This window comes from Lontra canadensis, unplaced genomic scaffold, assembly GCF_010015895.1.
Source record: "Lontra canadensis isolate GAN:19392208 unplaced genomic scaffold, GSC_riverotter_1.0 scaffold15, whole genome shotgun sequence".
Taxonomy (NCBI): domain Eukaryota; kingdom Metazoa; phylum Chordata; class Mammalia; order Carnivora; family Mustelidae; genus Lontra; species Lontra canadensis.
The window spans coordinates 12,844,382-12,986,881 of NW_022631009.1; the positions used below are offsets into that span (position 1 = coordinate 12,844,382).

General features: G+C 35.1%; 1 protein-coding gene across 1 annotated transcript; it reads right to left on the reverse strand.

Annotated features, from left to right (window-relative positions):
* Positions 1 to 24,214: 24,214 nt before the first annotated feature.
* On the reverse strand, positions 24,215 to 65,314 carry EMC2 (ER membrane protein complex subunit 2). The gene is made up of 11 exons (XM_032858469.1): positions 65,275 to 65,314; positions 58,686 to 58,799; positions 58,122 to 58,186; positions 55,440 to 55,525; positions 49,656 to 49,713; positions 41,486 to 41,571; positions 41,276 to 41,335; positions 36,742 to 36,823; positions 35,828 to 35,938; positions 33,572 to 33,676; positions 24,215 to 24,617 (listed from the first exon to the last, which is right to left on the reverse strand). The coding sequence occupies exons 1-11, from the start codon at positions 65,312 to 65,314 to the stop codon at positions 24,531 to 24,533; spliced, it is 894 nt and encodes a 297-aa protein (XP_032714360.1). The 3' UTR covers positions 24,215 to 24,530.
* Between the last annotated feature and the right edge of the window lie 77,186 nt (positions 65,315 to 142,500).

The window sequence follows — 142,500 nt, forward strand, 5'->3', positions numbered from 1 at the left end:
TATATATATATATATATATATATATATATAGTTTGTTTGTTTCTATTTTTCCCCCTCTCTTCTTTCTCTTCTCCATCTGCTTTTGGGTCTTTCCTGATTTGGTTAGTATGTACTTTTCTGGGGTCATTGCTACCCTTTTATATTTTGTTGTCTCATTCATCTATTCTTACCTGGATAAAATGACAAGGCAGAAAAACTCACCACAAAGAAAAAGAACAAGAGGCAGTACCGATGGCTAGGGACCCAATCAATACAGACATTGGTAATATGTCAGAACTAGAGTTCAGAATGACAATTCTCAAGGTGCTAGTTGGGTTCTCAAAAAGCATGGAAGATATTAGAGAAGGCCTTTCTGGAGAAATAAAAGAACTAAAGTTGAAATTTAAAAGAAGCTATTAATGAGGTGCAATAAAAAATGAAGGCTCTTACAGCTAGGACAAATGAGGCAGAAGAGAGAATTAGTGATATAGAAGACCAAATTAGAGAGAATAAAGAAGCTGAGCAAAAAAGAGAGACAAACAACTACTGGACCTTGAGGGGAGAATTCAAGAGATAAGTGATAACATAAGACAAAACCATATTAGAATAATTGGGATTCCAGAAGAAGAAGAAAGAGAGAGAGAGGTAAAAAGTAATTTGGAGCAAATTATAGCAGAGAATTTCCTTAATTTGGTGAAGGGAACAAGCTTCAAAATCTAGGAGGCACAGAGAACTCCCCTCAAAATCAATAAAAATCAGTCCACACCCCATCATCTAATAGTAAAACTTACAAGTCTCAGTGACAAAGACAAAATCCTAAAAGTAGCTCAGGCCAAGAGGTCTATAATATACAATGGTAGAAATATTAGATTGGCAGCAGACCTATCCAAAGAGACCTGGCAGGCCAGAAAGGATTGGCATGATATATTCAGAGCACTAAATGAGAAAAATATGCAGCCAAGGATAGTATATCCTGCTAGGCTGTTACTAAAAAAAGAAAGGAAATATAAAAAGATTCCAGGACAAAAAAAAATTAAAATAATTTGCAAACACCAAACCAGCCCTATAAGAAATATTGAAAGGGGTCCTCTAACCAAAGAGAGAGCCTAAACATAACAGAACAGAAAGGCCAGATTTATCAAAAAGAAAAGAAAAAGGACCCAAATTAATAAAATCATGAATGAAAGAGGAGAAATCACAACCAACACCAAAAAATGTAATTATAGGAACATATTATAAGCTACTATACACCAGCAAATTAGACAATCTGGAAGAAATAGATGCATTCCTAGAGACACGTAAACTACTGAAATTGAACCAGGAAGAAATAGAAAACCTGAACAGACCCATAACCAATAAGGAGATTGAAGCAGTCATCAAAAATCTCCCCAAAAAACAAGAGCCCAGGGACAGATGGCTTCCCAGGGGAATTCTAGAAACCATTTAAAGAAGAATTTATACCTATTCTCTTGAAACTGTTTCAAAAAAATAGAAATGAAAGGAAAAGTTCCAAACTCATTTTATGAGGCCAGCATTACCTTGATCCCGAGACCAGACAAAGACCACATCAAAAAGGAGAGTTGCAGACCAATACCCTTGATGAACACAGATGTGAAAGTTCTCACCAAAATCTAGCCAATAGGATCCAACAGTACATTAAAAGGATTATTCACCACGACCAAGTGAGATTTATTCCTGGGCTGCAAGGCTGATTCAACAACCACAAATCAATCAATGTGATACAATACATAAATAAAAGAAAGAACAAGAAACATATGATACTCTCAATAGATGCTGAAAAAGCATTTGACAAAGTACAGCATCCTTTCTTGATCAAAGCTCTGCAAAGGGTAGGGATAGAGGGTACATACCTCAATATCATCAAAGCCATCTATGAAAAAACCACTGCAAATATCATTCTCAATGGAGAAAACTGATAGCTTTTCCCCTAAGGTCAGGAACACAGCAGGGATGTCCACTATCACCACTGCTATTCAACATAGTACTAGAAGTCCACGCTCATGGATTGGAAGAACAAATATTGTGAAAATATCTATGTCACATAGAGCAATCTACACATTTAATGCAATCCCTATCAAAATACGATCCACTTTTTTCAAAGAAATGAAACAAATAATCCTAAAACTTATATGGAACCAGAAAAGACCCCAAATAGCCAGAGGAATGTTGAAAAAGAAAGCCAAAGGTGGTGGTATCACAATTCCAGACTTCAAGCTCTATTACAAAGCTGTCATCATCAAGACAGTATGGTACTGGCACAAAAACAGACACGTAGATCAATGGAACAGAGAGCCCAGAAATAGACCCTCAACTCTATGGTCAACTAATCTTCGACAAAGCATGAAAGAATGTCCAATGGAAACAAGACAGTCTCTTCAACAAATGGTGTTGGGAAAATTGGACAGCCACATGCAGAAAAATGAAACTGGACTATTTCTCTACACTACACACAAAAATAGACTCAACATGGATGAAAGGCTTCAATGGGAGATAGGAATCCATCAAAACCCTTAAGCAGAATTCAGGCAGCAACCTCTTCCACCTCAGCCACAGCAACTTCTTCCTAGAAACATTGCCAAGGCAAGGGAACGAAGGGCAAAAATGAACTACTGGAATTCATCAGGATCAAATGCTTTTCCACAGTAAGGAAACAGTCAAAAAAACCAAAAGACAACTGATGGAATGAGAGAAGATATTTGCAATGACATATCAGAGAAAGGGCTAGTATCCAAAAACTAGAAAGAATTTATCAATCTCAACACCCAAAGAACAAATAATCCAATCAAGAAATGGGCAAAAGACATGAACAGACATTTCTGCAAAGAAGACATCCAGATGGCCAACAGACATGTGAAAAAATACTCCACGTTACTCAGCATCAGAGAAATACAAATCAAAACCACAGTCAGATACCACTTCACACCAGTCACAGTGGTTAAAATTAAGAAGTCAGGAAACGATGGATGCTGGAGAGGATTCCCACCTACACTGTTGGTGGGAATGTGAGCTGGCATAGCCACTTTGGAAAACAGTATAGAGGTGCCTCAAAAAGTTGAAAATAGAGCTACCCTATGACCCAGCAATTGCACTACTGGTTATTTACCCTGAGGATAGAAGTGTAGTGATCAATGGGCTCGTGTACCCGAATGTTTATAGTAGCAATGTCCACAGTAGCCAAACTATGGAAAGGATCTGGATGTCCATAAACAGATGAATGGATAAAGAAGATGTGGTCTATATAAACAATGGAATACTATGCAGCCATCAAAAAAACACGAAATTTTGCCATTTGCAATGACATGGGTGGAACTTGAGGGTATCATGCTGAGTAAAATAAGTCAGTCAGAGAAAGACAATTATCATATGATCTCTCTGATATGAGGAATTTGAGAGTCAGGGTGATGGTTAGTGGTGGGCAGGGAGGGAAAAAATGAAACAAGATGGGATCAGGAAGGAGACAAACCATAAGAGACTCTTAATCTCACAAAACAAACTGAGGGCTGCTGGGGGTTTGGGGGATAGGGATTGGGTGGCTGGGTATGTGCTATGGTGAGTGCTATGAAAAGTGTAAGCCTGATCATTCACAGACCTGTACCCTGGGGCAGATAATACATTACATGTTAAATAAATAAATAAATAAATAAATAAGGGAGGACTCAAGTAAATAAAACCATAAATGAAAAAGGAGTTATTACAACTGATATCAGATAAATACAAAGAATCATAAGAGACTACAATGGACGATCATACACTAATAAATGGGACAACGTAGAAGAAATGGATAAATTCCTAGAAACACACAATACATTAAAACTAAATCATGACTAAAAAAATCATAAAAGATCACAATTATCACAAGAAGATTGACTCAATAACCAAAAATCTCCTAACAAAGAAAAGTCCAGCAGCAGATGGCTCCACCAGTAAATTCTATCAAACATTTTAGTAATTAATCCTGATATTCCAAACTCTTCCAAAAATTTGAAGAGAGAACATTCCAAAATCCATTTTACAAGGCCAGCACTATTTTGATACCAAAACCAGGATAGAATACAAGAAAAGAAAACTATAGGCCAGTATCCCTGAAGAATACACACACAAAAATTCCAGCAACTGAATACTAGCAAAATACTAGAGACTCAATTCAAAAGCATGTTAAAAGGACCATATACCATAATCAAGTAGAATTTATCCCTAGAATGCAAAGATGGTTAAATGCAAATCAATCAATATGATAAACCACATTAATGTGCTAGAGGACAAAAATCACATGATCATCTTAATAGATACAGACAAAAAGCACTGAACAAAATTCAAAATTCTTTCATGATAAAAACTCCACCAAGTAGGGTATAGAAGGAATAAAGCTCATATAATAAATTCCATACCTGACAAACACACAGATAACATACTCAGCAGTGAACAATTGAAAACTCCCACTAAAATCAGGAACAAGACAATAGTGCCCAGTCTTACTACTGCTATTCAATAAAGTACTTAAATTTCATTAGTGTCAGCATTGGCAATGGTTTTTTTTGGATATGACACCAAAGGGACAAGCAACAAAAGCAAAAAATCAACAAGTGAGACTACATCAAACTAAAAACTTCTGCACAGCAAAAACAATCAACAAAATAAAAAGGCAACCTAAAACATGGGAGAAAATATTTGTAAACCATACATCTGATAAGTGGTTAATATCCATATTATATAAGGAACTCATAAAACTCAGTAGCATAAATAAATAAATAGATAAATAAATAAAAATGGACATGGATCTGAATTTTTCTAAAGAAGACAAATAGTCACCAGAATGTAAAAAGGTGCTCAATATCACTAATCAACAAGGAAATGCAAACCAAAACCACAGTGAGATACCACATCACACCTGTTAGAATGACTATCATCAAAATACCAGAAGTAATAAATGCTGGAGATGATGTGGCAGAAAAGGAACCCTAGGGCACTATCAGTAGGAATATAAATTGGTACAGCCATTATGGAAAACAATCCCTAGGTTCCTTTAAAAATTAAAAATAGAGAGTCAATTATCATATGGTTTCACTTACTTGTGGAGCCTAAGGAATAACACAGAGGACATTGGGAGATGGAGACGAGTGAGTTAGGGAAATCATAGGGGAGACAAACCATGAGAGACTGTGGACTCTGAGAAATAAACTGGTTTTGGAGGGGAGAGGGGTCGGGGGGGGGTTGGGTGAGCCTGGTGGTGGGTATTAAGGAGGATATGTATTGCATGGAGCACTGGGTGTGGTGCATAAACAATGAATTTTGGAACACTGAAAAAAATTTAAAAATAAATAAAAATAGAACTACCATATGGTCCATCAATTCTACTTCTGAGTATACATCCAAAATAAATGAAATTACTATCTTGGATAGGTATCTGTACTCCCATATTCACTGCAGCATTATTCATAATAGCCAAGACAGGGAAAGAACCTAAGTGTCTGCTGATGAATGAATGGATAAAGAAAATGTGGTATATGTATATAATTCAGCTCTAAAAAAGGAGAAGATCCTGTCTTTGTGACAACACAGATGGGCCCCGAAGGCATTATGATAAGTGAAATAAGTCAGAGAAAAAGATGAATATTGTATGATTTCATTTAGATGTAGAATCTAAAAATGTCAAACTCACTGAAACAGAGAGTAGATTGATAATTACCAGGGTTAGAGGTTGGGGGAAATGGGAAGATGGTCAAAGGGCATAGACTTTGAATTATAAGATGAGTAAGTTCTAGGAATCTAACATACAGCACGTACATAGTATGTACTGTACACTTGAAAGTTGCTAGGAGAATAAATCTTAAAATGTTTTCTTCATAACAAAAACAAAATGGTAATTATATGAGATGAAGGATGCATTAATTAATCTTATTATGGTAAGCACTTTGTAACATCTACATGCATCCAATCATTACATTGTGCACCTTAAACTTATACAATGTTATATGTTACTTATATTACAATAAAGCTGGGGAAAAAAGAAAAAAAATGCTTTTTAATATGCCTAGTTGAAGAAACCTATAAGCCTCAGCATCTTACAGTGCTTTGTCAATAAATAAATTTAAAACTTCTTTTATATGCTTCCTTTCCCACCTAAAAAACTGTAAGAAACCAAAGAAAAGATTCTTTCCATTCACATTTTATTAGCATTTGAAAAACTTCAACTACTTGTATGTTCAGACCTCTAGCATCAAAGTTCAGTCAATGGCTGTGTCTTCTAAAATTATACTTTAAAAAAATCATTGAACACACCAAGATTAAGTTTTACTGTTTGTGTGTATGTCATTCTATATAATATCTCTCAAATATTTCCGTAATTATTTTAGTTGACATAACATAACATATTAAAATCAGCCCTAATGTCATTAAATCAGGTTTTAAAAAGCATAATTCCTGAACTTGATTCGTTATTCATCTCAAGAAGGCTTATTAAGTAAACCGCTTCTCTGAAACTATTAACAAAAATATTCTGTCTTACATACATCAATACTAAGTCACATGTAGGGGCACCAGGGTGGCTCAGTTGGTTAAGTGTCCAACTCTTGATTTCAGCTCAGGATCATAAGTACAAGCTCCATATTGGACTCCACACTGGGCTTGGAGTCTACTTAAAAAAAAAAAAAGTCACACGTGAAAACAAAGTATATGAAAAAATCCATAATTATATTATTTAGTTTGATTTTGATTAAGATATGCCTAATTCTGGGCTTAAAATAACATTAAATTAGCCTGTTTTATATTTTAAAAATTATAAAATTTACTCTAGGTGGCGTACTTCCATAAGTTTGTTGGAGGAAAACATATATATATATATATATATATATACACACACACACACACACACACACACACATATATATATATATATATATAAAAAAATGAAAATAAAGTTTTTTTCATTTTTGATCAATGACTGTTAAAAATATGAATTCCAGGGGCGCCTGGGTGGCTCAGTGGATTGAAGTCTCTGCTTTCGGCTCAGGTCATGATCCCAGGGTCCTGGGATCGAGCCCCGCATTGGGCTCTCTGCTCAGCAGGGAGCCTGCTTCCCTTCCTCTCTCTGCCTGCCTCTCTGCCTACTTGTGATCTCTGTCTGTCAAATAAATAAATAAAATCTTTTAAAAAAATATGAATTCCAATATTAGTTCACAGACATTTGAGATCTGTTAATAGAAAATTAAGTGCAAATTTAAAGTTACTAAGCTAAATTAGGATATAATTATTAACACAAAATAGTCCATTTTGATTCTCTTTAGACTAGTAAATACCTCCTTGTGGAAAAATCTTTAGAGAAATCTTATGCAGAAAAATGAAATACTGAGAAGTACCCTCCAGAATGAAAAAAAAAAACAATATTGTATTCAATTACTTTTACATCTTTAACTTATTTTTTAAAACTCCCTCTCATTCTTTATAAAGACTGCATTTATGCAAGCGCCAGAGCTCTGATTCTTGGGTACCACTTATGAGACAACCATATCTTTGGTAGCATGTCTATTTTCTGACTGCTGCTGTTAGTTCCTTTATATCATCATATGTACCATGTTATTTGAAGTTCTTGGTAGCAAGACAATGTTTATAGTTTTTCTTCATTTTTGTCTGGAACCTCCCAACTTTGATCCCCCTTGCAAGAATTATGGTCATTTATCCCAGTACTTTTTTTGGTCAGATCAGGGGTGTGGTTACATTGAGGAATTATCAACCAATGGACTGTGTTTTCTCTGGTCCTCACACATAAAACATATAGTGAAATTGGATCTAAAATCAGTTGTCACTGAGTTCAATTCTTTAACCTAACAGCTATAGGTAACACTCTGGAGAACTTGAAACTCATTTTAAGTTGATATATTAAGGTAGATATTGTTACCTAGATTTTTAAAGAATATGCTTTTTGATAAATCTTAATTTTTGGTCATTCACCTGATACAATTACATATTCAAATAATCCTTATCCATGTTTTCATGTAATATTTAAGTTCCTTATGAAAGATTTGAATTAACAAAGGATCTCTTAGTAGTATCTCTCAAGTAACTTAGGTATAAACTCACATTTCTTAAAGTTAGTGTCCATTCTCTCTAATTGGAAATGTTCAGTTTTACTTGGACATCTGCAAGCAGATATTTCTCTATCAGTGATTTATTTGCCAAACTACTGTCTCCAAGTTGTTTTGGTGGAAGCAGTTTTTTAAGGTAGAGGTAATATTCCAGGACCTAAAGACCTGAAAATGAATTGTATGTTGTATGTTTCTATAATGCTTGTTTTCCTTTATTAAACAGTAGACATGCAATTGACCCCACTGGAATTCATTCATTTGCAGCTAAAATGGTTTGCTGTGATGTGGTTCTAATTTAACTTAAAAAAAAAAAATTGTTTATTTATTTATTTATGAGAGAGAGAGAGAGAGGGAGGGAGAGAGAGAACATGAGCAGGGAGAGGGGCAAAAGGAGAGGGAGCAGGGAGCCTGACACAGGGCTTGATTCCAGGACCCTAGGATCATGACCTAAGCCAAAGGCAGATGCTTCACCAACTGAGCCACCCAGGTGCCCCAAAATTTAACATTTTAAGCATCAAAATGTTTCTATTAATCTGATTTTTATATTAAGAAACAATGAATGTAGAACAGAGGACTTAATATTATTCTTGTTTTCTACTGTGCCTATTATAATACAAAGCTCACACCATCTACACCCCCATTGTGGTTATTACAATTGTGTGCAAAAAGAAATATAAATTACATATATACACAGAAAGAGAGAGAGGAATATATATGAACACCTCTCTGTGTGTAGATACACAAAATTTCTCTTTTTAAAGACCACTGACCCACTCCCACCTCTTTTTCCTTATAAAAAAGTTTTTAAAAAAAGTTATTGAGGGCAACTACTATAAATCAAATGAATTCAGTTTGACTTCTAAGAAAGGTAGTATATATGCATATTTAGTATATTTCTACATATATACTAATTTTGAAATTACAAAGGGAAAAACATTCCACTCAATATACGAAATATACATGTATACCTCAGTTCTTTATTTGGCATCAAGGGAAAATAGAATAGCAAAAAACCAAAATGAAATGGGGGAAAAGGTGGGGAGAAGAGAGGATAACACAAAGAACACTATACACAAATATAATGCAGGAAAGAAAACAATACAGATCTCCACAAAATCATTTGCTTCTTCCAATCAGTCTTCCAATAAGCGAGTCAACTGTAGAAAAATGGTTTTCAAATTTTAGTGGGCTTCAGGAATGCCCGATGGGTTTGTTAAAACACAAATTGCTGGACTGCATCCTGAGTCTCTCATTTAGTAGACTGTGGTGAGGTTCAATAATTTGCATTTCTAACAAGTTAAAAAATACTTTGAGAATTGTTAACTAAAATTTTCAATAATCCATTAATCACTTTTGGTCATTTTCAATATCCTTACTGTTGGGGAATTTCTACAACTTGAGAATGGCTCCAGTTTATATTGTTAATCATTGTATTTTTCTATTATTTATGTTATATATAATCTCTTTGGCAGTCTTATAATATCGTTCATATGATATATACATTAGATTTTTGGGTAACTTTCTGATTATAATTTATTTGACCACAAAACAAAGTGAAGCTAAACTACTTCTGGAAGTAAGATTTGTTAAATAAATTATATCAAGATGTTCACAGTATTTTTTTGTGTTGAAAAAAAAATGTACCAAGTGCAGGTATCATGCTAGAAACTAGGATGAAAAACATGTCCAAATATAGACATAGTCTCTGACCTGTAATTAGAGAATCTACTGAGGGACACAATTATTTGAAAATATAATTAAGGTGATACATGCTCCCAATGAAAGTTACATGATAACATAAAAGTATACAATAAATTTTTTTCAAAGATGTTTATTTATTTGACAGAGATCTCAAGCAGGCAGAGGGCAGGCAGAGTGGGCGGGGGGAATAGGCTTTCCACGGAGCAGAGAGCCCAATGCGGGGCTCGATCCCAGGACCCTGGGATCATGACCTGAGCCGAAGACAAAGGCTTTAACCCACTGAGCCACCCAGGCGCCCTTACAATAAACTTTCAGAGTAGCTAAAAATTTTACATTTCCATGTTGCTCCACATAATCATCAGCACATAAAATTATGGGTATGTTTCCACCAGTCTAATGAGTGTGAGTGGTATGTCATTATAGCTTCAAGTTGCACTTCCTTATTAAGAGCAAATGATTTTGAACATTTTTCATGTGCATATTTGCTATCCCTACAGCCTCTTTAAGTGTCTGTGCAAGTCTTTTGCCCATTTTTTTTTTCTATTGAATTTGGAAGTGCTTTATAGAACAGATGGTTGCAAGTATTTTCTATGGTTTTTCTTTTCATCTCTTTTAACTGGTCATTCTCAGAACAAGTTTTTATTTTTGACAAAGTTCAATTTATTCAACTTTTTTAAAAGATTGAACTTTTGCTGTCACTTGAAGAATTCTGGCCTAACCCTAGGTCAAAGAAATTTCTTCCTGTTTTTTTTCCTAAAAACTTTGTAGTTTTATGTTACATCTAGATCCATTACCTATTTTGAGTTAACTTTTTCATAAGGTGGGAAGACTAGGTTGAGGGCTTTACTATCAATGTCTGATTTTTCAGCGTCATTTGTTGAATATGGAATTGCCCCAGACCAATTCCACCATTGAATTACTTCTGCATCTCTCTCAAACATTTGTTTGCCATACTGGTGTGGGTGTGTTCTGGACTCTATTTTGTTCCTCTGTTCTGGGTGTCTATCATTCTGACGAAACCACACAGTCAGTAATAATACCACACTGTTTTGATTACTAGAGCTACATATGTCAGTGTCTGCTAGTCTGATTCTTCCAATTTTATTTTCTCTTGCAAAGTTGATTAGACTATTCTAGTTCCTTTGTTTTTCACATAAATTTTATAAAGTTCTATCTACAAAGAATCTGTGATTTTGACATATATATTTTTAAAGATTTTATTTGACAGAGAAAGACACAGCAAGAGAGGGAACACAAGCAGGGGGAGTAGAAGGAAAGGCAGGTTTCCTCCTGAGCAGAGAGTCTGATGTGGGGCTCGATCCTAGGACCCTGGGATCATGACCTGAGCCAAAGGCAGACGCTTAACAACTGCACTACCCAGGCACCCCTGTAATTTTGATATTAATTGTACTACACCGAGAGCCCATTTGGAGATAATTAACATCTTTACTATATTGTCTTACACTCCATGAATATGGTATGTCTCTCCATTTATTTGTCTTCTTTCTGTCTTAATATTTTATTCTTTGAGCAATTGTAATTGATGCTGTTTATTCCTAACATATAGAATTATGGTTTCTGTTGACCTTATATTCTATGATCTTGTAAAACTCACTTATTAGTTCAGGTTGTTTAGGGGAGATTTCCTGGGATTTTCTACGTAGACCATCAGGTTATCTGTAAATATAGACAGCTTTACTTCTTCCTTTCCAATCTGTATGCCTTTTATTCCCTTTCTATCTTACATAAGCAAAGATATCAAGTACTATGCTGATTAGAAGTGATAAGAGTATACATCCTTGCCTCATTCCCAATCTTTGGAAGAAAGTATGTATTCTTTCATCAAGATGATGCTAGATGTTTTGTTTTCTTAATATTTTATTTATTTGTCAGAGAGAGAGAGCACAAGCAAGGGGAGCAGCAGGAAGAGGAAGAAGCAAGTCCCCGCTGAGCAAGGAGCCAATGCGGAACTTAATCCCAAGACCTTGTGACCATGACCTGAGCAGATGGCAGATGCATAACCGAGTCACCCAGGTGTCCCTAGATGTAAGTATTACAGGCTTTTTTTTTTTTTTAAATCAGATTAAGGAAGCTTCCTTCTATTGCTACATTAGTTTCTGTCATAAACAGGTATTAATTTTTGTCAAATACTTTCTGTACATCAGTTGATATGATCATGTGGTTTTTCTTATTTTCTTCTTAATGCAATGGATTAAAGCAGCCTTGCCTATCTGGAATAAATGCCACTTGGTTGTGGAAACAATTCAGGTGTTTCTATGCATGGTGAGCTGATTACCAGACTCAGGTACATCCACACAGTGTAATATTATTTAGCAATAAAAAGGAGCAAACTATCGACAGCAACAACACTTATGGATCTAAAGGGCAATATACTGAGTGAAAAGCCAGTCTCAGATGGTTATAAGTTGTATGATTCTATTGATTAAACACTCTTAAAGTTACATTATAGTGATAGAGAAAAGATCAATGGATGCCAGTCATTAGGGTTAGATGAAGGTATAACTATTAAGTAGCAAGAATGAGTTTCTTTATGATATTAAATTCTAGATTCTGTTTATGGTAATAATAACATGAATCCATATATGTAACATTTAATAAACAGAAAAAAAAAAGAGCACGTAAATATTGGGAAACCCAAATAAGGCCAGTAACTTAGTTAATAGTACTGCTACAATGTAAATTTCCTGGTTTGACAATATACTATGGTTAAGATAACAGGAAGGGATCCCTGGGTGGCTCAGTCAGTTAAACATCTATGTTTGGCTCAGGTCATGATCCCAGTGTTCTGGGATCCAGCCCCACATCGGGCTCCCTGCTCAGTGAGGACTCTGCTTCTCCCTTTGCCCCTCCCCCCACCTGTGCTCTTTCTCTCTCAAATGAAATCTTAAAAAAAAAAAAAAGGTCATAGGAAGAAGCCGGTACACGGGAACTTCCACACTGTTTTTACAACTTTTTGTGAGCCAAAGTATTATAAAACATTATTTAAAAAATACAAGTGGGAGGACAGGACTTGAGGCAAGATGGCGGAGGAGTAGCAGACTGAAATGGTATCAGATCCCAGGAGTTCAGCTAGATAGGTATCAAACCATTCTGAACACCTACAAATTCAACAGGAGATAGAAGAAGAGCAGCAATTGTAAGAAGAGAAAATCCACCACTTTCTAAAAGGTAGGACGTTCAGAGAAGTGAATCCGAAGTGATGGGAAGATAGACAATGGTGGGGAAGGCCAGTTCCTGGAAAGCAGCAGAGCAGTGGAGCAAAATTCAGAACTTTTAGAAGTCTGCTCCACTGAGGGACATTGCTCCAGAGGCTAAGCTGGGGGTAGAGCCCTCATGGGGACAGTGTGGCATCAGGACCTACAGGGTCACTGAAAGATTGGGGGTGTCTCAGTGTGCCAGAGCTGCCAGGTATCAGAATGGGGAAGCTGGCTGCAGACAGAGACGAGTGAGAGGCAGAGTGAGCCTTCAGATCGGGGTTACCTTAAACTGTGATTCAAGGCACAGCCGGGCCACTGTTCTTCGAGCAGGGAACCCACAAGTGGCAGATCCAGGAAGACTCACCTTTCTCTGGGAGAAGCAGCGCTGCAGGAATCTGCTGGGTTTGGAGACTCCAAACGGGGCGGTGTGCTAGAGTTAGCAACACTTGGTCACAGCCCGGGTGAGCTCAGAGTGCGGCTGGAGACCAGGGAGACAGAGGGATGGACTGCTTATCTCTAAGGGCACACTGAGGAGTGGGGCCCTGAGCTCTCAGCTCCTCCGGGCCAGAGATTGGGAGGCCGCCATTTTCATTCCTGTCCTCCAAAGAGCTCAGGGAACAAAAGCTCTGACAGCGAACCCATGCAGATTACTTAGCCTGGTCCCTGGCAAGGGTGGTGCAATTCTGTCTCAGGCAAAGACATTTGAGAATCACGACAACAGACCTCATGCAACACCCCACCCCCCTCCCCCACTGGCCGAAGATCAGCAAAAACATCCAGCCAAGACCAAGCTCACTGATCAAGGAGAACAGTGGAACTCCAGAGGTAGGGGAAAGCAATGCATAGAATTCATGGCTTTCCCCCCATGATCCTTTAATCTTGCAAAGTTAACTTTATTTTACTATTTTTTTCTTATTCTATTTTTTTCCTCTTTTAATGCTTTTTAACTAGTTTATCTTAACAATACCTTTCTTAAAAAAAATTCTTAAAACTTCATTCTTGCAGTCATATTTTATCCCTTCATTGTATTTAACCTTATGTTTTGTATACATATAGGAAAATTGTATTTGTATATATATAAAAAAATTTTGGGACACAATTTCTTCTAGTGGATCAAAATATACCCTAAATCTAGTACATGGCTTCAGTCTAGTCTCCAGCCTGAGCACATTTCCTCCACTATTTTTCTTTTTCCAACCAACTTATCAATTCCTTTTTTAGAATTTTTAAAAATTTTTAACTTTTGTCATATTCCATCCCTTCATCATGTTTTACTCTTATTTTCGTATATATATGTTTTTCTTTCTTTCTTCAAAAACTTGGGAGGTAGTTTCTTCTAAGAGACCAAAATACACCCAAAATAAAGTGGGTGGCTCTGCTCTATTATACACACACACACACACACACACACACACACACACACACACACACACATTTCCCCCCACTTTCTTCTCCCCCGGGGTTTTCAATCTCTTCTGATTTGGTTAGAATGCACTTTTTTGGGGTCTTTACCACCCTTTTAGTATTTTGTTCTCTCATTCATATATTCTTATCTGGATAAAATGACAAGGTGGAAAAACTCACCACAAAAAAAAAAAAAAAAAAAGGAACAAAAAGCAGTATCAATGGCTAGGGACCTAATCAATATGGACATTGGTAATATGTCAGAACTAGAGTTCAGAACAATTCTCAAGGTGCTAGTTGGGCTCGAAAAAGGCATGGAAGATAGTAGAGAAACCCTGTCTGGAGAAATAAAAGCACTTTCTGGAGAAATAAATAAAAGAACTAAAATCTAACCAAGTTGAAATTTAAAAAGCTATTAATGAGGGGAAATAAAAATGGAGGCTCTTACTGTTAGGATAAATGAGGCTGAAGAGAGAATTAGTGATATAGAAAACCAAATTATAAAGAATAAAGAAGCTTAGCAAAAGAGAGACAAACAACTACTGGACCACGAGGGAGAATTCGAGAGATAAGTGATACCATAAGATGAAACAATATTAAGATAATGTTGTTAATATAATATATAATATACATATGTATACATAATATAAATATAGTAATATAAAATAACTTCTACCCCTCTGTTTCTTCTGGCAAGAAGAAACAGAGAGAGGGGCAGTAGATATATTGGAGCAAATTATAGTAGAGAATTTCCCTAATATGGCAAAGGGAACAAGCATCAAAATCCAGGAGGTACAGAGAACCTCCCTCAAAAATCAATAAAAATAGGCCCATACTCCATCATCTAACAGTAAAAAACTTACAAGTCTTAGTGACAAAGAGAAAATCCTGACAGCAGCTCAGGACAAGAAGTCTGTAACATACAATGGTAGAAATATTAGACTGGCAGCAGACTTAACCACAAAGACCTGGCAGCCCAGAAAGGACAGGCATGATATAGTCAGAGCACTAAATGAGAAAAGTATGCAGCCAAGAATACTATATCCAGCTAGGCTGTCACTGAAAATAGAAGAAGAGATAAAAAGCTTCCAGGACAAACAAAAATTAAAAGAATTTGCAAACACCAAACCAGCTCTACAGAAAATACTGAAAGGGGTCCCTAAGCAAAAAGAGAGCCTAAAAGTAACAGACCAGAAAGTAAGAGAGACAATATACAGTAACAATCACCTTACAGGCAATACAATGGCACTGAAGTCCTACCTTTCAATAGTTATCCTGAATGTAAATGGGCTCAATACCCCAATCAAAAGGCACAGGGTATCAGAATGGATAAAAAAAACAAACCCATCAATATGCTGTCTACAAGAAACTCATTTTAAACCCAAAGACATCTCCAGATTTAATGTGAGGGGGATGGGAAACAATTTACCATGCTAATGGATATCAAAAGAAAGCTGGGGTGGCAATCCTTATTTCAGATAAATTAGATTTTAAGCCAAAGACTATACAATAAGAGATAAGGAAGGACACTATATCATACTTAGAGGCTCTGTCCAACAAGATCTAACAATTTTAAATAGCTATGCCCCCAATATGGGAGCAGCCAATTATATAAACCAATTAACAAAAATCAAAGAAACACATTGACAATAATACAGTAATAGTAGAGGACTTTCACACTCCCCTCACTAAAATGGGACAGATCATCTAAGCAAAAGAACAACAAAGAAATAAGGCCTTAAATGACACACTGGACCAGATGGACATCATAGATATATTCAGAACATTCCATCCCAAAGCAACAGAATACACATTCTCTAGGGCACATGGAACATTCTCCAGAACAGATCACATCCTGGGTCACAAATCAAGTCTCAACTGGTACCAAAAGACTGGGATCATTCCCTGCATGTTTCCAGACCACAATGCTCTGAAGCTAGAACTCAATCACAAGAGGAAAGTTGGAAAGAACTCAAATACATGGAGGCTAAAGAGCATACTACTAAAGAATGAATGGGTCAACAAGGAAATTAAAGAAGAATTGAAAAAATTCATAGAAACAAATGAAAATGAAAACACAACTGTTCAAAATCTGTGGGACACAGCAAGGGTGGTCCTGAGAAGAAAGTATATAGTGATACAAGCCTTTCTCAAGAAACAAGAAATGTCTCAAGTACACAACCTAACGCTACACCAAAAGGAGCTGGAGAAAGAACAGCAAAGAAAGCCTAAACCCAGCAGGAGAGGAGAAATAATAAAGATCACAGCAGAAAGCAATGAAATAGAAACCAAAAGAACAGTAGAACAAATCAACAAAACTAGAAGTGGCTTCTTTGAAAGAATTTATAAAATTGGTAAATCCCTGGCCAGACTTACCAAAGAGAAAAGAGAAAGGACCCAAATTAATAAAATCATGAATTAAAGGGGAGAGATCACAACCAACACCAAAGAAATACAAACAATTATAAGAACATATTATGAGCAACTATACACCAGCAAATGTGATTATCTGGAAGAAATGGATGCATTCCTAGAGACACATAAACTACCAAAACTGAACCAGGAAGAAATAGAAAACCTGAACAGACCCATAACCAGTAAGGAGATTGAAGCAGTCATCAAAAATCTCCCCAAAAAACAAGAGCCCAGGGCCAGATGGCTTCCCAGGGGAATTCTACCAAACATTTAAAGAATTTATACCTATTCTCTTGACACTGTTCCAAAAAAAAAAAAGAAAAAAGAAAAAAGAAAGAAAGAAAGAAATGGATGGAAAACTTCTAGACTCATTTCATGAGGCCAGAATTACCTTGATCCCAAAACCAAAGACCCCATCAAAAAGGAGAATTATAGACCAATATCCTTGATGAACACAGATGGAAAAATTCTCACCAAAATACTAGCCAGTAGGATCCAACAGTACATTAAAAGGATTATTCACCACAACCAAGTGGGATTTATTCCTGGGTTGCATCGTTGGTTCAACATCTGCAAATCAGTGTGATACAATACATAAATAAAAGAAAGAGCAAGAACCATATGATACTCTCAACAGATGCTGAAAAGGCATTTGACAAAGTACAGCATCCTTTCTTGATCAAAACTCTTCACAGTGGAGGGAGAGAGGGTTCATTCCTCAGTATCATGAAAGCCATCTATGGAAAACCCACAGCGAATATCACTCTCTGTGGGGTAAAACTGAGAGCTTTTCTGCTAAGATCAGGAACACAGCAGGGATGTCCACTGTCACCACTGCTATTCAACCTAGTTCTAGAAGTCCTAGCCTCAGCAATCAGATTACAAAAAGAAATAAAAGGCATCCAAATTGGCAAAGAACAAGTCAAACTCTCAGTCTTTCCAGATGATATGAGACTTCATGTGGAAAACCCAAAAGCCTGCACTCCAAAACTGCTACAACTTGGTACAGGAATTCAGTAAAGTGTCAGGATATAAAATCAATGCACAGAAATCAGTTGCATTTCAATACATCAAGAAGAAGACAGAAGAAAGAGAAATTAAGGAGTTGATCCCATGTACAACTGTACCCAAAACAATAAGATACCTAGGAATAAACCTAACCAAAGAGGCAAAGAATCTATACTCAGAAAACTATGAAGTACTCATGAAAGAAATTGAGGAAGACACAAAGAAATGGAAAAACATTCCATGCTCATGGACTGGAAGAATATTGTGAATATGTCTATGCTACCTAAAGCAATCTGCAATCCCTATAAAAATACCATCAATTTTTTTTTTCAACGAAAAGTAAAAAATAATCCTAAAATTTATGTGGAACCAGAAAAGACCCCAAATAGCCAGAAGAATGTTGAAAAAGAAAGTCAAAATTGGTGGCATCACAATTCCAGACTTCGAGTTCTATTACAAAGCTGTCATCATCAAGACAGTATGGTATTGGCACAAAAACAGACACATAGATCAATGGGACAGAATAGAGAGCCCAGAAATAGACCCTCAACTCTATGGTCAACTAATCTTCAACTAAGCAGGAAAGAATGTCCAATGGAAAAAAGACAGTCTCTTTAACAAATGGTGTTGGGAAAATTGGAAAGCCACATGCAGAAAAATGAAACTGGACCATTTCTCTACACTACACACAAAAAAAGACTCAAGATGGATGAAAGCGCTCAATGGGAGATAAGAATGAATCCATCAAAACCCTTGAGGAGAATTCAGGCAGCAACTTCCTCGACCTCAGCCGCAGCAACTTCTTCCTAGAAACATCGCCAAGGCAAGAGAACCAAGGGCAAAAATGAACTACTGGGACTTCGGCAAGTCCCAATAAAAGGATTTTAGCAAGTCCTTTTGCACAGCAAAGGAAACAGTCAACAAAACTGAAAGACAACTGACAGAATGGGAGAAGATATTCGCAAATGACTTATCACAAAAAGGGCTAGTATCCAAAAACTAGAAAGAATTTATCAATCTCAACACCCAAAGAATAAATAATCCAACCAAGAAATGGACAGAGAACATGAGCAGACATTTTTGCAAAGAAGACATTCAGATCCAGATCCAACAGACATATAAAAACGTGTTCCACAACACTTGGCATCAGGGAAATACAAATCAAAACCACAATGAGATACCATCTCGCACTAGTCAAAATGGCTAAAATTAACAACTTAGGAAATGTCAGATGCTGGCGAGTATGCGGAGAAAGAGGAAGCCTCCTACAGTGTTGGTGGGAATGCAAGCTGGTACAGCCACTCTAGAAAATAGTATGGAGGTGCCTCAAAAAGTTGAAAATAGAGCTACCCTACGGCCCAGCAATTGCACTACTGGGTATTTATCCTAAAGATACAAATGTAGTGATCTGAAGGGGTGCATGCACCCAAATGTTTATAGAAGCTATGTCCCCAATAGCCAAACTATGGAAAGAACCTAGATGTCCATCAACAGATGAACGGATAAAGATGTGGTATATATACACAATGCATCCATTGAAAGAAATGAAATCTTGCCATTTGCAATGACGTGGATAGAACTAGAGGGTATTATGCTGAGTGAAATAAGTCAATCAGAGAAAGACAATTATCAACATGATCTCCCTGATATGAGGAATTTGAGAGGCAACATGGGAGGCTTGGAGGTTAGGGAAGGAAAAAAAATCAAACAAGATGGGATTGGGAGGGAGACAAACCATAAGACTTAATCTCATGAAAAAACTGAGGGTTGCTTGGGGGAGTGGGGAGGGTGGTTCGGTTATGGGCATTGGGGAGGGTATGTGACATGGTGAGTGCTGTGAAGTGTGTAAGCTTGATGATTCACAAACCTGTACCCCTGGGGTAAATAATACATTATATGTTAATAAAAATAATAATAAAAATAAATATATAAAATTTAAAAAATATAGGTGGGGGAAAAAAAGGGGCCTCACCTCTGAAAGATGATGAGTCAAAGGCGGCTTTGTTGTATATGGAGGGAATGAGTGCCAAGTTTGTAGAAAAAGAAGGTATTAACAATCCATGGAATTAAATGTGGCTAAATTCGGAAACAGGGGAGAGTAGAGGAAGACAGTTTACAACAAGGAATCTGAATTGTCCTTTCTGGTTCTGATACTACATAGAACCTTAAAGGCCATTATAGAGCAACAAAGGGAAACAACTGAAGAGTTTTAATGGGGGAGGGTGGTATCAAGATTACTGGTGATGTTTAGTCACATTCTAACTACAATGAGAATAGACTGAGAAGTGCAGATGCAGGAGATATAGCTTTCTGGCTATTGTAATTCAGGAGTCAGGAGATGATAGCTTGTTTTAGGGTGGTGATGGCAATAAAAATGGAGTAGAATTGACAGATCTGTAATGTGTAATGCAGCATAAAATAAACAGAACACTGTTTCTTCAAACAGAAAACATCCATCAGACTGGTGACACAGAACTAAACTATTTCAAAGGAATATGGTGGAAGTTGGAGGGGGGGGTTCCACAGTGGAGGAATTTAAAAAATGGGAGAATAAAAATAGATACAAGTTTAGAAAACTAAAGGAATTAGGATGTAAAGAAAACCAAAAAACAAAAAACAAAAAGAACAAAGACAACCCGCCTCCAAGCCCCCAAATACAGAAATGGGGCAGTAGTTAGAGGTGGATTCTGAAAATGAAAGGAGGTATTTTTAAAAAGGTAATGAAATGAGCACTTTTGAGTGTTAATAAGAAGATTTTAGTTGAAATCAAAGAGATAAGAAAAGAAATAATTTAAGGACAAATGTGAAGAAAAGAGATGACATTTTGCAGATGGAAGGATGTTGTACAGTAGAAATCAGTATGGCAAATTCATGAAACTAAAGTAAGGCTTAAGTATAAAAATGAGGGGGACAATGGTGGGAAATAGTTCAGAAAAGGGCAGGGCTACTTCTACGGTAAGAGAAAAACAGATGAAATCAGGTACAAAAATGTCTGATACTGGGTGTTTTTCTCTGTGAAATAGTAAGAGAGCTCTATTAGCTTGCTAAGGCTGCCTTAACAAAGTACACAGAGAACTGGGTGTCTTAAAAAAACAAATTTATTTCATCACAGTTCTAAAGGCCAGAAGTCCAAGAATCAAGGTGTCAGGAGGGTTGGTTTCTTCTGTGGAATCACTCCTTGGCTTGTAGATGGGCATCTTCTCTTTGTCTTCCCATGGTTTTTCCTCTGTTGTCTGTGTCCTAATCTTTTCTTATAAGGATACTAATCATACTGGATTATGGCCCACTCATATGACCTAATTTTACCTTCATTATCACTTTAAAGCCTCTAACTCCAAACAAAATCACATTCAGCGGTAGTGGGGTTAGGACTTCAACAAATGAATATTGGGGGGGGACACAATTCAGTCTATAATAAGAAGTTACTTGTCAAGAATGAGAAGGGAGATAGGCTACATCAGAGGTTTAAAGTGAAAGAGGTTCAAAGTAGTTCTAAATAGTCTGAAATAGTTCTCAGAATGACTACATGAAGTAATAGCTTAAAAGGGAAAGTTAGTTTAAGTTCAGTTTAATTCAAAATAAAATTATGACTTTAAAAAGAAATGACTTTATTATTCCACTAAAAAATTGTTTCACAAACCAGAAAATCTGAATTCTAACTCTTGCTCTGCTAATAAGCAATGCCCCTTGCATATATCTGTCTCTTCTTTTTCTCATTTTAAAATAGGAAGAACATATCACAGAACAGACATATGCCTCAGAGTATACTACAAAGAACACTGACTTGGGAACCCCTGACATCCTGGTCCTACTCTGTCACAGAAGAGCTTAATTTCTCAAAACCTTGATTCCTCATCCTAAAATGGAATATAGCTAATTCATCTTTGAAGTCTCTTCTAAAATCCTACAGTTCTATAAAATAAAGTAAAATAAAGTTACTTTGAGAATAAATGAATTATGGCATCAGAAAAAAAAGATTATCTGAAATATTAACCAATAAGAATTATATATTCCCAGCACACTGAAGCACAGGTCTTCCATTTCTATCTTTTCTATATCCTCCTCTGTTCCCAAGTCAATATTATCCTATGGTTAAGGTGGACTTAAATAGTGTATGCTGAGTTGCAAAAAGATACTACTTTTTTTGTTGTATGTACTCATCTACTTAACTTTAAATCATTATATTCTGAAACATCATTCCCAGCATGTCCAAAGTACAAGTTTTGCATACAAAAAAAAAAAAAAAGCTGATGGATATATTAGTCAGAAACATACATGGCAAAAGTAACAGAAAATCCAAACAATGTCTTAATCAAGAGTTTATTTTTCTCATGTAGTAAGTGTAGAAGTTGGCAAGTGCTCATGTTGGTTCAGGTGTTCAAGATGCCATCAGGCGCACAGGCTCTCTCTAATCTTTCTACAAAGCCATCTCTGAAAAGTAGCTTTCGTTCTCCTATTTATTGTGTTCATAGTTGTAAGATGGCTGTTGTATCTCTAGGCATGTTGCTGACACTCATGGGCTGAAGGAGGAGAAAGAGGCAAAAAGCCTCACTTTACAAAGCTTTGACTTTTTAATTTGAAAGGAAGACCTTTCCCAATAGGCTTCTGCTCATTTTATTAGCCTTAAATAGGCCACAGCCCACACTTAAGATATTTGCACTTCCCACTATGATGGCCATAAGTCACATGCAGCTTTAAAATTAAATTAAATTAAAAATTCAATTTCTCAGTTCTGCTGGCCACATTTCAAGTGCTCAAAAGCTACAGTTAGTGGCTACCATATCAGACAGCACAAATACAGAATATTTCCTTCACTGAAAAAAGTTCTGCCTTGGCATCTCAAAGACCATAAGAAATGAAACCACCTCTGTTTTAAATCAACCATGATATATAACCTAGGGATGAGGTAAGGTAAGGTCCTTATCTCCATGAACAGCAGGGATTTCTGCTCCTACCTGAACAATGTAAGATAACATTAACAAGGGAAAAGTGGCGGTAAAAGCAGTTGACAAATGTCTGCCACAATAAGATGATCAGTACATTTACACTGAGGTTTATAAATTACACATTAACAATGTACTTCATAAAAAATTCCTGGCAAGCAGGTATTAAAATTAGAAAAATAAAGTGAAACTCAGGTAACCATTATACAAGGCACTACCTTACACAAATATAATTGCTAAAGTAAACACTACCCTAGTGACTGATAGAAGGTTGAGGTAAGAAAGTAGTGTAATAATATATGAGCATTTTATAACAAACAAATCTGAGACAGCTGATTATGTTGAAAATGCAGTTACTAAATTCATTGGCAAAAAAGAGCGCATCTTGTGATAACAAAGATTTGTTAGTAAGAATTACCTTTATATGGGGAAAGTTATTTTACATCTGCTCATTTCTCATGGCAGAATAAAATGAAAAAGACTGCAAAATAAAACAATGAGGCCAGATATGGAGAATAAACTAACAGAATTATTCAATAGATTAAAAAACTGATATTGACAACAGTTTTCTTCCTAGAGACTTCCAGGTTGTCAAGTTCTCCATGAATGCTATTTGTCTAAATCCAGCAATGGTAAATATGCAGGAGTTCCTGTATACTATTGTAAACTAACTAAACATTTATATTTATATAAGTAATTATACATGTATGTGACACATAGAACACATAATTTGTATATGTAAATTACAAATTACTACTAACAATACACACCGTTAATGACCAAATGCCTATTTTAAAAACTTATTTGTGTCTGAATAAAATTCTCAAAGTGTCTCAAAGTTCTTTCTACTCTACTGAAACATGAAAAATACTCTTGAAGGTAGTATAGTGGTTGTTTATCATGAAAAGAAAAAAAGGAAAAAGAAGTTCTTATTACTACTAAGGAGTAATGAATATGAGAATTGTAAAAATTTTGGTCGTAAGGATAGTTTCGGTTTTCTTATTTTCCCTAAGTAAAAATAACTCAGCCACTGAAACCTCTAAAGTCCCTATTGTCTATTTTCTCTTAATATTCTTTTATGTGAAATACCTAAATGTTCAATAAATACTTTCATAAAGGTTATAGCATTATAGCATAACCTTAAAGCTTTTTATAAGTAAAAATCTCAATTATGTCCTATGGCAAAACAAAAATTTTACAGAGATATTACTGAACATTATTAAGAAAGATTTATCAGAGTAACATTACAGGACATAAAACAACAGCCTACTGGAATGCACAGCAAAAATCTTGACACTATAAAGAGATAATCTGCCAACATTTTCCTTGTGAGCAATGCATGCTATGTATTTCTTATCACAAAAAAAAAGAGCTGACTAGAAAATGAATTCTAAAAAATATATTCACTATTTGAGTGTAACAAAAAGAATCTAGAATCTTCAGATGCAAGTTTAATAAATCACATGATTTATTTACGGGATTTCTACATCAGGTTGTGGTTTAAAAGAAGTTATATATGTGTGATATGAAAAGAATGATGTACAATCAATATGAATCTTATTAAATCTCTCTTCTGTGGACTTTCTCCATCTTCCTGCTTAGCAATAAAAGGCATTTTTAGGTTTATATAAACATTCTTTACAATTGCCCTCTTAACAAAAAATTAGTATATAAATAGCACTAGGCATTTAGTAAATAAGTCATAGGCCAATAAGTTCAATTGTGCAGTTGTGAAATGTAATGTGAAAGAGTTTGAAACCTTAAGACTGGGTGATCTGCAGTGTTTCCAACATGTCTTCAACTGCCTTAAGAGAGTATTTGGTTTCCTTCTTACTTCGACCTGCAAACTGTTTAAAAAAAAAAATGCAATTAGGTTCAATTTCATGGCAGGTTCAAAATCACAATCTTACCTTCACTTTGCTAATGAGAGTTAACTTTATCTATTTTATCACTAGTATGAAATCAAGTATCTTTTCTTCAATAAAACAGAACTTGGTTTTTATTCTTAGCTTTTATTTCCCTTACCTCCAGAGACCTATCTAGAAAAATGTTGCTATAGCCAATGTCAGAGAAATTTTTGCCTGTGCTCTCTTCTAGGATTTTTATGGTTTCAGGTCTCACATTCAGGTCTTTAATGCATTCTGAGTCTATTTTTCTGTATGTTATAAGAAAATGGGCCCATTCCATTCTTTTGCATGTGGCTGACCAGTTTTCCCAACACCATTTTATTGAAAGGTTTGTCTTTTCCCATTGCATATTCTTGCCTCTTCTGGTAAAGATTAATTAACCATATAAACATGGATTTGTTTCTGGGCTTTCTATCCTGTTCCACTGATCTATGTGTCTATTTTTGTACTAGTATCATACTGTTTTGATTACTAAAGCTTTGTAATATAACTTGAAATCTGGAATTGTGATACCTCCAGCTTTTTTTTTGTTTTTCAAGATTGCTTTGGCTATTCGGGGCCTCTCATGGTTCCATACAAATTTAGGATTATTTGTTCTAGTTCTGTGAACAATACTGTTGGTATTTTGATAGGGACTGCAGACTGCTTTGGGGCATTATGCACCTTTTAACAATTACTGTTCTCCCAACCCATGAGTATGGAATATTCTTCTATTCTGTTTGTATTGTCTTGAATTTCTTTCACCAATGCTCTATATTTGGGGTTTACATTTTCATTAAGTAGTGTGATAACTTACAAAAACATAAATTTGATTTTAAAACTATCTTCTTTTGACTAGAAAATTTTTATGAAATAAAAATCATAATTTATAAGTGAAATTTTTATTTCTGTAGAAATGTGAACCATTTCTACTTCTTCTAAACAAATGTTTACAATTTCAACAAAAGTAAAATGTAAATGTAATTTCTATTAAATATTTTAAAGTTGCACATCTCTAAAATTATTTAAAGTCAGTCACAATCTTTAAAATTTTTCTGTAATTATGAGTTGACAAGATAGGTTTCTACAGTAAAGAACTGTCAAATAAAACTCTACACTACATATTAATATGATGTAAACATGTTTTAAAATATACATTTCTAATTCATGAAGTTGTAATTTATTTTATAAAACCAAGCTGGGACTGGATTTTATACTGAAAACAAAATACAATGGATTAAAAATGGTATCTTTGCATATTTAAAAGCAAATTCATGGCATACTATAGTGCACATAATCAGTAAGAAAAACACTGTTGAACATCCCATGATGATTTTAAAATGGGTTTTCTAATTAGACTGACTATTCTCATCATTTATCAGTTTGACTGAATATTACAGATTTACTAAATAACTGTTCCTTATGCGGTTAAGAGAAGGTTTATTATGAAGGTATCTATATTCCCTGAGGCCCTGGTTAAAGTATTGATTAACTTTTGCTATTAGCAAAATATAGTATTTTCAAAATAACAACTAAGCACTCAATACATTTTCTAGTGACTGATCTTCCCTGCAAATACCAATGCTGTCTTAAGCACTTAGCAATTGATTTATGATGTGTTCCTTCTCTTTTGTAATTAACTTAATTTGGCAAACTTCTCATGACCTGTTGAGAAAGATTAAGTGATCAAGCACAGGTAAAATCACAGAAGCAAAAGACTTCAGGAATTGGTAACCTGCCTCTGACCTTTCTGGCTACAGGTTAACATTATGATTCTCCTACTTCCTACACCATTAGCTTCTATGGTTGACTCTTGATTTGATAGAGTAAATAAAGGGGATTTCTAGAAGAAATGCCAGGGGAAGAGAAAAGCTTTCATAAGAATCAAGATCACTTTACCTTTCACAAAATATTACTAATTCAAGGAATTCAGATGCTAAATATATAATTCATAATTATAAAATACGGTCAATAACAACACAACATTTAAAACTCTGCCTTTTCATAATTTTCCAAGATGACCAAAGGATGTGGGGTGTGTTATTATTACTATCCAGTTGGTAAATTCACTTTCACAAGGACTTACCAAGAACAGAAAGCCCTTTCTTTTACTACTGCCTATCCAAAGTAAACAGGAATGGTCCTAATCAGATACTTAAAGGTCTAATTCTAAGAAAAAGCTTTGATGGTTCTGAGCAAAATAGGATACCACATAGTGACATTTACTCCAATATTTTAATTAGCAAAACAGAATAATGAAAATTTTCTGTAGAGCTGAAGTCATAAACAGAATTTTAAAATACAGTACTTTTCCTGATTTGTTCTTAAACATAATAGTAGTAAATATAATCTGCAATTTTTTTAATTAGCGAATTTAAAAAAATCACCTAAGATTGTCAACATTACTGACAACCAGTGCAGTTTAGAATAAACCAAACTTATTTGTGTCAGAACAAATAAAAGGAAAGTTGGAAATATAAATCTATCACTTCAAATTTTGTCTGACATGCAATTATTTTGTCTATTCCAGAATTATATGGCAATTTAACTGATTAAGCCGGAATCCTATTTTTCCCTCAAATCATGATTTAATTTTCCATTTCCCAAAAGGATAGTAACAGAATCACCTCTGCAATCATAAATAACATATGGATTGCTAGCACAGACAAATTTAACAGTGTACTAAAGAAGCATTTATCTGGAAAATTATTGTGAGTAGGTTCACATTAAAGTTTTTCATGAGCATTAATCAAACTTGCCTACCTATACTGAACATGCTAAACCAATTACCTAATTGAAGAGCAAGTAGTAGCCATATTCTGTTTCATTATTAAGTAGAAAGAAGGAAAACCAGTTCTTAAAATCTCATTTTCTCTAATTTACAAATGCTTAGAAAAACATTACAATAAGGAGTATTTATAATATACTTTATACTTGTTTATATGCCTAGACATGAGTCATAAAACTATCAATTAGATCCCAGAGATTTACCTAATTACTAAAATGTCAATCTCTGAAAGTTATACTTTCCACATTAATCACAAATCCTGCATTTTTGTTTTCATACAGTTAGATTTTACTTAAATAAATTCTTCTTTCATAATTCCCTATGGATCTGAAAGAAAACTCACCAGAAAGCACACTCAAATAATAAAAACTTATTTATCAAATTCAAAGATCAATAATTTATCCACTGTGATAAGTGGGATAAATTGGGCTACAATTTACCTTTGTATAATTTGTGGAAAATAATATGGGTGGACGAAGTACTAGGATAAATAAATTGGAACAGGGAATGGATGAATTTCAGAAACATTATACTGAGTGAAAGAAGCCAGGCACAAAAGAGTACATAACCTATGATCTCATTTATATAAAATTCTAGTACAGGCAAAACTAATTTATAGTGATAAAAATCGTATCAGTGCTTGTCTGCAATGTCAGGAGGGGCTGACTACAGAGTGGGGAAGGGACTTCCTGGAGTGACAGAAATGCTGCCTATCTTGAATGGGGTGATGGTGAGAAAGGAGTCTATATTTGTCAGAACTCAACTGTGCATTTAAAACCTGTGCACGTTATTGTCTATAAATCATCCCCCAATAAAGCAGATAAAGAGAAAAAGGCAAAAATAAATGAAAACAGAAGGTGGAACTACAGAGCTTTACAATAGTGTAATAAATTGCCAAATGACCACATATTTCTCTTTCCATTAAGAGGTGAAGTATTAGATCCCCTGAATCTGGGCTGACCATGTGACTTGCTTTTGCTCAATGGAAAATTAACCCTATGTGACACAGAGACTCAAAAAGGAGCTTGCCTGTTTGCTACTCTTGGGACTCTGAGACCACCACATGAGTAAGTCCAAGCTAGGCTGCCAAATGAGAAACACAAAGCCCAGCACTCCAAGCTGACAGTCAAAGTCAGATATTTAAGTAAGGCCATCAACCACTAGCATAACCATTGCAGCAACATAAATAAGCCCAGTTGAGACGAACAGAATTACTCAACTGAGCCCAAGCCAAACAGCATACCTATAGAATCAAACATAAATAAGTTATTTTAACTCACTAAGTTAGCAAAAGGTAACGGATAGAAATATTTATGGAATCTGATTCACAGAAAGAACCCAGAACCTCTACAGAAAAAGCACAGAATATACAAGCTTTAAAAGCACAAAGAAACTTTATTTAAAACCTGTTACTGGTGCCTAAGGGCAAGTAAATTTGGCATGATGGGTTTAGTTGAGGAGTATTGGAGTTGCTATGCAGAAACCTAACAAGACCAACTGAGAGATGTGCTGTCTTCCTGCAGTGGTATCTAAAATGATAGAAACTGGCAAAAGTTCTTTCTTCTATCCTTTCCTATAGAGTCAAGAGAAGACAAATCGTATCTTCAGTAAAGATGTGCAAAACTTCGCTGTGGACTAAGGAGTTTCTGATACAAAACTCAAATACTGAAGAGTACCAGTGACAGTCTTAGAGCTCCTTCCAAAGAACACTGAGACTTTATAAAATAAGTGTAAATAGAATGGATCTAGTAAGGCAAGATTAAAAAAAAAAGGAACAGCAGGGAGGTAAATGGCAGGGAGGGTACTAAAGAACAAGGTTTAGATCTATGAACAATGGCTTAAAATACTAAAATGATAGGTTCATGTCCGGTGATAAGGTGCATCTCAAAAGGCAGGGAAGGGCGTACTTGTCTGGCCTTGTATTACTGAAGAGACCGGGAGAAAGGAAAATAAAACTAAACTCTGAATTTAGATACTGAATAGAGCTTTAAATCTGAAATGAAAAGAGAAAACAAGTGAGGGTAGACTATCAATCGTTCATATGAGAAAATAACTGAGTAGAGAGTGAAAAACTGCATTTATAGCTGCAGATACATTTATATCTGACATTTTTTTAGTGAAAATTATCCCTTAATCCTCAGAAACTTCTACTGTGTCCATCTTGCAGATGAAAGGCTAGGCCCAGAGATAGTATATAATTTATCCAAAATCACATAAATAATAAATGTCAGAATATGATCTCTCTGATACGAGGAATTTGAGAGGCAGGGCGGGTGGTCATGGGGGGTAGGGAGGGAAAAATGAAACAAAGATGGGACCACAGAGGGAGACAAACCCTAAGAGCCTCTTAACCTCAGGAAACAAAGTGAGGGTTGCTGGGGGGTGGAGTGGGGAGGGATAGGATGGCTGGGTTATGGACACTGGGGAGGGTATGTGCTATGGTGAGTGCTGTGAATTGTGTAAGCCTGATGATTCACAGACGGGTAGCCTGGGGCAAATAATACATTATATGTTAATAAAAATATATAATTTTTTTTAAAAAGAAACTAAATAACAGTAGTAGTAGTAGTAGTAGTAGTAATAAATGTCAGAGCCAAACTCTGAACATAGACAATATGGATCCAGCATTTGTATTTTTCTCTTAACTCCTACACGGTAATACTAACTTCCACACATGGGACCCATGACAGAATACAGAAATGGACAGAAATTCTCTAGATTGCTACTTGGGGAAAAATTGACCCTTATTTCTCTTCCTACATAGAAATCAATTCCAAATGGGCTGCAGATCTAAATACAAAAGGTAGAAGGAAAAAACCTCTAAAGACACACAAAATTATCTGTATGACTATGAGTAGCAACTGATCTCTTAAACAATACAAAACCACATACCATTAAAGAATATAATGATGTTTCACTTTAGAATTTTCATTCATCAATATCATTTGAGAGAAATAGCAAATAAGAAGGTGAAGAAATTTACTGCACATATAACAAAAAGCTCATAATCAGAAAACTAAAAAACAAAATAAGAAGTCATAAACCCATTAAAAAGAGACTTCATGAAAGATATATCCAAATAGCTAATAAACATATGAAAAAGTATTCAATCTCACTGGTCATCAGGGAGATGCAAAATGAAACTACAAGATACTATACATACTCCAGAATGGCTGTAATTATAAAAACTGATAGGACCAAGTATTGATAAAGATATGGAACTATAAGAACTACCAAACATGGCTGGTGAGACTATAAACAACTAATATGGAAAACAAATTATGACCCAGTATTTCCACTCAAAGGTATACACCCATTAGAAGTACATCTATACCAAAAGACTACAGCAACATTCAATGTAGTATTGTTCAAAATAGTCCCAAACAGAAATAACCCAAATGCCTATCAACAACTGACTAAATTGTAGTATGTTCATACAATAGACTATAGTACAATGAAAATGAATGAACTACAGACATAAAGAGGGATAAATAAACATAAGAGTAAAATAGAGTAGATAAAAATGAATATACTACGATACCATAATCAAAAACAAGCCAAGACTATGGGATTATCAATCACCACTCTTGAGGTTATTAACAGGAATAGAAATTAAGAGGATGAACTATGAGGGCTCTGGAGTACTGTAATGTTTCTATTTCTTGACCTGGATATATTTACCTCGTATAATTCATTAAAATGTGTATTTATGACTTGGGTTCTTTTTTCTATGCATGTTGTAATAAAAACTGATTTTAAAAATATATTCATGCCATGTCAAAAAAAGCACTCTCTGACCAGCTAATTGTTTCTCAAAAATAGCTTAAAAAACAAGGATGTAGCCTGTAAACCATTACATTCGTTTTTATTATTTATTATAATATTTATTTATTATCTAAGTCTTATCTTTAAAACACACACACACACATAAAGACACACTCTAGACCTATTACATGTGGAACCCTACTATAATCTATGCTATCTCAAACTAACTGCATTTGAAGAAGCACAGCCTAGCTGTTTATAAATATTCTGACTTACAATATGCCAACAGAACTAATATCCTCTATTATATATAATAAAAATACATTAAAGTGACTTTAAATAATGTGATCATATGGACATTAAATTTTTTTTAATCTCCCCAACCTTCTCTAATCAGGAGCACAAAAACAAAAGAAACAGTACCAAAAACAAAATAACAGAAAACAAGCTTAAAGAGAACATCTTCAAAAAAACTACACTAGAGGTAATCCGCCCAAACCCTGTAATGTGGTTTTTATCACCAACAGTGTCAAGACCTACAAAAGACCTACAAAAGATCAACGGCTGTATGATAGAAGTATGTATGGTAGGATGCACAACCGAGTCCTCTACAAGCCACAGAAATGAAAAAAGTATAAACTGATGACTCTGCAAATGGCCTGCAAAACCAGGACAGTCAAAGCTCTAAACCAAATACGAGGTTAAACAAGTCTACAACCTCAAAATCTCTAATATGTCCAGCAAACACCCTCTTCCAGGAGGGAAAAAAATCTCACAGTGAAGAATAATCACCAGAAACTGAAACCAAATTGAACAGGGCAGAAACACTAGGGGTAAAAAAGTGAGATGGTTCAGATAAGAGAAAGGAGTAGATGAGAGGAAGGTAGGGATGTCCACAGGCTGCAAATCCCAGAATAAAATAAATAAAACTAACAACAGAATGCAACATTTCAAGCTGAGAGCAACACCTCAAAATTCAGGATGTACAGAGATACAAGAGTAGAACAGAAGGCCGAAGACAAAATCTTTCTGAACCAGACTAATTCTGAGAGACTATGCATACAGAAAGGTCATATTTATATATGATATATAGATATTATAGATATCTATATCTATAATATCTATATATATATAGATATAGATATAGATATAGATATAGATATCTATAACAAAACGGAAGCCATAAAAAGACAAGCTGGGAAAGTTATCCTATCTCTGACGCCCTCACTTCAAAAAAAACCTCTTAATAAAAACTATCTGATTTAAACAAGGAGAACAGCAACAACAGAAAGAGAATACAGATTAACTCCATAAAAAAATTAATACAGAGAAAAAAAAGAAAATAACAAAAAAGATTTGAAAGAAAATGAATGACAGTGTAAAGAGGGGAGAAAGGAAATCCAATAAACTTATAATTAGAGACGTGGGGAAAAAAACTTAGGCTATCAAACAAAAAATATTTAACACAAAAGCAACTCTCTGCAAATTAAAAGAGGATTAAATTTACATATTAGATGGGTTTATTATATATTTGGGAAAACTGACCCAATAACAATCAATAAAACATACTGTAGTAAAACTACTGAATTTTAATGATAAAGAAAAAATTCCTTTGGACATCGAGACAAAAAGTCTAAGTCACTCGGGGAAAGAAAATCAGGACAGAATAAGACTTCTTAACAGCAGTACCTTATCCTAAAACACAACAGTACATTTAAGATACTTAAGTAAATATAAGCTAAAGGTTGTATAAAAAGCCAAAATTATCCCTCAAATATAAAGACTACAGAGAGACAATTCTATAAACATGCAGTCTGTAAGAAGATACTGTTTTGCTATGAGTTCTCTCTGAAGAATCTCCCAGCGACAAGCTTCAAAAAACTGAGAAATGAGTGGAGAAGTTTCAGATAAGATCTGACATGTAAGCAGGGTACAAAAACTTTTTTATATAGTCTGGCTAGTTTACTTTTAGGCTTTTCTTCCTCCCTTTTAATTACCTCAGATACTCTAATTACTATATAAAACACCTAAAATACACTGCACAATTTGTTTCTAAAATACACTGCACAATTTGTTTACCTTTTCTGGATTTTTAGAATCACTTTTTATTTGCCAAATGCTGACTACTGAAATATCCAGATAGTAAGGCTACTTAAGGGATCTAATAGTAATGGACTGCTTTTGAAAAAAGAAAAAAATAAGTGATCCTACAGGTTAGTTCTACACAGTTAAAATACATTAGATTAAGACCCAAAGGAGTAAAAGTTCAATGACAGACATTTGGCTTTGATAATTTGCTGAAACAAAAACAATTAAGAAATATATTAACTAACCTATATAATATAAAACTATCAATACTGACCTGATAAGCTCTGTTTATTTGACTAGCTGCCCAACTAGCATATTTCATGTTGTCCTTTTTTGTTTTTGCACTTGCTTTTGGATTAGAAGCAATATGACTCGCCGACTAAAAACAAAAAAGAAACATCAAAAACAAAATTCCTTTTCTCTAGCCAAGATAATAAAAAAATAAATAAATAAAAAACATGTAAGGGTCATATCTGCAATGGGATAACAAAGAATACCAAAACAACTTTAAAAACAAAGTGGAATGAAATTAGTGTTTAAAAATGAAAACATAGTTTAAAATATAAAGTGACAAAAAGAGAAAGAGCATCTTAAATACCTAAATTAATTTTATTAGTTATCTACAACAACTCTTAAAGGTAAAATTAAATACTGCAGAATATCACTTAAATACTATAGGATATTGAAGGTCATTATTATTTTTTTATTATTATTTCTAGTTCTTTATTACTGTATTGCTTCAGCTTTCCAATGTCAGAATTATAGAATTACTGAATATTAATGTAAGAAGGAATCTCAAAAAAAATTTAGTGCATTTTCCAACATTAACAGGTGAAAAAAAATTTAAGTCCATTAGGATTGATTTGACTTGACCAAATCAAGTTATTTAGAGCTTTAAAAATAGAAAGAGATCCTCACTTCCAATCTAGTTCTCTTTTCACTTTACCAAGAGTTTCCATACTATGTTCCACAGCACCAGTTAGAATCATGGCAATTTGATAGATCCATCCTCTCCTTTTAAAAAATGTACTTAAACGAGGGACTGTTAATCTAGGATCCATGAAAGAATCTGTAAACCACCAAAATTATATACTAATTTTTAAGCATATATTGTATTTCTGGGGAGAGGAAGATCTTTTATCTTGTATTTAAATATATCTTATTCTTAAGAGGATTCAATGTGTCATTAAAAAAAAAAAATCAAGTCTTTCTTTTATACCTAGCCTGTGTTACAGGTTCTTTCCCACTCCTTCATCCTCTGGCAATGAGGATTTAGGAACTTACTGGCCAAAATCTTATTTTTACAAGTCTATGTCTTTAATGTCACCTTTTTGGTATGAATTTTAGCAAATGAAGTAATTAAGAGAATGACTCTGCAATCAACCGACTGAGCTGATATCCCAATATCCCAGCTCAATCACTTAGTAAGTCTGTGCTCATCTTTCGACAAATTAATTAGGCCACTCTGTGTCTTAGGTTCACTTTCTGTGAAATGGTAGTAGTAACAGTATCTTTTCAAATAACTGATAATAAGGATTTAACGATTTAAAATAAAAATAGAGTTGAAAACAATGCCCAGCACATAATGTTATGTATAAAATATCATTACTAATCTATTGTTATTCATTTTTTAATTAGTCTTTCATTTATTTGGTAAAAAGAGACATCACTACTATACCATACCTCCAACCTACTACAATTGGCACTGGTAGATCCAGGAAAATTTTTGAAATTCCTCTGAACTATTTTCTAATCACATTTTGCCATTCCTTTCCTAAAAATTATTTCATTATATTTCTTCCTGCCTCTATTTCTACAATCAATTCTTTTTCACTGAGCCTCAACAAGACATTTATCGCAAAGACCTTGAAAAGACCAGAATAAATTAAAATTTCAAAGAACAGGCCTATTAAAAAAAAGTTTTCTGGCTCTAGGAAGGGGCTCATTCTATGTATATTTTAAAGCTCAGCAAATTCTTCCTCTATTTCCCATAGCTCTTATTAACTGACTTTTCTAAGTTCATCATTTGGCACACATAAACCACAGAAATATTTAATTACACGCTTCCCACAATTTCCAAGCTCTTTTTTGTACCATAGAAAAATTCTAATTTGAAAGTAGAGATTTTTTTTGCTAATGTCTTTTATTGCATACTTTAAAACTATGTCATACAATTATAATTTAAGGTAAGAAATACATATTGGGCATAAAACCAATACCAAAACAATTAAGATACATAATATGGTTTTGTATCTGTCAGTATTTCATAAAAAAGCAGACTTAAATTCTGATAGCATAGAAGATATTTTAAATAATAAATAATAAAATAATTAATAAAATAATAAAATATCAAATAGGATGTATTAACATTTAAAGATAAAACTGCCTTACAACCTCTTGCTCATTTTTAACTACAGGAAAATATGCTTACCAACAAAATACAAACAGAGGGAAGTGATTGGATGGGATATTTAATGGACTTTAAATGACAGAATTCATAAAATAACATTTAACATGCACCTCTACTCACCATGTAAAGCCCAAACAAAGCTCTCATATTTCTGTTGTTCAGTTTCAGTGCCTGTGCGAAATACTTTCTTGAAAGTTCGAGGTTTTCAAGTCCACCTTGGGTATATTTAACCTGTTAAAAATTGCAGAGTGCTGTAACCTGTTTATTTTACTACTTTGAAATATAGCACATTTCATCATACCACAGGCGTTAGTAACTGAAACAGATACTCTGTAAACAAATGCAAGATGTTAAAAGAATTCATCTTAAAGTTGATAAAGCTAAATTTTAAAGCATAACCTCCCTGAAAAACCTATTCTATGAACATTAAGATCACAGAGTATTTTTTAAAACAAAATACTATCAATAAAAAAACCAATATAATTTCTTTTCAACTGCCTTGGTAATGCCTCACAACTTAATATTTTCTATTAGTAGCATTCTAAATCTACACTTACATACACTGAGCTGCCCTTTACTAGCCACTTTGACATTTATTATTAATGAAATGCTTCTAATCTTAGAGCATTCAATTGTATTATAATCCTTAATAGTAAGATAAATACTTCCTATTTCCAAAAATATTGATCTTAGTATGAATGTCCTAGAATATAGATTTAAAAATCGCAATCACTGTAACGTCTCAAAAGTCATTAAATGGTAACAACTGCGGCATCATTAGTTCTGAACTGGGAAAGAAAATACACAATTAAAAATACAAAGAATTTCACTGTTTTATGTAAGTGCTTTTATTTTTAAAGCCATATTCCCATTATAATATTAAAAATGTAAAGCTTTTACACCTACAGTTTTCATCAGATGTCTTACATATTTAAATATGTGCCTCACTTAAAGACGTATTCTTAGTTCCAAAATAATACCTAACACCAACAAAAATAAAATCATGTACACCTGTTGTTTTTGAAAGCACTTACTTCAGCATACTGCTGACAGTATAAGTGGTTGTGTGGATTAGTCATCATTAGCTCCTCTAAACAAAAGGCTGCTTTAGCATAGCTGAAAAATATGAAGAGGAAAAATCAATTTTAAAAGTCATATATATCCTCTTAGCTAAAACAAAAATGATTAAAAATAATTTAAAACAATGCTTGAAAATAATTTTAAAACAACTTTTAGTGATGTTATACATTTTATTCCCAGAATTTAAACAGCTTCATTAATAAAATACTTGCTATGCTGAATTTTTTTTTTTTTAAGATTTTATTTATTTGACAGAGAGATCACAAGTAGGCAGAGGCAGGCAGAGAGAGAGAAAGAGAAGCAGGCTCCCTGCCGAGCAGAGAGCCTGACGTGGGGCTCCATCCCAGGACCCTGAGATCATGACCTGAGCAGAAAGCAGAGGCTTATTTAACCCACTGAGCCACCCAGGCGCCCTGCTATGCTGAATTCTTAAATACAAATAACAAAGGCTTAAATTCTAAAGCAGCCTGTGAACAACCAGTAGATACTACATTCTTAAAACTGGGTCACTATTATGACTCCAAACATTATTCACAACACAGGCTTCACAAGCTTGGATCAGGTTACATATAAAATAACTTCAAGTCCACAGATTGCTGAATAAAATATTCAAATAACTAAAGTGTAAAGAGGAAATAAACATTTTAAGTACCATCTATTCACAAAAATCCTTTATTGACACCTATCTACCAATATATTCTATTAAAAAGACCTTTCATTACTTGTCAATATAAATTTCTAATGGTTATAAATTTTTAAACTCATGAAAAATGGATCAAGTTAGTGGTTTTGATATGCACTCTACTAATATTTCATCATGTTAAAGAAACAAACATCCTGCTAAAAATGTGAGGAGAGGACTGCTACAAAGGGCTCTGGAAAAATGGTTTTATACCACATGACTGTAATTTCCCTCAATGTATAAGTTTAAAGCAATGTGAATATTGTCACTGTTTTTAGGATATCCTAAAGAACACAGGTGTAAAATTTATTCCCAGTGAAAGGTGATGACAGTACCCAACAGAAAAAGGCTACCTACAGTTATTTTTGGCATTTGTCACCAACATACAAAGCTACCTATCTTTACACTAAGTCTGATATACTTTTCAAAATATACATGCTACAGTTTCACATATGTATACAAAATAATAGCTAACTTGTATTATGTGCTCATTATGTATCATAAACTTCTCTAGGTGTATTATATGTATTAATTCATTTAATTCTACCAAAACCCTGAGAAGTAGGAAATTATCACCATTTTAGGTCGGTAAGGCAAAGAGATGCAAACTGAAACCTAGGTTGTGCCACTTCAAACAGCCTACTCTTAATGCATACACAGTGAGAACCGTGGTGATGATGTAGTGATGAAGAGGTTAATGGTAACATAAAACCAGGTACAACAATCAAACCCCAAGGGCCAGAGAAACCAAAAACACCCTCTAGATTACCAAAAGTCATAGCATTTTAGATATATATATGTATGTGTGTGTGTGTGTATATATATATATACACATATATATATATACTGTTATCAAGGATCATACAGCTATTTAGCCTTTTTCGTTTTTATACCCCAAACCTAGCAGTGGTTCCTGACATGTGATAGGTAATATAATAAATGACTAAACAAATGACTGAATAAATGTCTAGAACAAAAGTATTATAACTACCTATCTAATATATGTTTATCATTCCATAAGAAGCGGTCTCTACCTTAAACACTCAATTTTAAAAAGACAGTTCCTTCTAAATAATTTTGTTTTACTAAGATGACACAAAAATTCGTATTAATGCAAAGAATAAATGTTCTCACAGATTTAAAAGGGCTGAGCACAACTGTAACTGGTTTATCTATTTTATCTACAACATAAAGTAGGATAAAATAGGCAGGTATGAGTTTCTACTGAAAAATAAATGTCAAGAAAAATAAATGGTGATTTTGTAAATAACTAGCTTCAAAACCAAAAAGAGTTCTGCAATACAAGATACAAAGGGAGGATGAACACAATTATCATTTCCCCTAAAAGGAAGTCACTTTTCAGGTGCTTTTCTGTCTTTGTATTTCTTGGTTTCTTGGGATTTTTCAGTTCATTCCTCTTAAGTATACATTCAACTCTATCTCAGTGAACTGTTTAGCAACTCAAAATAAAGCAAAACCGAGTGTGGCCATTACAAGGTGAAGCAAATAATAAATTTAAGTATAGCCTAAAAATAAAGTACAGCCTATTTTAGAATAAAATACAGAACTATTAGAAACATATGCAAAAAAATAAAACTGAGAAAGAAAAAAGAAAACAGAGGTGATATATTTATGTAGCTCTTAGTGGACATAAAGCAATAAAAACGGATATATCTGACTATATAAACATATGAAGTTTCTGTAAGTTAAAAACTCAATATTAAAAAGATATATAACAAGGATATATTCTTGACAAAGTTTCATATCACTTATATAAAAAGCTATTAAAAATTTTTACAGAGTTGTAACCAATTATCACCTATCAAAACTTACAAAGACTAAAAAAAAGAACGATAGCACCCAGTGTTAAGGGTATGCTAATAATTGCAGATGTGAGAGGAAACTGATACTACCTTTCTAGTGAAGAACTAGGAATGATTTATCAAAATCACTAAAAATGTGCATATCGTTTAATCAAATAATTCTCCTTCTAAGAATCTAGTCCAAGGAAATAAAATAATTAATACAGAATTATAGTAAAAATGAAAAAAGAAAAAAAAAAACAAACTTTCTATTCTCCTAGGAAACTGATTAAGAATTACTAGGGTATATTTATAAGATGGAATAATATAAGGCCAATAAAATCACACCATGAAATATTTATTGTGATAGGGAATGTGTGTCAAAACATAACTTAGTGAAAACCAGAAGCTATAAAAAATAAGTCTATCTTAGGTTTCTGTTTCAAGAAGTACTGAAGAAAAAAAATATAAATTATAGATAAGATGATGCAACTATACTAGATTTGGTCTTTACTCTTTACTGTGTTTTCCAAATTATCATTAGGTACTTCTTTAATTAAAAAAATTCCTTGATTAATCTGAATTGCTTTTAAAGCTTTTAATCACAACATCTTCAAAAGGTACAAAAACACTTTAAGTAACTGTCATCTGTTTTAGGGACAAAATAAAACTAATGTTAATTGTTTTATGCACTCCCAAAATTCAGTTTCATGTTATTTAAATTATATACTATATACTTTACAAATGTTGACTTTAAAACTATGAAAAATAGAATACCTGAAATTAACATAGCACTGTATGTTAACTACACCAGAATAAAAATGAAAATAAATTTTGCAAAAAATCTATGAAAAATGGAAACATCACCATTTAAGCCAAATGTACTACCCTCTCACATACATAAGAGAATCCTGAGTACGTTTACATATGTGATCATATAACCATACATACATCTATATGAACATGATTCAGGAAATAATTTCGTAATGGAAAAAAAAAAAAAAGATTTTGACAGCCAGAGCACAGAAGAGAACTGAAGAATGGTTCTCAGAATACAGTACACATTCATTAAATCACAGCTATTACTTTTATTACTTCAGGTTTTACTAGAAATATGCAGATAACTACCTTAATTCTCCATTTCACATTACACATAAAGCCCTAGGCAAAGGTAAGACATAGTGTCTTTATTCTATTTTATTTCCTGTGTCAGCTATCTGTAGTATGAGAAAGATATTAACTATTCATACACAATAAGAATATGCACATAAGAATCTGATTCTATTCCCTCAGAAAGAAGAAACGAAACAATGTGATATACTTCAGATTCAGAAGAACTAAGGGAAAAAAGAAAAAAATCCTGCCTGTAGATGGAGGTTAGCATTAATGCTGCACTATTAGAAAACTTGCACTAAGACAAGGCTAATCCTCTCACACTGGGATTTCCTCCTGTCACTGCATCAATAAAAAAGCTAACAAAAACATTAAATATCCAATAAGCAAGTTCCTACAGCATTCAACATTCTTGATTATTCTTGGTCTTTTGCCCAGGCAACAGAATGCTTCTACTTTGGAAGAGTTGATTCTCTTAATACTAAGGCTAATAAATGCATACAATTGACAGAATTTTTAAAACAGCAGGGAGTATAATACTCTTTGTATATTAGAACAATTTAGACTCTAAAAATTCACAATTTTGAATCACTAAAAATAGCCGTATCTATTTTTCTAATGCAGGCCTTTCTAATCCCAAAGAATCCATCTGTATTTGGAAAGAAAAATTTATTTCTCAAACAAAAATAATTTAGCAAAACAGAAATGACCTAATTAAAGCCATTCACATATTATAACCAACCAATAAACTGATGATTTATTTTCATTCATTTATTTTGTTCATTTACAATGACACGATTCATAGCCTCTCTCCAATCTTTCAGAAACTATGTCTTCTGAACTTATATAATAGTGATAAAAACTACACTTCTAATAAAATTTACGACTTACTCATGTTCATTGATATAAAGTTCTGCAAGTTCATGCCAGGCTTCTTGGTCCCCAACAAATCTGGTGAGAGGAAAGGGGAAAAAAAAAAGTGTGTAGATATTCTGTAAATGAACAGCATGGAGGCAAAAAGGAAAATCAAATGCAAATTCCATTTTAATTAAAAAAGATTTATCAGAATAACAAAACACAATCCTCTTGTAAGACACTCACTGTTCCAGATACTCATTCAGTTCCCGAATGGCCTCCACATTTTTCCCCTGGGCTTTTCGAATGGCAATCTTACGCTTTCTTGCAGCCTATAGGTTGACATTAATAAAGGATTAGGCCCTCACGATTCCCTGGGTTTTTGTAAAGAAGGTAATTTGACTGTGCAAATTATTATCTCAATGCCAGTGAAATTCCATTGTAGAACTACTGCTTAGTGGGAGTTTATAAACATACCCCATGACATCCCACTGGGGAATTCAAACATTCCTTTAACAATCACATATGCTTTACTTTTGATGTACACAATGTATGCATCATTTCATTCAAATAAATAACCATCCAGATTCTGATAATTACAAGCCAGCAGGGAATCCTAATCTTTACCCAGCCTAAAGTCCTTTACTCTGTCTCATTCATAAGATTTGTATGTTAAGAGATAGAGGGATAGCGGAGATTAGTGGGGGGAAAAATCTCACCATGGCCACTTGAATGTCATTATAAAATCTAGCTCCTGATAACTTTTTTCAGTTTTAAGAGAAAAATCTACCTGTAAACTTTTCAAGAATAACCCTGGACCTGAAAAAAAAATATTTTATAAATAGACAAAACGCTTAAACTTATATTTTAAAGTTTTTAAAATGATAAATACAAATATCAGTGTCATTTATTTATGCATTCATCAAATATGTACTGAACATCCGTTTGACAGGTACTGAGCAAAACAATAGAAATAGGAGGATAAAAGAATAGATAATTTCTTGTGAGAGGCTCATGAGAAGAAGACACATCAAATGAATAGACAATGATAGAGATATCTAGGGTGTCAAAGCAACACGGAGGAGAGCCTAATACAGGCTGTGGCAGAATGGAGGAGGTGTAAGGGCTAGAAGCAAAGACGGCCCCAGATGTGATATCTGTACTGAAACAGAAAGACATTAAACAACAAGGAGACATTAAAAAAACAAAAGAGGGAATTGTGTAAAGGAAAGGGCATAAAATGGAGGAACACAGAACAAAGGCAAAGAAGACAGCAACAGTGTGTAATCAAGACTATTCACTTTAGGCTGGAGTTAACGGACTGGAGGGGCACCATATCAATATTAAATTTCTATCTCTTTCATCTCTGTTTAATTCAGTGCAGATAGCTAAGCAATAAAACAAACAAAAGCTATAGCCAAGTTAAGTTTATTAATTATGAACATGGTTGTTATTGTTTTATATAATACACACTTCACAAAATGCAGACAAGGGAAGTAAAATGAATGGGGCCTTTTTAGACAAATGGAACTACCTGTCATGGGTGAAAAGGGTGGGGGTTTTGCTCTGAAGAAGTGAAAGTCAAAAAATTAGAGAGAATCAAGAGACTCCCAATAAACAAGACCAAGAGTGGTATTTATAACAAGGATAACAACATTTTGGCAATAAAAAATGAAATGTGTTAAAAATGTATAACCTTGATTATTCAGCTCATGCCAAAGGCCTAACACAATGCCTGCCAAATGGTAGGTACTCAAACATTTTTGGATTAATTTCACTATGTATAACAATGAAAAGTGCCATAATAAATGTACTACTAAAAAGCCTCAAGAATTCAGAAAGTAGAAGAAAAGCTCTAAAAGTAACTCAATCCTAAAGACTATAAAAGAATATTGGATTTCAAATGAGAGCCTTCTCCCAAGTCCTTCTGAACTTGGGAGAACTTGGATAAATTAACATATAATTTCAATTAAATATAATAAATATAATATAAATTAAATATATGATATAACATAAATTAAGAAACTAATTTCTTTTGGATATATCATATCTAATTTCACCAATCCAATATCATCTGAAATGTATTTGACTCTTTATTCCTTTCATTTATGATACTACTACTACGTCTTCTATAGACAATATGGTAGAACAGAGTCCGCATTTTAAAATAAAAAAGACAAGAAATAAATCCCAACTCTTGGCACTTACCAGCTTTCTAACCAAAGGCAAAAATACTACCGCATCTGACATAAGAACCAATTTTTATTTATCATGATAATTTTAAATGAGCATTAAGCAGGGATTTCATTTCTGGCCAAGGTGGGATCAAATCTACCCCGCTGCCTAAACCAACGAAAGAATTAGATTAAATATCTGAAATAATATTTAAGGCACAGGACAACAGGCAACACAGAACAGTGATCCCTGAGAGGCTGGAAGCAAATGAGATGAGCCCTATTTTTATTGCCCTGTCTCACTGCTTTGAGAGAGTTTCAGGGTCCTTTGCAAGAAGAGAAAAGCAGGTTGAGTAGAGTGAACTCTGTGAGTTGAGGAAGAGGAGCTGAGAGCCAGGAAGATCAAAGGCTAGAGTTTGTAGACAGAGCATGAGAGAAGAAAGAATACAGAAAAAAAACCTCTAGATTTCCCCGGAATCTCAAGGGCTTCCCTTGATTACTCAGCTTTGTATTGATCAGTGCCTGTGTGTGAAAAAACTACCCAAAGCCAAGGAAAGAACCACCAGAAAGGTTTAAGCGGAAGTGTGTGGAGCTCACACAGGGCTCAGAATAGTGCCTCTTCCTACCAACCAGATTGGAAAATGCCATGATTCCTGTGGCACTGGCTAGAGTATCCAGAAGGATGTAATGGGGAACAACTAGCTAGCCCTATAAGCACTTTCTGGACCTCTTTAACAGAGACCTAAAAGGATCAAATTGTCTTGTGGGGTTTTTTTTTTTAAAGATTTTATTTATTTGACAGATACCACAAGTAGGCAGAGAGGCAGGCAGAGAGAGGGGAAAGGAAGCAGGCTCCGTGCTGAGCAGAGAGCCAGATGCGGGCTCGATCCCAGGACCCTGGGATCATGACCTGAGCCGAAGACAGAGGCCTTAACCCACTAAGCCACCCAGGCGCCCCTCAAGTAACTTAACACCCCACAAGAAAGCTCAAGAACATCTTTTGGGAATATAAAAATGGAAAGGAGCAAAGTAAATTTTTGAAGATGATAGTTTTGTTCACTATCTTGACTCTAATGATGGTATCACAGGTGCATCCAAACATAAAACTTAGCAAATTGCACACCCTACTGAAATATATGCAGCCTATTCTATATCAATTATTTATCATAATAGTTTTAAAATAGTATTAATTGGACTAAATGTTAAAGAGAGTCTTGAATATTTATCAATTTCTATTTATTTCTTTCTTATAGTTTTTTTCCTATAAAATATGCCAATGTTCTGAATTTTTCTAAATGTCTTATTTGGATCAAACTTTGCAAATGTCAGTTTAAGTCTTAAAAATGAAAACTGTTTCACATTTTATAAGTGATTTTAGTAACAGATAAGAATTCCTATTATAAAATATAAAATACTAATGCCACAAACAAATCATCAAACTTGCTACATGCCTTCTGTAACCTTATGTACAACGGGGCTAGCCACCAATTCTTTCTGAAACTCTGGTCATATCTTAAAAAACAAACTACATGGTTGGTGGGGGGAAGGGATACTACTTAGGAAAGGATTAAAGGATTAAGGTCTACCAGCAAAATACAAACTACGTCTCTCCCTACTGCAGATGCTGGGACCCAGAAAGAAACAGACCCTTGGCCAACAGAAGGAAAGCAGTGTTCTGAGTTCTTTCAGGCATTCTAAAAGCAATTTTTCCCTTGCCACAGAGGCAATTACATCTAATTCTAAAACAAAATTTCAAATATTTGATAAATCACAATAGGCAGCTAACAATTCAAGGTAAAATCTGACCTTTCTGAAATATGAAATTCACCTAAAAAGACAATAATTATCATACCTGCTTCTGAAAAGTAATCATTCAACAAGTATTCACTGAAGGCGACCATATGCTAGACATTAGTTCATGCAACAGACATAATATTTTCCCTCAAGGAGCTTTCAAAGGGAGAAAAGCCTACTTTTATTTTAAAAGCAAGCAAACAAAAACTGACTGGTGCTTAGGCAAGCTAAGGGATGAAAGCTCAGGGAGCCTAATTCAATATTTGACTTTCACAGGTTAATGACTAAAATTTTCACATTTGAGAGTTAACCTTCTAAAATCACTCATGGTTAAGTAATTTTAATTGCTTGTGTACTTTCACTGCAAAATATTCTTTCATCCGTTCCCTATCCCTTCTAATTCCACTTGTCCTAGGTTTAGACTCCCATAATCTCTGGCCTAGGACAGGACAGCCTCCAAATCACAAATTACAAATTATTTCAACTCTGCACCTCCTTCAAACTATCTCCCATATTATTAACAAAGTTATTTCTAAAAATATCTGGTGGTATTTCCCCAATCAAAATTTGACTATTATCCATTTTTTTTTCTTTTTAGAGAGCACAAGCAAGTATGTGAGAAAGGGGGGTGGGGCAGAGAGAGAAAGAATCTTAAGCAGGCTCCATGCTCAGAGCCTGATACAGGGCTTGACCGCACAACCCTCAGATCATGACATGAGCCAAAATCAAGTCGGATGCCCAATGGACTGAGAGCCACCCAGACACCCCATTCATTGTCCATTTTCTAAGAATAAAAATTAAATTCTGAAGTGTCAACATACCAGGCTGTTCACAAACACAGGCCATCTTGTTGCATCTCCAGTCACTTTGTACAATGAACCAATTCAGAGGTAGAAAATATTGTTCCTCAGAAACCCAATTTTTCTCAGATGTCAATGAGTAGGGAAGAAGGGAGAGGTTAACTATGTAGAGTACCAGAACCATGCCCTTTCTTCAATAAGAACAGAAATAAAATTTCATTTGAAAAACATATTAAAGGAGGCAGTTCAGAAAGAGAAATACAAATGGCCTTTTAAGCATATTAAAAGATATTCAACATCACTCATAATGCAAATTGTAACAAGATGATGTTTTTACCAATTACACTGGCAAAGGTTAAAAACAAAAAAGTTGATAATCTACCTTGCGGGAAGATACAGGAGAAGCAGCACTCTCGTACATCACAGAAATGAATATGGATGGCTAGAAAGCCTTTGTGGAAGGAAATTTGGTGACATCAAAATTTAAAATTCAAGGACCTCCAGAATTAGATTCCAGAGTAGGAATCCATTGTACAAATGACATTCACTGCAACACTGTTTCTGGGAGGAAGATACCAAAATCAACCTAAGATTTCATCAAGGGGGACTTACTTCAAGAAATTGTTTTTCAAACTAGTTTTCATACATCACACAACACAACACTATATAGCTATTCAGAGGATGATCTAAGGATGTGCTAACATATACCATGATCTTTACAACAACTGCAAGGTAGAATATGCCACCAATTGCATTTCCAACAATGTTCTCTGTCAAAAGGGACACACATGCATATTTGTGTGCACACAAGGGAAAAATCTCTGGAATACATAAGAAATTGCTAACGATGTTTGCCTAAGTGAAGCAGGATCTGAGATCAGGAGTGAGAAGAAAGACTTATTTTTTCATTATATATTCTTTTGTATTGTTTGTAATTTTTTAACACAGGTATGTATTACGTTTCCAAAAAATGTTTCACAATCTTTCAAAAACAGATGTTTTCCCCATATATATTATTTTATATATAAATTTTGATATAAAGTCCATTTCGGCACCCTCCTTAAAAAAAATTCAAAAACTTCCTTTCTAATCACTTCGTTCTTTCTTCCCTAGGTAGACTTTGTACTTAACTAGAGCCAAGGGTTCCTTCATGAGATATGAAGACTTTCCCCGGTCCATCATCTTTGCTTCCTTTCAACCACACTCATCTTTCAAAGTCTGCAAGGCTCAAAAATTACACAGTAAGTGACTAAGAATTTAACAGTCTATTTTCAAAGTCCATAACCTATTTACTACATCACTCTGCATCCCTAACACAGTCAAGCTGGTGTCTGATTTGTTCTACTATTTCTAGCACCAAGCACACTGTAAGCACTCAACAAATGTTTTTTTTGGAGGATTAATAAATGCATGGGAGAGGGAATGAGAGCTTCTTAAAGCCTGAATGAACAACCTCACTTCTATACAGATATCTAGAAACACAGAGGCACAAGACCAACAACAGAGTCACGTGATCACTTTTATACAACGCGAAGAAGAACTACAGTGTAAAAGTTTGAATTATAACTCTCAATGAGGGTGAAACTAGACTTTCCCACCTTTGAGGTAATACTTTACAGTTGCTTTGTAAAAAGAAACTGCGATGTCTACCTTTATTCTTAGCAACACCAATATTCCAGTGGCTCATGACAGATACTCGATAAACATTTACAGAAGGACAGAAGACACTAAAAGGACATCAGATAAAGATAATATCTAATGAAAGAATAATACATTTCGTAAAGCTGAATTTAGTCACCTTGTTTTAAAATGTTTACCTAGCAACTAAGGAACTTAGTTACTGGCACTTCATACATGGTTGATAAATGAAACCATTTGGGTTTTTCTTTTAGTCAATCTTAGAGCCACAGAATATGGAAAATATCATAAATAGAAAAATAATTACATATTATCTTAGATCCTGAAAAAGTGAAATAACTTATTAAAAATATCTTCAACTTAAACTGACACAGAAGTAAAATGTTTGACTCCTAATTCCAAGACAATAAATCAAAAGCTATTGATTTTTAACCTGGTACTTAAAAAAAAAAAAAAAGAAAGAAAGAAACAGAAACCTTTTTCAGAAACTTGATTTCATATTTTCAATATTTGGCTACGTGAAAAATGAATACCTTTGAAACTGTAGTGAAATCCTAAGAAAGTACATGAAAAAAGCTTCAGGAAAAGAAAAATGATTACAACAGTTAAGATTAAAAAATTACTCAAAACTTTCTGATTTTAACTCTTTTATTGGAAATATGTAGCTAAACTAACAGAAGCTCTATTTTTGATTTTTTGTTTTTTTTTTTTATAATGAGTAGGCCTGCAGCTCTGTCAAAACTTTTCCCTTGCTATTCAAATATCTACCTCTACCTCACCCATCCAACACCCTTCTCCCCCTACCAAAGACCTAGGAAGTTCCCAGAGGACATTTCCCTGGGATGGGATAACACTAAAAGCAAAAATCTAAACCATTTCACCATATATATATATATATATATATATATATATATATATATAATCACCACACTATGTAATCTACACAATATTACTTATCAGTTGTATCTTAATAAAGTTGAAAAAAACTACCATTTAAGCAACAGATGTTAAGTATTACCAGAGTATCAGAAGGGATAAGTAGAGATCAGCATCTTATAATCCACAATTATACATTAAATGACTTTTTACAAATATGTATTTTTAATGAAATACCTGCCAAGTAAGAAAAAACTTTCATGTGTTTGTGTTATGTTAATATAACAATATCTCCTTCTATAAAAGAACAAACTCAAACTGGTTTTTGTTTACAAATTTTAAAAATACGATTTTCTTTTAGCAGGCATATGTGTGCATGGACATAATAAAAAAAAAACACATTAAAATGCCTGATATGTTATCTAAAATCTAACTTTTCACTGAGTAAAAGGTAAATCTGAAGAAGGCCATTATGCAAAAATAGTAAACTAAAATGTTCTCAAAACTAAAAAAAATCTTCAGAGTATTTTTAAGACAAATATTGCTACATAAGTAAATTTGGAACAAATAATCTGCCCAAATACCAATGTATTTGTTTAAATCAGGATAAAGTAAAGATGTATCTTATGGGAAACACAATATATGTATTTCTTCTTTACACATTTATACATATATGTATATACATATACATGTATATTACAGATACATTTACATGTTCCTATCCAAGTAGAAGGCAGAAAAAAGCAAAATCAAATCAAAACACCTTTATTAATTCCATATACTAGCTACTATCATGATTTCTTTCATTTTTCATTGAGAACTAAAATATAACTACCCAAAAAAGTTATTTTATCATAAACCTCAAAATATTAAAAAACTACTGAGCTCTGCTGGGGTTTATTACAAACACATAGAATTATTTCTTTCTAAATTCCCACTAGTTTCTAATAAGATATCCTATGAGTCAAATTTCACTGAAGAGTTTTAGATCTATTTTAAAATATGACTCAACATAAAGAATTTAAAAAGATAAAACTGGTATCATATGTATTTTTCCATTATTTTAAAAACTGAATTAATTTCACTTTTTAAACCAAAATTTAAATAATCTTCAGGACAATTCCGTTTACTTACAGTGTTAGTTGGATCTTCTTGTAAAATTCTATCATATAGTTGTATAGCATCATCATATCTATTTAAAAAGAAAAAAATTCAAGAATCATTATTTCAAATTTTAATGACAAATAGTAAATACAGAAAAAGATCAAACTGGCAGAAAAATGCATTTACAATTACAATCCAAGTCGCTTCTGATGTTCACGTAACAGTAGATATTTGCTACAGTATCATTTTTGAAAGAAAAATCCATGTATAAGGTATTTATAGAAAAACTTACTTCAAAAATATACTGGTTCACGAATAACAACAAAAAAAGAGATAAACAAAAATGCATTGATTCTATTTGGCCTAAATACAAAGGTTAAAACTAGCAACACAGATACCTTTGTGGTCCTAAGTATACCTAGAATTACAGTCAATAAAAAGCATAAGAACAAGTTTAATTTTAACAAACAAATTCACAAGGAAATGACCTGTGATTTAATTCTCCTTTATTGAATACTTATGATAGCTTTTCTTAGTTGAGCTGGTTCAGTTCAATTCATTAAGAACCTGTTAAATATATACCTGCAATACACTCTGCTGGGTTACAATCTTATAAAGGAAATAGTTAACAATTTATCAATGAGAAAAACAAACAAGTATTTCGGCATATGTCTAACAAGGCAAAATAAACATTATGAGATAGGGAATGAAGGGGAAGGATATATCAGAAATCACATAAAGAACATCATATACTCTTTTATATTTGGGAATCTTGTTTAGGGTATAAGGAAATAACTGATTCTGAAATTCCTTCCTTATAGATCCATAACCCCAACTCTATTCCAATCAATTTCTCCATTTCTAGATACAGATCTTTAAAGAAAACAAAAAACAATGTTCAAAAATTTTCACAGCAATGTTTCTAGAGCTAGAAGCAACAGCTATATTCTTGAGATAGTCATAAGTTTCCTAAGAGAATTTTTAATTTTATATTTTTCTCTTAATGATATTCAATATATGAATATTCTACATCATAATGACCTTTTAACTGAATACTGCCCCACAATTATAGTGCCCAAGCCTCTTTGTGATTATGATCATGCTAGTAGGTAAGAATATTTTAACTGTAGCAGACAACTGAGAAAAATAAAAGCAGACTTAATTTGTAAATGTGTTCATACCATATGAAGGCCAAACAGCATCACTACACACTAAGTCAATCAGAGTTGGGTAGTTCAAAAAATTAGTTTGGACCTCAAATACATGGTAATATAGAAAGTATGTTAGCCTCGAAGAAACCTGCAACTAAATGGGGAAACCTAAAATAAAATCACTCAATATTAATAAAACAAAACAATGAAGTATATAAATAAGGTCAAAATAAATGTTATATAGCAAGGGTTCTCGCACGACACAGTACGTGAGAATCCCTTGGGAATGTTTTCCAACTACATAACCTCTGGCAAACACGCTGGGAATAAGAAGATATCTTATTTCCTATCAGAAGATGATAGGAAACCATTCATTTCATTAATATAATGATAACCTGAGTTTTAATAGTTTTCTAGGCTTTGGGACATTTTATTAGAAAACCTACATTCTTTTTATAGTCATTCAGAGAATATACATATAGGGGTGCCTGGGTGGCTCAGTCACTTAAGCATCTGTCTTCACCTCAGGTCATGATCTCTGGGTCCTGGGATCAAGCCTTGTGTCAGAATCCCTGCTCAGCAGAATTTGCTTCTCCTTCTCCCTCTGCCCTTCTCTCCAGCTTATGCGCTCTCTCTCCCTCAAATAAATAGATAAAATCTTTAAAAAAAACTATACACATAAAGCATTAATACCTCATCTTATATTTAAATATATTTGTTTTACTGTTACTAAAAAATACTAAGTTCTATTAAAACTCACTATATGGTTAATTTTTCTGTGTGTGATATTATCAACTTGACTAGCCATATGGTATCAAGATTAAATATTCCTGGGTATATCTAAGGATGTTTCCAGGTAAGATTAGCATTTGGATCTGAGGACACAGTAAAACAGCCTTCCCCAATGTGGGTGGACATTACCCAACTCCCTGAGAGCTTGAATAAAACAACTGCAGGGCAAAGAGTTGTTCACCCCTTTCTACTGCCTCACTTCTTGAGCTGGGACATCTCATCTCATCTTCTCCTGACCTCCATCTGGAATTTATACCATCGACTCCCTTGGTTCTCAGGCCTTTGGACTTGGACTCAGACTGAACTACAGCACTAACTTTCCTGGGTCTCCAAGTTGCAGACAGCAAATTACAGGACTGCTCAGCCCCCATAACTGCTTCATAATAAATCTTTCCCTATATATCCTCCCTCCCTCCTCTCACCCCTATATGTGTACAGCAATATCTTCTTAGTTAGTTCTGTTTCTTCAGAGAATCCTAATACACTGAAGGTCCTCAGAATTTACCTCTAGTCAGCAATGTTCTTAAACCTACTTGTCTATTCTCCTACAGGGTTTCTTTTAAAAGAAGGATCTGGATTATACCCCTGACAAAGTGATCTCAGTGAAGTGGCAAGTAGGCAACTACATATTTTTTAAAATGCCATAGATCACTCTAATTCACACAACTATGTATGAGAATCAATCATTAATGGTCCTGTGTCATGAAGACACATAGTAGTCACTCTGTTGGGAAAAAAAAACAGCAAAACCTTATTGAGTAAAATGACTCCATCAGTTTCAATGAAAGAGTAAGGCTTAAAGAATTAGAGTTCGGTAGGTGTCTTAGGACACTTGATTTAAGAATAAATTATTGTTACCATATCAATTTTTTTGTATGGTTGGAAGGTGGGTAGAGGGATAGTAACTATTAAAATGTGTGCTTTGAGAACCAGTACCTCTCAAACCTTTACAAGTTAATTTTAAAAATCATTCATCTTAGCACTGGGTGTTACATGCAACTAATAAATCATTGAACACTATATCAAAAACTAATGATGTACTTTATGTTGGCTAACTGAATTTAAATAAGTAAAAAACAGAACAATAAGAAAAAGCCATTCATTTTGGACTCTGGAATGTGTTTGGCTATTCACACATTTTAAGAATGGTCTAGAGGGGCATCTGGGTGGCTCAGTGGGTTAAGGCCTCTGCCTTCGGCTCAGGTCATGATCTCAGGGTCCTGGGATCGAGCCCCGCATCGGGCTCTCTGCTCAGCCTCTCTGCCTACTTGTGATCTGTCAAATAAATAAATAAAAATCTTTAAAAAAAAAAAAAAGAATGGTCTAGAAATTTATTTTTTTTCCTTCTTTCCTTTCCTTTTCCTTTCCTTCTGTTCTTTGATTCAAATTACTTCCGGCTAACCTAAAATAATATTTTATTTTATTTTATTTATTTATTTTATTTATTTATAATATTTATTTTATTTCTTTTCCTTTATGCTTTTCACTTGCTTACAGAGATGATCCATTGAGATTAAACTGTACATATACACAAACACAATAAACCAAAAGATAAGGAATAAAGGGATTAAGAAAAATTATATCAATACATTCCACTTACTAAAAGCTACTATTAACTGAGGTACAAGTTAACTCTGTCTTACCTAAAACATCAAACTAAAACACTGATGAAAGAAACTGAGAAAAATCAAAAGATATTCATGCTCATGGATTGGAAGAATACTGGTAACCTTTTATACTACCTAAAGTAATGTAAAGATTCTGTACAATCCCTATCAAAATTCCAATGACATTTCCCACAGAACTAGAACAATCCCAAAATTTGCATGGAACCACAAAAAAACCCTAAATATCCAAAGCCATCTGAGCAATAAGAACAAGGCTGGAAACATTACACTTCTTGTTTTCAAACTATTTATCACAATGGTATAGTATCAAAACATTACAGTATTGGCATAACAACATAAATTAATGTAACATATAAATTAATGTAACAACTGAAATCCAGAAACAAACCCAAACATACATGGCCAATTAATTTACAAAACAGAAGCTAAAAATATACAATGGGAGAAGGATAGTTTCTTCAGTAAATGGTGTTGGGAAAACTGGACATGCAAAAAAATAAAACTGGGCCACCATCTTTATACCACATACAAAAATCAACTCAAAATGGATTAAAGACATCAACATTAAGACCTGAAATAGTAAAACTCCTAGAAGAAAACATAGGTGGTAAGCTCTCTGATGCTAATCTCAGTGATGATTTTTTTAGATTTGACACCAAGAGCAAAAGCTAACAAGAGCAAAAATAAAGAAGTGTGACTATATCAAACTAAAAAGCTTCTGTACAACAGAGAAAACATTCAACAAAGTGAAAAGACAACCTATGGAATTGGAAAAAATATTTGCAAATCATCTGATAACTGCAAATATTTGCTAAAGGGTAAATATCCAATACACATAAAAGATATCATACAATCAATGGCAATAAATAAATAAAAATCTAAGTAAAAAGAGGCAGAGGAACTGAACAGACACTTCCATGGAAGACATACAGATGGCAAACAGGTACATGAAAAAGGTGTGAACATCAGTAATCAACAGAGAAATGAAAATAAAAACCACAAAGAGCTATTACCTCACACATAATAGAATGGCTATTATCAAAAAGACAAGACGTAATAAGTGTTGGGAAGGATGCAGAGAAAAGAAAACCCTTGTGCACTGCTGATGGGAGTGTAAATTGGCATAGACACTATGGAGGTCCCTTAAAAAATTCAAAATAGAACGACCATTTGATCCAACATTTCCACTTCTGGGTATTTAATCAAAGGAAACAAAATCACTATCTTGAAAAGGTATTTCCAAGCTCATGTTCATTGCAGCATTATTTGCAGTAACCAATACATGGAAACAACCTAAATGCCCATTGACAGACAAGTGGATAAAGGAGTCTGATATAATAGAATATTATTCAGCCATAAAAGAGAAAGAAATTCTGTCATTTATGACAACAACCCTTGAGGGCATATGCTAAATATAACAGAGAAAGACAAATACTACAAGATCTCATTCATATATGGAAAAGAACATAAACTCATAGATACAGAGAACAGATTAGTGGCTGCCAGAGGTGGGCAATGGAGGTGGGCAAAACAGGTAACAGTGCTCAAAAGGTACAAATTTCCAGTTATAAATTAAGTCCTGGGTACAGCATAGTTACCATAGTTAAAAATACTGTGCTGTGTACCTGAAAGTTGCTAAAAGAATAAATCTTAAAAGTTCTCATAAGAAAAAAAATTTTAACAATGTATGGTGACGGATGTCAACTAAACTTACTGTGGTAATAATCATTTCACAATATACAGAGATATCAAATCATGTCATATACCTGAAACTAATACAATGTCAATTATATCTCATTTAAAAAAGTAACTTCTATACCTTGAATACCTCAAAGGGTAGCACACATATGTCATTACTAATTGCCAAAACAACCCTGATAAGTTGGTAATATTCTCATTTTGCAGAGGAATAAGGCTAAAAGGCTTAAATAAGTTAAATAATGTGCCAGATAAACAACTAATAAATCCTAGAAAGAGGATATAAAACCAACCCTTACTGCAAAACATGATCCCATTTCACTAGGCCAGAGATAGTAAATGAATTGCACTCCCAATGTCAAATCCTATTTATTGGGAGTAATTGGCAAGATTTATGCTGAGAAGCACTCTGGCACTATTCTGAAGCTCAGTAGCAAAAGGTCTTGCACAATTAATGATGCTGTCATGGGGGTAGGAAGACCTATATCTAGACCCCATGTTTGCCATTTTAAAATGGGATTATACTGTTCCTAAGATTCAGTTACCTTTCCATGGCTTCAAATCTCATGCCAGTTAGTCTCTTGACTCTGTGACTGCCAGGGAACTGTCTTCTCAACTCCTGAAGACAAAACTGTAAAAATAATTGGTAAAAAAGACTTAAGGAGTAGTGATCACATTACATACACTAAGTGGGTTACAAGGAATGGTCTATATAGTCTTCAATATATCTTCTTAAATCATTTCATTAGCGTACTCTAACATGAAGTAAAATTAATTGGTGATGAATAATGGGGTAAAAGAAGAACTCTGAAATTACAGTGGGAGCAACAATTAGTTCTCATGACTGATCATGATACTAACTGGGAAAATAAGAAGATCATGGGATACACTAATAACTCTTCAGATACTGCCATATTACTCTTCCTTCACAATTGCTTCTATAATGTATTAGGCCCAACTTAAGCGTTTATAACTTCCTGGCTTTTAGTTTCTATTATCTAAGCATTCTCTTGATAAAAATTAAGCTCTTTGACAGTACTCTCAAGTCCCGCAAATACTCTAACACTGTATGCCCTGTTGAAATCATGTATTAATCAGTCATTTTGTCAGTACACATACCATGATTTGGGGTCATAAAACACAGACACCAAATCTATAGAGTGCCAATCTCCTTTGGGAGATATCCATAATTCACCCATCAACTTCAATAAATAAATATTTTGAGCACCAGCCATGTTCTTAGCAACATATGAGGATTTTAAGAGTCTTGGAAGCACTAGAAATGTTAAGGATTATAAAAATGGTCCATTCTAGTGCCCAAAACATAAGTGACCAAAAAAAATACCTTTCACTAGTGAAGATACTATTAATTAGTAATAAAGTTATAACATGATCTTGGAAGTACAGCTTCCAAGTATGTTGCTAAAAATCTGCCACAGTAAGAAAAATATTCAAGTTAGTCAAAACTGAAGATGATGTTTGCTTATTTCTTTGACATCACACACGAAACTCATACCATTTGGTCAATCAAGCCATGTAGAAATTCTGAACATTTAAAAAAAAAAAAAATCTGTGTTACAAAAAAAGTTACCATTTAATTTGATCTCCTGCTTGGGTTATCAGTATTATATAATCTGATTCTCCTACTTTATCAAATGGCATTTGCTTACTTAAAAAATAACTCAATATTTCCCTTAAGATGTTAGCTGCCACTCTGTGAATATGGAAAAGACTATTTCAGGGCAAAGTTGGTTAAGCGTCCGACTTTTGATTTCAGCTCAGGTCATGATCTCAGGGTCATGGGATCGAGCTCCAGGTTGGGCTCTACACTGAATATAGAGCATGCTTGAGATTTTCTCTCTCCCTCTCCTTCTAACCTTCCCAGCTTATATAAATAAATAAAAGATAAACAAACAAACAATCTCATAGGTTCTGAAAGTAATCTAAAAGGTTTTACAGAATTTTTTTTTTTTTTTTATTACTAGCAATTCCACCGAAATTAGATGTATAGCCAACATAACATAATTACCTTGGGAAAAAACAATGCTAATTCGGATATGCGTATGTTCTCCTGCTATTTCTACTTTCTGTCTGCATGTACTTTCTTTTTGGTTTAAATGAGGAAGTAGCATGAAGTAGTACTTAAGAATTCAGGATTATAAAACAATAGAACAAAAAAACCAACACCTCCAGTTCTTGGTTTATGAAATGAGTATGACGGCATCAAGCATAAATCAAGGAATAACTGTGAAGATTAAATAAAGTATGATATAAAGCATTTAGTACAGTGTCTTTCACAACTGTTCAAAAATATAGCTATTATCATTCTTTTATTTTAAAAGTAGTATTAGTATTTTAAGTCATATTCTGCACATGTTAGGATTTTCTAATAATTTAAGAGATATATTTACAACATTGCAAAAGAGTATTTAACATTATATATAGATCCTCCATTTATGACAGGGTTACATCCCAATAAACCCATGGTAAGTTCAAAATATTGAAAGTCAAAAATGCATTTAATACACCTAATCTACCAAACAGAATAGCTTAGCCTAGCTTGCCTTACACATGATCAGAACACTTACTATAGCCTATAGTTGGGCAAAATCATCTAACACAAAGCCTATTTTATAATAAATTTACTAAATACTGTACTGAAAGTGAAAAACAGAATGGCTGTATAGGTATAGAATGGTAGTAAGTTTATCAGTTGTTTACCCTTGTGAATGCATGGCTGACTGGGAAGTATAGCCCACTGCCACTGCTCAGCATCATGAGAAAGTATCATACCACCTATATCATTAGCCTGGGAAAAGACCAAAATTCAAAGTATAGTTTCTACTTGAATGTGTATTACTTTCACGCCATCATAAAGTTGAAAAATAAGTCAAATCATCATAAGTCAGTGACTCTCTTTGTTATGTCAACAACCCAAAAGATAAACTTGTTTTAAACTATCTGGTTCTTATTTTAAACACTATAATAGCATAATTCACCTCTTAACTATATAACCTTCACCAACTAATTCAAATTCTTCACTTCCCAAGATTATTAAAAAGATTTAAGAACATTCCCTCTCCCAAAGTACCTGGTTAGTCTCCCCTACTCTTAAGAGTAGCAATGAAAATGACCTATAAGAACATTCAAATACAAGCCATGTACTAAGACTTAGCTACTTATAATTCATGTACCAAATTTAAAATAAAATTAGTTTAAATACCTACCAATGCTAAGTCATCTCGACCATAGTCTAGAGCTGCAATCATCACTTGCTCATATATGATCCAAACTAGACAAAGAGGAAAAAAACTGAATTTAATGTAAAACCTCCCAACAGAAATTAGATATTCTTCTTGTTTCTGATATCTTAGAGAACATCACTTGCAACTGAAAATTGATTTATTGCATATCTAGGATTAAGAAAGCATCTTTATATGCTTTCAGTAATATAAAATATTTTAATATCTTATAAGGTTAAAAAAATTACTATTACTTAATACCATTGCTCTTCTAAAAAATTCTTTATGAAATACATTTTGACCAGACCAGAACTATTGCTGTGAACGTTAAAAGAAAAATGCTTATTTGACTGCTTCATTACAACCAGCAATTAAAAGTCCTTCTCAAAATACTGCACCATTAGATATCCTGAGAAGTTTTTTTAAAAGAAGGGACAAATCATAGATTGATATAAACAGCAGGAAAAACATAATAAAAAGATATCTGAAAAAAAAAAGACAATAAAGACCAAAACAGAACATGAACAGAGCATGAATAAAAGAACTTACTATCATCTCCAAGCTTAGAAGCATATTCATTAATTAATTCCTCTCCAACTTCCACAATTTGCTCACTGTTTCGTGAGTTTTCTTCTCTCCATTTTCTCATTTTATCTCGCATTTCTGAAAAAATAAAGTCTGTTATTATATATATTTGATAACTCAAAAAACTGATAATGAAGTTGAAATCAACTTATCAGGTAGAGGAAACAAAGTCACACTAATATAGGTCTATGGTATGTCAAAATTCATAGAGCAGAAAATCAATTTAACGGGAGCAATAGATCCTTTAGAAGATTAAAAAGACATTAAAACTAATGTTACAAACATAAAAGTGATGAATGGCCTCCTACAAAGATCCTCTAACCCTTTTAGCAGCTATGGATCTTAACATTTTTGAAGTTACGGACATCTCTCAGAACTTGATAAAAGCTAGGGATAATTTTTCCAGGGGAAACACACACACACAGAAATCTCAAAATCCAAAGTACTCCTGAAATTCCTACTCACTCCAGAATGTAAAATTTCATAATCAGGGGATCATATTAGGCTATCGGCACTGAAAGGAAAGTCATTCCAAAACTTCCTTAATAACATTACAGAAGTAGATGTAATGTATAAAGATACACAACCATGCAAGAAAATAAACAGCAAAAGATTCAGAACAAAGGAAATCTTTCAATTCTATATATAATAATAAATGAAAAGAAAAATGTAAAGGTAAAAAGCACTAGCAAACAGAAAAGTCACAAGAACAATTCTGTATATTATAAAGCAAGAGGAAACTGAGGAGTTTTAATGCACAGCATATTGACAATAGCAGGAATAATAACGAGGAAAAAGAAAGAGTACCTAATCCAGTAAACAAAAGATCTTTTTCATATAGTTACAATACAATGAACTGTCCAATTCGCCAATCATATATATGCTTTCTTACTCCTACCTCTGAAAATCTAACATATTTACTTGTCTGAAGTACCAATTTCTTCCTTCTAAAGACATAGATATAGAACAGATTTAAACAGTTAAATTGTTGTTGAACAGGAGTTAAGTAAATAATATGCTAAGCCTCTAGAGACTAAGTATAAAAGCACCACAAAGGATTTTCGTTACTTTCATAGACATTATCTGAGCCCCTATAACTCAAAGTCTAAAAAACAAACAAAAAAATAAAAAACCACCAAAAATAGATCCTAAATGGTCTTACAAAATCAAATTAACAGTTAATTCCTTCTACTGACAACTAGGAATCAGCTTGACTTTCACTCCACACAGGAAATAACCTTGAACTGATTCTTACCAGGCTGAAGAGAAAATGAACAGATAAAAATAAATAAACAAATAAAAGTAGGTCATTCATACCCCACAAGTTAAGGGCTCAGTCCCACAAAACTGCCCCTACTTTTTTTTTTTTTTTAAGATTTTATTTATTTATTTGACAGAGATCACAAGTAGGCAGAGAGGCAGGCAGAGAGAGAGAGGGAAGCAGGCTCCCTGTTGAGCAGGGAACCCGATGTGGGGCTTGATCCCAGAACCCTGGAATCATGACCTGAGCCAAAAGCACAGGCTTTAACCCACTGAGACACCCAGGTGCCCCAAACTGCCCCTATTTTAGATAGCAATCAAAAGTCAGGGCCACCAACATTTCTGACCAATTGGCTATAAAGTCTGGGGTTCAGGGCCCCTGGGCGGCTGAGTTGGTTAAGCATCTGCCTTTAGCTCAGGTCATGATCTCAGCGTCCTGATCAAGCCCTGCATCAGGCTCTCTGCTCAGCTGCAAGTCAGCTTCCCCCTCTCCCTCTGTGATCTTTCTCTCCCTCAAATACATAAAATCTTAAAAAAAAAAAAAAAAGTCTGGGTTTCTCACAACCCCTCCTCCTTAGGTTTCCAAGAATGCCTCAAAGAACTCAGATAAGTGCTTCACTTATTATCATAGGTTTATTTTAAAAAATACAACTCAGGAACAGCCAAACGGAGAAGGTACATAGGGCAAAGTGAGGGGGGCAGGAGGGAAGGAAGCAGAGGAACTTTCATGCTCTCTAAGAAAGTCCTCCATCCCAGTACCTTGATGTGCTTACCAACCTGGAAGCTCTCCAAACAGCATAGCTTAAGGGGCTTTATGTGGGTTTCATTCCACTGGCATGACTGATTTCCAGATGATCTCCCCTCCCAGGAAGTCAAGGGATAAGAATAAAGTTTCAATCCTGCCTTGGTCTTTTGGATGATGCCCCCAACCCGAAGCAACCAGCTACCAATAGCCTCATTAGCAGACAAAAATATACGCTTGTTCTAGAAACTCCAAAGGTCTTAGAGGCTCTTGTGTCAGAAACCGAGAAAAAAAGACTACATGTAAAAAAAGCTGTTCCTGGGGCGCCTGGGTGGCTCAGTGGGCTAAAGCCTCTGCCTTCCGCTCAGGTCATGATCTCAGGGTCCTGGGATCAAGCCCCGCATCAGGCTCTCTGCTCAGCAGGGAACCTGCTTCCTTCTCTCTCTGCCTGTTTTTCTGCCTACTTGTGATCTGCTTGTCAAATAAATAAATACAAATCTTAAAAAAAAAAAGCTGTTCCTATCAACTCTATCATTCAGGAAATTTCAAGTGTTTTGGAGCTCTGTGACAGGAACTGGGGACAAAAAAACAAATACACACCCCTTATCATATCACAACATATATTATCTTTAGATCCACAGCATGGGTTCTCAAAACTCAAACTCTAGCCCCTATACCATGGTTCACTTGCAGTCTTAAATCCACATTCACTTTCAACCTGGCCGATTATTTTCTTTTAAAGATTTATTTATTTATTTGACAGAGAGAGAGAGTGCATCTTAGAGGGGAGGGGAAGAGGGAGATGGAGAGAGAAACCCAAACGGACTCTGCACTGAGCACAGAGGGTGACCCAAGGCTTACCGCAGGGCCCTGAGATCACAACCTGAGCCAAAACCAGAAGTGAGACGCTTAATCAACTGGGCCACGCAGGTGCCCTAACCTCACAGATTATTTTAAAAGAGGAATTAGTGCCTTGGGAATATAAATTATTTAGTGTTTTACAGATCTTATCCATTACATTGCATCCTTTGCCCATATGCTGAACCCAAATTAGGCTAGCATTCAAGGTGCCAACTTATCTCTTACCTTAAAAAAATTACCTTCACAAAACATATACATATCCATTAAGTATGAATCTTTAGCTTAGAAGTGAAATCTCAGGGTATGTTCCATGAGATTTGAGATCCTGCAATGTTTTGCTTAGCACTGTATCCTCAAGAACTGGAACAGTGCCTGCTGCAAAGTACTCCAGATATGTATTTAATTAACATGTTATTTAGTATATAGCCCAATAGGTAAAGCTAAGTGTGAATGAGATCACCCACAGAAGGCATTTAACCTTTGAATTTTAGGCTCTTTGAATTTGATGAAACCTTTGAACCCTCTTTTCCCAGAAATATGTACATGTTTATGTACACTCAATTTACATACATTTTCAGGGAATTCAAAGACCACACAAAACTTGTCCCTTCATCAGTCAGAATTCTATTGATCTCAGGTTTAATAACCACCAATAACACATTAAGTAGAGTGCTAAGAAAAGAACCATTAGAGACACTAAAAATCAAGGAGCAAATGGATACAGAAAAGTCTGAAAAATAAGAGAAGACCCATAATGTTATTATGAAACCAAGGAAAGAAGGTTTCATGGAGTGATCTGCAAAAACAAATATACTGTAGGTGTATAAAAAAAAAACAAAAAACAAAAAACAAAAAAACCCACATCCATTATACCTGACATTAGGTCTCCCTAGAAACCTTACTGGAATGAGAGGGCATGGAAAACAAATTATGTTTGAAGGACTGAATGAAGATAAAGTAGACAGTAAGTATTTTTATAATTATTTTTCCAACAAATATTCATTTAGTACCTATTACAGGCCAGGCATTGTGCTAGACATCGTATTCATAACCTGGCCAAATATCCTATTTCTGAGAAACTTGGCTATATACCTTTCTTACAACCCGTCTTCCCACCTCCAACTCCTAAGTAGTAATTTCTTTAACAAACATCATTAATTTTCAACTGGTTGAATAAGTAAACCATATATTCTACTTCTTTGATAGAGCCCAAAAGATTAAAAGAGTGTTAGATTTTCCATATGGGTCTTTTATAAACGTGATAAACTTTCCTATCACAAGAATTATAGTACTTATTGAACAAGTCATTTCCACAACCTTAATTCATGAAGCTATTCAATGGAATTCTGAAGGACACAGGTCCAGCTGACATGCCCTCCCAAAAAAGTCTAAACAAAACTGAAAGAAAAATCTAGAACACTTTTTAAAAGTCCCCTAAAATAGAACTCTGATCCTGAAAAGGTCTGAAACCTTCATTTTACAAATAATCAAACTATATCCAATGAATTAAGTGAGCTGCTTAAATCTACCTAAGATGCTACAGAAATTTTTGCAATATGAGAAAAATGGCTTATAATCTTTTTGTGACAATTTGTTAATGTTTATTATTAATGCCATTAACAATTCACTTAGGCAACAAAAAATGAATGAGCAATTCCAAAATGTCTAGCACAAGAACAAGATACAACTGGTCCCTCCCTTCATTCTAGGAGAGAAAATTTTAAAACTTAACAAACTGGATAAGTACTTCAATAGTATGAGGACACAGAGTTAAAGGGTCGGGGGTACATTTTGTTGCTTTTTTTTTTCTTTTTTACAAAATTTTAGCTGAGGGATAGGGTAGGGTCTTCAAGGAAGGCTCTCTCAAGTATGGGACCTTGGAAGGAAATTCTGATAAATATAGAATAGTAACAAGAGTAGGGCAAGAAAGGAAAAACACTCCTAGTGGAAGAAATAGCATCTGTCTAGCCCTAAAACAAAGAAGGGTAGAACACATTTAGGAAATTCAACAAAAGCCAGCATAGCCAGTTCAAAGTAAGGGAGGAAATAGTTAAGATAAAACTGAGGCCTGGGCAGGAGCTGGATCATCTTTTTTATAAAGCACTTAATTGTTTAAAAGCCCTTTAACATGCTTTCTCTTTTGTTCAGTCATACCTGTGAAGTAGTTAGTATTTCTTATTCTAAATCCATTTTTCTTTAGAATAATCACAGGGTAAGGTCCAAGTTACCTAGTTAAATCACCTTGTCTTCTGGTAGATATGATACACACCTATTTGTTCCTATCACCCAAGAAACCTATACTGAACATACCTGCAAAGTAACACTTTTAAAAAATAAGAAATATTTGAATCATGTTTTAAAAAGCATTACAAGTAACAGCCACATGTCTACCATCTAGCTTAACCATATATCCTGACACAAGCCTTTAAAACTATGTATTTTTACAGGTCTGTCCTCTCCATTAGACTGTGAACTCCTAAAAGTAAGGACTGTGTGTTACTTAATTTAATATGCCCGACATCTAGCTCGAAGCACTTAATACTTTTAATATAATGAATTCGCCAAATACAGGTAGAAATATTGTTCACAGTGAGCTAGAGGCCACAAAACCAATAATAAATATTGAATTCAATTCAAGTATAAAGGAATTTTACCTTTTCCCATATGTTTGCAATTCTGTAATATTGGATAGATACATTCACCATTAAATTGGTCAATATAACTTTCAGTCCACATGTTATTATGTCATTGTTTATCTGAAGAAGGCATTCACTAAACAAATAAGCTGTTAAAGTCTAATGTTAAATGATGGGAATAGAAATTTCAATTATACAACTTTCATGCCTTAGAGAAACTCAAGGCTCTTCTCTTTTTTTTTTTTTTTTTTTTTTAGTGTTCATCAAGGCTCTTCTCTTAACCATGCTTCCCACTGAAGTTTTTAAGAGAAAAGTCTCATAGAATTGGATCAAAGTTTGGCTGCTTCCAGATTTAAAGAACACACTCCACCTTAGTAGGATGGAAAAAGAAGTCCATCACACTTGAGCATATGCCCGAGATAAACCAGTTGTTTTCCCTTTCGGAAAAGGAATTACTGTCAGAAAATAAGAAAGTTGTGTTAGGAGTCCAAGTGTGTTTTGACGGGGAGTGGGGCAGCGAATGAAGACGAGAATTCAGAGACCCAGTTTTGCAGAGAGAAGGAAATATAAAGTGGCACGTAAAAAATCAGATTTTTTCATGGATCTTTCACAGACCTTTACTGCACAGAGTTGTAACCTTTACAGAACACTTAATAAAAGGCCTTGCAGGCCCTGTATTTCCTGGCTGCAGGGAAGCTTCAGAAAGCAACTATCCCGCCTCCTCCTCGCGGCCCAGCAGCCACACGAAATGTGCGACAGCCCTCCCGCCTCACAATGGAAGCTGCCCTGGGCCACCGTACGGGCGCAGAGGTACATAAGTCAGTCTATCGATGAGCACAGGCGGTGGGGAACACCGCAGACTCCAGTCGGAGGCTGGGCCAAGGAAGGGGTCAGCCTCAACCTCCACCTTGGCCACCACCTCGGCGCGGCCCGTCCAGAGAGAGCTCCAGCGCCTAAGACAGACGGGAGAATCCACGTCTCCACGGGCAGCAGATACTGCCGAACCGCTTCCCAAGGCTTTTGGTCTTTCCACGCCCGCCCGGCCCGCAGTTACCTTCCCAAGTGACATCGTAAAGCTCTGAGACCTTCGCCATCTTCTCAGAACCTGAAGGCAGGGAATGAGAGGGCGGGGAGACACCGTCACGTGACCTACGACCAGGGGGTGGCGAATTACGACGCCATCTCTCATTGGTCGAGAAAGCGGAGGGGGTGGGAATAGCTGCGCACGTGCACAGGGCTCTGCGGTGGGGGCTGTTGGGGAAAGGGGCGGGGCGAGCTGGGTGGAGAGCGGCGTTCTCGGACTCTAAGGACGCAGTGGCTAAGCGTTGGGAGGTGGAGCCGGCGTGGTTTGAGGTGACTTTTACCAGGGGTTTTTTTTTTAGCAAATGTTTCCTTTTTTTTTTTTTTTTTAAATATGCGCCACTCTCGGTTTTTCTTCTTTTTTTATACAGGCGTATTCGTTCTCTTCCCACTCCCTTATTAGCACCTTGTTTTCTTCGGGCACTGCCGCAACGTAACGTTCTGCTCCAATCTTTTATTTGCCCCCAACTTTCCTCCTTCCTTAACGGGATTTGCTCTCCATTTTCTTTTGATGTTCGACTAAACTGAAACACTCCAAAAACTTTTATAAAATCTCTTTGAGGGACTAAGCGGGATTCTGCCTTTGCACATTATGTTTGTGTGGCCGAGGTCGCCTTAGTGTTCACATGACTGTCTTCTTGCCACCTGGATCACTAGATCTAGAGTCTGCCACTGTGGATTTGAAAACTCCTAAGACCAGCCAATATGTAACTCCTTATAAATAAATGAATGAATGAAATACTGAATAAATGTACAAATGAGACGGCCCCTGCCCCTGCACTTCTCTCCTCTGGTACCTCACGAGGGAGCCTCCTTTCCCACCAAGCTAATTGCTTTCAGGAACCATTAGACTTAATCTACTAGACCTAGGGAGAAATGTCTGGAGTAGAAGAAAAGAAATTTAAGTTCATACTTATATATTTGGTATTTAAAACCAGGGAAACATAAAATTGTAAAGGGAGAATATGGTAAGTAGGCTAAAAATCCTTACATCACACTCTGTATAGTTAAAGGACAGTGAAGAAGAGGCCATCAGAATAGGAGAAGGGTAAAAAGAGAGACGTATCCCACAAACCAAGGGAGTAGAACTAAAAGAAAAAAAAAAAAGGAAATATCAATAGCATCTGCCAGGAGAAGTTACATAAGGATAGGAAAGACTTGAACTTACAAACTTGGAGTAGATTCTGAATGAGCTCCATTTCTCTCCAAACTTAACAGACCTTGTTGAGTCTCTTCGTTCAAAAAATTAAAAACTCTTCACTCAGAAATTCACATATCCCAATGCTTCAGTAAGATAGTAGAATAAACAAGAACTCTATCAGACGGATTTGAATCCAGGCGCCAGTATTTAGTAGCTGGTTGACTTTTCAGAATGTCTGTCTCTGATCGTCAGAGTTGCTCATATATAAAAAGAAACTATATTCTTTTTTTTTTTTTTTAGATTTTATTTATGTACTTGACAGAGATTGTAGGCAGAGAAGCAGGCAGAGAGAGTGGGGAAGCAGGCTCACTGCTGAGCAGAAAGCGCGATGCGGGTCTTGATCAGGACCGTGAGATCATGACCTGGGTCGAAGGCAGAGGCTTAACCCACTGAGCCATCCAGGCGCCCCTAGTTATATTCTTATGAAAAGAAAAATTCCTCCAAGTTGTTATCAAGATTAAGAGAGATAGTGCATGATGCTCCCATGGAGGTACCAGTCCTTTGGCTGTAAAGACTAATTATATGCCAATAACTCCCAAATTCTCCCCTGAGGCCCAGTTCTGGTTTCTTGACGTATTCACTTAGATAGTTAATATGCATCTCTAAGTTAACATATCCCAAACAGAACTCTGGATTCTCCCCCCAAACTTGACCTTCCCCACTGCAATTGATGAAACTATCCACCTTGTTGCACAAACTAAAATTCTAGGAAGTATTGTTGATTGCGCACCTCCTGTATGTGGTCTGTCAGCATATTCTGTATTGCACTTCCTAAACTTTCCCCAAATCTATTTGTATCTCCACTGCTACTACTTCAGTCTAAGCCACAACCATCTCGCACCTGACTGTAATAGCCTCTTAACCGTGTTAGTTTCATTCTTGCTGTGTAAAATCTATTTTCTATACAGCAGCCCTACTGTCTTAAAAAAAAAAAAATCAGACTACAAAAGTCCTTTGCTTGTGGCTTTCACATGACTCCCCCAGGCAATAAATATATATTTTAAACACTTTACCACAGTTAACAGGGCTCTACTCAGTGTGACTCTCTCCTACATCTCTTACCTCATTGACCATTCTTTCTTCACTAGACCCCAGCCATTCTGCCCTACTTCCTATTCCTCAAACATTCCAAACTCTTATCTGCCTTGGGTGGCACTTGCCCATTACTCCCTTTCCTGAAATGTTCCTTTCCTTTATCTTTAAGTGGCTGTCTTCTTTTTGTCTTTTATATCTCAATTTTATTTAAAACTACTATCTACCTATAGGGAGGCCTTTCCAATAACAAGTGGATCCTAATTAATGCCTTTTACATCACTATTACACTTATCAGTTTGATTTTTTTGTTTACTTATTTTCGGTATTTTTCATTGTTATATAAACTCCTTGAGAGTATGGACTTTGTCATTTTAACCTTGGAACATCCAATCTAGAAAAACACTTGGCATACAGTAGATGTTGAATGTGTGAATTAGAATTAGATATTCAAAAAATTAGTGAATTAGAATTAGATATTCAAAAAACAACTTGTGTTAGTGATTATTAGGATAATATTTCATAGTAGTGTACATTTGAACTCTACTCCTTGGTTGTGGGTAGGATATTCTCTTTTCATAGCTAATATTTTCCTAAAAATTGTAAACATAGTGAGTTTGGGACCATACCAATTCATTTTACCTTTCCCAACCCCTTAACACAATATTGGCATATGATCTGTGACATACATGTAGAAATTAATAATTGTACTAAATTGTTTATGCCTAACATTTTGTTGAATTTTTTGAGGGGGTGAGGCCCAACAAGGTGCCTTTTTAATACTTAAAATGGATATTATCAGTTATAACTAATTAAGGGAGTAAATATTCTCTAGTCATTTCAACTAAATATCCTTGTAACTAGCTGCTAGTGTCTTTCAGGCAGTAAACCATATGACAGTATGTTAAAGGAAGTCATTTTCAGAATTTCTGAGCTGGAAACTAGATGATTTCATTTTTGACTTAGAAGGTATTTATGAATCATTAAAACTATATTTTTCAAACTTTTTATTTTGCCTGCAACCCCTATGAAGGAATATATTTTACATCACACAGTATGCACACATATGTAAAAAACTGGAAGAAAAAAACCTAGGCTTAACATGTGTTTATCCTCTATATTCTCTATTCAAATTGATTCAATTTCATTTTTTTATAAAAACACTAATTGCAATCCATTAACGGGGTAATGCCCGTACTGTGAAAAACTAATGGACTTTGTATATGTTTCCCAATCTGAGGACCTTAAGTAAATGGTTTGTTCAAGTTCTTGCCACTAGTAGGTAACAAAGATGGAAAATACATACACAGGAGATAAATGTTTAAGTCATAGATAAAAGATGAAATATTTACAGAAAAATATATTTAAGGGAAATTTTTTTTGCCAATAATAATCTCTGAAGTGGGGAAAGTGACTGTGTGTTTACATATTGTAACACTGCAGTTGTCTAATAAAACTTGCCCTCCTCAGGCCAGGAAAAAATTGTTATGTCACTGACAAAACTTCTTTATTCTTCTTTAACATTTTATAATATAATTATAAATGTAAATAAAGAAAGAAATGTCTTCTATAGATAAAACCATAACCTGAGAACATAAACATCAATCATACTTTCTATAAATCTTCCTTTATAGAATATTTTCAAAATTTTATCTCTCACCCTCTTACTACTTTGTAAAAGAAGTTTTCATTAATGTGTGTTAAAAATATTTAATCCACATTGGGGAGGGTATGGGACATGGGGAGTGCCGTGAGATGTGTAAGCCTGATGATTCACAGACCTGTACCCCTGGGGCAAATAATACATTATATGTTAATAAAAAACATTAATCCAGTTTCTCTGATTGAATGCTGCCCAGTATTGTTGACAAAAATCAAGAAAATATCTAAGTAGCCAAATATTAGATTATGCCATGTTAGATGTCATGGGAAATAACTATCTCATTTAATGAGCTCAGTAAAACAATGAAAAAAAGCGTAGGAATGTGGTCTATGACATACTTTTTTTTAATGTGACACTATCATGATTTTCTTTTTTTTTTTTGCTTGTGTTTGAATAGTTTGAATGATAATACATCAGAATGAACAGGAATCAGAAAGGAATAACTTTGAATGAGCCTACATTATCTTTGAGGTGGGATGAGCTTTATTTATCAAGCCATATTGGCCTTTGAAGCCCTGTGGAGTGCTTCTCTTTTATGGTCAAAGTTTACTTACTTCAGTTAATATCTTCAGATATTATGAAAGACTAAAGCAACTTTTTAGGTATAATAAACCTTATGACATTTATAAAATAGACATCATTTAACAAGACAGCATAATACCATTTGAATTGATTTTGCAATATCCAGCATCGTCATCATTATTTAGAACCTGCTGTTTGCTTTGTTCTGTCTTAATCATACTGAATTAAAATATTCCGCATTATGTAGCACAGTTTATAACCTCTATTTACTGTGACAATTATCCATGAGAGTAAATTTGTCTCACTATAAGTCTCATATAAAATTTACTATAGCTTTTAAGTCATGTTATTGTTTCTAATTAGTGAATCATAGCCTTTGTATTTAAGGGAAAATATTACTTATTTCATCTTCATTCCATGTCAACAGATTTTCACTGTGACACATTCACATTTGGAAGCAAGTTTTCCTTAGAGTTTTATTTACCAAAAGCCAGATTAACATGGAGTTGTTTTAGGAACCTTCTTGAACACTTTTTATTACATTTCTAAAAGATTATGTAATTTAATATGTCCCACCCTCCAAACACAAGAGCCTGTACCCCATTTGCTGGCACAACTGTAGCATTTAGGCACTTCTAGTATTTCCAACTTTACCATCATTTTCAATATATGTTGTAAAACATGCCAGCAGTTCATTTCACATCCAATTATATCATTTTAGAAAGCAAAGGAGAGTCTCTGGGAAACATATCCAGTGAGATCACTTTGGTCCTTTCACAGTAGAATTCACAAACTGATAATTACCCCTCTGTGCCATAGTTGTAACAGTGAAAAGGAAAGTACATCCAGAAGGAGTACACCCAGAATTTCTCCCACATGAGCAATAAATTAGAGCTGTTTCTTTTTAAGATTTATAACCATACTTAAAAGTCCACTTTTTCAAATGATATTTAATTTCCCCAAAGTGCATATTCTGTTCTCATACACATATACATCTTTGCATATGTAGCAGTCCTTGTGCAAAAATGTATTTTTGTAAATAATCCTTTTTGTGTGCCAAACACCCAGGAGTCTTTGTGAGCTATCATAGTGACCTGATGGTTTCTGGAGCCTATCTAGATAGACTCCATTTTCTGCAATGGAACTATAACTGAATTCTTTACTTGAAAAATATTCAAAAAAGTATTCACAATAAATAACTTGCATTATGGGTAAGCTCACACAAAAATATACTGAATATTGGGGCACTTGGGTGGCTCAGTCACTTAAGCATCTGCCTTCACCTCAGACAGTGATCTCTGGACCTGGGATAGAGCCCCACAGCCAGCCCTGAGTAGGACTTCCTGCTCCATAAAATTTCCTGGCAGGGAGTCTGTTTCTCCCTCTCCCTCTGTCCAACCCCCAACCCTGCTCATGTGCTCTCTTTCTCACTCACTCAAAAAATGAATAGAATCTTTAAAAATATATATACTGAATATTAACTTATACATCTTTTCTAAGTACATGCTATTCTGTTACAAATATAATTTTCATTTTTCTACAATCTCTCCTCTATGGTTTGTTAGCATCACTCTAGCCATAGGTGGCTTAAGTTGTTCTTTCAGACCTGCAGTTCTGATGTATCTTACCCTTTCCATCAGGCCACAAGTTCATTTCCTTTACTGGTCATCTTTTTCTTTCTACGGTCATGCTGACCACTGTTGGCTAGAATTCACTTAAATGCCAATAGCAACACTGGACACAAAGTCTTTTCAGGTCATATCTTTCAGGTCATAAATCGTGCTTTTTTGAACATAGGAAGGCTTACTTAGTCAACCCTATGGATTTTTTTGGGAAAAAGACTGGTTTCCCAGCAGAATTCCTACTGCCTACACCCTAAATCCAGTTTACCAACCTCATCCATCTCTATCTCTCACACCTGCAGAAACACCACAATCTCAATTTTTTTTTTAGCGTATGTAACAATTTTTTTAAATTGTAGTTAAAATTCTTTTACTTCTAGATGTTATTTATTTGAGAGAGGGGGCATAAGCAGGATAAGGGGCAGAGGGAGAAGCAGACTCCCCACTGAGCAGGGATCCCAATGCAGGGCTCAATCCCTGGACCCTGAGATCATGATCTGAACCAAAGGTAGACACTTAACCAACTGAGTCACCCAGGCAGCTCTAACATTATTTTTTTAAATAAAGTATAATTAATATATTGTTGTATTAGTTTCAGGTGTACCATACAATGATTCACCAATTCTGTACATTATTCAGTGCTCCTCATAAGCAGTGTATTCTTAATCCCCTTTCTCTATTTCACCCATCCCCCTACCCACCTCCTCTTTGGTAGTCACCCATTTGTTTATTCTCTGTATTTAAGAGTCTTTTTGTTTGTTTCCTTTTTACTTTGTTTCTTAGATTCCACATATAAGTGAGTCACATGGCATTTGTTTTTCTCTGTCTTATTTCACTTAGCATTATATCCTATAGGTCCATCTATGTTGTTGTGAATGGCAAGATCTCATTTTTTATGGCTTAGTAATATTCCATTGTACATATACACCACATCTTCTTTATCCATTTGTCTATGGGGGGACACTTGGGTTTCTTCCATACTTTGGCTATTGTAAAATAATGCTGCAGCAAACATAGGGCTTCATCTATATTTTTGAATTGGTGTCTTCTCTGTCTTGGGGGTAAATACCCAGTAGTGGAATTACTGCATTATATGGTAATTATATAATATTTTTGAGGAATCTCCATACCGTTTTCTACAGTGGCAACACCAATTACGTTCCCACCAGCAGTGTACAAGAGTTCCTTTTTCTTCACATCCTTGCCAACTTTTGTTATTTCTTGTCTTTTTGGGTTTAACCATTCTAACAGGTGTAAGGTCTCATCATGGTTCTTTATCTTAAAACTGTGAGTTGAGGAACAATAGAAGTGTGCTACCAAAGCTGCCACTCAGTTCAGATTACTGCCACCTCACTAGAAGTTTTCTGAGCGATATAGTATTTTAACTTTCTTCTGCCATTGCAGATTCTTTTGCATCTTTTAATAATGAGCTTGAGCAGTTCTGTGGGTGGGATGGGAACCAAAACAGTCCGGGGGGAATGATTTCAATTGATGCAGTTTTTCTAGCAATAGCAAAATTATGGAATATTAAAAAAAAACCTCAATCCAATCTTGAGAAAAGTCAGACAAACCCAGACTGAGAGCCATTTTATGAGAATAACTGACTGGTACTTATCAGAGAGTGACAGTGATATTATATATTGCTCTTCTAAGCTTTTAGACAAATGCTTAGTCTTAGATGCCCATGGACAGATTGTAGTGTCATATATGTAATGGAATTAAGTGTACGGACATAACAATTATGAAATAGTCCCTAAAGTCATTTGTATTAATTACAAACTGTACATACCATGTATGTAGGTATGGAGTTTCATTACATTCCAAGGTAACAGCAATGGAGTATTTGCCAACATACATGTACATTGCTCCCTTCTGAGGAACTTGCTTTTTAAAACTTGCTTTTTAAAACTTGTGTTTTAACCCGAGGTTGCTCAATCTAGCTATGTAATTAACCAATTTGAGCAAGTTATTTTAACTTCATTGAATCCTAGTTTCCTTATATGTCAAATGAGCATATTAATACTTGCTGATTATAACAAGGATTACAAGTAATAAACACAGAATTTCTCACATAGAGTCTGGCATGTGGTATAATAATACTCAGTATTAAATACAGTCATTGAGTACTTACTGTGTACCTGGCACTTTACAAATTGCATTTTGTAGATTATTTCAAACAACAAAACCACTTTACAGATGAAGGAACAGTTCAGAAAGGTTGAATAACTTCCCCAAACACACTATGATATACTCCTTCACAGAGTAGGATCTTAGTAAAAAAAAAAAAAAAAAAAAAAAATAGCTTTGTCAAGGGAAAGCTTGAATGGGGAAAGCTTTCAGACCATGATGCATATTTGATGCCTTTGAAAGAAAAGAGAGTATGAAGCTGGATTGGACAGAAAGCACCTCATGCTATGATTTAGATCTGGGAAAGTATTAGCCAATTCAATGAGAAAAGCTCCTGAGAAAAGATTACCTTTTAGAGGAGTCCTACACTGGGTAGAAATGGCCAGGCGCTAGGATCCCCACATGTTCAGTCATTATGTGGGGGCTTCCTGGAAGAGCATGGCCTCAGCTCAGAAGTTGAGATGAATTTTGAAGCCTTTAAGAGCTGGAAACTGTCAGCCACCTTTTACTCCCTGCAGTTGAATAGCAAGTTCGTTCTTAAAGGGAGATTCTAAAGATGCACCTCCCTATCTGCCACAGTAGCGTTGTTATTATTATTCCATTCTGGGTGTAATCTTCCATTTTTGTTGAGAAGTAGGTCTCCTGAAATACTAGCTAGACTGCAAAGCTATTTAACATAGATATTAGGCATATGGAAATTTTATTTCAGCTTCCCAAAATGTTTTCCTCTAGTATATGATTAATAACTCAGCAGTGGTTGCTTTACAATGAAGAAAAGACGTGGTAGATTATAGATAACCCATAGAGACTTGAAAATTTGCTTATTTTTTTATGAGACACTAATCAGGAATTATTCTTTTCTTGGGAAGGGAATTAATGCTACTACCATTGATAAATTACCTAGGATTTCATATTTTTTTCTTTTTACAGTCAGATTCCAAGTATATAGAAGTAATTTAGAATTTTTAAACATCTTTCCAAGAATAACAGTTAACTCTGAAAAACGGCAGCATTTCTAAAATTCTGTAACTCAAGATTTCCATGAAGTACTAGAAAATTCCAAAGATACTGTGCTCGCAATGCCCCATGACAATTCACTGGATAGCTGCCATACTATCATTGATGACTGCTTGTTAATAAACTTATTCAAGGCCAAATTTTGTTAACACTTTCCTCAAAAAACAGAAAAATGATTACAAGTCTGAAATACGAATGGTGCATAAATCCAAAGGCCTTCATTGTCAACCTGTACTTCTCCCTACTGAATGCCAAGGCAATCCTAATTAGCATTTGCTGTGCTACATAGATGCCCTTCTAGAAAGGATATTACAGGTGCTCCATATCCTGGACTGCCAGAATGAATGATGTAATGAAAGCAGTACCTAATGGGAGATGACAGAGTGCTTCCCAGACTCCAATGAATAGCAAAGTTATTGAAGGATTGTACCTTTTAAAGAAAGAATTAAAGCAACAGAAGAGTATTGGTGAACAAAACTTTGGCAGTAATTTTCAGGGAACAACTAGTTACATAGGACACAGAAGCTATGAATCTCAATGCATAAATTCAGGAGTCCAAGAACAAAATTTGCATTTTTAGAAAACTCAATTTCTAATTGAGTTATCTTGGAGGAAGACATCTTAATCTCAGGTTGGAATTTGCCCTTGCCTTGCTGCCTTCTTTTTCAAGGCTACTCTGACTTGTGTGAAAGTGATATTTAGAACCTTCTAGATAGCATGCCCTCTATTATCTCTCCCACATTGAATAGGGGTGAACTGTGTTATCAACAAGATATTTCAGAAATGATGAAGTGCAACTTTTGAGGCTGTCATGAGAGATAATGTGTCTTCTGCCTTGTTCTTTCTTAGATCACTCATTCTGAGGAAGAAAGCTCCCAGGTCAGGAAGACAATCATGCAGTTTTGCAGAGATTCACGTAGTGAGAAACTGAGGTCTCCTGCAACTTGCAAGCCACATGAGTGGCACATCTTAGATTGGTCCTCCATCCCCAGTCAAGACTTGAGACCCAGCTGACATTGTGACTTCAGACCCGTGATATATGTTTAGCCAGAACAGCTCAGCTAAGCTGTTGCTGAATTCCTGCCCCACAGAAACCGTGTGAGATAACAAATGTTTATTATTGCTTTAAGCTGCCAGTTTTTGGAATGAAGTGTTATACAATAATAGATAACTAATACACCAATCAGAAAGGGTGCAGACACTGGCTTACTGCTTATGCAGCATCCTGGAGCCTTCTCTGCTATCCCAGGCATTGTTCTTTAGTTTGGGGAGGGTAGGTGATTCTGGGTAAAGGGCTATTTATCAGTGAATGCAAAGTACTTTGATAACTTATCACCCAGTACAGCCATACCAGTTTTGTATCACTCATGCTTATGTAGTCTCAAGGCGTTGGGAGGCCCACCTGAGTCCCCCAGTTAGCACTACAGCTCTTCTTTCTCTCCACAAATGCCTCCAGGTCCTGTGGCTCTCCTAACTACTTTTGGATCACATGGGAATTTGAGGTTCCCTCCTTCGGCATACCTTCCAATCTTTTATTTGTTCTGAGTGCTCTCACCTCTGTGACACCCTGACTAGACAATAAGGCTTCTCTCCCTGGGAGCCTCTAAACTTGAATTTTATAGTTCCTCTTGAGGCTCATCTTCCTTACCACTCCCGCCTCCATTCCCCAACCCCATGAAAGCAATATTTCAGTCTCAAGAGAAGTACCCATGCACTTCAGCACTTAATTCCCCAAGCACTGTCTTGGGATTTTTCCAGAGGCAGCTACGTATATCCTCTCTGATGAGTTTTGAAAACTAAAGCCAGAGGGATGAGGTTCCCAACCTCCCAGTTTTCTCCCCTCACACTCTCTCCCTGAGACAGTAATTCAGGGTCTGGAGGAGGGGGAGGCAAGTTTCACTCTCAGAGAGACAGGCAGAGAAAGAGAATATCACTTCTTAACCTAAAAATGTATCCCACTGCCCCATCTCTAGAGAAATAAGTGTCTGCCCGCTAAGAGCTATTATATTGGCTGGGATGTGATTATTTCATCAAAGATCAACAGGCTGTAATTAATAGCTCTTTGCTCTGATTCTATGATCATAAAGTAACTCTTTGGTTTGCTTTTCCAAGTACCTAGATACCTTGAAAAAGGTACTTTCCTCGCAAAGACATCATATACTTCATATTTTATATTTCTTTGCTAGAGAGATCTTTGCCTGACTTCCCACAATCGGTGTTAGGTGCCCTGCTCATATGCTCCAGTATTCATTCTCTCTAAAAGCACTTTTCCCACTGTGTTACGATCATTAGATATCATCATTTGTGTCTATCACTAGACTCCAAGCTCCATTCAACATCTGTGTGTCATGTTCATGATCTGTCCCCAGAGACTCAATAATTATTTGTGGAAAGGCAGAAGCTCCATTAGATCAATGCTCACTGAATTGGGGCTTTATGACCCAGTAAAACTTCCAGGAAAAAGGAAAAAGGTAAAGGAGCCAATATAAGTTGCCAACTTTTTATTTTGCTAAGTGAGGACATTAAAAGTAATAACTACAATTTAGCTTCATATAATTTCATCTTAAATTGCTATGTTAACACCAAAGGAGTTATGGGATTCAATAAGAACAGTCCCTAAAAAGGAGTAAATTTAACTTCTTTACCAGAGACCAGTGACAGCTTCTACCTGAATTGGCACCACATGGCAGACACATTTGAGAACTGCTAAAAACTTCTTAAATCCCTTCCTTCTCTCAGATAATTTGAAACGGTAATGCACCTATTTTCAAAATGGGAAATCCTAGATTTTTTTTTTTAAAGAAATACTCCCAAGTAGCTAACACTTGGTTTCTTATTATCTGTGTCTTTAAAGGAAAAAAAAAAAAAAGTCACTGAATGTCTTGGCATGTGATTCACAGCTGGGACTTACTATCCTCTTCAAAATTTCTTACTCTTTCACAGTAAAGCCCTGAATGAGTGAACATATTAGAATGTAAGAACTACTGTAATTTTGTCTGTCTTTAAAATGTGTTTGGGGAAATGTTGCTCCAGTCTGATCTAAGAAGAAAAATAAAATTATAGTTGAAGTATTGCATTTCTGGCAAATGTAATTTCTGGCAAATTTATGTTGCCTATAGCTCTTGTCTCATAAATTCAACAAAATTCATTTCGATTAAGTTTTACACTAAAGCAACACAAATGTATTATTATTGTTTTGTTTTACAAGTCACAAAAATTCTTGACAAAACCATGGATATGTAAAGAGCATTTTCATTAGGACTGGAACAGAAAGTACTTATCTCTGCATATAGGTGTGGTATCAACAAATGGCAAAGACAATAATGAAAACACAGAAGCCTTGTTTCTATTTTAAATGCCACTTATTTTGAGAACCCATGGGATAAATTACAGCAGCCTTTGGGAAAACAGAGACATTAAAATTAGGAGATGGAAAAGATGAAATCAGTGATGATGTAATTTAGACCCTTGATGACACAGGAGACTCCCTTAAAGATTCCGCCTTCATGCTGTGTCTGTTCTAATGCTTCAGGCAAGGAGAGATTTCTGAATCTGACTTATGCTTTCACAAATCTGCTTTCTTCTTATTTTTATTTTGCTTTGTATCGTAATTTCCTTGCTGACCCTGAGGGAAAAAAAGAAAAGAGGACTTAAAATTCTGGTTTTAGTACATTTTTTCTTACAAAAGTACTGAATAGAATACTGAAAGTAAAAGCATGTTATTTTCTATTATAAAACAATTTCACAAGTAAATTTCATACCTGAAGTCCAGCTTCTCAATAAAATAGATCAACAATATCCATATGCAGGAATAAAAATTAGAAATCTCATTGAATTATAGATCTCTGTACCTTGTAAACTCTCAAGATGAATTATGCTTTTTTTACATTGTCTTTTTTGCCTCATCAGAATTCTTTGAAAATAAAAGAGTAATACCTTTAACTCTGATTTGAGGTATACAACATCTACAATCTGACTTGTGGAAAGTAATCAATTTTAAATGTATTGGTTGTCCCAATTATGATACCACCTGCTATATTAATTTAAGGAACAACTGGGTAGCCAGAAATGGTATTTATGATTATTATCATTAATCTAGCCTGACTCAGTATGAGTGTAGGGTATAAGAGGTCACACTTTATATATTTTTTAAAATGTAAACTGATCTTGCAGGTTTTTATTTAATTCGTGAATAGCTAATAACACCTTTAACTATAAACTTGAACAAATGTTTTCCCATTCTAAAAATGCTAGGAAATGAAAAACAAAAAGATGTTAATATCATTTTTTGAGAAGTGTTCGTGATAAGAGTTAAATATTTTTAAACTCTCAGGAGCTAAGTTTGGTTTATTACTTAACAAAAATAGTTATAATTGGCAGCACAGTATCACTAAGTAGATACTTTAGTGTCAACACAAACAAGATTATCAGCCTGAGCTGCATGCTAAGCAAAATTAACTGAAAAACCAAAGTTCAACCAGAGTACACTCATCTAATTCTGAGAGTTCTCCACAGTTCAGATTACAGTCAGTTTAGAGCAGTTACATGTTAACTTAAATAGACATTTATTTTTAGTTAGAAAAGATAAATAATTTTTTTAATTTGAGGGAATAAAAGGTATGTATTAGTCAAAGTATAAGAACTCTTTCTATTGAAAGACTCAGATAGCTGAGCTGAAATATGTCTTTGAATTAGCAGTGGACAAACCTTTGAGGAGACCATTGTTTCTGAAGAAATGGTCACTAAGGGATAGACAGTCAAATGAAATTGTAGGCACACAAATAGTGATCTCAATAAATACATGACACAGATATACAGACATGCCATTTCTCACAGTTACTGCCAAAAGAGAAACTCAATTTTTTTTTCAATTGCAGTTAATTTATTAAAACACTGATAGTCCTTGGAATCCTAAAATTTTGACTTGATTTCTAACTTTACCAGTTATTCATAACATGACCTGGCATAAGTTCTTGACTCTCTCATTTGATAAAAGATAATAATACCTTCCTCAGAGGGTTATTAAGAAGATTAAATGTGAAAATGGCTGTGAAAGCATAGCACGATACCTAACATATGAATAAAAATAAACTTAAAGTGGTTAAAAATAATCACTGTAATGAAGTCATCATTTCATGGACTAGTTCTGTTTTCTTTTCCATTCATCATTCAGCTCTAGTACAGGATGATCTAGCGAACTATGTAATATTTCCTTGGTGATAGTTAAATAGAACCCTGATGTAGATTTGAAAATAATATCTTGGAAGAAGCAAAGATAATTTCTACTTGTTGCATTTTTATCCACATTACGAATCCATCTACTTTAAATTTGAAAATCGGCAGGCAGTTGCCTTGAATTTTCAGCCAAATATCCAGGAAGCCCAGATTATTAAAGAATAAGCAACTACCTACTCTAAACTAACCTGTCTATGAAGATGTGGAATGCAATGAGATTATAATCACACCTATTTTCACATCTCTTCCCACACATATCCTAAACCAAACCTCTTTAACCCATAAAAAACACTACTGATAAACCCTGCTAACAAGAAATATTTTCTTCTGTCTCTTCTCAGAAATTTCTCCTTAATGTCCTTAGGAAAAAAGCCAAGCTATTAGTGTCATTTAACATAATTTTATTTTTCTCAGCTTTAAAATGAAATGAAAGCAGTTATCAAGAAAGGAACATATGTGATATTTTAATGGTGGCTAACATAATGCCAGTTCACACACCTTGCGTGTTAGACTCTCATGTAGTTCTTCTAGCCCATCACTCGTCCCAACCCCATTCCTTAATACTTCTCTACATAGAATATAAAATAGATGGGGATGCAAAAAGTAGCTTCACATGATTGAAAATATAAGTGTAATTTTTAATGCTGTAATAAAAAGGAAAGCAACAGTAGCATAAACAATAACTTCTGGAAAACTTTACCTGTGACACAGGGTCTACTCTCATACCATTAACAGCCACAGTGAAAATCTTCAAGTGACAACTCACATCACCAGGGAACCATATTGGCCTGAAAATGTTGGTCGGTTGTGGCAATGTCTCTGGGATGAAAAATAAGACTAAGTTTCCTATAACTCCCCTGATTTAGAATTTTAATGCGTGCATGTGAAAAAAAGTCCAAGAACAGAAAGAAAGACATAATTCTCCTTTATACTTTTCACATTGCACCACTTCATTTGGGATACCTGTCAGTCACTCTAAGTGTCTATTTTGTTTGGAGGAATTGGGGTAAGAATGAGAAGAGATCTTGTGGGCCCTTATCAAGTTAGCTGAAAAGGTAAAGCAAGTGTGTTAGTCTATTTGCTTGTCAGTCTCTTCTCTCCTCCCACAATCCTTGCCAGTGAGTGTCAGGTCACATGACAGCTCCCCCAAACACAGCCCACAGCTGATTGGATCAGTTGTGGGTACTTGACTCAAACTGAGCCAATGAGATTCATCTTCCTAGGGAGAGGACATAAAGCTGACCCTGGAGTGACCATGTTTGGGCCTGCATAAGTGAACCCCAGAAATCTCCATAGAGAAAGAAAATATTGATTCAGGCACATAAAAAGATGAAGAAAGGAGAGTCGCTGTGGCCCTGGAGGAAGAGAATAGTGAGAATGAAATCAACTGCCTTGGATCGTGATGGCATCTTGTTTTCTTGTCCCAATCTCTCAAAAAACCTTTCCCTGATTTTTTTAAATAGTATTTTATCCTTTAAATGAATTTCCCATCATTTCTTAGCTAGTTTGAGTGAGTCCTTATTTCTGACAACAAATAACTATGATAGGAAATAAGCCTAGTTTTACTTGAAAACGAAGTTTTGCAGAGATACACTCTTAAAGAGTTACTATAGTTAACTTAGAATGTGTATGGCAGTTTGGATCTGTTGTTTTTGTTTTTAGAAGGTTAATACATATATAAGTATAAAGATGCCAAACAAAGGCATACATTTCATAAATCAAGGCATAACGTGAAAATAAGAAAAATATTATTTGATCATACTAATAAAACTGTTATAAATAGAGTCTACCTTTACATTTAAAAGTTCTTTTATAATATTTAAAGTTTACATATAAGTGAATTATATGTCTTGACTGTTTTCCAGTCTCATTTACCCTTTGTTATAATCTTAGATTTTCCTGTTTATATTAATTAGATTTTTATTTTCATCAAATACCTGTACACAGTTTTTTTTTTTTTACGATTTTATTTATTTATTTGAGAGAGAGACAGTGAGAGAGAGCATGAGCGAGGAGAAAGTCAGAGGGAGAAGCAGACTCCCCACGGAGCTGGGATCCCGATGTGGGACTCGATCCCGGGACTCCGGGATCATGACCTGAGCCGAAGGCAGTCGTCCAACCAACTGAGCCACCCAGGCGTCCCTGTACACAGTTTTTAAGGCAAATTTCACTAAGAGGATTATAATGCCAATCTTCCTCTCCCAAACCAAACACTGAATTCTTCTAAATATACATTTCCCCTATTATTTCTGTATTTCTAAATAATATAGTTTACTGCTCTCAGTATAGCAGTGTTATTTCTGCCAATGCTTTTTTCCTGCTTTTCCCATCCTTTTTATATAGGTTTTACTTTATTAAACACCCAAATACATTTGCCATCTTAGGTCAAGTAGGATAGAACAATTCTTCCTTCCTTCTCTACAACCTTTCATTTTTTTCCCTGAAATTAGTAACTACTTAAAGTTTTCTTTTGCCAGTTTTTATTATTCATTTGTCTAAATTTACTGTAATTTTTTCAGTAGTGTTTTATGAGGGCTCAATTATAAAATTCTTATTCCTCTGCTTTTATTTCTCTTCTATGCCCCGTTCCAATCTGGACACATTTCAGTTCTGGGGAATTTTCTTGTGTAATTCTTCAGATGATTTCATTTCCTTCATTTTCTTGTTTGAAAGTTGGATCTTTTGTTGGATTCTCTAACTTCATTGCTTTTCATCTCTTGTTTCCCATCTCCTTGATCTTTCTGTTCTACTATTTGGGAAATGTCTTCAATATTATCTTCCAAATCTTCTATTAAGCTGGTGTTTTTGGTTATCTTATTTTTCATTTTCAGTCTTCGTTGTTCTCTGTTCTTTTTTTAATAACATGTCGTTCTTATTTTAGCTCTCACTAATCATCTGTTATCTCTCTGAGAATATTCCATAAAGCATGTTCTGCTCCTTTCAGTGTCTCTATTTCCTCTATTTCCAGAATATTTCCTCTATTTCTCTTTACCTTCTCTAACATCTAACTTTCATGTAGAAGGCTTTACACAAATGTCTTGTGATAGTTAGCTGTCTGTTTTATATTTAAGTATAATACACTAGAATACTCTATGGAAGCACTGTGTGTTTGTGATGAATAGGGTGCCTTTTTTTTTTTTTTTTTTTTTTTTTTTTTGTATCTGTCAGTGTCAGTTTAATTAGGTCTTTTCTTCGGGGTCATTTAGTTCTCCAGAGAAGTATTCTCTTATTCTCCCACCTGCGTGGGCATATGTCTCAACATCTGTATTCCAGGAGCAGGGTAGAGAAGGGGGCCAGAGTCCTACCAATCAGTACAAAAATTTGGACTTAATTCTTTTGACTTCAGGTCCATTTCCTCTCCCATCCCTCCCACTGATTAGTGTCCCTGGTCCAGAGATTCTTGGTTATAGTAATTTATCAAGAAGCTCAAACATTTGTATCCTCCAGGGTAGCAGTAGTGAGAAAATATGGAAGGAGTTACTTAGCTTAGGAGTGTGGGGGAGTAGACGAAATCTGAGGATCTAGCTATTTTCAACCATCTTCCTTGTTTTTAGCATTGAGCTCATTACTACCTTCCTCGGTATGTTGTGCCTCAATGTCCTAAACCTCTCTAGGTTTCTGTAGGGAAAATTAGATGAAAAAGAAATAAGGAAGAAAAAGACAAAAAGCATGCTTTTACAGGTAACTTCCTATGTAGGCACCCATGTTAATAGCTTCCTTTACTGAATTCCACACCCCAGCTGCTTTCCATCTCCCAGAGAATTCCGTTGAAATCTCTCATCTTTATCTCCCTGCATTTTTTATGTTACTCTTTTTTGTTCTTTTTTTTTTCTTTACTTTATTGGGTCTTCAGGAGAATGAGGAAATAGAGGCATATTTAATCAGAAATTTTCTCCCCACTTCATATAGCATAATTTAGATTGACTTCTTAAAGATATTTCTGCTTATTGTTCTTGCCACATTCTGAGTTTATCCCCAAGGTAAAATACTTTAGGGAATTTCAACATGAAGCAAACAAACAAACAAACTAGCATGAAGAATTTTCTGGAATTTACATAGGGAAATTTCAATGATAATGTTCTATAATTTTACTTAAAAAAAAAAAGCACAATATTAGTCAACAGAAAAAAAACACACCATAGTAGTGGTAGCCACAGTTGGCAGAGTTGTGAATTTTTAGGCAGTGAACGCACTGGCTCAATGAGTGGAACAGTGATTCAGTTAATATGATCAAGCTGAGTGATGGAGCTCTAGGTACATCCCCAGAGGAAGAATACCATGTGTTTGCCACTGATCCTATCAGTATGCTTTCCTCTTTAAACTGCAACCTTAAAAATACAGTACAGAATTTTAGTTCACCAAAGCCACTCTTCAACACCAAAAGTCATCTGAACTCTTAAATATTGGTCAAAACTTCCAATTACTTTATCAGAGTCTGAGGAAAGTCTGGTTATAAACTATATGCTAAGTAATATCAGATTAGTTAGGAAAATAGCTTAGTCCAGTGTACCAAATAAGCATGTCTCTTCTTAATTTCACCCTGCTTCTGCTGCCATATCATGGATGTAATCATATTGTGGTCCTGAAAAAGCTTTGTGCACCTGTGGACTTAGGCCCAAGTCGTTCCTCTAGACAAACCCTTACAACTTAAAGTGATCTTTTGAGTCTTCCAGATCCTCATGCACATAAAATTTCACCTGCTATTTTCTTTTTTAGGTGTCACATAATATAGTTAAATAACCACTGAATGAAGAATAAGAGAAGTTTTAGACCTAGCCATATTTTCTGAATTTCCCAGAGTTGTATGACTCAGTAACGGATATATGAAAATGCCTTGTAAATTATAAAGAAATCTGTATAATCCATTCTACCACTTTTAGTTTTTCAGGGAACAGTGATATTTCTGTTTAAGGAATGAAATTTTAATCTTTGTAATGAAAAGACTTTCAGTGGATTCATTTGATGGACCTAACTTTTAATTAAGATGTTATGATTTCAGAAAAGAAAAATACCATAAGGCCTTTCCCAAGTTATACGTTTTTCTTGTAACTAACTATAATGTCCGTTATAGGCTGAATTGTGCCCCCGCACCCTAAATTTATATTTTGAAGCTCAACCTCCAGTACCTCAGAATGTGACCTTATTTGGAGACAGGACATTTAAAGAGGTAATTAAATTAAAATAGGTTTGTCAGGGTGGACTCTAAGCCCATATGACTGGTGTCCTTACAAGAATGGGAGGTTAGGACACAGAAGACCATGTGCAAACAAGATCACAGCATGCAAGCTAAGGAGAGAGGGCTGAGTAGAAAAAACCCTGCAGACACCTTGCTCTTGGACTTACAGCCTCTAGAATTGTGAGAAAATCAGTTTCTGTTGTTTAAGCCACATTGTCTGTGGCATGTTGTTATGTGGGCCCTAGAAACGAATCCACTGCTTTAGTGTAAAAAAAAAAAAAAATGTCAGTTAGTGGCACATGTTGTCCCAGGATAACATGCATTCTTTCCTAGAAATTTCACTAATACCCCAAATATTATTTCTTAGAAACAGAAAAAGGTTGGTAATTTTATTATTTTAACAGTGTAGTTCACATTATTCTTGATTATGTTTATTTTAGTTTAAATTTTACTAACAGATAAGGTGATAATGTGTTATACCACTTGAATAAAACTGCCGTATAGTTAGTCATGCATTCTGTAGCATTATCAGAGTACATGTGTGATTAGCTTTGTTTTTCTGTTTTACCAAATGAAATTTATCAGGCTAAAAGCTCAAATACAGCTAAGATGTGAGTCATTCTCCTGGCAAATGTATATATATAGATGTTCATATATAGTTATATAAAAATTTATATATATATATACCTATATATACACAATTTACATATGTGTATGTTACATGTGTGTATATGTACATAAATTTATGTATGTATACATATACATATATAGTCACTAAATTGGAAAGGTCTAGGTGGGAGATACAAACTTAGAAGTCACTATCTTTAAAAAAAAAAGTTTCTCATTTATATTTAAGACAACTTGAATTTTTGAAGCTTGTAGTTCTGGCATATTAGGTTATTATAATCAATAAAAAATGTTTTAAAAGTCTGATTAACTTACTGATATAACCTTACTTGTTCCAATTTATGAATAATAGGCAAGAGGAGAACTGCATTTTATTTAATCTAAATATAACAAATGTTAAATATTATCTCCCTGAATATTGAAATATACTCTTCCTGTATATTTTTTGTCCCAGAGTATTTACTATACAGGGAGATTATATTTGACATAAATCATGTAGAGTAAAAAGAATATTATGTTGGCGTATACCTGTTAATGGCATGCCTTTAAGAGATTTCTGGCTACTTTTTTCTTGGTTGAGAAAAATAGCAAAGAGACTTGGAATGTCCCATATGAATATGAGTTATTTCTGCCATTTGGAGTACTTTTTCAGTATGCTGGAATTGCTTGGTCTCCAAGCAAGTTCTTTGGACTGAAAGGAGATATTCTAGAATCTAGAAAGCCGTTATGTTGTTATGTATAAAAGTAAAATAGGAAAATTAAAAGGTATTAATTTATTTTTTTAAATAATGAAGTCATAAGTCAAAGATAAAATATAGGGCGCCTGGGTCGCTCAGTGGGTTAAGCCTCTGCCTTCGGCTCAGGTCATGATCTTAGGGTCCTGGGATCGAGTCCTTGGGCTTTCTGCTTGGCAGGGAGCCTGCTTCCTCCTCTCTCTCTCTGCCTGCCTCTCTGCCTACTTGTGATCTCGCTCTGTCAAATACATAAATAAAATCTTTTAAAAAAAAGATAAAATATGAATCTAAGAAAAGTAATAGTAATAAATGAACGTAAGCTGTTTTCTGTTAACAGTATATATTCTGACTTTCTCTCTTGTTCTTTGTGTTTGTGCTTTTTTCTAAGACCAACCCTTGTACTTGCTCACTAGATTTCATGCCCTTTTTTCCTTTTTTTTTTTTTTTTTAAGATTTTACTTATTTTTTTTTGATGGAGAGAGAGCACACATAGGTTGAAAGGCAGGCAGAGAGACAGGGGGAGGCAGGCCCCCTACTGAGCAGAGAGCCTGATGCTGGGCTTGATCCCAGGACCCTGAGATCATGACCTGAGCCAAAGGCAGAGGCTTAAACCACTGAGCCACCCAGGCACCAACATGCACTTTTTTCAGTTCAGGCTGTCATTCCAGTAATTCTTCCATTTCTTGCCCTATCATTATTTCTCTTTCTCATGGATCATAAGCAATAAAACATGTTGTGGCTTTTCATATCAGACTTTTGTAAACTCCTTTCCCCAGCTATCTCTACCAAGAACACAAATGACATTCACCATTCTAAATACACTGGTTCATTTTATTTTCTCATCTTACTTGCCTTAGAAGAGCAGCATTTTAAACAGTGATTTCCAGGACACTCATTGTCTTGGCTTTCCTCCTAACCATCTGGCCACCTCTCAAACTCCTTTATTGGATCCTCCATATCTTTTGACCTGGCAACGTTAAAATACCCCAAAGCTAAGTCTCTAAACACCTCTGTAATCCATCCAGATACATAGCTTTAAATGCCATCTATCTGCTTTTGACCTCTAAGTTTGTATCTCCCCCCCATATCTCTCCTCTGACTTCCGATTCATATATCTAACTGCCTACCTGATATCCTTAATTGGATGTCTAAAAAGCATGTCCATACTTAATGTGGTTAAAATTGAACTCCTAGTATTCCATTCTTCAATCTCCATCCAAACCAGTGTCTCCAGTAGTCTCCCCTTCCTCAATAATGGTGACTCTGTCCTTTCCGGTGTTCAAACCAAAAAATCTTACAGCTTTCTCTCATACCCCACATATAATCTGTCAGCAAATACTTTTGGCTTTGCCTTTGAAATATATTCAGAATTTAACCTCTTCTCACCATGTCCATCTCACCTGGATTATTGCAACTGCCTTCTTATGTCCCTGCGTAACCCTTGTTCTCTTATAGTCAATATAAAAGCCGAAGTGGGCCTTTAAAATGTAAGTTAGATCCTACCGTTTCTTTTTTTAATTAAGCTTTTAATTCTGGCATAGTTAACATACAGTGTTATATTAGTTAGGGTGTACATTATAGTGATTCGTCAATTCTGTACATTACTCAGTGCTTATCATGAGAAGTGTACTCTTTAATCCCCTTCTCACCTCCCTCCCCTCTGGTAACCATCAGTTTGTTCTCTATACTTATGATTTTGTTTCTTGGTTTCTTCTGTTTCTTTCTCTCTTTCTCTGGATTTTTCCTTTGTTCGTTTCCTTTGTTCATTGTTTCTTAAATTCCACATATGAGTGAAATCATATGGTGTTTGTCTTTCCCTGACTTATTTCACTTAGCATTATACTCTCTATCTCCATCCATGTTGTTGCAAATGGCAAGATTTCATTTGTTTCTATGGCTGAATAATATTCCATTGAATGCACACACCATATCTTCTTTATCTGTTCATCTATCGAAGGACACTTGGGTTGCTTCCATAATTTGGCTATTGTAAATAATGCTGCAATAAACATAGAGGTGCATGTATTTTTTGAATTAGTGTTTTCATGTTTATGGGGTAAACATCCAGCTGTGCAATTACTGGAGAATGCAGTAGTTCTGTTTTTACCTTTTTGAGGACCCCCCCCCATACTGTTTTCCAGAGTGGCTATACCAGTTTGCTTTCCCACCAACACTACATGAAGATTCCTTTTTTCCACATCCTCACCAACACTTGTCATTTCTTGTGTAGATCCTATCATTTAGTTTACTCAAAAAACTTCCAACAGCTTCTATCTTATTCTTAACATAAGGCCTTATAGCAGCCAGCTACTTTAGTAGCTTCCTATTCTTCTAACCTATTAAATTCTCCTTGCCTCTATGCAGTCCCATTGGCTTCTTATTCTAGCCTCTTGTTCATGAAACATGCTCTAAATAGTACACCTCAAAGCTTTCCCGTTGATTTTCTTTTTGCCCAAAAGACCACTTTCCTGTATCCCCCCGCCTTTTTACCAGGTCCCTGTCTACCCCTCCCAAACTCCTCCCCTGCGAAAGTCTCTTTCTCTTTCTGGTCACCTTAATGAAAGCTTCCTCAATGACTGTATTTAGAATACTGTAACTCTTCCTCTACCCAACTCTTGATAATTAGTATACTCCTTTCTGCTCTGATAATCCATAACACTTCTCAGCGTCTCGTATGGTGGAGAGTTTGCTTATTTAGTTTTGTTTTCTCTGCCACCCTTCACTGAATATGAGCCCCACAAAGAGGGATTGTTGTTTTGTTTACTCTTCTATCTCCACAGCCTAGAACATTTCCTGGCATATAATTTTAATGAACATTTAAAAAATATATTAATATATACTGATATACTCTTCTTTATTTTTAATTTATTCACAGCTCAATTTTAAATAATCAAAGTCTGCTTTTATTTTGATAAATCATAGCCAATTTACTTTGTATTTTTCTATTGCCCATAACCTAGTCATAGATTTTCTTTCTAATCATAAGATTATAGATTTTTAGGGTTAGGATGGACCTTTTAAGGAGAAAAATCACTTGGCCATCATGCGCTATTTATTGAACCTCTTTGGACCTTAGTTTCTTTATCTGTAATTGAATAAGTCTAAGTCAGGTTGTAAATCCAGCTCATCCTTTAAATCCATATCCAATTTGTATGTCACAATAGTAGGAAGGTTCATACTTAGTTTTTTGTCTAATATACCAAAAGTCATTCACTTTCACTAGAACAATTGAAATCATTTTTCATGAAGGAAACTTTCCTTCCAGTAATTTAAGAGGTATAAAGAAGGAGAACAAGGAAATTCAGGCTGGGTGCTTATTTTGTTAGTACAGTGGGTGGTGGGGCTTCATCTGAAAACAAGAGGGATAAAAATAGGAATGGGCACTTGGAAAAAAATGGAAAAGATTTAGAATAATAACTATGAACAGTAAGGTAGAAAATTTACTGAATCACTTTTGTTAAATATATACAAATCATGCAAATGCTTTTTTTAGGGGGGAAAATCTGTTAAAATAGCAAATTACAGCTATACAATAGGAAATTAATAGCTGTTCTTTTTAAGAGAAATACAAATAAAAACTTTTTGAGATTCAAATAAATGATACATTTAAGTAACTTTAATAGTACTAAAAGGGCTTCACTTTTTTTTATTAACTATCTTCAAATTTATAACATGTTTTGGGTATTAAAAAATAAAGATAGTGAAACTTTAATCTTATGAAATCTTTCATATGTTTTGATTCTTACAGTTGGGGGAAGAATTGTTCTTTCTGGGCATTGGAAACAACTGTAGTTTCTTGAAATTCTGTTTAAAAATTCATCTGCCTATTCCCAGAATATGAAATTATGAACATTTAGTTCTTTACTATTCTAACTCTTTCATTTGTTCATTCATCCAACAGGAAGTTTTTGAGAATCTCCTGCCTGTTGCATGCTATAGGAAATTGTAGGGAATAAACATGTAAAAATATTGTTTTATATCTTGTGCTAAATATTTGAGGATTCTTATCTGGAACTTCACTTCCATGTGTTTTTAACAAGAGCCAGGAATGATCCCTTCTTTTATCTTACTCTCAATGTCCACTCACTCAGTCTTCAAAGAATACCAAATCTACCTTCTAAATATTTCTGTCAAATGTCTTCTCTTTTCCATGTCCATTGCCACTATAAAGTTCATACCCTAGCAATTTCCTGTCACAAGAGCCTCCTAATTAGTTTCTCAGTTTTAGTCTTACCTCTCCAGTCACCTCCACAGAGCAATTAGAACTGCCTTCTAAAATACAGATCTGATATTTCCCCAATTAAAATCTCCACAAATTCTTTATATTCCCACAATACTAAACCCCTTGAATTTTCTCTCAAAGATAATATCATCTCATACATCAATTTTTGCTGTTATTTTATCTGCAAGTTTACTACATTCACTTATTAGTTCTAGTGATTTTCTTGTAGACTAGGATTTCCTATATTGGACACCATGTCTTCTCTGAATAAAAAAAGTTTTACTACTTACTTTCTGACCTGGATTCATTGTATCTCTTTTTCTTGTTTCATTTCACTGGCTGGAATCTCCAGGACAGTTTCAGAGTAGTCAAGGGAATATCCTAGCCTTCCTCCTGATCTTCGAGAAAACATTCAATCTTTTACCATTAAATATGATAGGTATCTCTAGATTTTTGTAAATTTCCTTTATCAGGTCAAAGGAGTCCCATTCTGTTCTAAATGTGTTGAGCTTTTATCATGAGTGGATGCTGGACTTTGTCAAATTATTTTTCTATCGCTATTGAAAAAAATCATACTGGTTTTCTGTTTCAGGCAGTTGATACTGTTAATTCTCATATCTTTTATAATGTATATTTTAAATCTCTAAGAGGAACAATGACACGGGTTTTGACTGCAGGGACCTTTTTTCATCAGACACTTTTTAGAACTAATGATCTATGGAACATACTGGGAAATGCTAATATATAAAATGTATAACATGGACATAATCCTTTTTAAATGCCTATGAATATTAATGAGGAGTAACCAAGATAATGTAAATAAAGCATTTAGCTTAGTGCCAAGAACATAATAAATGCTCAAGATATATTCAAACATTAAAAGCTAATTCATGTATTAATTTGAAGCATGAATTCTACATTTATTGTATGCTTACTTACTCTTTCAATGTCACTGTTAATGGTATTATAAATATCATAAACATGAAAATTAAAATGCCTTGCTTAAAACATGATTAAATTACTATTGGTTTTTCTTGGGGCGCCTGGGTGGCTCAGTGGGTTAAAGCCTCTGCCTTCGGCTCAGGTCATGATCTCAGAGTCCTGGGATTGAGCCCCTCATCGGGCTCTCTGCTCAGCGGGGAGTCTGCTTCCCTCTCTCTCTCTGCCTGCCTCTCTGCCTACTTGTGATCTCTGTCTGTCAAATAAATAAATAAAATCTAAAAAAAATTTACTATTGGTTTTTCTTACCCCATAAGCGGAATCTGTGTTTTGTCAAAATTCTAAAGAAGAGTTGTTATCACAGCTTAGATTCACTAGATTTTAACGTCACCCTCTAGAGAGAGGCAAAGGTGTTCCTCAGCACTAACATAATTATTATTTTACATTATTTTACAAGTTGGAAATAGCTTTTGTGAAATGACTTCCACAAGAAAAGAGGCAGGCATGCCTGTTTTATGAACTAGCTTGTTCGTGAGGTTTAAGGAGATAGTTGATCCTTTCATGTTCTCATTTGCCTCATCATACATTTGGAAAAGCTTCAACTGTGTGGATAATCTTAGCGATCAATATGTGGGCTTTAACCAGCACTTCTACCAAAAGAAATGAAAACATCTCTAAAAACTCATGGAAATCAAGGCTATAATTGTTGAACACATGCGTGGACACATACACATACAAAAGTAAATACAGCTTTACCTTATATTTTATTTTTTGACTTGGAGAGTCCCAAACTTATTATTTGCACTAGTGTTATACAACCACAGATAACTTTGTTGGTCAACCACAGGCTAAGTTTTCATTTGGCTTGTGTAAAGGGTTTGTTCTTTTCCATATAAGAATTCTTAGGAAAGGAGAAGAACCAGACAATTTCAAGTAACATGCCAAATATCTCTTTCCTGTTACAAGTTTTGCTTAAAAACTAAGTAACTATATGGCTCTAGTGATTTGCTATCCCTGGGACAATGGTTTCCTGACATTTCAGAACAGCAGCTTATAATAACGCTTACATGTGGGTTTGATATTGCATGTTGTTAAAAGAATCAGTGGGTCTAGACTGGAGTTTATTTTTTAAGTGTATGGTAATAATGTGCTGTATTCTAAACAGAAAGGCATGTGTGCCTAACTCAAAACAAGAATAATTGAGTACCAGGAAGGAGCCATACTGCCTATGCTATTGGGAATGGGGGAGTAAGTAGTGAAGAGGAGAAAAGACGCTTTGGGAATGCATAAATCAAAGATGTCTGGATTGATAAACAGCTATGAACCTGGTATGACTGTGCGTAAAAGTAGTCATAAAGGCCAGGAGACCAGCCTTAAAATCAAGAAACCAATATTCAAGCCCCACCAATGCCACTTACCTTAGCTAAATTTACTAATTTCTCTGAGTTTTCTCACCTGTAAAATTCTCATCTCATCTTAATCTTAACTCATAATTTTGTGGTAAAAATAAAAGTAACATGCAAAATATTTTATAAACTACACATAATGCTGAATTACAATCTCTTGCTCAAATGCAAAAACTTAGAAATAATTGCTATGGTCATTTTTAAATAACATCAAAGGAAGAAAAAGGGGATGGACTTCCTGGATGGCTCCATTGGTTAAGTGTCTGCTCAGATCATGATCCCAGGGTCCTGGGGTTGAGCTGGCCCATCCAGCTCAGTTGAGCAGGGAGTCTGCTGCTCCCTCTCCCTTTCCCTCTGCACCTCCCTGCTACTCATGCCCATCAGCTGGGGTGTGCACGCTCACTCTCTCTCTCCCTCTCCCCCACTTCCCCCCCAAATAAATAAATAAAAGTTTAAAAAAAGAAAGGAAAGAACGAGAAAGAAAGAAGAAAAGAAAAGAAAAGAAGAAAAAGAAAGAAAAGAGGCTAAATTGGTTTTATTTTGGTTTGGTTTTTAAATCCATGGTCTAAATGACGGCAAATCTATTTCTTTGAAATATATATCAACATTTTCTGAGTTATGTAGTTGATGTAATCTATAGCTTCTAACATTGTTGTTTTTCCTTCCTGTGGTTATAAGCACTTATAACCTAGCCCATTGGCATCTGGCCAGTCTCCCCTGGGCTTGAAAATAGTTGTTAGTGGCTTCTGATGACTTCAGCTAATGCCTTAAAGAACATAAGGGGAAAGAATTGGAAGTTACAAATTGGAAACTTCTCAGTTGAAAAAATTACCTATTTTCTCATATATTTTAGTGCTGTCTTTGGTCTTTCATCCATTTGTAGCAACCTAGATGAATCAGGTCACAAACAAGTTTTTCGTAGAGATTAAAAGTAAATAATAACACTTCAATTTAATCATTAGATTAGTTGAGAAATTGTTTTAATTTTCTCATACCAAATATATTTAATAAGCATCATTGTCTTTTATTTTTCTTCATAATTATAGTTTATTTCTTTTATTTCTTTTGGCTTCTTATTTGAATCTAATTTGAATCCTACAAGAATCCTACAAGAAACATTTAGTACTCTTTAAAAACATTATTCTATATGGACATCTTTGCAACAAGATTTTTGAGTTGCTTTAAATGTGCCATTAAAGTGGCATTATATTGTACCCCTGATTTCATTTATGAATATAAAATCCATAATTTGGTGTTCATCTGACTGCTAAGTATGCTTTTAAAGTATTGCTATATTTTTTAAAGTACTGCCATCAGAGCATTTCTGTTGACCTCATGTAGCAATAACCCTTTCACTGAATTAAGAGCTCTTTACATAGGGGTCTTCTGAATTTACAAAATATTATCTTAAGAGGGTCCTTCTCCAGTCTCTTAAAAAAGAACACTACTTTTTTAACTACCATATGTTTATATGCTGGAAAAACAAAAAGCCATATTTTCATTGCAGTCATACAGATTTAAAAATTTATCTAGTGAAATTTAAATGAGAGTACATGGCTTCTATGAATAATTTGGATAACTCATCTAATCAGTAAGATATTCTTAGATGAATATTTTTGTTTTTATTACACCTTATTAAAATGGTTAATGGTTAAATATAAGAAAAGATATTTGCAAATGACAGTACAGACGAAAGGTTGATATCCAGGATCTATAAAGAACTCCTGAAACTCAACACACACAAAACAGACAATCATATCAAAAAATGGGCAGAAGATATGAACAGACACTTCTCCAATGAAGACATACAAATGGCTATCAGACACATGAAAAAATCTTCATCATCACTAGCCATCAGGGAGATTCAAATTAAAACCACATTGAGATACCACCTTACATCACTTAGAATGGCCAAAATTAGCAAGACAGGAAACAACATGTGTTGGAGAGGATGTGGAGAAAGGGGAACCCTCTTACACTGTTGTTGGGAATGCAAGTTGGTGCAGCCACTTTGGAGAACAGCGTGGAGATTCCTCAAGAAATTAAAAATAGAGCTTCCCTATGACCCTGCAATTGCACTACTGGGTATTTACCCCAAAGATACAGATGTAGTGAAAAGAAGGGCCATCTGTACCCCAATGTTTATAGCAGCAATGGCCACGGTCACCAAACTGTGGAAAGAACCAAGATGCCCTTCAACGGACGAATGGATAAGGAAGATGTGGTCCATATACACTATGGAGTATTATGCCTCCATCAGAAAGGATGAATACCCAACTTTTGTAGCAACATGGACGGGACTGGAAGAGATTATGCTGAGTGAAATAAGTCAAGCAGAGAGAGTCAATTATCATATGGTTTCACTTATTTGTGGAGCAAACAAATAGCCTGGAGGACAAGGGGAGTTAGAGAGGAGAAGGGAGTTGAGGGAAATTGGAAGGGGAGGTGAACCATGAGAGACTATGGACTCTGAAAAGCAATCTGAGGGTTTTGAAGGGGCGGGGGGTGGGAGGTTGGGGGAACCAGGTGGTGGGTATTAGAGAGGGCATGGATTGCATGGAGCACTGGGTGTGGTGCAAAAACAATGAATACTGTTACGCTGAAAATAAATTAAAAAAATTAAAAAAAAGAAACATATAGGATATAGTTTATAATGTAGGGTCATGGGGAAAAAGCACATAATAAAATGGTACATAAATGTAATTACTAAAATTAACTTGCATACAATAAAATTTTGGCTATAATTACAAAAAAAAAAAACTCATGCCAAAGGTTTCATTCACATTAATGAAGTCTCAAGTAATTTCATTTCTTTGGTAAATGTGGCCACTCTTCTCTTACTCTATGCAGGCTTTTAGCTTTTATTTCCTATTTCATAAACATCAGAATCATAGTTGATTTCACTATTCTTACATTTTTTCTTTCTTACCCATTCTTTCATTCTCTATGTAGAAATTACAGCATAGAGAAAGGATACTTTACTCCTTTATTTAAATGAAGTCATTGGTCACAAACATTAACTAATTTAATAAAAACACTATGAAATGATATATAAGGGGGGCTGCAGGTATTACACAGATTTAAATATTTTAAGTAAAATTTAATGCAGCCAATAAATGGCAGAAATTGTACTCAAATCCAGGTCTTCAGATTCTTAGACCTACACTTGAATTCCCTCCTTGATCTCTCAAAAAAGAACCTTTATTCTTATCACCTATGTAATACATGTTCATTTGTAGACCTTAGAAATTAGAAAGGCAAAAAGAAGAAAATAAACAACAGCAAATTATAACCATTGTTAACATCGTGGTGTACCCCCTTTTTGCTCTATGCTGCCAAATATGGTAGTCACCAGCCACATGTGGTATTTAAATTAAAATAAATAAGATAAAAACTCAGGAGGCGCCTGGGTGGCTCAGTCGGTTAAGCATCTGACTTCTTCCTCTCAGGTCGTGATCCTGGGTTCCTGGGGTCCTGGGATCGAGCCCCGCATCAACTCCCTGCTAAGCCAGGACCCTGCTTCTCCCTCTCCCCAAGTCCCTCCCCACCCCTGTTGCTCTCTCTTGTGTGCATGGATCCTCTGTCTCTTTCACTCAAGGAAATGCATAAAATCTTCAAAAAAAAAAAAGAAAAAGATAAAAATTCAGTTTCTCACTTGACCTAGCCATGCTTCAAATGCTCAACAGCCAGAAGTGGCTAGGGACTACTGGTTAGCAAAGATATGGAAGATTTCCTTCGTTTTGGAAAATTCATCCAACAGTGCTATAAATGTAGAAATGCATGAAGAAATGCATACACACACATGCACCAAGGGGTAGATAAATATATAAATTCATATTTTAAGTATAAATTGATCATACTATGTATAATATTTGTAATAGTTTCATTGAACGCAGATAAATATTTTCCGTGTTAACATACATAATCTGCATAATCACTTTAAAGCATGAATTGTTCATTGTAACTGTATATCATATTTAATCAAGCTTTTCTTTTTTTGTACTTTTAGATGATTAACATCATTTTAATGTGATATGCAGTGCTACAGTGAACATCCCTATATATGCAACTTTTTACTTTTACTGATTTCCTCAGGATGAATCACTAGAAGGTGATTTTTTAGAAGGAAAAGTTATGCACAACTTTTAGGAATTTACTATAAAGACTAACTTGACCTCCAGGAAAAAAAAGTGTAACAATATACTTCTTCACTAGTAATGTGAGAACTTGCCTGTTAACTTCCTACTCTAACAGAGGTGTTAGTTTATTTGCTTTTTAAATTCATGAAGACTCCACTTATTTTTGGTTCATCAGTCTCCTCTGAAGTTTTATATTAAAGAAGGAGGATGCCAGCTAAATAAATTGCATGGCAGAAGAATATGAACTAAGTCTGGAAAAAGTTAAAATGACTTTAAATTATATAATACATATAAAGCCATATGAATTATGTATGTCTTTATATAAATTTTTATAAATTATGTAAGGATAAAATATAAATATAAAAGTATGTTATATATTTTTATATACATAAATCTTCACACATGTCAACATTTATGATTAGGAATAACTTTCACTTAATACTTTAATAAGCTATCATTATTTTCTGCAAAACATCTTAATTATGACAAATTTGCCGCTACACAGACCATTTTGAAACCACAATAATACATTCCAGGGTGTGTTATGCTGGGAAATTGCCATTCTGGGAAGAATGAAGTCACTTGGCCTTTAGATTGGTGCGTCAGAATATGCTCAAGGAAAGTAATATCTAATGAGAAGGCCTGTATGACGTGTATTACAATAGCTACTTAATTATAATTCATTAAGTTTTAGTTCCAGTAACACCTATTTATTCCATGAGATTTTTAAAGATTGTGTTCTCTAAGTTAAGGATTTTACTAGTCATTAAATTTATTTTACTTAAAGGCACCAAAACTAAAAATATATAGCATAAGCTGTGAAACAGACCAGAAACAAAGCTTTTTCCTAATTCTGGAAGAATTAGGAAATTTGACTTAACTGGTTCCAGTTCCCCCATCTGGTGACTGATGATCTCTGCTCTCTGAGCTCATACATTATCAGATTTTGTCTTTTATACCCATCCTATCACGTGACCATAGGCAGTACTAACTTCAATACACTACATTAGTTCAAATTAGTTTATCGACTGATCTAATCATCGCTTGAAAGCCCTGAAGGAATGGAATGCAAGACAGGTATAGGTTATAGAAATAAAGGCTAAGGACCATAAAGGACAGAACTCTATAGTAGGAGTGCGGTTCTATGGAGTGGGGAAAGTGAGGACTTGATTTAAAAAGACAAATTAATGTGTGTTTTTTTTTAAGATTTTATTTATGTGAGAGAGAGAGAGAATGAGCACAAACAAGGGGAGGGGTAGAGGGAGAAAGCACGCTTCCTGCTGAGCATGGAGCCTGATGCAGGGCTTGATCCCAGGATCCCAGGATCATGACCTGATCCAAAGGCAGATGCTTAACCGACACCCCCAGATTAATGTTTTTATATTAAACTGGCCCATTTTGTGATATTTCAGCTTAAAGCACAATAGATTTATTGACATTTAGTTTGCAACGTTTTGGGGAGAGGGTAAAATTGGGGGAGCTTTGATGTAGAAAGAAAAGTATATAGGGTCAGAAGTAAGCTATGAAGAAGGAGAACATTCCAAGAAGAAAGATTAAAAGATATGCTTTATAGGTGGCACCTGGCTTGTATATATCTATGGACAGCACTGACTGGCTCAGTTGGTAGAGCATGTGATTCTTGATCTCACGTTGTACAGTACACATTACAAGTATGCAAGCACAGATTACTTAAACATAAAATCTTTTTTTTAAAAAAGTGTGCTTTATACATTTGGGTTTGCAACATGGTCATTTGAAAAGGAAATAAATGTTTATGTAAACAATCTGCTTCCAACTGTAACACCAAGGTGATTAAGGGAAAGAAGTTTTTCATGAAGAAAAACAAAAGATCCAAATTATATCAACGAAATTATTTAGATCATTGATATGTTAACTCCTAAGACCAAAGATTGAAATGCAGTGCTTTACCAAAATAGAATTGTGTTTTGGAGACTTACATTACGGCTAAATCACTCTCATTGAGGATTAGAAACTTAAACTCCAGAGTTGGTTTCTGACGTATATCAATAACAATTTGTTAGATGAATTTTAAAGGGTTCCAGAAACTGTAGTTATCGTTTCAAAGTGTATTTTTAAAAGCCTCTATACAACAAATGATTAACAGCTGTCTTATAAGGTAGAAGGTATACATTACCTTTCAGGGCACAGGTTTAAAATCTATCATTCCTTTGACTTCTGGTTTATTTTATTGTTCTCGTTCCACTTGTGCTAATCTATTATCTGAGGATAGCCTATAAAGCAACCCTGGAATGCTAAGTAATTTTTCCATGTGCACTTAATTAGTGTGATATCTAGAAGTTCTCACAAGTGCATATGATGTACTTTTAAGTAAGCAGTCTCTCAGAGGGAAAAGTCATAGCAACATGCAATTGAGAATAATTGGAATACGATTTTGTGTTCTGATAATAATGATGCCATAAATATAAGATGAGGACATTAACATTTGATTCAGAACATAGGAAGGGTATACTGTCCCTCCCAATAATAAATCACTTACAGAAATTTTTAGTTTATAAAAATTTATTGCTTGAGAACAACATATTAACGCCCCCCCTTTTTTAAATTAAGTTACCAGTGTGCTTCTTAAAGTTTCTTTGGGTAGATAAATTTCACTTGTAATTGAAAATTCTACAGTTCCATAATTTTATTTAAATATATTTCTAAAAAACTACCATTAGTTTTGTTCCTTTAAAAGGAATTAGAAGTAATTGAGAAAAATTTAACACTTCTTTATCTAGTTTACTAGTTTGGGACTGGCAGTAAATTTCTTCATAATACTGAGTAATTCAAACAGATATCAAGAACAAAGGTGCAAATACTTTTTGTGTTTTGAAGGTACAGGGATTAGAAAAGGGATAACCTTAAAGTCTTCAGAGAGGAGATATGAGGCCTAAATAATTTTAAGCAATGAATGAGAGGTTGTTATGCACATAGACATAAAAACTAATAAATACTGATCTCTTCCCTATGTTATTAGACCTGTTCCAAATGCTATATATGTGTTAACTACTTTAATCCTCAGGATTTGAGGAGGTGGGAAATACTATCTTCATTTTACAGATAAGACAACTAAGGCATCTAGCTCAAAGACTCTGAGCTAGGAGACTGAGAAACCAAACGTCAATCTGAGAAAGTCTGACGCTGAGTCTATTAGAGACAGGGGAAATGGCCTTCAGTTTCTCCCTCCCTTAAGCCCATCTCTGTTGAGAATGGTTAAATTAATTAAAGCACCTCACCTTTACCTCACTTCACTCCTCTTTTATGCTTTCCACAATTCTTCAATTTTCTATATTAGTTGATGCTTTTCAATCTGTTTTCTTTTAAAACCGTCATGTATGGATAAGCAAAAATTCTGCCAGAAGTTTAGGGAAAAAACATTTCCCTTTTCAAAAACCTTTAAAAAGCTCTTAGGAATCAAAAGCCTTCATGTTTTATAACTGCTGTCACTGAAAGAGGTGGAACGCTGATTCCATCTTTTCCTCTCATTCGTGCTATAGCAACCATAATCCTCCCCTAAGACAATAGAGGCCTCTAGCTGAACAGGGAGTAGGGCACAAATAGGAAGGTGGAAAAATAAGCATATTTATAGAATTCAAAATATTTAAAAATCAAGGTAGTTTCAGATTATCATTAGTACTAAAGTGAAAAAAAATATCTGGGTGAGGAGGAGGAGAGAGCAAATGAAAAAAGAAATTTCTGGAAGGTAGCCAGGGAAAGTCTCTGAGAGGGTGATCCTTGCTCCTTGACCCAAGGCTGAGGATAAGCAAGCCCAGGGGAACAGCTGCAGGAAAAGCAGAGCAATCCAGAAACAAGTGTAAAGGTCTGAAAAGAGCAAACTCTCCAAGGAAGGGAAAAAAGATCACAATAGCTAAGAGCAATGGAAGAAATGATATGAGGGATTACAAAGAAATCATCAGACAGGACATTTTAGACCACGGTAAGGAATTTGAACTTTATTCTGAAAGAAATGGGAGCCAGTGGAGAAATTTAACAGGAGAGGGGCACAATCTCATTCACATTTTAAAAGTGCAACTCTGGGGCAACTGGTTGGCTCAGTTGGTAGAGCATGTGACTCAGTCTCAGAGTTGTGAGGTCAAGCCCCACATTGGGCATGGAGCCTACTTAATAAACAAACAAACATACAAATAAATAAATAAAACTCTGTAGAGAACAGATTCTAAAATGGACATGTGCCAGCTAAAGTGGAGATATAAAAGATGGAGTTTAGGTGAGAGGTCTGTGCTGGAAATGTTATGTAGAGCCCTAGGAGTGGGTAAAATTGCCTGAGGATAGAACCTAGACAAAGAAAAGAAGACGATCCAGGACCGATTCCTGAAGCTATCTAAACTCAGGAGATTGAGTAAAGGAGAGACTCAAGAGATCCAAGGAAAATTTAGACTCTCTCTGGCTAGCCAAGACTCAGTTGTTAGAAAGAACGAAGTGTTGATAAAACTTTTGAGCTTTCATGCTCATCCAGTCTATTATCATGAAATGAGACTATGAGTATATGATTTTAATTTTAGTTTATGTTTTTGTCTTGTAAAAAGCTGAGCAAATCTGGATTGGATTGAATTAATGGTATTAGCAATCAAATTTTGGCCAGTACAAATCAGTATATATTAAGCAGTGTAATTATTAAAGAGCCAGGGCTATAGCGTATATTTAATGCCTTTTTAAATCTCCAAATCTGGGGGGACCTGGGTGGCTCAGTGGGTTAAGCTTCTGCGTTTGGCTCAGGTCATGGTCTCAGGGTCCTGGGATCGAGCCCCACATCAGGCTCTCTGCTCAGCGGGGAGCCTGCTTCCCCCTCTTTCTCTGCCTGCCTCCCTGCCTACTTGTGATCTCTCTCTGTCAAATAAATAAATAAAATATTTTTAAAAAATCTCCAAATCTTAAAAATGATGATTCTGACATTAAAGGCATCCATTATCTCATGATGAAGTTAATAGGAGTTCAGTTATCCTTGGTATTATATAATAATATTTTATATCTTGGGAGAAGATACAATCCATCCACAATTCAACCACATCCTTTCTAGAAGGATGCTGTATACTATCTGGTGGTCCAATTAGCCCAGTCCACATGAACTTTAATTGACATTTTTCCTCTCAAGCTAAATTTTATTACTTTCAAAACATTTATTGTTTTAAAGTTAGACCTACCTTGCAGTAAATTGTACCATAGAAAACACAAGGACACAAACAGCAAGAGTAGTTTCATTTGATACATTAATATCATCATAGAAAAAGCAACATATTTTTCCTGTCTCATTTTTTGAACTTCAGTATCAAATTAAGCTGGATAAAAAGTTCCAAACTTTCTTCAGGCAAAATTTTTTGTTTTCTTAAGCAGCAGTTTTCACTTAAATCAATATATCTCTGTGGCAAATGCCCAGATTTTATATTAACACAATGTAATTTTCCAGAAGAAATGTCAAATCCTATTGCTGGCCCTTTAATATGGATTGATTAGATGCAGTGTCAGAGTTCTATTAACATCTGAAATGAAGAATGCCTAGAAAAATGGGTGCATCAGTGGTAACATTAGTATTTTGTTTCGAGAGAGGGAACTGATTTTTGCTAAAATTGCACATTTCTCTGGGCCTGAATGGATTGGGTAGGATTTCAGAGTGATGAAGTACAAACGCTTGCATTCAAAATCTTTGTTATTTTACACATGTATACATGGCTGTCAAGGGAGTTTCTGGTTCCTTGTGATATTCACTCGCATTGGGGTCTCTTAAATCACCCACCTGTAACACAGAGCCATAGATGTGTGCATCCAGTTCCAACACCTCCAGACCATCCTACATCTCTCATGGGTCACACTTGTCAAAGTTCACTGAGGCTTTTGTACCTGGAGTTGTATCTTCCTCAGTGCTGACGTGACAACTGTATTGTTTTTACTGCTCCTGTTTACATTTTAGTTTTATACAGGGAGATTCTTTCTCTTTTTTGTGTAAAATATTCCAAGACAGGATCGTATATGTAAAATAACCATTGGTATTTCTAAATCATAAGCGAAATAAAATGACAACTATTTTCACCATTAGTTGACCTTGAATCTGACTTCTATCCACTAAGGTCACCCTTTAAAGTTTAATATACACTCACCTACAACTTAGAGTTAATTTTTCTTTATCTCTTCCTTTATTCATCAGGATCACAGATGGAAAAATTGGTTTTGTACTTTTAGACATGAAGCAGCAGGACACTTTAAAAAACATATCTGTTTTTTCTTTTCTTTTCTTTTCTGCCTCTTTTCTTTCTTTTTTCTCTCCTGCAAAATTCCTTATATTCACTTTATCTTCTCTGCAGGTTGCCATGGTATTTTCTATGATGATATCTTGATACTTTAATATCAAGTCTTTATTAAGCATCTACTATGAGCGAAGCCCTGCTCTAGACCCTGGGGATTATACCAAGAATCATAAACAAGTTAGACTGACTTTCCTCTTGCTGTGGAGCTTGTGAATTTGGGGGGAAAAGAGACAGATGGTTAACTTTATTCTAGGATGTAAGTGCTCCAATGGTAGAAGCACGGATTCTAGGAGAACACATGGAGAGGCTTGCCCTTAAACAATCACCTCTCTTTCCTGTGGGATTATATTCCCCCTGTGTAATTCTGCTTTATTTTTCAGGAACTTTCAGTAGCTCCAATACTTGCTAAATACCCATTTCTTTTCTAGGGTAACTTTGCTTTTGTACAAGTTTTACTCTTGTTATACCCAAAAGCAGCATGTCAGTTTTTTAAAGACCCTTCACCTGTAAGCACACGGGGCTTTTCTGTACGCAGATCCATTAATGTGGAATACTTTTACTCTTCCTCTGCACCATTTGGCAAGTGATTTGGTGCTGTATCATTTTTCAAATGTCATCGTAAGGAGCTGGTGCTTATAACAGTTTTTCCTTGGATTCTGAGCAGCCTTTACTAAAATGTTATGAGATATCAGAGTTCCAGAGGTGAACATATAGATCATGCTCCCCAAGAAATCACTCTACATTCTAAACCATGATGTTCCTTATTATTTGTCATCAGTATATTCCCATTTATGTCCCAGCAAGCAGAGACACAATACTCAGTTTATCCTTATGACTTCATCATCTCAGGGAGAAATGAATAGGTATTTCAGGTTACATAACTATCCTTCAAGGTAACATTTATATAGGTTCCAGTCTATTTTGCTAATGATATCATTAAAAAAAATAAAGCTTCCATTGAGCAAATCATTCTTTGTATCAAGTACTCTTACAAACATTGTCATTACAACCAAGCCATTTAGGTATTTGTATTCTCATATTTTGGAAAAAGAAGTGAGGTTCCGAGAGATTTATAACTCGTGACCCAGCTAGCAAGTGGCAGAGAGAAGCCAGGCTATGAGTCCAGGTCCCTGAGTTCTTTTCCTTTATACCACGCTACCTCCCTACATTAAGCAATCTCAGATTTCTTCTGAGTGGTCCTGAGACCACTGGAACCAAGGCTTGCAAGTGTTAGGTGTCCCCTTTCCCTAATAGTTGAGATATTTAATTAGTATTGGACCTACTAGAAGTGAGAATACCCCAAATGCAAACTTGGATACTTGTATTATGACTGACTTGTGGTAAATTCTTAACTTCCATCATGGATTTTAACAAATGACCTAGATTGCCCGTCCCCCTTCTTCCTTGTGCCTCCCTTTCCCTTCCCACTTCCTTGGGATGACTTACCTGACTGTAACAACACTAATAACGATTATAACAACACATACATGAACACCAGCCACCATCCCCCACATTCCATGTAGGACTCATTGAATATCTCTGAATCATACCCAAGCCCAAGTTGCCATGCTCAGTCTGATTTTTTATTCTTGCCACCCTCCCTTGGGACCTGTCCTGTAGCTAACCCTTGCTCTATCTGCATTATCCTGGTCTTGCTCTCTTTTTCTCCCTGGCCTGCTGATTAAAGAACAACAACAACAAAAAAAATGTAGGCAAGCTTATCTAGGTTTTAACTAGAAGTAAAAAAGGAAATGTATATATTATTTCAGACTATTCTTTTTGCTTAGGTTTTTCTTATTTAGTTGTTTGAACTTAACTTTTTTACTATTGAATGGATCCTCCCTTCACATTTCCACCAAAGCTTAACTTCCATTATATCACGCATATGGCATTTTTAGTCTCCCTATGACCTAAATATTCCCAGTGTGATCAGCATAGTCCATTACAATTTGATTAGAACTTAATATACCTCAGTCAGATGGGGACATTCCCTACTTTCTCCCACCCTAGCCAACCTCAAACCCTTTTCTCATTTCATTGAATTTACTATTAATGGCCTTTCTTGTTCTCCTCCCTGATGATCTATTTTCACCCATCATTTAAAGTTCCAATTTTATCTATACTCAGAAGTCTGCTTCTCTATCATGAGCACACACTAATCTCCCAATATAGAATTCATTATCTGTGCTACTTCTTAAAACATAGAGCTTCCTGAAACATGAACTGGACAAAATGATTTTCCAAGATAAGACTTTTCAGTGGCTTTCCACTGACTTTATTTTATTTATTTATTTGGGTGGGTGTGAGGAGGGGCAGAGGAAGAGAGAGACAATCTTAAGTATGCCCAGTGCAGAATCTGATGCAGGGCTTGACCTCAAGACTCTGAAATCATAACCTGAGCCAAAATCAAGAGTCAGACACTTAACCAACTGAGCCACCTAGGTGCCCCAGCTTTTCAGTGACTTTAAGTCAAAATCCAGTCCCCCTGCCATTAGCTTCAGGACCAGGTCTGAGCAGGCCCCTGTCCACCTCTTCCTTGTCAAGCCCTAACTGATTAGTTCTTTCATCAAGAGGTGAAATGGGGATTCAGAACGCCAAGAGAAAGAAATCAGCCAACAGATTTTTACCAAAATTCCTTTTGTTATTTTTATCTAACAATATTGAGTAATAAAAATTTACCCACATAATTCCTCAGACCTTAGCTGGTAAGATTTCTTTATTTCAGAAGTCAGGACAGTTGCAATTGCTGTTTCTAATGTCACTCCTCCACCTCAGATACAATCAAATTCATCCAAAGTTAAAGTCTGCAAACATGTCGGTAATTTCTTCCAAGGGTGGCGAGGAGTACAGTGTTATCCATTCGTTTATAACCCAGATGAATGATAGTGTTAGTATCCAATTACCATGTTTCTTATGTGTAACACTGGAAGGTAGGCTTTCACCATTTTCTAACTTAATAAAAACATAAATCAGCAAGGATATATACTTTTTTTAAAATAGAGATTGGAATTTAAGAAATTTATAAGGGTGCCTGGGTGGCTCAGTGGGTTAAGCCGCTGCCTTCAGCTCAGGTCATGATCTCAGGGTCCTGGGATCGAGTCCCACGTCGGGCTCTCTGCTCAGCAGGGAGCCTGCTTCCCTCTCTCTGCCTGCCTCTCCATCTACTTGTGATCTCTGTCAAATAAATAAATAAAATCTTTAAAAAAAAAAAAAAAAAAAGAAATTTATAAAACAGCACATACTAAATTTTTCTTCCTCTATTGTGACTTTATAAACTTTATAACTTTATAAGCTTTATAAAGTTTATAAACTCTTAGAACACAATGGTTGGATTTTGTGCTACTTATACTACTATGTTCTAAGGAGCAAAGTCAGTTTTCCAATCTCATTACTTCCCAAGTTAAGAAGGAAATATAATATGGAAAATATTCAGAAGTCTCCATCTACAAGAACCATGGGTCTTTTGCCTCATCTCATGTCTCTGACTGCTTACTGTACCCAACCACACTGACTTCCTTTCTGTTGCTCAAGAGGACCCAAGACACTTCCTTCCTCAGATCTTTACATGCCTGCCCAGAACATATTTCCTTTCATCTCTTTTCATATTAATTGTTCTCTTATGTTTGATTTGTCACCTTCTTAAATACACCTTCACTGACTGCCCAATCTGAAAGAGGTTTTTTTCTTTAATCTCTGTTTTGGCAAGCTGATAATTTCTTTTATAGAACTTTTCACAAGTTTTAATGATTCTATTTATTCACTTATTTACCTTTTAAAAACTTCTTTCTGGGGCGCCTGGGTGCCTTAGTGGTTTAAGCCGCTGCCTTCGGTTCAGGTCATGATCTCAGGGTCCTGGGATCGAGTACCGCATTGGGCTCTCTGCTCGGCAGGGAGCCTGCTTCCCTCTCACTCTCTCTGCCTGCCTCTCTGCCTACTTGTGATCTCTGTCAAATAAATAAATAAAATCTTAAAAAAAAATTTTAAAAACTTCTTTCCTACTGTAGACTTCATGAAAGCCGATCATGGCTGTTTTATTAACTATTGGATACCCAGTATCTGGTAGAGTGCCTGGCCCAGAGTTCACAACTAATAAATTCTTGTTAGATGAATACATCCCATTTTTTCACTTTTAATTACAATAATTACTTTTATGTGCCTAAGCCTTGATTCCTCAATTACAGCGTAATATCTTTAAAGAAACAGACCTTAAACCTCTTGATCAGGGGTTATAAATACTTGTTGTATGCTATGGCTTATTTATTTATTTGATTATCAGAATTGCAGTCCTTCATACTGTTTCAAACAGTATTTCACTACAATGTTGGCTGATATCTTTTGAGAACTTCTTAAAAATTAAATGTAACTGGTAGGGGAATTTTAGGTCTTTCAGAGCTGAGAGCTCACACAATTTGGGGGAACTTGTTGAAAGAAAAACACTAGATACACCTTGGGCACTGGTCCTTCGTAGGGACCTGTATGAATGAATGAACTCTAATACCCAAGCTTCATTACTAGTTCCACAATAAATCTGCCTCTGTTAATAGACTGAAATCTTGATTGCACCATGTTTCTTTTTGCACTTAGGTCCAGCATTTGCAAGATGTAGTATTTGAGCCACGTTCATCTCACAGATTATTCTGTCTGACCCTTGATGCAGCCTCACCCTTTCGACCCACTCCCATTGCTCCTGTTTACTGTGTTCAACTAAATGCCAATAGGCTATCAGTATAAGAAGCCAATCTCACCACAACAGCTGTTAATACAGTGATACTAAGCTAATGAGGTCAGTAGTTATGTTAGCATTGCTCTAGCTTCACATTGCCCGGAAAATCTTATTCTTCCCCAAGTCTCAAGTTTTCTGTTTTTTCTTCTTTAATTGTCATTCTGCATCATGATCTGGCATCTGTCTTATTAATAACAGTAACTATTTTTTGTTTATTTTTTTGAATTTTTAAAGAGCAAGGATAAGACGGATGCTCAGCAATCACTACATCGTTCATGTGACTTTTATTTCCCAGCTTCTCAGTTTCTGTACTTGAAGGCAGTTTGTTTTACTGATGTGGCAATAAAGTTAAGGTAAAAAATGGAATATACTAAATATGTCACTAGAATTAGAGTTTCTCAAATAAAATTTATTTGCAGCAGCAGCAGAGCAGCCCTCTGCCCTGTTGTCCATATTTTAGGCCAGTGGATTATTGGCTTTCATAGTGAGCTAGAGTGTAGTGGGTCTGGACATGATCTGCCAGCTGTGAGGCAATGTTTATGTTAAAAGATCTGTCTCAGAGATTGGGAATGCTGAAACATAGGTTAAAAAATGTCTTGAGGGATATTCACTTACAGAAAGCATATTTATCCCATATGAATACCTTCCTAGTCTGGAAAAATCCAGAGTTTTAACCTCTAAGGCAGGAGTTGAAGCAGAGAGTAATGGAAGTAATGCAAACAAAAGGAAGAAGGGAGGGCTGTGAGCGGGATACTCAAAGGATTGTGACATTTTGTTTTTTGATAGGAGTCCCCAGAAAGAAACCACATAGTTGGCTCTGAAAATATTTTCTTTCAGTCAGTACCTACTACATGCCAAGTACTGTATTTGACAATAGGTGTGTAGCAAAGACTAGAAAAGGAACACAGAGTGTAATAGGAAATAAACACAAACAATGTGTGCTGTATTAGAGGGTTATACAAGGTAGCAGCCACACAAAAGAATAATAACTGTATTGGGGACCAGCGAGGACATCACAGAAGAGAAGAGACTGTGCTGTAACAGGCAGACACTTAATTGAGTTTGCACAAAAGCAGAATATAAGACAATGATTTGGGTGTGATCCCAGGAAGCACTGTGAGGAAGTGAGAAACTGAAGGGAGAAAAGTCAATAAATGGTGCAGGAATGTGTGGACTGCCACTGAGGGTAAGTGGGGCTCCATCTTACTGGTGACTCTCTGGGAAACTGTGTGGAATATGCTTTGAAAATGTTCCATCAACATTTCCCCAGGGGAAGCTGGCATATTTGCCCATCACCTTCTGTCTTCATTAGTTGAAGATTTCTCCTGATAGAGCAAGCTCCCATAGTCAGAGAATACTCTTAAGCAGAATGAAATAGGAAGCCATGGGTGTGCGAGGGAACTGCAGGAGTCCTTCAGAGGAGGCCCATGGAGAATGGTTGAGGCACCAACTGTGTCTACTAGAACCGCCTACTCAACAGCTCTTCTGACTTTTATTCCTTGTTAATAGAATTCAAATTTTGTTAAGGTATTTGAGAGTATAAAATAACCAATGGATCCCTCTTTGGCTCCAGAGAGTGAATGTTGATCATTATAAACTAGTCATAATTATACCATTTCTCTTGTCAGTGATCTTTTTTAAGCATAAAACACTGACCAATTAGATATAATGAGATGTTTGCTAGTAGTCTTCTGGGAAATTTTTTCTCAACTTTAGAAGGGTCAGAAGCAGGAATTCATCTTTTCTGCTGCTTGATGTGGATTTTTAAGGATATAATGCTTAAAGCTGTAGCAGCCATCCTGCAGCCATGATCAAAAAAAAAAAAAAAATGCCCAACAACAAGATCCAGCCAACATATTAAGGATGTCAAAAGGGAAAGAAGGAAAATAATTTCAGGTCCTTGTCATGTTCTTTGAGCTGTTGAGTTCACAACTTTGGGCCAACCTGCTTCTGGACTTCTTAAAAACTAAAATAATAAGTTTATAATAATAATAATGACAATACTTAATAATAATAATAAGCTGAGTTTACTGACTGAATGAGGGGCATAGAGAGAGGAAGAGGATGAGGCTGACTTGCTGAACTAGTTGAATATGGATGGTAGATGATGGCACATCAGCTGTTTACCTCTTCTAGCAGTAAACTTAATACCTTCTCCATGAATAGGTATAATAAAAAACATTTGCCTGACTTTAAGTATTTATTGTTTTCTGGAATCACCAGTTCCCCATTTATTGACTTATAATAAGACAGATTCCTGGATCACAGTGAGTTTATTGAACAGTGCTTTCAGACCTCGCTGTTGAGTTACTTTCTCTAGTTCCAGCCTCACTACAATCCGAGTGTCTTTTCTTTCCATGCTAACTAGCACAGCAGAGGGCTCAGCATTATCTGCTCCAATCCTTGCCCTGTAGAAACAAGTGTACATTTGGAGCAGGATAAGAAGTCTCCAGGGAGGGAATAAACGTCATCATGTTTTTAAAGACTAGACTTTCTGAAGATAAGTTGTACAAGCTTCAGGTTGCAAGGAATGGGATTCTAAACTCATGATCTTTCTGAGGACAAGTCTTCTCTAGTGGAGAAATAAACTAAAATATTTGAGAAGAGGGCCTATAGAGGGTAGAGGAATTTCTTGGAGGAGGACTGTAGGAGGAGAGGACAAGACATAGAAGAGGAATCTTGGGGTTTAGATACCAAGGGCTCATACCCTACAATCATCCATAGCAAAAAAAAAAAAAAAAAAAAGGAAAAGCCTGGACCTATGGAACAGCAATAGAACTACTGCAAGGGGTATTGTTCTACTGCTAAGAAGCCATGTTAACCCCCAGAAAACCTAGGTTAGTCTAGAACCTCACCTGAAAAGGCTGCCCATCCAATAGGAACACACTTGCTTATCTTCCTAACATTTGGGAAGAAAAATACATATTTTTAAATATATATTAAATATGTATCAAATTAAAGTCTAGAAAACTTTGATCTTTACTCTTATCCTTGATAAATTTTCCAACATCTGATAAATTTTTTCCTTAGAATCAAGGCAGTCAGAAAATAGAGAGTGTACATGTGAGGTAATTATGGACAAGAGGAGAAAGAACTGTTTGTTTTTTTTAAGTTTACTCATTCAACAAACATTTGTTAATACCAGCTATGTGCCCTGCATTAGTCTAAGTGCTGGGAATACTAGCATGAACAAGACTACCTTTATGGAGCTTACACTCTAGTGAAGGAGATGACAATAAGCAAGAAAGCAATTAACAATTTCAGAATGTGATATATGCTAGGATGAAAAACAGGGTGATATTTTAAAGAGAAACTGGGGAAGGCAGGCAGCACAGTATGAAGAAAGTATTTTACATAGAGTGGTCAAGGAGGGTTCTTAATAGAGATAAAATCTCCAGCCTTGGTACGACTTAGGGCCAAGTGGTAAGCACTGAGACTGGAGATTATGCATTAGAAGGAGTCTGGACTTTATTGTAAAACAACAGCAAAATGTCACTGGGGAATTTTAGATAGGGGAGTGATGTGATATTATTTACACTTTTTAAAAGTTTATATAGGGACAAAAGTAGAAGCAAAAGAATATTTTTTACTGGATGGCTCAGTAAGTTAAGCATCCAACTCTTGATTTTGGTTCAGGTCATGATCTCAGGGTTGTGAGATCAAGTGCTGTGCTCAGTGCAGATTCTCTCTCTCCCTCTGCCCCTCCCCACACTTGCTCTCTCTTAAATAAATAAATAAATAAATAAATAAAATCTTTAAGAAGATACTGTTAGGATGCTATCACAGTAGCCTGAGTATCCAATGAGTCTTAATTAATTAGTTAAATGGAAATAATTGAGAGCTGTTACAAAATCTTAGAAAAGGTTTTTCCTCCATCTTAATGAGGTAGGCTTTAGCTCAAGTAAAACTTCAAAATGTGTGGTAAAAAGGTAGTAATATTTCCTAATGTTAGTGCTATTAAACAAAAAAGATCCAAAAGTATAAGGATAGAAAAAGAAGAAATAAAACTCTCATTATACAAAGATGATATGATATGATTGATTGCTTAATAGAAAGTCCAAGAATCCTGTAAACAAACTTATGACTGATGAAAAGAAAAGAAAACAAAACATCACAGTAGCTGGATTCAAGATCAATTAATAAAAATTGGTTGGGAATTCTATTGCCTACAAAAAAAGAATAGAAATAAGTTATAGTAATTTTTTAAAATACATATTTAGTATATATTAAATTTTGTAAAGAATCCAGGAATTCATTTTTTTTCAGGAATTCAATTTTTTAAATGTGCAAAATTTTATGGAGGAAATTGTAGAACTTCACTGACAATTTTCTATACAAATGGAGACTATACCATGTTCATGAATAAAAAGACTGTCTTTTTAAACATCTCCATTCTCCCCAAACAGACTCTGAACATCCGTTATAATTCTTTTTTTTTAAAGACTTTATTTATTTATTTGTCAAACAGAGATCACAAGTAGACAGAGAAGCAGGCAGAGAGAGAGAGGGGGGAAGCAGGCTCCTGGCTGAGCAGAGAGCCTGATGTGGGGCTCGATCCCAGGACCCTGGGATCATGACCTCAGCTGAAGGCAGAGGCTTAACCCACTGAGCCACCCAGGAACCCCATCCATTATAATTCTGATCAAAAAGCCCAACAGGACTGTTTATTTGCTTGCTTGTTTATTTCAAAAAGTTGAAAAGGTAATTCATGTAGAAGAGCAAAATTAAAGAATAAGATAATTTATGTGTGGGTGTAGGTGTGTTATGTTAGTCACCATACAGTACATCATTAGTTTTTGATGTAGTGTTTCATGATTCATTGCTTGCATATAATACCCAGTGCTCCATGCCATCTGTGCCCTTCTTAAAACCCATCACCAAGCTCTTTCATCCCCCTACCCGCTCCCTTCTAAAACCTTCAGTTTGTTTCACAGAGTCCATAGATAATTTTAAAGGATGAGTGGTAGGAAGAAAAAAAAGAAAACACTTTACCTACAAAGAATCAAAATTTATTTTAAAGTTACAGTAATTAAGACTGTGATACTGACATAGAAACAAATAGGCCAGTAGAACAAAACTGATAGCCTCCAAACTCTGTATATTCATCAATGGGCATTATAAACTTAGGGGAAAAATGGACTATTCAATAAATTGTGCTGGGAAAAATGGATATTCATATTGAAAAATAAAATAAGATTAGATTCTTATCCACAAAGATAAATTTCAATTTGGCTATAAACCTAACTATGAAAAGTAAAACTTTTAGAAGAAAGTACATAAGAATATTTTATGACTTAGGTTCAGATAAGGATTTCTTATGCAAGACTCAAAAAGCAAAAATCTGGGGAATGTACTGACAAATTTTATATTAAAATGGAATTTTACTGTAAATTAAAGGCACTAAAAGTGAAAGATGAGCCAAAGCCTGGGATATTTTCAATGCATATAATCAACAAGAGATTTGGTATCTGGAATATGTAAAGAATCCCTCCAAATGACTGAGAAAAATAAAAAGCAACAATAAAAATTGAGCAAAGATGACCACCAACTAAATCTCAGGTAACTTGAAAAGCCAATAAATTTATGAAAAGGGTTTGATCTCACTAGTGAGTAAGAAAATGCAAATTAAAACAATAATGACATTTCTCCAAAGAAGACATACAAGGGCCAACAGACACAAGAAAAAATGCTCAACATCACTTAACACCAGGAAAATACAAATCAAAACCCCAAGAGATACCATCTCAGACCAGTCACAAGGGCTAAAATTAACAAGCCAGGCAACAACCAATGTTGGCGAGGTTGCAGAGAAAGGGGAACCTTCTTACACTGTTGATGGTGCAAGCTGGTGCAGCCACTCTGGAAAACAGTATGGAGCCTCCTCAAGAAGTTAAAAATAGAGCTACCCTACCACCCAGCAATTGCAATTCCAGGTAGTTACCCAAATGATACAAATGTTGTGACCTGAGAGAGCACGTGCACTCCAATGTTTATATCAGCAGTGTCCACAATAACCAAACTATGGAAAGAGCCTCCATGTCCATCAACAGATGAATGGATTAAGAAGTTGTGATATATATATATATATATATATATATATATATATATATTTCTCAGCCTTCAGAAAGGGTGAATTCTTACCCTTTACAATGATGTGGCTAGAACTAGAAGGTATTATGCTAAGAGAAACAAATCAATCTGAGGAAGGCAATTATCATATGGTTTCATTCATATGTGGAACTGAAGGTACCAAACAGGATCATAAGGGAGGGAGGGAGAATAAAATAAGATGAAATCAGAAAGGGAGAAAAACCATAAGACTCTACTGTAAGAAACAAACTGAGGGTTGCTGGAGGGGAGATGGGTGGAGGGATAGGATCACTGGGTGATGGGAATTAAGGAGGGCATGTGACGTAAAGAGCACTGGGTCTTATATCCAGTGGATGCATACCTGAACTCTACATCTGAAACTAATGATATACTATATGCTCACTAATTGAATTTAAAGAAAATAAGTCAAGAAACAATAATGAAATACATTTACTGCCATTACATTGGCAAAAAACTTAAAAAGTGACAAGTATTTATGAGGAAGAAGAGCATTTGGAACTCTCATATGCTGTTGATGGGGAGTAAACCATTTCAAATAATGGAGAGAAATTGGGCAATATCTGAGGAAATTGAGGATAATTAAGGCCCAGCAATTCCTTGCTGGGTTTATCTTAAAGAAACTCTGGTACATTTGCACAAGGCTTTGTGCACTAGAATGTTCCAAGCAACATTGTCTCAGTAGTAAAAAAATTGCAAATGTCACAGTAGAAAAATGGATAAATTAACTGAAGTATAGTTGCAAAGTAGATCACGAAGTAAATTTAAACAGAGTATGTGTCTGTGTAAATGAATTAAGTAGGCCTACATATTTTAGCTTGCATAAATCTCAACAATGTAAATTTGAATGAATGAGCAAGGCACAAAAGCAAACTTATATAGAAACTTAAAAATTTACAAAAGAACACAATTTTTAAAAGATACATAAATAGTTATATCGCTGGTATTTGGAGAAAGAGGATTGAGATTTTGGAAGGATAAATAGAGAGCTTAAATTTATATAAATTGTTTTATTCCTTAAAAAATAACTTAAGCAAAATAGAAAAGTGTTACTTGAGCAAGTAAGAGGTGATTATGTTGTGTTTAATATTATTCCTTACTATTCTTTATTTTTCTGAAATCTATATTTTAAAGGCATGTTCTAAATATAGTGGTTGCTAATTCAAGTGCCTAGTGCCCATCAGGGGTTGTAAATGCAAGAGGTCTTTCAGAGGGGCTCTGGCACTTGAGACCCACATCCCCTCAAAGAGGGCAACTCCTGCCCATCCCTAGTTATCTGTTCCAGCAGGATTTCAGATTTTGTGTGGCCACATCTGATTTTTCTGGAGAATTCCATAATCTGGACTTCTATTAAGTTGTGAAATGTTCTGACTTTTCAAAGTTGGCAACAGATTTGAATTAACTAAACAAAGCATAATGAAACACTATGAGGATCCAAACCAAAATAAATAAATTAAATAAATAAATAAATAAATAATAACTGTGCATTGGATTCAGCATATTAGTTCCTAGTCTGCACCCCACATCCGCTGTGAGATCTTTTGTCATAATATCTTTGTGTGGCAAATGTAGGTAAAATATTGTAAAGAGTTTTATTGTGGAGGGTGATGTTATTCAAGTGAAGAAGGAAAAATGTTTCAGGGCTCTGCAGAAAAATTGTACTCACCGGATTCCCTGGAGACCTGCAGAGAAGCACTTTGGCTGTGCTAAGGATGATTCTTAGCGTCTTGTGTACTTTACAGTCTGCAAATCCTTCAGTGTGAGGACCTCAAAAGAGAAGCCAGACTTTTCCATTGACTCCAGGCTGTGTCAGCAAATGCCAGACCCAGCAGGCCCTTTTATTATATGTTAAGGCTCCAAACAGCTGTAAATTGTTTGTGCCAAGATCTCTAGAAGTGTGACAAACACACAGCATTCTACATACCCCAGGAGGCCAATTAAAAAACTAAGAGACCACAGAGCACAGTCTCTGAACACAGTCACCACACCTCTCAGGGCTGATGGCCATGATGTTTTTTTCTGTTCTCTCCTCATCAGAAATGAAGCTTTGGATTGGAGATTATTTATCCATAGATTTTGGGTTAAATTTTAGCAGAGTGTTTTGAACTGAATCTCCAAAAAAGAAGCCATTGCCTACATGCCTAATCCGTACATCTTCTTATCAGTATGTTCTCATCTGAGGGAATTATATAGCTGCTTCTTACATGTCACCCAGTCCATTGGAGAGTTGGGTCAGTTTATACTTTGGACAGAAACTACAGTTTATTAAAACCTCCTCAAAAGTGCTGAAAAGATCCTTACATAATAGAAATCATTTGTGAAACCTTCTGTAGGAAAAAATGTACATTTTAATTTACAAGATTTGAGAGCAGAAAATAAATCCCTTTTTAAGGAGCTTGGTTCCATTTCTGTATTGACACATCTTAAATATTTTTCAATTCTTTATCACAGCATTCTTGTGTCTTTAGACCCGATTCATAGAGTAACATATTGTAATACAGTATTAGCCACATGGCGTTGGAACAGCCACAAAAAGGTAAATGAACTAATGATCATGTGGTAATCTCAGGAATATTTGTGTCACTGCCAGCTGCCATGATACCTTAGAAACAATTGTAAGGGGACATTACAACAAATTGGAAGTCTTCTGGTATGCCTTATACCAAAACCAACAGTAGGTAAAACACAATGAAAGATACTGATGTAGAACTCCTGCCTTAATGGAAAACAAAATACAAATAAAATAAATATGAGACCTAAGGATGAATCTAACATGATGTTTAAGTCTGTGAATAGAAATTTCTCATATTTAGCTATTCTTCACAATGAAAACTCATCAAATTCCTTGAATCTTTTAAAGTAAAGAACTACTCCTCACATAGACTAAAAACACATAAAAAAATCTGTACTTAACGTTGACAGACTGTATGGATAAATCACATGTAAAATGTATGTTAGGAATGAAAATGTTTACCTAAATAATTCAGGGAAAATGAACAAACCACCACTGAGGAGAAGAGCCAATTGTACACACTAAATTTCCCTATACAGTTGTATAGACCTTTATTTTGTTGTTTAGAAGCAAAAAAAACCAGTAAGATCTAGCCTCCTTTTGCACCAGTAATGATTCAGTTCTATGTGCTCCTTTTGCACCAGTAATGATTCAGTTCTATGTGGTTAGTCAAGCTTTATCACTGGGGAGCCTTGGAACAAAACACTTAGACACCCTGTTGTTTGTCTTACCAATGCCTTCCCACTCATCTGCCTTGCAAATGAAACCACAGTTTTGTTTGAGTAGCAACCCCCCAGCAGCAGGCTTAGGGGATAATTTCTTACTGGTCTCTATCAGTCATAGGAATCTCATTCTTTATTGGCTTACAGGTGAGCAGGACACCTAGTTCAGGAAAATGAGACACAGGGAGAAGGTCCTTGAGAAAAGACAGTCTCTTTTCTTCCTGTCTCCTTTCCTGCTCTGAATACCCTCTTGTAAATTTGTAGTCATTTTGTGATCATGGATAGGGGTTAGGGTACAGAAACCAAAAGAATTCCAGAAACATTGACTAACACCCTGGCATTGTTAAGCCTCTGAGGGAGCTGCCTATATCCAGATTTCTTGTCAAGTGAGAAAATAAATTTATGTGTTTTGATGACTCTAAAGTGGCCTAAAACTTTCAGCTAAAAGCATTTTAACCAGCATGTTGGACATGAAAAGTTATGCTAAAAAGAAAACCAGAAAGAATAAATAATAAATGTGGACAGAGTCACTATGTGCCAAGCCCTATTTTTACCATTCAGGTTCTCACTTGTGCCTTAGTAACAATCCTATGAGGTAAACACTATCATTATCTTTATCAGTAAAGATGGTGAGGTATAGAAAGTTCAGCAGTACAAATGGTAAGTGATAGAGTTAGGTGCTTAACTGCTATACCCCAACCCAGGCAAACAAAATGATTTTAGATGAAACTGTCAAAGAAGAATGTTCTCAGGTAATGAAATCTAATGAAAGAAGTATAATGGGTTCTCCTGTCATTGTTCACTGAAATCTGTGTTTGTTCTGCATTATTGCAAATATGATGCTGTGATTATACAGGGTTCCATTGTGTCATAAATTTTTGACTTTTTTTTTTGGTAGAACAGTGCCTTGTATTCAATAGCACTAAATCTTAGTAAAGCACAGATACAGGGAATTTTTCACAACTCCAAAATGTAAGCAGAATGTTGTTAATTAAGCAACATGATAACGATTATCTCAAATACAATTTAATGGGAAGGCTGACAAAACAAGCAAAACACTAAGTAAGATTACCATCACCAGTATTCAGTCAGTGGATTTTCATTTTGCTTGTAACAGAAACCAGGAAGCAAGGAAAAATTTGCTTTTTCAGCACTAAGCATATAAATAGCAACCATCGCCAATGGGGGAAAAATGCATACCTGGGAAATAGGAATTTCGTACCCAAACTGGTTTCCTATGTGCTTCTAATGAATCATTGTTAAAAAAATTTTTTTTAAAGATATGATACAAAGCCACATACTGGGCACTTATGTGTAGACTTTTGAATGCATTAGTCAATATATTTCTCTCTTGAACATATTTCTTATAAATGGTAGTATCTCCTCTCCTTAATGATTCATTTCCTACGTTCAATTTCTTTGGACTTCCCTAGAGTATTTGCTTTCAAATTGCATTACATTCTTGTTTCATTTGTGTTTAGACCCCATACTTCCATCAGTACTTTGATAATAAGATGATATATCTGCAAGCTAGTTTCTATATCACTCTGGCTTAAAGATTTTTCTCTTTATAAAACTGGGCTTATTAAAATATTTCACTTTCTTTCATTAAAGTACATGGAAAACAAGGGAGAACCAAGATTAAAGGGAATGGGTCTGGTAAAAATATTGCTAAGACAATCATGTTGGAGAGTAACCTCTCTTAGAATGCACATTAATTTTTGGCAAATTTTTTTTTAAATCCCAGATTACCAAAAATAAACCACACTCATTAATATCTTCTGAAATGTCAGCTGCAATAATACTAGGTATGTACTCAATTTTCAAGTTGATTTCTCTATCAGAAGGGATATAACCAAAATTTGAAGTAGGCTAAATTTGTCTTCTCTCCCCTCAACTATAAGGTTTGGATTTTTTTGTACCGTAGTGGAAGCCTGAACTCACTGTGATCCTTTGGGCAAGTTCACGAGCATATCTGAGTCCACTGTCCTCATTAAAAATAAAAAGACATCCTATGGCCTCACAGTCTTTGTGATAATTGCTGGAGCTAATGCTTGTGAAGCGATTTTGTATAACATTAAACATTCTAATGTTTTTATCCATTCTCCTATGTCATCATAATTTGCTTATTATTTAGAGAACTGATGTGGCTTGCTATCATCTGTCATAGTTATTTGTGTTTTGGGGTATTCTAGCTAAAGGAAAGAAAAGCTGATGTTAATCCTGAGAAGCCCAAATTTGCCAGTCTTCTAGGGTCATTGAACAAATTTGCTCGGCTACATATTCTGTAGACACTAGGAAATCCAGGACCATCCGCGGTTTTCCAGGTGTTTCATAGGATTGTGGGGCAATGGGAGTGGGTCAAGGGATACGGCTATCTCCCACTCAGTCCCTGTATCCATTCACTGCCTTGCCTCTGGGACTTTTCCTTATCTGTATGCTTAACCCACATTCATTTTTCAAAGCTCTATCAACAAATGACTTTTGGGTGAGTAGACAATATTTTATTAAACAAAACAGTTGAGGAGAAGGAATATGCCCAACATAGAAAAGGTAAAGTGAAATTACTCATTAGGAAATTGTTTTAAACTGTGCTATCTCCCCATCTTTGGATATTTCCCTGTCTTTCCTCTTCTAGTACAATCCTCTCATCCCTGGCCAGAACTCCCAAACCTCTAGTTCATTCCCCCACACCCAACCAACTGAAAGTTCCTGTCTACATTATGCAGACAGTTTTTCTTTTTTCTTCCTCCTTTCAACTTTCTCCTTCCAGGCTATGCCTGAGGACCCTGTCATCGCTTATATATTATGTCCATTAAGATATTTTTCTAAGTATAAGAACAGTTTAGATTGTTTACTTTGCTGTGCAGAAGTTTTTTATACAAATGGCTACCTGACACATGAAAGAATGTTCATCATCATGAGCCATCAGGGAAATTCAAATCAAAACCCCATCAAGATACCACCTTACACCAGTTAGAATGGCAAAAAATGACAAGGCAGGAAACAACAAATGTTGGAGAGGTTGTGGAGAAAGGAGAACCCTCTTACACTGTTGATGGGAATGCAAGCTGGTACAGCCACTTTGAAAAACAGTGTGAAGTTCCCTTAAAAGTTAAAAATAGAGCTATCCTCTGACCTAACAATTGCACTACTGGGTATTTACCCCCAAAGATACAGATGTAGTGAAAAGAAGGGCCATCTGTACCCCAATGTTCATAGAAGCAATATCCATGATAGCCAAACTGTGGAAAGAGTTGAGATGCCCTTCAACAGACAAATGGATAAAGATGTGGTCCATATATACAATGGAATATTACTCAGCCATCAGAAAAGATGAATACCCAGCTTTTGCATTAACATGGGCAGAACTGGAGGAGATTATGCTAAGTTAAATAAGTCAAGTAGAAAAAGTCAGTTGTCGCATGGTTTCACTTATTTGTGGAACATAAGAAATACATGGAGGATGTCAGGAGAAGAAAGAAGGGGGGAAATTGAAGGGGGAGACAAACCATGAGAGACTGTGGACACTGGGAAACAAACTGAGGGTTTTAGAGGGGAAGGAGTTGTAGGGATGGGTTAGCTCAGTGATGAGTATTAAGGAGGGCACATGTTGCAATGAACACTGGGTATTATACGCAAACAATGAATCATGGAACACTACATCAGAAACTAATGATGTACTGTATGGTGACTAACATAACATAACAGAGAGAAAGAGAGAGAGAACAGTATAGAGAGATAAGCAAAAGCATTGAAATTAGAGTTTACCTTTTAAATGGCTTGAAGCACTATGCCAAGTGCTCTCATGCATTATTTTAGTTAACTTTCACAACAATTTTATGAAATAAGTACAATTATTATCCTAATTTTACATATACAATTATTACCCTAATTTTAGAGATGGGGAACCTGAGGCCAAGTCTATACCACTTCCTTGTCTCTGTTCTTAATATTTTCTTAAAGGGCAAGGATTTTATATAAACTAGATTTAAATAATATTCTGATCTAAAAGGGTGAGATGACGTCCAATCTAGTCAAAAACAGAAATAATCAGTCTCATTGATAGAAAATAATTGGAATAAAGTGATTGTGTATGTGTGTGTACGTGTGTGTGTTTACTTTTCTCTACCATTATTTGATTTCATAGATACACTGTAATTAGCCTTGGACCATATTTATCCACTGATTATATACTAAATCTTATCACTTATTATTCTATTTATCCTTATTCATGATAGTTTTTATTCAGCTATGGATTGCCACAGTTTCGGAGAAAATAGACCCTTTCTTTACTTTTGTATCTTACAGAAATTCATAAGTCCTTGTCAAATTAGTTTACAATTGTGCCAACATTGTCACTCCTTTTTCTCTTTTTGGCATTTTTAAATTGTCTTTTTTGTTTGTTTATTATTTTTAAAATATTTGGGAAAATTCAACCTGAATTTGTGGCTTGATGACAGAATTGGGAGTGATAAGTTCTGATCTTACTACTCTCCCAAATTCCTAAGAGATCTCTGGCAAATTAAAAAATTAATCTCATTCTCTGAAACTTCATTTGAAATTGGGGAAAGTGTCTAGCTCCATAAGGATACAGAATACATTAAGAGAGGGATTATTTTAAAGGGATTTTATAGATGATTTAATAGGATTTTACAATATGCAAAATTAAAAGACATGTAATAATAGTATGTGTTCTACTTGTTCTGCATGTAAATGCTCTTAATTAAACTCAGTATAAAAGGACTTTAATTTGCACTCCAAGTAATCTTAGTCACAAGAAAATTCTAGTAATCAAAAATGAAAGATTTTTTCTTTTTATAATTTATACACATAATGAGCTAAGTTGTTCCACAAAGATCATAGAAACTTTGTTATGAAAAACAGTACTTATAGAGAATATATTTGTTATTTACTCCCATATCTTTAGAAATACATGGTTATGATGCTACTGTTTTTTGTTTTGTTTTGTTTTGTTTTGTTTTTTGTTTTTCACTATTAGGCATCATCTACTGCATTCTACTGGGACTGAAGATGTGGCTCTTTCCTCTCCGCATCCCATCATATAACACTTCCTTCCCATCCCTTATCCTTCTACCATAGCTAAAGCACAATTTTAGTTACATCATTATTCAGTATTCCTATTAGTATAACTTTGTGTTATTCAAAACTATACCTTTGAAAAGACTATGATTACTTGGCTTTTTACTATCCTTCTCTTTATCCTAAAATTAATAATTTCCTCTTTTTCCTTCATTTTCATTTTCAACATATTTATCATAAATTCAAATTCAAACCTCAAACTGCCAATTGTATGAATCTCCACTTTAGAGTTTGGATACCTTAGATATTCTATTTGTTTTGTCATCTTGGAAAAAAATCACTCTTAGAGCCTTCTGGGCTATCATCCAGACTGCGTACACTCCTGGGATTGAACCTGGAGCCTCCTGGCCTGCTGCCATCTAGGTTCCTATAACCCTGGAATTGATTTCCGTTACTTCTCCTCATTCCAAGTTTCCTCTTTCCTTCACTTCCATTGCACTTGCCTCCAATAGGTTCCTAACAAAGGTAAATGAGAAAACATTTTTTGAGACTTTGCATGTCTAAAAATATGTTACTTCCATTCTCACGCTGTATTAATAGTTTATATGATATGTGTCTCCATTTGAAGTCACTGTGCCCCCAGAATTTTGTAGGCATTGCCTCATTCTCTATCTCGCAGTGTTTATATCTAGAATTTGAAAACCTTTCTGATTCCAGCTTTTTTGTGACCTATTCTTTTGTCTCTGGAGCTTGTCGACTGTTTCCTTTATCTCTAGTTTACTGAATTTCACTAAGATTAGCCTTGGTGTGGATCTCTTTTCATTTGTTGTGCTGGGTATTTTATTTATTTTGTTTTTAAGATTTATTTATTTATTTTAGAGGAGAAAGGAGCATGTGAGAATGGGGAGGAAGAGTGGGGGAGAGAGTCCCAGGCAGACTCCTTGCTGACCAGGAAGCCTAACCTGGGTCTCCATCTCAGTACCCTGACATCATGGCCTGAGCCTTTTTTTCGGAGAAGGATAAAAAACATCCCTCTCTGTTTTCTTACTCTCCCTTTCTTGAACTCTGGGCAGACTAGTGGTGAAATCCCCAGGCTCTGAAGTCAGACTATCTGGAATCGAATCCTAGGCCTTCTACTTACTCACAGTGTGCCTTAATTTTTTTGTGCCTTAGTTTTTCCACTAGGATAATGGAAATAATAGAAGTATCTACATCATTAGGCTCCTATGATTAGTCAGTATTATAGTATATGAATGCTTACGTGCACATCTTAAGTGCCATATAACAGTTTTTAATCTCCTGGACAGTTAATCTAATGTTCATTCTTTTTTTCCCTACCCACCAATTCTTTGTCTTTTTGTCACACTCTCTGAGAAATTTCCTCAACTGTATCTTCCATCTATTATTTTTTCCTGCTTTCATTTATTTAATTTCCAAGAGCTCTTTCTTGTCCCTTGTTTGTACTATCTTCTCACCCTCTGATAATTTAATGATTGTTTGTCAGTTTTCTTATTGAATAGACACCTTTTCCTTCAAAGTATTTTTTTTTCTTTCTTTTTCATTCTTCTTATGTTTCGTGTTAAAGCCCTTCCTCAGATGTTCAGTAATCCTGATTATCAGTTCATATTTAAGAATAGGGGACTGAAACACTGATTGGAAGATCTGAACATGAGGGGTAATTATTGAACATGGGCAAAATAGTAGGATAATTTGGCCTTTTGTTGATCAGTACCCAATTTTAGAGTCCTCAGATATTTAGATGTCTTCAGGTACAACTGTTTTCCCCTGAAGAGACTCTTCCAATTCCTTCCCAGAGGATAAAGGCCTGGCTTCCAGTGTTCTGGAAGTCAAATGAGCAGAACTAGACATCTCAGTGTTCTGCTTTCAATAAGGTACTCCTCACTCAACAAGGGTTCCCCTGTCATCCCTTCCAGAGCACTTGTATTATCCTGTCCAAGTAATAAACCTCCGGTATTCTATTGGACAGTGGTGGTCTGGGAGCTTCATAGAATAAACCGTGTAACACCAGTTCCTGACATTTTAGAGGACCCTATAGAATAAACGAAGTTCATTCTCTACTGTTTCCACTGCAGGCTTGGGATTAAACTTTCTCAAGTATGCTACATCAGTTCTACTTTTCCATCTGCTTTCCAGCTCCCCAGATTCTGTGCTGTTTTTCCTCTTTTATTTTCCTCCATCCATTTGGGTTTATTTCTTTAAGAAAAAAACAATTTTCTGATTTTTCTTGATGAGGTTGGGTGAGGAGGTGAAGTTTGATGCATGTATATTCAATCATCCATTTATTGCCTGGAAATCGTAGAGCAAAACTTTCACTGGGTCTTTGAGATTGCCAGTCTGCCCAGATCCACCCAAGATAGAGATTTTTCCTCAACTCTTAAATTGGGATATTTGATAGAGATTTTATCCCCCCTGCCACCCTGCCATGATATTGCAATCTACACAAGTCATCATATTGACTAATTTCTGTGACTTTGCAGATTTAGAAGATTAATCCTTAATACCTAACCTTTTTATACTTCAAGGCTTTTATACTTACTGAATGGAAGGAAAGAAAGGTCAACTTAATCACTGGCCCACCTTCTCTACTTCTTATGGACCATTTTCTGTGGTACAGAACAGATGAGACAATGGAGGCTCTTGTTATGGGAGGTTTAAAAAACAATTGAATTAAGCATAAACAAGAGATGAAGAGTCGGGGTGTCCATGAGTTCCAACTCCAGTTCAGTTCTCCTTGATTTCATGACTTACATTTGGATCCTTTCTAATTACATGTATCAATAAATAATTATTTGTTTCCCTAAAATAATTTAGTTTAGGATTCTATTTCTTACTGTTGAAAGAGTACTGATTAATTTGCTCAAGCATGAACAGTGTTTCCCAACACTAAGAACATGAGGGTAAATTTCATCAGTATAGTAAGCATAGAATTTTTAAATTGTCTGCATAAGTATAGAGACATTTTATTTCTACTTCAATATTCTGCTCCTGGGGAAAAAAAAAGTAGTTACTGAGCACATCTAGAAACACATACGAAGAAAAACTCCTTCTGTCTTAACTTTCCTTCCCTTATTCAAATCCCAGTGAATTTAATTTAGTGAATGGGTTTCTCCAGGTTAAATTTTTCTAGAATTCTTCCTTAAAATTTTGGCGCATACTTCTCCTTATCTTCCAGCAGATGTCCAAATAATATGACATGAAATTATTAAATTCAGAATGATTACTCAGCTGATAAATCTCATCATTCATATTAAATTAGGTAACTCAGGTAGATAATATCTGCCTCCAAAATATATAATTTTAATATAAATTCTATATACCATTATTTTTGAGATTCAGAAACCATTATGTCTATAATACAGTTCTAGTTTATGATAATGAAATTATTCCTAGTTTTATAATGGCATAAATGTGTAACTATTTGGAGATAGAAGGACAGAGTACCAAGATTATGGCTGTTTGGTTAAGTGAACAAATTAAAATTTGCTGTTTTGGAGGCTTTGTTTCCAATTTTTTAGAAGTTAGCCCTCGGGGCGCCTGGGTGGCTCAGTGGGTTAAAGCCTCTGCCTTCAGCTCAGGTCATGATCCCAGAGTCCTGGGATTGAGCCCCAGGACGGGCTCTCTGCTCAGCAGGGAGCTTGCTTCCCCCACTCTGTCTCTGCCTGCCTCTCTGCCTACTTGTGATTTCTGTCTCTCAAATAAACAAATAGAAGATGGCCCTCAAATGTAGCCCAGTAGGTGCAGCACATGTAACCGCCTATGCAGCCCATCACAGACTACACCACTGCATATCTTACCTTATCTTTACCATCTCAACACTCAGGGTATAGGCTATATAGCTATGTCCTTTCTCACCTCTGTCTCCTTTCTCTTCTTATGCTGTAAGTTCTTAAGAAAAGCTCTCTATTTATATAAATTGGTTACAAAATCCCCTAAACCTTGATCTTGATCATTTACAATTTCACCTAATATAATCATTTAAAAATTTGTGTCACATTTTTAGAATAGCCACCTTAAAGAGAAGACTAAAATCTTTAATAGAAATAAAAGTAAAATACAAAATATAACCAAATCATCAACTTAATTCTATCCTCAGGTGAGTAAATATAGTTTCACAATGAGTGTAAATAAAAACCACATGTGCTCACCTGAAAAGACAGTAGAATTACCAGCTGGAGAACTCCCTAAGCTTTGAGAACCATAACTCGTCTTCAGTTAACCTCTGACACACATTTCTTTCTTCTCATCTCTATATGCTCATGCTTCAGGCTCAAGTGTTCAATATATAGGAAAAGGGCCATGATACACATAAGCATACTAAAGGGGCTATGTTTTATCTCGGGCAGAAAAACTCTTCTCCGTTCAAATCTGGGTGTCCTTAGGTTCCTTTACTTCCACTCCTCTCACTATTGGGGAAGGGGAAGGGGTTTTAATGATTTAAGTAATCAGCTTCTATATAGAACTCATGTCTTGTTTCTATAGTTAGTATACTATATACTATATAGTTTTTATATAGAACTCATGTCTTGTTTCTATAGTTACCCTGTAGCGTCTTAGCTGAGAAGCCCGAGTGGGCTTTTTTAAGTGCTATCAAGCTCAGCTTTCAGTTTCTCAAGTTCATCTTCAAGTAAGTCAGGACATCTGGAAGGCCATCACTGTCTTCAATAAAGCTCCTAAAAATTATCAACTCATAACCAAATGCTATTTAATAGACATCACTATGTCACTGACCCTTCAGCTTCTGGAACAGGAGCAAAGGGAAAGGAATGGATTTATGGCAACTCGTCCAGCAGAGCTGCTATTGTATAAACATGGTGTAACACAGGCAGGAAAGAAAAATAAAAAATCTTTTGGATTGGTAAGGTACATGTTTTTTCACTTTACACAGATTGTACCAACTGGCTTTTCTGATCTCTGAAAAGAAATAAACTGGTAAAAACTTGTCAAATGCTATCACTTATTGTGCATGCTACTTGTAGAATGTGTTTGTGCAGGAGGATTTGCCCTTTCCATATGGTTTAAGTTATTGGCAAAGTAAAGCTAAACAAGTGCATTTTGAAAGCACGGTGTGAATAACTTCCATTTTGGTTATTTATAGCTGTCCACAGCTATCAGTGTTTTTATTTTAAAATTATTAGAGTAATTATAGGGCAGGAGGTGTATGCTGACCTTGAGGTTTATGTGACCAAGAATGATTCATATAGGAACAACTATATATAAAAGTAGCTTCACTGAACAAGAAGAGTTATTCTTAGCATCTTATTTTACATAAGAACCTTTTATTAGTTTTGCCCCTGGAAGAATTCTTCATCTCTTTCTTATTACTTTGATGTTTTTTCCTATTTTTAAAGATGAAATTAGACAATAAAATTAAATTAAAATACAATTATTGTAAGAGAGGAGACAGTATTTGCAAACGGTATGGGCATTTTTCTAGAAGACCCAATAAAAGCAAGTTAAAATAATGGGAAACAATTATGATTCAGTAAATATACCAGTTAAAAAAACCAGCAAAGAAATCATTAACTTTCTCATACACACAAAAAATTGGTTTGAAATTATACAGAAAGAAAATATTCAATTGAAGATAGTAATCAACAATCAAAAAATCTAGAGGTAAATTTTTTAAGAACAAAGAAAAAATTAAAAATTCTACTGAAGATGTCAATATATAGGAAGATATATTTTCTTTTATAGAAAAACTGTATTGTAATGATATAAATATCTAATTTAGTCTATGATTTCACTCTGATCCCAATCAGACAACTGGTTTTTTGAAATATGAAAAAATAATTCAAAATTTTTGTGACACATGATTGGATACATCAGATTATTGAAAAAAATCTGAAAGAGTGACAAAGCAAGACAGCCCTGCTAAGTATTAAAATATATTACAAAGTTAAATTAATTAAAATAGTGTGATACTAAGATAAGATAGGAATAAAAAGATCAATGGAGCAGATCTGAAAATCTAAAAATGGATATAAGTTCATTTGAGAATTTAAGATAATCTGTGGAGGAAAGACTGATTAGTCAATAAATTGTGTTGGTACGACTGGCTAGCCATTGGAAAATAATTAAGCTAGATGCCTACCTCACTTATTATATTAAATAAATTCCAGATGGATCAAAAAAATCTTAAACTAAAACCACGAAAGTAGTTTTACCCAGATGACTGTTTCTAATAAAATTGGAATAGGAAAGGCTTTTAAAATGTGATACAAGACCCAGAATGCAAAAGGAAAAGACTGACAATTTTGACTACATAGAAATGGAAGTTTTCTCATTATTTAAAAACATCAGTAAAGCCCAAAGATAAAAAATGGAAAAAATGAACATGACAAATAGGGCAGACAAGGGGTTAATTGCTTTAGTACACATTTTATTTTCTTAATTTTAATTTTTTATTTTTTAATACATATTTTAAAAACTCTTAATTTAAACATCTATAATAAAAAAAATGAAAAGTCAATTGCAGAATGGACAAAGGACTCAAAGTGACTGGCTTCAGAGAAAGTAATTCTAATATAAACCCATGAGAAGACACTCAACCTCACTCATAATTTTAAAAAATGCAAAATAAAAGAGAACAATTAAAATTTCTATAAACATATATTTAAAAGATTAAAATTTGATATTAAATATTACAATTTCTGTGTCCATGTAGAAAAAGATGAAAAAATGATATTGTTAATGAAGTTTTGTTAGAATAAGTATACTTCTTTAAAAGGCAATTTGATATTATTTATCTAAATATAAATATAAATTTCCATTGATCTAGCAATTGCATTTCAGCCATTAAGCAACAGATGCCCTCACATAAATGTTGAAAGATATGTGTACAGAGTTTATATTCAACCAATAGGCAAAATTATAGCTGTGTTGGTTATGAAAACATGGAAATCCTTCTGTGAATGATGCTCAACTGAGGTCCTTGATTTCCCCACCCAATATCTCAGTCCCCCTACACTCTGCAGTGGGCTTCTTTGTGACCAAGGAACAAAGGGTACTGCCTAGTCCAGGGAGCCACTAAAATCTCCCTATCTCACTAAAGTTGGGATCCATTTTTGTTAGTCAGTCCCTATGACATAAGGATTCTTAAATACTTTCAGTATAGCCTTTGTGAATAAGATGTTCACTGCAATTTGTTTGAAAATATCTAAATATCCATTAGAGATCAATTATATAATTTGTGGTATAGCAACATCATGAAATAGTATGACACAAAACAATGAGGTAAATTTACATATAATGATATGGAGAAATATCCACAATATATGTTAAATTTAAAAGCCCTGTTGTAAAGCATCATGTATGTTGTGATTCTATTTATACATTGTAAATCTTCTATAAATAAGAGATATTTTTAGTGTGAATAAGAAGTATCAGCAAGGATACTTGATACACCAGGAGAGGGAACTGGGTAGTGGGAGTCTATGGAGGTAACAGGGGACTACTACTTTTATTTTTTTCAATTCCATGAGTTAACATACAGTGTTATATTAGTCTCAGGTAGACAATTCTGTGATTCAACAATTCAACATATTACTCTATGTTCATCATAAATGTACTCTTCTTTTTTTTTTAAGATTTTATTTATTTATTTGACAGAGAGAGAGAGAGAGTGCATGCACAAGCAGGGAGAGTAGCAGGCAGAGAGAGAGGGAGAAGCAGGCTCTCCGCAGAGCAGGGGGAGCCCGATGTGGGACTCTGTCACAGAACCCAGGGATCATGACCTGAGCAGAAGGCAGTCCCTTAACCAACTGAGCCACCCAGGCCCTCTCATAAATGTACTCTTAATCTGGAAGACTTCTACTTTTTACTTATATACTTTTATAATATTTGTTACTTTTCTCTTTTTAGAAATCATTGGTATTGCTTATAAAATAAAAATATTTTTAACTGACATGAAAGGATTTACCATATCACTGGTATTTTGAGTCTCCTTATTTGGGAGTCTTGAAATTTCTTCCATGCACTCTCTTGCAGTCTAGGTAAGTCTGTGAAGTGTTTCTCACAATACTGTTTCTAGATGTCTAAAGTAAAATACATAGTAGTGCAAGGGAAACTATATTGGAATATAATCATCAAAATATTAAAAAGAAAACAAATTTATAATATAGTAATAGAAGTGTTTTGTTTATTGATGTATTTGATAGCAATATCCAGGAGTAGGTCTAATAACTAATGGAATTTCAAAGAAGTAAGTGTAAATGATAGTTTGGGATATTTACAATATTTACAATGTGATATGGAAATATAGATGACATCTACTCATGACAGAGTCAGAGATGCCACTAATACTACTGTGGTGTTTTTATTGCATAATTGAAGGAAATGCTAAATTTTAGTTAGCTCTTAATAAAAATAAAGATATAATTTTTCCCATCCAAATTTACAGATCTCCTGAATTCTATCCATGGACCACTTGAGAAACCATGAACTCCAGATACATAAGTTTGAAAATATTAGTCCATCATTTGAAGCAAGTTTTTTAAATTTTATTATAAACATAAAAAAATAACGATGTACATATGGTACATCATTAGTTTTTGATGTATTGTTTTATGTCATTCAGCGTAGTTCTGTGCTCTCCCTGTCTAAAGAGAGCCATCTACAATTGTGAGGTAAAGAGAAGAGAATACTCAAAAAATGGTTCCCAGATCACTATGTTTTTAAATAGGGCCTAATGTAACAGTTTATAGTATGAAGTTAGCTCAACTTTTCAAAGTACAGTGCATGTATAATATTTTCTGTCTGTCTACTTTCCTACCCTTTTTGTTCCCTGTCAGCTCACTGGCTTGCCTTTTTACTTCTTTACACTAGCATTTCCCATCTAGGTGCTCTGCTCTCTAGTCATTCCACATGTTTAGATCGTCTTTAGCTTGTTTTAGTTCTAGCTCTTGATCTTGCTTTCAATGGTGGTTGCAATTAACTCCTTATAAATCAAGATGTTAACCCTTACCCACTACAGGGCATGCGGTTTGAAATAGTATTTCAGTAATAGAGGTGGATTTGAATTGATCCATTCACACTACAACAGGGTCTCCTCTGACTAATGATACAAAGGGTCAAGGTGACTGGGATTAGTGGTTATGGCATCAGTGGTTATAGAATAGATCAAATTTAACAATCCTGCACAGGAACCTTGGATTGACCCTGTTTTGACAAAATGCTTTCTAATCTGAGACTTTGAGAAATTTTGCTGCCCAAAATTACTCTATTTCTGAAGTTATACCAAATAATGTTAGTTCTACTTTTCCAGTTTTAAAACTGAGTTTGTATTTAGTTTGTGTTTAGTAGTACGTATGCATGAGTGTATGCATGTGTGTTTGGGTGTATGTGCATGTGTGCAATGTAATTATAAAGATGGTTGTGACTGATCAGGGTGGAGTGTATATAAATACAGTTTGGTTTCATAAAATACATCTTCCAAAATCAAAGAGATTGGGAAATTAATAATCATATGTAGTATAGCTGGGTCATATTAATAGTGAAAGATGAGAAATGTAATACAGCTGGGTTCCAAAAATAGTGTAGCCCTATAGTAATGATCCCAAATCTCTTGCTGTTGAGGTTCTTGATGATCTCATGCATTCAAAGATCTCTTTTAGCTTCCAGTGTTGCTACTGAGAAGTCTGATATCATTCTACTTCCTGATCCTTAGACAAGACCTGTTTTGTCTGATATTTTTCTCAGTGGAAACTTTTGGATCTTTTCTAGGCATTGCATATTTATTCAGTAAGTTTTCAAGAGAAGCATTTTATTAAGACCCATCTTATGAATTAGGAAACCGAGATTCAGGTAAATAAATGAGTTGCTCAGTCATAGAAGATGGAGGAAGTACCAGAAGCAAGATTCAAACACAATCTAATTCAAGAGTTTTTGTGCTTTACATTACACTGTAACTGTTAGTACTTTAAGGTTTCAGGGGATCTGAGAGTTCAGTTAGTACAACCATTTGATCTATACCAGTAATTCACCATTAATTAATTAATTAATTTTCTGATGTAATTCTTTCTCTGAAGTATTACACTGATTCCCAGTATAAGCATCAAAATACCACTTTTTATTCTTATGAAAACAATTCCAAGTTATTATAAATAAAATAATTGTATTAGTTACATGAGGAGTCTCTGTTATATCCAAATGATCAAGTGCTATGGGCATCAAGGTAAATATCTCATTTCAAATTTTTACGTATTTCAAAACATCAGTCAATTTATTTATTTATTTTTTTAATTTTATTTTTTATACACATATAATATATTTTTATCCCCAGGGGTACAGGTCTGTGAATCGCCAGGTTTACACACTTCACAGCACTCACCATAGCACATACCCTCCCCAATGTCCATAACCCCACCCCCCTCTCCAAACCCCCCTCCCCCTAGTCAATTTATTTTTAATGCATCACTCACTCTATTCTATCCCAGGTTACAACTCTTTATTTTTTTTCCTTCAGGTTTTTATCTAAATTCCAGTTTGTTAACATAGAGTGTAATATTAGTTTAGATGTAGAATTTAGCAGTTCGTCACTTACATACAACACCCAGTCCTCATCACAACCAGTGCCCTCCTTAATCACCATTAACTATGTAACGCATCCTTTGGTTTGTTCTCTGTAGTTAAAGAGTTTGTTTTCTGGTTTGCCTCTCTTTTTTTCCTCCCATGTTCATCTGTTTTGTTTCTTAAATTTCACATATGAGTGAATCGTATGGTATTTGTCTTTCTCTGACTTTTTTCACTCAGCATAATAGTCTCTAGCTCCTTCCACATCATTGGAAACAGCAAGATTTCGTTCTTTTTATGGCTGAGTAATATCCCATTGTATATAAACACCACATCTTCTTTATCCATGCATCAATCGGTGGACATCTGGGCTCTCTCCATAATTTGGCTATTGTTGGTAATGCTGTTATAAACACTGAGGGGACATGTATCCCTTTGAGCCAGTATTTTTCCAGCTTGCTTCTTTTTTAAAACACAGTGCTTTAGTTCCTTCTCATTCAAGACAGCTTTAGGATTTTAACATGCTCCGTGCTAATTAGTATCTTAAAATCAGTTTTCTATTTCCTAAAGCACTGCAAAAAGTGGCTTGTCTTTTATGAGGTATGTTAAGTGTGTCTTCCATTTCTTTGGGCTGTTAATGTTAAATCAGTGAGTACTTCTCTGAAGGGATCATTCCAAAGAATAACCAGTTCAGAGTGACTGTTACATTAACATTAAAAAGTCACTCTGAACTGTTACATTACACATTTTTTTTTAATTTTAGCAAAATGTAATCCTTTTAAGGATTACATTAAATCAGGGAAGGGTTCTATAGCCAAACTGGTAAAAATTGGCAGATATTTTATTCACTGAAGAATTTTTTAAGACTTTGACGTGCTGCAATACATTCATTATAATCTCTATGACAGGAATGAACTATTGCATGAAAAGTTCCATGACTAATTTGACTAGAGAACTTTTTTAAAAGAAATCATCTTTCACCTAAGATCAAGTGGTACACCTTGGAAAACACTGCTTTGATTCTTACAGCACATCAGTTATAACCTTTTCAAAAATGCAGTAACAGATTATGTAGGGAAATAGCCCCTCTTCCTATTGTTAATACATATTTGTCTTATAAGCAAACTGTTAAAACAGGTTTCAAACTTACATAAGTAGATTTAAATAAATGATCCCTCATAAACACTAGATTCATGAAGAATGATTTTGTAAGGAAAAAATTATGAAATCAAACTCAGTTTCATACAAAGGGTGAAGGAAAAGATTTCTTAAATGACCTGCTTTATAATGATAAATTGAATTACTCCAAACACTGAAGTTTTCTCTGTGAACCAGTTTTTTGTTTGTTTGTTTGTTTTTGTGATTCATCAGACTTATATAGTACCCAGTGCCAGGGCACCTGGGTGGCTCAGTTGGTTAAGCAACTGCCTTTGGCTCAGGTCATGATCGTGGAGTCCCAGGATCAAGTCCCAAATAGGGCTCCCTGCTCAGCATGGAGTTTGCTTCTCCCTCTGACCCTCTCCCCTCTCATGCTCTCTCACTCTCTCTCTCAAGTGAATAAATAAAATCTTTTTTTAAAAAGATTTCATTCATTTATTTATTTGACAGAGAGAGAGATCACAAGTAGGCAGAGAGGCAGGCAGTGAGAGGGGGAAGCAGGCTCCCCGCTGAGCAGAGAGCCCGATGTAGGGCTCCATCTCAGGACCCTGAGATCATGACCTGACCTGAAGGCAGAGGCTTTAATCCACTAAGCCACCCAGGCGCCATGTAAATAAATAAAATCTTAAAAAGAAAAAATACCCAGTGCTAATTACAACACGTATCCTCCCCCATGTCCATCATTAGTTATCTCATCCCTCCACCTCCCTCCCCTCCAGCAACCCTCAATTTGTTTCCTATGATTAAGAGTCTCTTGTGTTTTGTCTACCTCTCTGGTTTCATCCTGTTTCATTTTTTCCTTTCTTCCCCTAGGATCCTCTGCCTTGTTTCTTAAATTTGACATATCAGTGAGATCATATGATAATTATCTTTCTCTGATTGACTTATTTCACATAGCATAATACCCTCTAGTTCCATCCACGTCATTGCAAATGGCAAGATTTCATTTTTGATGGCTATATAATATTCCATTCGATATATATACACACCACATCTTCTCTATCCATTCATCTGTCAATGGACATCTGAGCTCTTTCCATAGTTTAACTATTGTGGACATTGCGCTATAAACGTTGGGGTGCAGGTGATCATCCAGATCACTACATTTGTATCTTCAGGGTAAATGCACAGTAGTGCAATTTCTAGATCATAAGGTGGCTCTGTTTTCAACTTTTTGAAGAACTCCATACTGTTTTCCAGAGTAGCTGTCCCAGCTTTCATTCCTATGTAAAACAGTTCTTAAATACACATCTTCTTTTTCCTCAAATGAGTTGTTAACTATCTGAACATCCCAATAAGAGGCATAGGTTTCCTGTTGAGAGATAATTTGAAGCTAATACAATACTCAAACACATACTTTTTTTTTTCCAGTTATTCAAGAAGCTCAGTGCACTTTAAAAGAAAGTTTTTAGGGGGTCCTGGGATAGAGCCCTGCATTGTGCTCTCTGCTCAGCAGGGAGCCTGCTTCCCTCTCTCTCTGCCTGTCTCTCTGCCTAATTGTGATCTCTGTCTATCAAATAAATAAAATCTTTTAAAAAAAAAGTTTTTAAAAATAACCATTAATCTATGATTAGGTTTTCATATGTTTGGAAGAAACTTTTAGCCAGCAATAGGAATGCCTAAAGAAAGTGGATCCTAGTTACCTTATTTGTTCATTCAATTAACAGTTGGCCCTTCACGTGTTCAATTAACATTTATTGATTTTATTTTGTGCCTATTACTATGCTATATATTGAGATAAGAGTAAAAAGACAAGCCACAGACTGGAAGGAAATCTTTGCAAAATAGGTATCTGATAAAGAACTGATATACAAAATATATAAAGAACACTTAGAACTCAACAATAAGAAACCAAACAATCCAGTTAGAAAGTAGGAAAAAGAACTTAACAGGCAACTCACTAAAGAAAATATATGAATGGTAAATAAGCATATGAGAAGATACTCAGCCTTTATGTCTTTATGGAATTACAAATTGAAATAATGAGATACAACAATACAACTATTAGAATGATTAAAATCCAAAACATGGACAAAATCCAGTACTAGAAACGATATGAAGCAATAGGAAATTTCATTCATTTCTGGTAAAATGAAAAATGGTAGTCACTTTGGAAATTTGACAGTTTCTTGTAAAGCTAAACACAGTCTTACCATAGGATCCAACAATTGAACCTCTTGGTGTTTATCTAAGTGAGCTTAAAATTTATGTCCACACAAAAACCTGCACATGAATTATAAATAACAGCTTAATTTATAATTGCCAAAACTCAGAGGCAATCAGATGTCCTTCAGTTGGTGAATGGACAAGCAAACCATGGTACGTACATTGAAGGGAGTATTATTCAGCAATAAATAGAAATGAGCTATCAAGTCATGAAAAGAAATGGAATGATGTTAAATTCACATTGCTGAGTGAAAGAAGCCAATATGAATAGGTTACTTTCTATATGATATCAACTATAAGACATTATGGTAAATGCGAATCTCTAGAGACTATTGAAAGATCAGTGTTGCCAGGCTTTGGAAGGAGAAAGAGAAGGATAAATAAGTGGAAAACAGGACTTTTAGGCCAATAAAACTATTATGTATAATACTGCAATGGTATATACATGCGATTATACATCTTTCAAAAAATGCCATTATACATCTATTCAAAAATAGTTCCATAGAACTATACAACAGAAAGAATGAGCCCTAGTGTGAATTATTAATAACAATGTATCAAAATTACTTCATCAATTATAGCAAATTATAATAGGGGAAATTATATACAGGGTAGGGACTGGGGAGAAAAAGTTATGGGAACTCCTTGAACTTTCTGTTCCAGTTTTCTGTAAACCAAAAATTGTTCTAAAAAGTAAAATCAGTTAAAGTTTGAGGACTACCAATTTGTAGCATTACATTTTGGCAAGGATCTATATACTTATGGGCCCTTTATCAGAAAAAAAAAAAAAAGCCCAAGTTAAGGACATAAACCTCTGTGAGAAACTATAGTTTATGTCACAGGGCTGTCGTAGTATAATATACCATTTATTTTCTATACAATTCATTTTTTATACAGAAGATAAAGGGACCATTAATATAACTTTGATATGGGCTTCTTTATTTTAATGCAGACTGTAAAGCTTTTTTATTTTTTTTAAAGATTTTATTTATTTATTTGACAGAGGGAGAGAGAGAGGGAACACAAGCAGGGAGAGTAGGAGTGGGAGAAGCAGGGTTCCCGCCGAGCAGGGCCCCTGGTATGGGACTCGATCCGAGGACCCTGGGATCATGACCTGAGACCAAGGCAGATGCCTAATGACTGAACCACCCAGGAGCCCTGTAAAACTTCTTTAAAGTTTCCTGTTCTTCCCAGTTTCTTTTAAACCACCTCAAATCTGAAAATGTTGGGAATGTCTAGGTGACTCAGTCAGTTATGCATCTGTGGGTTTTTCTGTTTTGTTTTGTTTTGTTTTATATACTCCCTTATGTTCATGGACTGGCTTCAACGTCCATTTACCAGCACTGGGAGTTTCCATTTTTATTATATAAGAAATGATACATCATTGCTTTAATTGACATTTCTGATTTTGAAAGAAAAGTAAAATAGACATTTTATTCTAGGTTTGCTCTTTTCTTTCTAATGAATTTGTTGTTCCTGTTCTTTTTTTAATTTAATTTTTAAATTTTTTATTTTTTTATAAACCTATAAAGTATTTTTATCCCCAGGGGTACAGGTCTGTGAATCGCCAGGTTTACACACTTCACAGCACTCACCATACAACATACCCTCCCCAATGTCTCCTGACTCCCCTTCCTCCAGCAACCCTCAGTTTGTTTTGTGAGATTAAGAGTCACTTATGGTTTGTCTCCCTCCTGATCCCATCTTGTTTCATTTATTCTTTTCCTACCCCCCAAACTCCCCATGTTGCATCTCCACTTCCTCATATCAGGGAGATCATATGATAGTTGTTTTTCTCCGATTGACTTATTTTACTAAGCATGATACCCTCTAGTTCCATCCACATCATCGCAAATGGCAAGATTTCATTTCTTTGATGGCTGTATAGTATTCCATTGTGTATATATACCACATCTTCTTTATCCATTCATCTGTTGATGGACATCTAGGTACTTTCCATAGTTTGGCAATTGTAGACATTGCAGCTAAAAACATTCGGGTGCACGTGCCCCTTCGGATCACTACGTTTGTATCTTTAGGGTAAATACCCAGCAGTGCAATTGCTGGGTCATAGGGTAGTCTATTTTCAACATTTTGAGGAAGCTCCATGCTGTTTTCCAGAGTAGTTGCGCCAGCTTTCATTCCCACCAACAGTGTAGGAGGGTTCCCCTCTCTCCGCATCCTCGCCAACATCTGTCATTTCCTGACTTGTTAATTTTAGCCATTCTGACTGGTGTGAGGTAGTATCTCATTGTGGTTTCGATTTGTATTTCTCTGATGCCGAGTGATGTGGAGCACTTTTTCATGTGTCTGTTGGCCATCTGGATGTCTTCTTTGCAGAAATGTCTGTTCATGTCCTCTGCCCATTTCTTGATTGGATTATTTGCTTTTTGCGTGTTGAGTTTGCTAAGTTCTTTATAGATTTTGGACACTAGCCCTTTATCTGATATGTCGTTTGCAAATATCTTCTCCCACTCTGTCAGTTATCTTTTGGTTTTGTTAACTGTTTCCTTTGCTGTGCAAAAGCTTTTGATCTTGATGAAATCCCAATAGCTCATTTTTGCCCTTGCTTCCCTTGCCTTTGGCGATGTTCCTAGGAAGACGTTGCTGCGGCTGAGGTCAAAGAGGTTGCTATGCTACCTGTGTTCTCCTCAAGGATTTTGATGGATTCCTTTCTCACATTGAGGTCCTTCGTCCATTTTGAGTCTATTTTTGTGTGTGGTGTAAGGAAATGGTCCAGTTTCATTCTTCTGCGTGTGGCTGTCCAATTTTCCCAACACCATTTATTGAAGAGGCCGTCTTTTTTCCATTGGAAATTCTTTCCTGCTTTGTCAAATATTAGTTGACCATAGAGTTGAGGGTCTATTTCTGGGCTCTCTATTCTGTTCTGCTGATCTATGTGTCTGTTTTTGTGCCAGTACCATACTGTCTTGATGATGACAGCTTTGTAATAGAGCTTGAAGTCCGGAATTGTGATGCCACCAACTTTGGCTTTCTTTTTCAATATTCCTTTAGCCAAAGGCTAAAGGCTATTCGAGGTCTTTTCTGGTTCCATATAAATTTTAGGATTATTTTTTCCATTTCTTTGAAAAAAATGGGTGGGATTTTGATTGCATTAAATGTGTAGATTGCTTTAATTAGCATAGACATTTTCACAATATTTGTTCTTCCAATCCAGGAACATGGAACATTTTTCCATTTCTTTGTGTCTTCCTCAATTTCTTTCATGAGTACTTTATAGTTTTTTGAGTATAGATTCTTAGCCTCTTTGGTTAGGTTTATTCCTAGGTATCTTATGGTTTTGGGTGCAATTGTAAATGGGATTGACTCCTTAATTTCTCTTCCTTCTGTCTTGTTGTTGGTGTAGAGAAATGCAACTGATTTCTGTGTATTGATTTTATATCCTGACACTTTACTGAATTCCTGTACAAGTTCTAGCAGTTTTGGAGTGGAGTCTTTTGGGTTTTCCACATATAGTATCATATCATCTGCGAAGAGTGATAGTTTGACTTTTCTTTGCTGATTTGGATGCCTTTAATTTCTTTTTGTTGTCTGATTGCTGAGGCTAGGACTTCTAGTACTATGTTGAATAGCAGTGGTGATAAGGGACATCCCTGCCGTGTTCCTGACCTTAGTGGAAAAGCTTTCAGTTTTTCTCCATTGAGAATGATATTTGTGAGGCATGTGCCCTCTATCCCTACACTTTGGAGAGTTTTGATCAGGAAGGATGCTGTACTTTGTCAAATGCTTTTTCAGCATCTATTGAGATTATCATATGGTTCTTGTTCTTTCTTTTATTAATGTGTTGTATCACATTGATTGATTTGCGGATGTTGAACCAACCTTGCAGCCCTGGAATAAATCCCACTTGGTCGCAGTGAATAATCCTTTTAATGTACTGTTGAATCCTATTGGCTAGTATTTTGGTGAGAATTTTTGCATCTGTGTTCATCAAGGATATTGGTATGTAATTCTCTTTTTTGATGGGATCCTTGTCTGGTTTTGGGATCAAGGTGATGCTGACCTCATAAAATGAGTTTGGAAGTTTTCCTTCCATTTCTATTTTTGGAACAGTTTCAGGAGAATGGGAATTAGTTCTTCTTTAAATGTTTGGTAGAATTCCCCCGGGAAGCCATCTGGCCCTGGGCTTTTGTTTGTTTGGAGATTTTTGATGACTGTTTCAATCTCCTTACTGGATATGGGTCTGTTCAGGTTTTCTATTTCTTCCTGGTTCAGGGTAGTTTATATTTCTCTAGGAATGCATCCATTTCTTCCAGATTGTCAAGTTTATTGGCATAGAGTTGCTCATGGTATGTTCTTATAATTGTCTGTATTTCTTTGGTGTTAGTTGTGATCTCTCCTCTTTCATTCATGATTTTATTTATTTGGGTCCTTTCTCTTTTCTTTTTGATAAGTCTGGCCAGGGATTTATCAATCTTATTAATTCTTTCAAAGAACCAGCTCCTAGTTTCGTTGATTTGTTCTATTGCGTTTTTGGTTTCTATTTCATTGATTTCTGCTCTGATCTTTATGATTTCTCTTCTCCTGCTGGGTTTAGGGTTTCTTTCTTGTTCTTTCTCCAGCTCCTTTAGGTGTAGGGTTAGCTTGTGTACTTGAGACCTTTCTTGTTTCTTGAGAAAGGTTTGTACCACTATATATTTTCCTCTCAGGACTGCCTTTGTTGTGTCCCACAGATTTTGTGTTTTCATTATCATTTGTTTCCATGAATTTTTTCAATTCTTCTTTAATTTGCTGGTTGACCCACTCATTCTTTAGAAGGATGCTGTTTAGTCTCCATATATTTGGGTTCTTTTCAAATTTCCTCTTGTGATTGAGTTCTAGCTTCAGAGCACTGTGGTCTGAAAATATGCAGGGAATGATCCCAATCTTTTGATACTGGTTGAGACCTGATTTAGGACCGAGGATGTGATCTATTCTGGAGAATGTTCCATGTGCACTAGAGAAGAATGTGTATTCTGTTGCTTTGGGATGAAATGTTCTGAATATATCTGTGATGTCCATCTGGTCCAGTGTGTCATTTAAGGCCTTTATTTCCTTGTTGATCTTTTGCTGGATGATCTGTCCATTTCCATGAGGGGAGTGTTAAAGTCCCCTACTATTATTGTATTATTGTTGATGTATTATTGTATTATTGTCGATGTATTATTGTTGATTTCTTTGATTTTGTTAACTGGTTTATATAGTTGGCTGCTCCTACGTTAGGGGCATAGATATTTAAAATTGTTAGATCTTCTTGTTGGACAGATCCTTTGAGTATGATATAGTGTCCTTCCTCATCTCTTATTATAGTCTTTGGCTTAAAATCTAATTCATCTGATATAAGGATTGTCACTCCTGCTTTCTTCTGATGTCCATTAGCATGGTAAATTGTTTTCCACCCCCTCACTTTCAATCTGGAGGTGTCTTCGGGTCTAAAATGAGTTTCTTGTAGGCAACATATTGACGGATTTTGTTTTTTTATCCATTTTGATACCCTGTGTCTTTTGATTGGGGCATTTAGCCCATTTACATTCAGGGTAACCATTGAGAGATATGAATTTAGTGCCATTGTATTGCCTGTAAGGTGACTGTTATTGTATATTGTCCCTGTTCCTTTCTGATCTACTACTTTTAGGGTCTCTCTTTGCTTAGAGGACCCCTTTCAATATTTCCTGGAGATCTGGTTTGGTGTTTGTAAATTCTTTCATTTTTGTTTTTCCTGGAAGCTTTTAATCTCTCCTTCTATTTTCAATGATAGCCTAGCTGGATATAGTATTCTTGGCTGCATATTTTTCTCATTTAGTGCTCTGAATATATCATGCCAGTTCTTTCTGGACTGCCGGGTCTCTGTGGATAAGTCTGTTGCCAATCTAATATTTTTACCATTGTATGTTACAGACTTCTTTTCCCGGGATGCTTTCAGGATTTTCTCTTTGTCGCTAAGACTTGTAAATTTTGCTATTAGGTGACGGGGTGTGGACCTATTCTTGTTGATTTTGAGGGGGGTTCTCTGCACCTCCTGGATTTTGATGCTTGTTCCCTTTACCATATTAGGGAAATTCTCTCCAATAATTCTCTCCAATATACCTTCTGCTCCCCTCTCTCTTCTTCTTCTGGAATCCCAATTATTCTAATGTTGTTTTGTCTTATGGTGTCACTTATCTCTCAAATTCTCCCCTCGTGGTCCAGTAGCTGTTTGTCCCTCTTTTGCTCAGCTTCTTTATTCTCTGTGATTTGGTCTTCTTTATCACTAATTCTTTCTTCAGCCTCATTTATCCTAGCAGTAAGAGCCTTC

Bases quoted from the DNA above. Each gene is read 5' to 3' on its own strand.
- EMC2 (XM_032858469.1), bottom strand. From the start codon at position 65,314: ATGGCGAAGGTCTCAGAGCTTTACGATGTCACTTGGGAAG. The intron at 41,336-41,485 runs GTGAGTGTCTTA...TCCTCTCACCAG, and splicing joins CTGAATGAGTATCTGGAACA to ATTTGTTGGGGACCAAGAAG. The intron at 36,824-41,275 runs GTAAGTCGTAAA...CATATTTTTCAG, and splicing joins CTTTATATCAATGAACATGA to CTATGCTAAAGCAGCCTTTT.